General features: G+C 47.8%; 4 protein-coding genes across 6 annotated transcripts; 2 read left to right on the forward strand and 2 right to left on the reverse strand.

Moving 5' to 3' along the window:
- Nucleotides 1-25,381: 25,381 nt before the first annotated feature.
- On the reverse strand, nt 25,382-62,100 carry LOC144166394 (mRNA cap guanine-N(7) methyltransferase-like). Its single transcript, XM_077695914.1, has 10 exons — nt 61,955-62,100; nt 58,100-58,226; nt 53,626-53,757; nt 51,695-51,819; nt 49,303-49,484; nt 45,998-46,165; nt 36,546-36,663; nt 33,985-34,101; nt 30,576-30,609; nt 25,382-26,167 (listed from the first exon to the last, which is right to left on the reverse strand). Exons 1-10 carry the CDS (start codon nt 61,991-61,993, stop codon nt 26,115-26,117), a joined length of 1,095 nt encoding a protein of 364 aa, XP_077552040.1. The 5' UTR covers nt 61,994-62,100; the 3' UTR covers nt 25,382-26,114.
- Nucleotides 62,101-63,535: 1,435 nt separating this feature from the next.
- On the forward strand, nt 63,536-64,311 carry LOC144166395 (mitochondrial import inner membrane translocase subunit TIM14). Its single transcript, XM_077695915.1, has one exon. It carries the CDS (start codon nt 63,655-63,657, stop codon nt 64,015-64,017), a length of 363 nt encoding a protein of 120 aa, XP_077552041.1. The 5' UTR covers nt 63,536-63,654; the 3' UTR covers nt 64,018-64,311.
- A 3,889-nt stretch (nt 64,312-68,200) lies between these two features.
- Mrps10 (mitochondrial ribosomal protein S10) lies at nt 68,201-77,982 on the reverse strand. The gene is made up of 6 exons (XM_077695919.1): nt 77,799-77,982; nt 77,379-77,534; nt 76,301-76,482; nt 73,984-74,092; nt 71,328-71,417; nt 68,201-68,659 (listed from the first exon to the last, which is right to left on the reverse strand). The coding sequence occupies exons 1-6, from the start codon at nt 77,826-77,828 to the stop codon at nt 68,573-68,575; spliced, it is 654 nt and encodes a 217-aa protein (XP_077552045.1). The 5' UTR covers nt 77,829-77,982; the 3' UTR covers nt 68,201-68,572.
- A 97-nt stretch (nt 77,983-78,079) lies between these two features.
- LOC144166396 (tubulin-specific chaperone E-like) lies at nt 78,080-121,652 on the forward strand. 3 transcript variants are annotated; one of them, XM_077695916.1, is made up of 14 exons: nt 78,080-78,243; nt 79,404-79,523; nt 82,174-82,258; nt 85,773-85,982; nt 87,292-87,477; nt 93,309-93,411; nt 97,965-98,140; nt 99,789-99,918; nt 100,005-100,154; nt 103,915-104,062; nt 107,664-107,726; nt 109,013-109,072; nt 112,685-112,776; nt 116,695-121,652. In XM_077695916.1, exons 2-14 carry the CDS (start codon nt 79,424-79,426, stop codon nt 116,782-116,784), a joined length of 1,593 nt encoding a protein of 530 aa, XP_077552042.1. In that variant the 5' UTR covers nt 78,080-78,243; nt 79,404-79,423; the 3' UTR covers nt 116,785-121,652. The 3 variants fall into 3 exon arrangements, with proteins under 3 accessions (XP_077552042.1, XP_077552043.1, XP_077552044.1); XM_077695917.1 differs by lacking the exon at nt 78,080-78,243 and adding an exon at nt 78,453-78,597; XM_077695918.1 differs by lacking the exon at nt 78,080-78,243 and adding an exon at nt 78,841-78,862.
- Nucleotides 121,653-121,896: the final 244 nt, after the last annotated feature.

The raw sequence follows: 121,896 nt of genomic DNA on the forward strand, positions 1-121,896 counted from the left end.
AGGTTCAGGCATAGAAGAGGTTCGTACACAGCGATGACGACGACGGAAATGAGAGAATCTACCCGCGAAGTTGACCAGTGACAGCCGATCGGGCAGCCATGGCCTATGTGACGTCCCTCAGGCCATGCATAATGAGGACAACTGAAGAGAGAGCGGTTTGTTTTTCCGCGTCTTTCACATCGATTTGCGCGCTCACCGCTTCACGTGCACGTGTAATATTTGGCTCAGGTATTCCTGGCAGTGTAATCTAAACGTTCCGCAGGTTTACTTGCACTGCTCTAAGAGTGTTGCAGGGTCCCTTTAAGGTTTTAGCAGTTTTTTTTCTTCTTTTTTTTTTGCTAAATCCTATGTGTGTGCTGGGGACGCTCGGCGGTCTCTGCGAGGCACGCGCTCACCGGCACTCGGCAATTTATTGGTAATTTATTGGCAATGTTTAACGCGTTACACGCCACACACGTTACGCGCTACACATTACGGCCCGCTACAGCAGCTCCGCTGTTAAGAAATGTCAGGTGTGCAATTTATTTTTTAAGTGTTTTTTTTTTTTGCAGGTCTCCTCTGCGTCCCAGAGGATCCTTAGCGTATAGCTATATCGCGAGTGCCCCCCCCCCCTTCCCCCCCCCCTTCCATTTCAACACCTCAGGACAGCCCGCAAGTTTCGAAGCGTTTCAGGAATGACCTCCTGAGAAACCCGCAAGATGCGAACCAACACGGATGTACTTTCAATGTTTGCGTTCTCAAAGCAAAAAAAAAAAGGAGAAGGAACGCGACGGCCCCCAACAATTTCCCTGCCGGTGCCTCCCTGACTGCTTTTTCGATGCATAATGCGTATTTACGAAGTCGCCCGCAAATGTGGGCAACAAAGATAGGTCCACAGATCACTCGTCGCTCGTTTTGCTGCGCTTAACTCTGAATATAAAAGGATCACCAAGCCGAGAAAGCCCCTCACACGCTCCGTACTAAGCAATCCCGCGACCGCCATCCCCCAACATGGCGTCGCGTGCTCGTTTTGTTTTTCATCCTGTAGATGGCGGCACTTTTGTATAAGGTCTATAGTGGCGCGGGCGACAGCAGGCGACAGAGTTAATTGTTTTTGTTTTTTTTTTTTTGTAGTGGAGTAGTATTTAATTTCGCAAAAACCAAGCACCTATGAATTTTTTTTATAAAGGAACACTGTAAATATCCCTTGTGTAATAATTTTCTGTCTTATATTTGCCTGATGTCTTGTTCTTGTTCAACAATGTTGACAAGTATGAGCATGTAAACCGGACATTGACGTTTAGTTTTGGCTGTGAGTATATAAGACTATTGCACAGACTTCGTTGCACTTTGGCCGGGTGGCTGAATCGAGTAACAGACACACAGAGACAGACATGCAGACATACAGACGACCAAAATCATCTATAAAAAACAACGCCCAAAGCAGTGGCAAAATAAGCTCATTTATACGTTCTAAACAACCTTCTTATATGTTCATTTAGGCGTATACGTTTAAATGGTAATACATGTCGTGAAAAGCCAGGTTCAGGCTCGGCTGCACTATCTCGTCCATAGATATTTGTTCTATAAATACGACGCGTCCGCTTCTGATTGAGCTGACTTCTCTTGGCAGCTCGTGAACATTGAAATCATTCTCGGTCATCAACGCTCTGAAGAACCTGCGTGGTGTGATGGCTGTTATCGTCCAGGAGTCCTTCCGTATTGAGCTCCACATCGGCTTCCTTCGCCAAAAAATCACCCTTATTGTTGGCCTGGCTGGCATTTCCAGTGGTGTTGAAGGGGTATACACTCGTCGTGTGATAACCGTGGATCCTGTCGAGAAGCAAGATGACGACAACGACGAAAGCTACCGCGATGAGCAGCCGAAGAGCGAACCGCATGCACAGCGCGCACTTTTCCTCCCTGGCCTCGTCAATGGAAGCCTGCTCGCACTCGCGGACCAGCTCGTCGTACCGCCGCTGTAGTCTCATCCTGGAGTCGCTCCTTGCCAGTCGCTGCTCATTGTTGAGGGCCATCGCCGTGGGGAGGGTGGGAAGAGCAGCGCTGATTTGGAACCACGCCGATCGAGAGATTGCTCGCTCTCGGCACGAGCGCTGGCGTTGGCGATGGCGATTGAATAGTCTGGCCACGGATAACACACGGCGAGAAAGAAAGAATTCGCACTTGAACACATGATATTTATAGGGTGTATTCACAGAGCCTTGGTCCGCGCGGCGGCGCTACCTGCACGGCGGCGGCGACGCCATATTTGAGGTTGCACTCCGCCGCGCGGGCAGCGCGTTTCCCGACGCGAAACGTTGTTTGCGGCGTGGTGCTGGCAAGAACGTTCGTGTGGACGGTGTTTTTCTCTGCGTGATTCGTGTGTTTGAGAATGCCTGGTCTTAACAAGTAGCCAGCATTGTTTTCGCTGCAAAATTCCGGATGCGCTGTTCACGTCTACAACCGCAGATCCGAAGCAGGCCGAACGACGAAAGCAAGCGCGCCGTTTTTTTTGTTGTTGTTTCGAAGCGAAGGCCAGGGCAGTGCTTGAAGACGGTATGATTTCGCGCGACGAATGCAACTTTCTGATGGTTTGACAGGCGCGGCCAGCCGCATGCATAACCCCGTCCGTTTTGGCGATATCGCGCTATCTCGGTGCCATCCCCCTGCGCCGATTTCATTGTATCCCACGTTGCTTGAAGCAACCGTGGCGCGAGTTGTGAAGGCTGCGAGGATATTTGATGTGGTGGTGGCGTGTGAGAGCTGAGCTGGTTTTACCGTGCCACCCAGGCATGCTGCGCACTTCTTGAGGAGTATGAGAGACGGTGAGGTGCTCTGGCGATAGTGTTCTGTGCGTTGAACACACGAAGGTCGTCCATTTGAGCTCCTAATGAAGCGGAACAATTACGCACAGGGTCTGGGGGGAAACCATCGCGAGGTAAGTACGTGATAAAATTAGGTATGATGGCGACGACAAAGATCCCACCGATGATTTTGAAGTCTTTTCCTTTCGGTAAGGACGAAGCGGAAATTATAAGCAGAACAAGATTATGGAACCCGTACGTTTTGGCTACTTCGAAAGCAGTGCAGAGACAAGTGACAAATGCTGCTCTAGTTTGTCCCTGCATACGTTAATGTTTTAGTCTCTGCGCTTTTTTTGAAGTAGTCAGACTGTGTACCCAGCGTCAAGCTTTAGTGTCTGATCACGTAACACGCTTGGTCATTAGAGAACAGTCGAAGGTGACGAAGAATTGGATCAATTTGGATGCCCGCAATTACCTGAGAAGCGATATTGCATGTACGCGTGCGTTCACCTCAACACTCGAAGTATAGCCCATGTTGAGGCTGGGAGGCCAGTATGGTTCGTCTCATCCATAAAGTACGCCGGCTACCTTAATTTGTGAACATTTTAAGCATGCGAATGTTTCGAACATGTGACGAGGTGCGAGGTGAAAGCTCCGGCGCCTATCGTCCCGGGGCCCACCTGGATGAAACTGGTTCCAGTAGATTCGATACTGATTAGCCGTATTATCGATAACTTCTTTGCGAATTCGTCGAATGAAGACCGACAGCCTTCAAGCACTGCCCTAGCCATTGCTTCGAAACAGCGAAAGGAAAAAAAAAAATACACGGCGCACTTTTTTATTTTGTCGTGTGGCCTGCTTCGGGTCTGCGGTTGTAGGAGACCAGCGCAGTCCGGATTTTCGAAGCGAGAACAATGCTAGCTACTCGGTAGGACGAGGCATTCGCAAACCCACGAATCACGCAGAAAAAACGTCGTCCACACGAACGTTTTTGCCAGCAGCACGCTGCAAACCACGTTTCGCGTCGGGAAACGCGCTGCCCGCGCGGCGTAGTGCAACCTCAAATATGGCGTCGTCGCCGCCGCGCAGGTAGCGCCGCCGCGCGGCCCAAAGCCCTGTGAATACACCCTATATCTTGTAAAAGAAATGTTATCCCATGCCATCTGTGAACTATAAAGAGCACAGGAAATTATTTTGCCTCTTGTAAATATATTGTCCATGGGCATGGCGCTATGCGACAGTAGCCAGAACATAAACGTCAATCCTTACTAAACATAAGGTGACAATGGTATGAGCGCGGGCTAGAACAAGCCTGAAACATAGAGAAGTACCATGTTGAAGCCATAGCAGATACCCAGTCCCCGGAGTGTGCCCACTTCGCCAAACACGTGGCGCCATCCGCATCATAAAAACATAAGATGATCCGCGTCGGTGTAGTTCTTGACTCATAATGCAGTGCCTTCTCGGGCAGAGTGATTCCGTTTCCCACGCAATGCACAAGAGAAAGCACCTAGCCCAATCTACTCCTCCGCTTTATATACAAGCCACGTCCTTCTGACCAACTACTAAAAAAGACCCGCCCTTCGAGCTTTGTAGCTTTGTGGTGTACATAGCTTGCACGTGCATCACCATGGCCCTTGTGCACTGCTCGCAGCTTCACTGTTCGAGAAAACAGCACCAGATAAGTTCACAGCCTTTCGCCGTTTACGCGGTTCACCAACATGGCAGCTATCGTGAGGTCAGTGCACGCTATGTATACTCGGGTACATCTTAAGGGGCACTGACACAAAATTTTGAAGGCGAGATAACTTCGCAGATATATTGGTGGGAACACATATACATCATCTGCAAAATATCAGCGGCGAATACAGCCTAGAACATATTTCAAATATTTTAAAGTGTGCGAAACGCAACCGAGCAGCCAGCAGAGGACCACGCGCAATCGACATCCCGAGAATATTGTGTAAATAAACAACATCCAAACACGTCACGAGTTTGTGTTTGCCGCTTCCGCAATGCCGGCGTTTTTCGCCGGCTCGCCCGGCTCGCAGCTCCAATCGGAGGGCCGGAGGGCGGAGCTTCTGCTCTCGAGAACGAACGACCCGATCGTTGGCGGCGGAGGCGCCGTGATTTCGTCAGCTAATCGGGCAGCTGGCCGCGACCAAAGTTCTACAGCGATTTCAGGCACTCTGTTTCTATTACTGTTTATTACCATTGGATGCGAAAACGCGCCGGAGGCACGAAAAATTCACCCGCATTTCCCCGAAGGGGAGCATGGGGAAGTGCGAATGCACGGGTGATGCGAAGGAACTCTTCTTGGCCAATCGCCCTAAGTGGGTATGTGGTGGGGTCGCTTTCGCACTTAAAAACTCTTCTTGGCCAATCGCCCTAAGTGGGTATGTGGTGCGGACGGACGGACGGCGCTGGACGCGTGATTCAGGGTCGCTTAAGATAATACTGATTGTGGAATTAAAAGCTATTTAATTCCACACTAGCCTGGTCAAAGTTTCAATGACTTGTGGGCTTGGCGCCTCGTGATCCCGATGTATGCTATAGGATTCAACCAGGGCTTCAATCCCATCTCGGTGAGGTATATTTGTGTACAGAGAAGTTACATCTTACAAGGAAGGCGCCAGCAGGGATTTTTATGTTGTTAATTTCCCGTAGGAAGTGGTTAGTATCACGAAGATATGCCGAATGGGTAGCGAAGGAACTCTTCTTGGCCAATCGCCCTAAGTGGGTATGTGGTGGGGTCGCTTTCGCACTTAAAAACTCTTCTTGGCCAATCGCCCTAAGTGGGTATGTGGTGCGGATGGACGGACGGCGGTGGACGCGTGATTCAGGGTCGCTTAAGAAGTGCATTCGCACTTAAAAGCCCACTGAGCTAGCCGCACGGTCGCTGTGCAGGCGGCGGCCACGGCCGCGAAGTAGCCCAGGCCGACGCAGGTAGCTCGAGTGATAGCTTGTTACCGCTGCACGAAATTGTCCCCAAGTCCCGACCATGGTGGCTTACATGAGAAAGGAGTTAATGATGCGATGGCGGGTTGCATTAAAAATTGTCATCTGCACCGCTTACGAGAGCGGCACTCGAATATCCGCCGCAGTGCTAAGCCGAACACGTCTGTAGGCGGACCTGTAGGCAGACCGGCCGGCTGCTTCCAGCGCGCGTCTTGCCACCCACCGTCTCGAGCGTCGCGCGTCGTTCTTCAGCCCCGGTAGCATTTCCACTCGCAGCGCCTGCGTCACATCCACGGTCGCTTTTTAATTAAGCGCCTCACGAGATCAGTACGTGGGGGCATTCGCAGAAACTGCCGTCGATGCGGATTCGACAGTGCTACGGCGGCTGTGCTCTGTGATATCCCTCCGACAGTCACGTGGTCAGCTTTGTTCACACAAAATCCACAAAATCCATCGTTTCGCGGCACTCGCTGAAACCGAAACTGCGACTGGCCGCATTGAAAATGCCTCTAATTAAATAACCGTCGCACGCTGAAGCAAATGAGGTTTCTACAGGTTATAAGTAGGTCACTAGGTACTTATCGCAACAAAAAAAAAACAAGATGCAAAATTTTTGTGTCAGTGCCCCTTTAAAGAAATGGATGTGGACAGGGCATGTGATGCGAAGGCAAGATAACCGTTGGTCATTAAGGGTAACATAGTGGATCCCTAGAGAACGCAAGCGTGGCAGGGGGCGGAAGAAAGTTGGATGGGCAGAGGAGATCAAGAGGTTTGCGGGGATCAATTGGTCAGAGTTAGCGCAGGACCGGGGTAAATGGAGATTAATGGGAGAGGCCTTTGCCCTGCAGTGGGCGTAGATAGGCTGGTTATGATGATGATGATGAAAGGCCCAAGACAGCACTTTCTGTTTTAACAAATGAATGTTGAGGGAATCCTCTTCGCCTTCTTCACAACTGAAGAAGGCGGCTTTTCATCCGACCATGACTTGTGAGCGCACGGCCACACTATGCTTCATCGCCACCCTCCCTCCATCATTAGCAGCGTCATGTTCTGCGCTTCTGACCTGTGATGCTGCCCTCATCTATCCACGCACCACACACACCACTGTATTCGCGTCCTCATTGGCCGAGTTTACAAAGAATGAGTCTTCCATGACGCCCGCCATGTGGGATTTAGATTGGTTTTACTCTATTTTGTCTTCTCTGTTTTATACAACGTCGTGTGCAGGCACAGAATTGGTTTATATCACCGTTTATCAGGCGCCAACGCGCCGCCGCGAAGACGCCTAGTTCGAGTTACCTACATATACCTCAATGAAGAATTAACCGTACCTACTCGTATAGTTCGAATTATCCAGAAATTAGAATTGTTGAAGTTTGTTGACTAGAATAAACTGCATATTGCGGTGTACTAAGGGCGAATAAAGACATTAAAATGCGCAGCTGCTCTATCTATCGGTTGCCCTGTATATAAAAAGTAACCGCCACAATAGCAAGCCCTCCATTCGCGTTCATAACACCTAGCAGGCTAAAATGTGCTGAACATTTTTTCCCAAATCAGCTTTAACAGGCGAGTCGCAGAGACTCCAGCAACAGCTTCCTTACTAGCATATTTTGGGAGAAACTCCATCGCTGCAAGCAAATACGTATGATGGACGTAGTCCGCATGACAGACGCCAACGGCGTAATTTTTCTCCAATAAATACATGGTCGTCACGGACAAATTCGGGTACATCAGGGTTGGACTTCAACAGGCGCTGCATCAAAAAAGGAAAACACCAGCTTCTATAAAAGCGTACTAGTCGGTGTGAAGATAAGTTCCAAAGGCACTTTTTAAATATTCTGTTCCTCACGCGTAAGAGCGACGCTATTAGGTCTCTTTAAGAGTTTTGTTCATGATGGGCTTTGGAGATGCGCTCATATATGATACCTTGTCCGCCAAAGGCCGACCGCGGACTTCAAGCTGATCGGGCTTTCCTTCCTGGCTCCGGTATGTTGGAACCTCCAGCTCATGTTCAGTAATCTCCGGCGTGGGCGTCGGTTGATCGGTGCCGTCCTCTGCATACTCTCCTGTATAGGGATCGACTCCGTCCGCGGCATCGGTCGACGCGCCCTCCACTGGGGTGGTTGCGTTGCCCGTGGCGATACGTGCGCTCGGTAGGGTATGATCAATGCTCCTCATCAAGACCAGCCCGCCGATGACAATGAGCAAGGCTGTCGCGAAGACTGTAGCGGAGCCGCGCACCATCCAGGACTTGCGCTTTTCGGCTCTGGCCCTGGCTATGGAACGCTCGTCGCACTCGCGAACCAGTTCGTCGTACAGTCGCCGCAGGCTTGTCAAAGAGTCATGTCCCAGTCGTTGTGGGTATTCGTTTTCAACCATCGTTGTTGGGCGTGTGCGTAGAAGACGTTCGTTCAGGACCACGGCGATTCCGATATCACCCGCCCTCTGAGCGCCAAAGCGCTGGCGATAGGGATTTACATTGTCTTCCGCGAATGAAGTACGATGAAAGAAGGAAGAAAATATCTATCGAAGTTGGACACGTAGTGTTCAAAAGCATTGAATCACACCTCATGCATTGCCATCGGTAGTTCAAAATCGCCGTTTTGTCTTCGGCCTCTCAAAATATTATTTTGGCGGGGAACCATTTCGCAGCATCTTAACGGAATATGTGTTTGATGCGACTGAAACCCTCAACATTACAAGCACCCGGAAGGTACATGGAAGATAAATAGCTGAGGCAAACGCTAAAAAATTCCCCGCATTTCCCCGAGGGGAAGAATGTGAAAGTGCGAATGCACGAGTTGAATTTGCGCGGTTCGGTAATGTTCGCGAAAGAGAGATCACACACACACACACACAACTACAAAGAAAGAAAGATGCATTTATTCACAGACACCTATTTGTGTTGTCGTTGTACTTGATTGCTAGAGCGGATCTCAGCTTTGAAATTTCGTATCAGTACTCCTTTAAGCGGGTGCATTAGCCCTTCTCACGCCCGATTCCTGGCCAATCCCCCACGTGGGTATGTGCCATGCACAGACACCTATTTGTGTTGTCGTTGTACCTGATTGCTAGAGCGGATCTCAGCTTTGAAATTTCGTGTCAGTACTCCTTTAAGCGGGTGCATTAGCCCTTCTCACGCCCGATTCCTGGCCAATCCCCCACGTGGGTATGTGCCATGTCAGCGGCCAGGCAGCGCGCGCCCATCTCCCCCCGTTGCCAAGGAAGACGAGGAGCGCGCGCACCCGCAGCTGTTGCAATGTGGACGGACGGCGGTCGCCGGAATTCAGGGTCGCTTATAAAGTGCATTCGCACTTAAAAAGAATAGCCAACCCAAGGTAACATTCGTTCCCCGTCATGACGTAGGTATGTGACCTCTGAACGGAACACGTCACAGCCGTCATCATCATGAACCCTTTAGCTGTTGCGGGTATACGCTCGCCTGACGTATGCAGATGAGCTCCCTGCCGAGCTCAAAAATATTCCCAGTGCCCTTCCATTTCTGTTCCCTTTCCCGCAAACCACAACCACCATTGCCACCACCATGTTCCTTTTGGCTGCGACGAACATGTAACAAAAAGAAAAGGAGGGCTATTGACCCTAAGCGGAGAGACTACGCGTCGGCCTTACGTTTAACTTTACGGTTTGATGTACGATATCGTAAACTGATCCAAAACTTGACGTGCAAATAGGTTGACGTTCCATGCCATAGCGTAGGATTAACATACGGCTGTCGAAGGTCGAAGGCAACGCGTAAATGTAGGCGTCATGAGGACATTTGCCCTAGCTTTGTAAACAATGTAAAGAAGATAATTAAAGTACTAAAGGAAAATAAGTATGGGCATCAAGAAACCTTTTTCTCTCGAAATCGGCGAGGATGAAGTACGCGGAATGGCCAGCGTCGCAGTCCCAGACATTCAGAGGCCTTCACAGGCCATCAGAGCGTCGCTGAGAGGGCAGCGTCGCAGCAGGTACTGAGGCTTCCACGTTCACAGCATCTTCAGATCTAACATGGACATACTAGAAACGCGTCCTTGACTTTCGGCCTGCGGGCATGATTTAGGGCAATATTCAATCGCTCCGAAGAAACCGGGAGTACACATTTACGCAATGATGATCTCCCCTTCACCCATAAAGTTCTTCAATGTCGTTATTTTTTCCAGTGCCTTTCCCATAGCGTCCGCTAATATCTTGGTTGCCTATATTGGGTACAGTGCTTGCGCGATCCCGCGATATGCTGTACACGATTCCAGCATGGGTTCCAAATTTTTCCCAGTGCCATCTGAAAGCGCCTGTGTTCTCACTGATGTTGTGGGCGATGCGGGCATGTGGCGAATCACATATAAAATATAAACACCGCTTTCGCAACCCCTTCATCGGTTTGGCCTTAACGCAAACGGAAATGAAATAATCCCTCACCCCTGAAAAAATTGGCTCCAATCCACGCTGTGAAGCTGGTTGGAAAGCAAAGCTTTAAACGACACCCACAACAATTGCTCATGCGACGTCACTTGAATTCACAAACGTGGCTCTACAAAGAGTGAAACCATAGATTCTGTCAGCCGTTACCTGGAATTCGCGGGGTCAGCATCCCGAACAAAGCACTTGCGTCGTTCGCGGCCGGGCTAGAGCGGCGTACGACCCCGACGCTCTAGCCCGGCCGTGAGTCGGATATGAGAGAAAACGGAGAGGAGCGTCTTTATTAGGGTGAGATAGCGTAACATAGCCATCCTGATATGTGAGCTTGAGGCTACACCACCGCCCGACACAAGCGCAGATACTGAAACAATTCAGCATCTTAGCTTAGTGCTTCCCATTTATACCGATTTAAACTAGTTAGTTTAGTAAGTTTGGCAGTTGCGAGAAAGCTGAGGGAACTGTTATAATCGCTATTTATGAGAACCAGTTGCAACTTTCGCCTCTTGTAATACCTCTTAAAACACAGCGGAATTGGTATTCACCAATTTAGAAAACGGATGGCAAGCAGCACGAAAAAGGTAGCGTTTCTCTGGCGGCCAGATGTCTGTATGTGGTTTGTACATTTTGTTTTCGCGCCCTGTATGTTGCCGTCCGACCACTTAATTCCCTCGGGTTGTGGGTTACCCTGGAGGTTCTGTCGAACAAGTTAATCAAGCCGTGCGAAGGCAGCGCGCAATGGACGTGGAGCTGCGCCAAAACAGGCCTAAACAACCGTCGGTAAAGCAGACAACAAAGCCGTACTGCTGACGCCGCCGCCGGTGAGCAGGCACTTCCGCGGGGGGAACCCTGGGTAAACTCGCCGCGCCATCTACAGTGTGCTCCATGAGTGAAACCCTCCGGCCCCCTCACCCCGCCACCGCCTCCGTCGCGTTGGGAGTTTGTTGTCCCGCACGCCACGAAAGAACCGGTGGTTGGTACAGCTAGAAACCTTTGATTTAAAAGGCCACCAGGGGGCTGCGCAGCGCAGTCACCTCGCATGTGCTCCTGCTTTACGACTCCCTGGCTCCGAAACAACAATCACCACTGCAGTAAATTTACTACGAAGGTATTTGTAGCGTCACCAGCTATTCGCCGATACCACCCATGACCCTGCCTCAGCATTTGGTGGATCACAACCAGCGCTTCAAGATTTCAGGTGGGAGAGCGCTGTTAACCGTAACCTGTTGTGTAACGTCGAGATGCATATCTGCAGTGTTCTACTCCCCGTTCACGCCTCAACTTGCCATAGATGAATCGAACCGAACGTCACCTACGCATGATCCCGCTGTGGACGCACTCTCCCGCGCTATGACCCGTGGGCAGTGCCAACAAGTGCTCCACGCCCGCAATAAGCGCAAGAGACTCCCGCAAACCGATCAACCACTTCCAGCTACTCCCACCCCAGGCATGCCCACACTCCCAGAACTGCCTGAAAACGACTACAAGATCGTCATTCGACCTAGAGCCGGCCTGCGAGTCGACGCCTGTACAGCCCGACAGTTGGCCACCAGTATTCAGCAGGCAAGCCAAAATCCTATACAGGTCTTCTGCTCAGAAATCATCACGTTTCCACAACCCGCTCAGAGCATCATGCCGCTCAGCGCATCCAACGAATTCCTCCAAGACGCACTACGCAAACTTACCAATATTCACTTGGGTGCCACCGACTACGAAATCACGACGTATTTTAAGCACCCTCAGGGCACTTGTCGTGGCGTCATGTAATGCATCCCGGCACCTCTTCCGAGCAGCTCCTCACACTCGTCACAACAACAGGACCTCGGATACTGGAAGTTCGTATGCTCGATATGTCCGACACCTCGACCAACACCTTCGACGGCCCCCACGTGCCTTTAAACAAGGTGTATACGCCTCGAGATTCGCGATCGCTGCGCCGCCTGACGCCGCTTCTCCGCGGCGTTTGCGGGATTAGCTCTGCGTGGCTGATAGGTGGTCATGCAGTGTTTTGGTTCTCTTTCGCTTCTCTTTGCCTTTCCGCACACTAAACAACTTGTTATAGTAACGTCTGTAAGCTAACTGCACGTTTAGGGCACTTAAAAAAAAACAGCTGCGTCTTGGTAGAGCGCTCTAACGCTAACAAGAGCTACCCGGGGAGGCGGTTCTGCGCGCTTCTTGGCCGCTCTTGCGGGCGTCGGCGACGGCAACAGTCACCGCTGTCACCTTCGAACACGCCAGCACAAGTGAATTCTATTTATTGTCGCCTCGTTTAGACCTGATATTGGCACTGTAAGAGGTTGGTTCGTTTCGCGGCGCAGATGCGGCTTTGCGGCTTTGCTTCGAATATCTACGTCGTAGAAAAATATGTTTCGGGGATGCCCCGGATTCCACATCAGTAATTCCGAGCAGTGGGAGGCCGCGCTGCTCAGCTGCATTCCCGAAGTACAAGCTGCGGTCATCCAGCTGGCGGAAGACGCCGCCAGGGTCCATGGGCTCCTGGCCGCCGTCTGACGAAGCGCCCACCCGGAACCTCCCTCTCGGGTGGTTACGCTCAGCAAAGATGACAAATAAAGTTTTATCTCTCTCTCTCTCGGGGATGTGATAACCCAATAGCTGACAAAAACTTGTGCCTTTTATGGGAACATAAGCCACGTGAAAATTTTAAGTACACTCAAAGGCTGTGCATTGTCAGATATCTGCCCACTCATGCCTTATAGTAAGAACCAAGGTATATGTTAACGAAACCACGGGAAAATGAATGGTCTGCAAGTCAGGAATAAATAGAATAGTCGTACGGGAATGAAAAAAACAAAAAAAAAACAGAGTGCAGCTTCTGAAATGCTAAAAACGTTTGCTTGAGCAAGGTACTATTCACCAGACCAACTAGATGCGAAATGCACTGATATTTCGCTAGACAGGAGGGGGGGGGGATGAGGAGGAGGACGCTCAACTATCGTTGTTTACAAATGCGGAGCGAAATCAACGAATGAACGTCTTAGTAATCACACACACAAGCTGCGTGTTCACTTTTTGTTTGTTTTTCGCCTTCAACGTACGGCTGATCACTCGGCGGACACATTTTTTGATGAATACATGGTAGGCAGTTCACAAGCGATATGAGGCGTCGTTGGAAGAGTTGATTGATTGATTGATTGAAGGGTTTAACGCACCGATGCAACGGAGACGATGAGGCACGCCGTAGTGGAGGGCTCCGGATTAATTTTGACCACCTGGAGATCCTTAACGTGCGCCGAAATCTCGTACACACGGGCTCGTTGGAAGAGTGTAGTATCTGATAAGGGTCTCTGATTTCGGTTTATGCTAGATTCTGCAGTCTCCCTGTGTCATATGACGATGTTTCGAAGAAGAGTTTGGTCACGGACGCGGATTACTCTATAAGCCCATCTTCGCCATCTTCGCGTTTCTCGTGGAGGATAAATGTAACAGATGAATCTTTGCGAGCGCTCACCTCGGGGCAAGACGCCAGCATGAAATTTGTCGTCGTGTACTGATTCCCGAGTATAATTTTGGATTATCCATCGTACTTCTTTGGTACAATGTTTGTGAAATTTATGCCGCATTGGCTTGTTCATGGTACTGATCAATATCTGATATGTGATATTGGCAGGCGTAACTGCAGATATGAGTGCTCTGCTGGATTTTGTAAGTGCACAAGTCGATTTACATCATAGTGTGTATGGCCGCAACATGGCCATCAGAGGAAACACTGCTTACGGAGACACAGTCACTAAATTTCAGGGCAGCGGAACTGCAATCAGCTGATGCAAATGCTGGCTTCGGGACGCCGGCCTGTGACACACGCCCGGCGCTCATATACGCCTCGAGCTTCGCGATCGCTGCGCCGCCTGCCGCCGCTTCTCTGCGGCGTTGACGGGATGTGCGCTGCGTGGCTGATAGGGGCTCGTGCAGCGTTTTGGTTGTGTTTCGCTTCTTTTCGCTTTTGCGCGCCCTAAAAAAACTTGTTATGGTGACGTCTATAAGCAAAGGGTACGTTTAGGTCACTTAAAATGCAGCTGCGTCTTCGTAGAGAACGCGATCGCCTGCAAGAGCTACCCGGGTACGCGGTTCTGCGCGCATCGTCGCCGCTCTTCCGGCGTCGGCGACGGTAGCAGCATATCACCCCTGTCACCTCCAAATACGTCAGGCACAAATGAATTATACTGCCGCCTCGTTTAGACCTGATATTGGCGCAGTGAGGGGTTGGCTTCATTTTGCAGCGTGAACAACGAATGCGGCTTCGTTTCAAATATATACGTCGCAGAAAAATATGTTTCGGGGATGTGATTAGCCAATCCCGGACAATAACTTATGCCTTTTATAAGAATATAAAGAATATATGTTAAGTATATTCCAAGCCTGTACGTCGTTAAATATGTGCCCGCACACGCCTTATAGCAAGAACCAAGGCAATCTAATATGAAACCACGGAAAAATACATGCTGTGCAAGTGCGGAGAACTCTATCGGAGATAAAAAAAATACAGTGCAGCTTATGACATGTTAAAGACGTTCGTCGAAACTTAAGCCAGGTAGGGCTCACCAGACCAACTATACCTCCCTCTATCACCCCTTTTCTCCTCTCTAATCTTTATACACCCCTCCTCCCTCTCCCCCCCCCCCCCCCCCCCCCCCCGCACTGGGTTGTATGCAGGTGAGCCCCCAGCTCTGCTCAATAATATCCCCAGTGCATCTCCTTTCCTTTTCTCTTGAACCACTTAGTAGTAGTAGTAGACCAACTATACCCGTAATGCACTGCTATTTCGCGAGACATAGGTGGGGGGTAGGGGAGGGGGACGCTGTGTACAAATGCGGAGCGGAATCAAGCAATGAACGTTTTAGTAATTACACACACAAATCTAGCGTCCACTGTCGGTTTGTCTTTAGACTTCAAGGAATAGCTGATCGTTCGGCGGATGCATTTTTGGAAGTATACACGGTAAGAAGTTCACAAGCGATGAAAGGTGTCGTTGGAAGAGTGTGGTATATGTGATAAGGCCCTCTGATTCCAGTTTCTCCTTTTTTCTGCAGGCTCCCTGTGCCATGTGACGATATTTCGAAGAAGCGTTTAGATGCGGACGCCGATTATATTCTAAGCCCACCTGCGCGCTGCTCGCAGAGGATATATGTAGCAGATGAATGCTTGCGGGCGCTCACCTTACGACAAGGCGACTCTTTGTCGTGTGCTGATCCCCGAGTATAATTCTGCATTATCCGTCGTACTTACGCTGACTATTCCCGAAATTAACACACACTGGCTTGTAAATGGTGGTGATCAATATCTGAGGCATATGATTGGTAAAAGTAACTGGCGTGCTGTCAGGTATGAGTGTCCCGCTGAATGTGTAAGCTCACAAAACTGATTTACATCGTAGTGTATAGGGACCGGGCAGCTGGACGGGTGGCGCCACCACTCGGCGCTCCGCTCGTCAGTGGAATGAGCCGGTGCATTGGACTACACAGCCTCCCGTTGTTTTTGTCGTGTTTGCTTCGGTGATTTGTATGTTTTGGTGGCGTTGTGAGCAGACATGTGAGATGAAACGAAATCTAGACAGGTGTGTTGGGTTCTTAGATGCAGTAATGACTACGTACACTTGTCGGACGCGTCTAAATTTGGGTATCGGCTGCAATGGCATGAGCGCTTTTTGCAGCGATCTGCGCTTGGCTCCACCCGTTCTGAGCACGAATAAAACTACTATTATTAGTATTATTTTCTTCTTAAATGCACTAACGGCTACGCAAACTTATTGGGAGCTTTTAAAGTTGGGGAAGGGCTACATTGACACGAGCGCTTTTTGCAGCGCTCTGCGCCTGGCTTCGCGCGATCTGAGTTGGAATAAAACTATTAGCAATATTAGAATTCATTTCTACCACTTTAAATTATCTTCGCTGGTTTCAATGACTACGGTTTCCACGCCAGTCTTAGCGCTGGGATACCTCGATACGTGTGCTTTAAATAGAAAGGCACCTGCACACGAGATGGATTACCGTGTACGTAGAAATGTTGCGGTAGTTTACACTTTCTGTAACCGTAAGCTTTGTGCCTTCGGTTTTGGTGAGCGACACTGTGACAGCATGGGAGCCTGAAAGCCGAAGTGGAAATCCCACGTTTGTGCTGGTCATTTCATCAAGAGCCAAAGTTATTCACCAACTCAAAAGCCCGAGCTACAAACCATCCCTCCTCCCCTTCCCGTTTTACAACCTGCGTAGAATAAAGGCTGGCACCGATAGTTAAAAAATGTGGCAGTGTTAACGTCAGCCGGTGTTTTTTAATGCTAAAGTGTTCTTTACAGAGTACCTAAAAAAATCGTGTAATGCCTGGCGAAGACACCAAAAACGCGCGATTAGTTGCCTCAAATATGGGTGCATGAGCCCGAGTCCTCCACCACAGACACATTTCCGACACGCTGGAAAAAGTTTATATTTGGAGAGGGGGCATGGAAGTTCAAAATTAAACAGAAAAATCATCTAGCCCTCCGTCTAATGATTATGATGGTTGAACACAAAGCTTTCTTCGTGCGAAATCGAATGGGAAATAGTCAAAGTCAAAGACGTACGCTGCGATCAAAAGACCAAACTGCGTGCTGGTCAAATTCGACGCTTAACTAGTCAAAGTTTAAATCCAGAAGGCAACCAGGAAACCCATATGATAGAGCTTTGCGATAAACCATCATCGTCGTTAGACGGGGGTGTGCATGATTTTTGAATCGTAGGTGGCAACTTGTAAACGTACCGCAGCATTCAGTTGTGAAGCTGAGTACAGGTTTCGGGCACCCTCCTGTCTTGTGTCCTTCAGCCACGCAGGAATTGGTTTTTGAAAAACCATTTACCAACTAGCCAGCAACCATTGCAATTCTTGTAAAGCAATGCTTCTCCACGACAAGCAATAACGTTCTACTATCATGCGGTATTTATTCTATCAACGATTCCCGATTACTGTAGTAAGAGCATTTCTGTGAAATTAAACACGTTTCAGCCGTAGGTGATGAGGTTACGGAAGCGTCGTCCGTCAGAATTTCTGTTTTGAGGTAAATCTTCGAAGACACCCCCCAACTTTGTCTTTCGCTTGTGCACGACGTCGACGCCGTTTCGTCATCAACTGCCAAAAACCAGCGCCGCAGCATTCCTGGATCGGTTGCACACACCGGCTTTGTGGGAGCATTTAGCGGCAATATACTCCTCGATTCGCGAAACTGCATGCAGGCATGAAAAAATTGCATGAAGCAACAAACTTTCACTTCCAGCTTGACTTCCAGCTTGGCGCATTGAGCGTCGTCTGCTATTTGTAAATACTGAGTATGGGCGTAAATAACACACATGGCATGCCTCGTAAACGTCACATCCACGTTCAAGATTTACCGATCTGAAAAATTCCCGTGGGGTTGCGTACGCTTTGCAAGCCGCACCGCAGAAAAACGACAGAAAGCCATGCACAACTACGCTGCGCTGACCGCCGCCACCGGCATTCCACTGACGAGCGCTTCGCCACGGGCGGCGCTGTTCGCTGAAACGACGGTGGTGCCATACAACGGCCGCCCGGTCCCTATACCCGTAGCATGAACATCTGAGGAACCGGTGGTTACGGAGACACTGCTACTAAATTCAGGGCAGTGTAACTACAATCAGGTCTATGTATACGCCGGTTCCGCGACGCTGGCCTATGACACACACCTGGCGCTTATACAGACCGAATATACCACATTAAGATCGCGTGAGAAACATTTTAACTCTCGTAAACACACCCCATTTGCGAACAGGGTGACTGCTCCACATAAACATGGATTTCCAACGCCCGAAAACGCTAAATCTCAGTCGTGAACATGCGCAAAAGCAGCGGCGACAGTGGGGAACGGGACGGAGACTCCCGCGCCTGCTTTCGAAACGGGCCGCTAGGGGGATTTCAGTGGCGCCCCTACAGGCTGCGCTCAAGGCGTATACGCCTCGAGATTCGCGATCGCTGCGCCGCCTGCCGCCGCTTCTCCGCGGCGTTGGCGGGATTAGCGCTGCGTGGCTGATATCTGGTCATGCAGTGTTTTGGTTTTCTTTCGCTTCTCTTTGCCTTTCCGCGCTCTAAACAACTTGTTATGGTGACGTCTGTAAGCTAACTGCACGTTTAGGGCACTTAAAAAAACAGCTGCGTCTTGGTAGAGCGCTCTAACGCCAACAAGAGCTACCCGGTGAGGCGGTTCTGCGCGCTTCTTGTCCGCTCTTGCGGGCGTCGGCGGTGGCAGCAGCATATCACCGCTGCCACCTTCGAACACGTCAGCACAAGTGAATTCTATTTATTGTCGCCTCGTTTAGACCTGATATTGGCACTGTAAGAGGTTGGTTCGTGTTGCAGCGCAGACAACAAATGCGGCTTTGCTTCGAATATGTACGTCGTAGAAAAATATGTTTCGGGGACGTGATAACCCAATAGCTGACAAAAACTTGTGCCTTTTATGGGAATATAAGCCACGCGAAAATGTTAAGTACAGAAAAGAAAATCTTAAGTCAGATATGTTCCCACCCATGCCTTATAGTAAGAACCAAGGTATATGTTAATGAAACCACGGGAAAATGAATGGTCTGCAGAAAGGAATAAATAGAATAGTCGTACGGGGAAAAAAAAAAAAAAACGAGTGCAGCTTCTGAAATGCTAAAGACGTTTGTTTGAGCAAGGTAGTATTCACCAGACCAACTAGATGCGAAATGCACTGATATTTCGCTAGACATGGGGAAGGGGGGGGGGGGGGGGGTTAGAAGGAGGACGCTCAACTATCGTTGTTTACAAGTGCGGAGCGAAATCAACGAATGAACGTTTTAGCAATCACACACACAAGCTGCGAGTTCCCTTTTCGTTTGTTTTTCGCCTTGAAAAACGGCTGATCACTCGACGGACTCATTTTTTGAAGAATACAGGGTAGGCAGTTCACAAGCGATACGAGGTGTCGTTGGAAGAGTTGATTGATTGATTGCAGGGTTTAACGCGCCGACGCAACGGAGACGATAAGGCACGCCGTAGTGGAGGCTCCGGATTAATTTTGACCACCTAGAGCCTTAACGCGCGCCGAAATCTCGTACACACGGGCTCGTTGGAAGAGTGTCGTATCTGATAAGGGTCTCTGATTTCGGTTTATGCTAGATTCTGCAGTCTCCCTGTGTCATGACTCATATGACGGTGTTTCGAAGAAGAGTTTGGTCACGGACGCGGATTACTCTATAAGCCCATCTTCGCGCTTCTCGTGGAGGATAAATGTAACAGATGAATCTTTGCGAGCGCTCACCTCGGGACAAGACGACCCAGCATTAAATTTGTCGTCGTGTGCTGACTCCGGAGTGTAATTTTGCATTATCCATCGTACTTCTTTGGTGCAATGTTTGTGAAATTTATGCCGCATTGGCTTGTTCATGGTACTGATCAATATCTGATATGTGATATTGGCAGGCGTAACTTGCGTGCTGTCAGGTGTGAGTGCTCCGCTAGATTTTCTAAGTGCACAAAGTCGATTCACATCATAGTGTGTATGGCCGCTACATGACCATCGGAGGAAACACTGCTTACGAAGACACAGTCACGAAATTTCAAGGCAGCGGAATTGCAATCAGCTGCATGCAAATTCTGGCTTCGGGACGCCGGCCTGTGACACACGCCCGGCGCTCATATAGATCTCACTAAGATCGCCTCATAAACGTTTATACTCTCGTGAACATACCACGCTTCCAAACAGAGTGCCTGCTCCACGTTATTCAGTATTTCGAACGCGGACAAACGGTAAATCGCTGTCTTGAACGAGCTCCAAAAGCTACGGCGACAGTGAGGAGCGGGCCGGGGACTCCCGCGCCTGCTTTCGAAGCGGGCCGCTAGGGGGATTTCAGTGGCGCCCCTACAGGCCGCGCTCGAGGCGTATAGCGAAGCCTCCGCGAATGCGGCGCAAACTGCCTCTCGGGAAGTGCAACGCGTCGTTGTTCAGGCCGTTCGATGAACCGAGTCGGTACGCCGTCGCCATCGGAGGGAGAGGTACTCCGCCCGAGTCGTGTCGTAAGCACCACCACTTGCGTACGCTTGTTTTACGTTTACACAGCTTGCACATGACGTCAACATAACTGTCTCTGGTGCACTGCTTTTAGCTTTCCGGGCGCGTTTCCCGAGCACAGCGGAAAATAACGGCACAGCCTTCCTCACTATATGCGTGGTACACATAAGGCTGCTGTGGTTATGTCAGAGCAATTATCTAATTTTAGCTCTCGTGGAGAAACGTTACCATCCTTAAATACCATCTAGACATCGGAAGACGCCAATTCTGACGCCGTAATGCAAACAATATATTTCCGTGTCATGACTCTTGGACCTGCAGGCTGCTGCGCACACTCGTGTGCGAGTGGTGACGACGGGTGAGTGTGAGTCCCTAAGGGATGGCAAGGGGTGATCGTGAGTGCGAGTGAGTACAAGTGGTGAGTGCGAGAGGTGAGCGTTAGTTCGAGTGAGTGACAGTGGTGAGGGCGAATGGTGAGCGTGAGTGCGAGGAAAAGTATATTTTTGTGAGTAAGTGTGAGTGACTGGCGTCCAGCCGAGGTATGCTTTCCATTTATTCCTTCGAATTCTCACCATAGGAGGAAAAGGGCACCAAAAGCATGCATGCACCTTGGCATGCACGCATGTCTGTCTGTATGTATGCAGATGATGGGTACATATCATCATCATCATCATAGGCTCAGGGGTGAGACAGCTGCGCATATTGCGCCTTTCTGATACAATTCCATTTTCCTGCGCCAAGCTGCTCCAAAAGCACGAAAATGGCGAAAATTGCGCCAAACTGCTCCAGCAGAGCCTCAACGGCACGGATTTTGATGCTCATGTCAGTTTCGGCGGGGACGAAAGCCTCCCACATCCCGGTCACCGCTTTTATCGTCGGTCAATCGCAAACACAAATGGCACAAATAGAAAGACTGAAATGAAGCAAGCGATAGCTTCTAAAACTCGATTCGCTTTCCGTCCGGATTCGCTGAAACGGCCTTCTCGATTAGGCATCACTGTGGCAACAAGCATGGCCGCCGCCTGATCTGGCTGCTACCAACGCGCTCAGTGCGTATTGCCGATATTTTCCCTGGTTTATTTTACGCTATCAGCTGGGTTCCAGTCTATTCATTCTATCTGTTGTGGCTCTGAACAGTGACGTTAACGCGGGGATGTGGTTTGAGGTTGGTGCCAGATTACAGGAAGTTGGGCGGCTCGAAAAAAAGTTAATTGAAATGTACGACTTCGGCGTGGTTTGTCCTTGGGTGCGAAACGCGGTAAGTGAATTTTTTTGCTGGTTGTGCTGTTGTAAAATGCTGAGGTGTTGCTTTGCTTCGAAGTGCGATTGCGAGCCTCGGGGATAGAACGGTCGACACGAAAGTTGCGGGCTTTGCTGCGGCGCCGCGACCTGTTCAGGCAGCGCCCAATTGGATTGGATTGGATTGGATCTGTAGCTATACCCCTTTGAAACGAGTTGACACTCCCCGAGCACACCCGTGAGTGTCATAGCAGGTTGATTACACTTCTGCACCTGGCCCCCCACCCCTATTGTTTCCCACCCACGCCATTGTCCGGCTCCTCCACACCTCCAGTCTACGCTTAGTCCGGTCGATGATGGCCGTCACTGCTCCTCGGTCACGTCCATCACTAGTAGCCGCCGCGCCCCCTGACGGCCCAGTCTGTCCGAACCCCAATGCCTGCTCCAGCGACACCCCACTGGGCTGTTGGGGCTCCAGCCGCGGGCAGGACAGCACGACGTGTTCTATGGACTCCTCTTCTTCGCCACAGAGTTCACAGATGGCGCTCTCCGCCGTCCCACATGACACCTGCCACCGCCTTGTTCGCAGCGTCCCAGATCGCGCTTCGAACAGAAGGCCACTCCCGCTTGCGTTGTCATAGAAGCCTTCACAACGTATCTCTCTCTTGTGGGCGACGTAGAAATGTAGCGCTGGCTTGGCTGCGGCCCTGCCGGCCCACTGCTGGGTTTCCACCTGCGACACACGCTCACGCACCTTGGCCCTTGTCATGGTTGTGTCCTTTAGGTTACACAGGGCTGGTAGTGGCACTCCATACTTTTCCGACAACGCGCGCACTCGTTTCGTCCAGCGCGTGGACCGTGCCGTGAAAAGAAGGGACCGACGCACTCGGTAGACCCAGTTCGTCTCCCCCAAGGTCCAAGCTCGCATTTCAAATGAGAGCTTTGCTGTCGCCTCCCGGGCCGCAAAAGACGACCACCCCATGTCGCCCTGCACCGCTTCGTTCGGTGTGGTGCGGTGCGACCCCAGGGCCAGCCTTCCCACCTCCCTCTGGCGGCGTTCCAGGTACTCCTTTGTGGCAGCCGAGGGGCATAGAACCGCACCGGCGTATGTAAGGCCCGGAACCATTGCCGCCTTCCACAAACTCCGGATCACCTCCATACGGTTGAAAGACCACAGAATCCTGGCCTTCAACACATTCTGTCCTCTCCGCGCTTTCTCTCGTAGCAGTTGTTCGTACCTTGACAGATAGTCCGCCTCCGTCGAGAAAACAACTCCGAGGTACTTGTACGAGGATGCAAACGGTAGTGCCTTGTCCTGTAGCATCACCGGCTCCACATCACCCTCTCCTCCGGCCACCCCCCATCGGAGTACCGCTAGCTGCAGGACTACACGGTTGCCATAGCAAGCGACCATAACACTTAATGTATACAAAGTGAAATTTTATGCCAAAATCTAGGTGGCTAAACAATAACGCTACTCGAATGACCATAGGGTTAACCTGTGCCCCGGAGACTGAAACGGGTAGGCTGGTTTGGCTATATGCGACCGTTAGCTCGAAGCTGTTCAACTGTTGCCGTGACTACAGTCGTTTGTACAACGCAGCCTGGGATTACAAAAATAATAACTTTAGCATTAAAACAGCAAAAAAACGCCACAATTGCGGAGCCCTTAAATCTGATAAGAGTTTCAGCAGTCCGTCTGTTCCGTCGTGTACGTAGTTACCGTGCTCACCGGGACTCGTCTGGGCACTTATGCATTCGTAGTCGTAGGGGGATTAATTCCGCGGACCTGCCTTCGCCTTGTCCATGCCTCCTCGCCCTTCCGCGCGCGCAGGCGCATACCGGTCCGGTAAACCCGGTAACAAAGTAACCAACAGAACAGACGGACTGCTAAAACTCTCTAATGTGAACGGCAGTTTTGTCAGTGTTGCGTGCAGGCGCAACACAATATCACCAGTTAGGAAAAAGGTAGTGCAGTTAGTACTTTGTGATACTCTTAAAAACTCTTTCAGGTAAGGCTGCTTGAGTGTTCTGTGTATTCAAAACTGATTGAAATGTGCACTTGACCCTGCAAATTGCTGAAATAGTGATTTTTTAAGCTCACAAGACGATGTATTAAATGTCCCTAACTGCTCCAAATCAAGATTCTTCTGCTCCAAAATCGAAATTTTGCTGCTCCAAAAACTGCTCCCAAATCTGTTTGGGCTGTCTCACCCCTGTAGGCTGCAAGTCAAGGGGGAGCCGAGCCCCCCCCCCCCCCCCCCCCCCTTCCCCCCCCGGGGGAAAATGAAAACTCGACGCCTATGGCATGAACAATACCTCTAACACATGCAATTCAAGTCAAAGTGGATTTGAACGATATGTATATCAAAAAAAAAATGCCGCAGCTTGCTCTATTGGTGCGAGTCTGGAGAAACAGCAGAGCTGGCGGCGCCTCTCCCTTGGTCGGAGGCCCAGCTTTTGCACCTCACATGGATCTCCGAACTTGCTGTGGGAAGTTCTCCATGACTGGCAGGCCAGGATCGTTTTGTTGGCAGCCTATCAAATCTCTCTAGCACGTGCTAGAACTCGCGCTACGACAGAGTGGCGACTGTGACAGGAGACAAAGCATAGGGGATGGAGCAACGACAGGAGAAAATTTGGTGGCGAGGAATGGGCTTGGGCAGAACAGGACTGGAGTGGTTGGAGGTCATTGGGAGGAGGAGGAGCATAAACACGGTTATTAGGGGGGGAGTCTCTGGGTCCATTTGGAATCACAACTGTGAATTGAGGCGGATAGGTAACAAATTTGCATTTAATTTACCGGGCTAATTCTCTGCAATTGGAGCATTTCAGTGTCGCGGCAATGCTGACACAACAATGCCACTTGGCCGCACGCAAGGACACTCTTGAGTTACATGATCCGCGTTGCCTAGTACGAAAAAGGTAATGTATCTGCACGCAGTTTGGGTCCATGGCGCTTTTCGTTCTCTTCGTTGCTGCCTTGTGGTGGCTTGCTGGAAGGCACTCAAGCCTTACCAAATGAAGTGCAGTGAAGCGTGGCTCTACTGCTGAACAGTTGAAATGATCCACTGAAAATCACCCAGTAAATTTGACCGACGAAAGCATCTTGCGCAAGATGTTGCCGCTTGTAAAACACATTCAGCTTGTTAATAAACACAGGTAATAATAATAATAATAATAATAATAATAATAATAATCTTTATTGCACAGGAGATGGGTAGAGAGGGGTAAAGAAGTAAGAGAAAGAGGGACCATCCTGGTTGGCGTGCTAGGCGTGGCAGAAAGGTGAAAACCCGCACACAGAGCGCCTGCCAGCCATCCAACAAACAAACAAACAAAAAAAAAAAGGCGGTTAGCAATTTGCATCACAGACATCTTGCAAGGGCTCTGCATAGCGCCCTAGATGCCTCACGGACCGTGGGGAGGGGTGATCGAACACTTAGAGGAGCAGAGAGAAAGTCCCGCACTGCTGCTGGGATGAGAGAGTTCTGGTGGCGGGCAGTCTTCGCATGAATGGTTCGCCTGTTAACCCGAATGGCGGAGGAGGTGTAGGCGACTCCTAGGGAGCTGTCCAAGCAGCAGCAGAGAAAGCCCACACGCGCCACAGAATGCCGGTGCTGGAGCGTTTGCCATCCAAGGTGGTGCAGCCAAGCTTCATATCGCGTAAGGGTGTCATGGCTGTATTGCTCCCGTTCTTAGAAAGAAACAAGTAACACCAATTTAGTGACAGCATATCGTAATGCACACAAGTTAAGGGCAGCGGCTGCAAACTGCCTTCGCGCAGACCTTAGCGAGAGGCAAAGCAGTGTTCTTGAGCCTGATGTCATATAATAGTGTCCATTCCATTCAATGTAATCCATTCCATTCAATGTAATTCCATCATATAATAGTGTCCATTCCATTTCAAATGTGCCCATTCCATTCAATGTAGTGCAAGTAACAAATAAGCAGTTAAACCATTTATTAGGCATGTTCACGTTTTGACTCGAGACCAGATGTTTTCTAAGTTATGCACCGGGAATGATGACAAATGTGTAAGTATTTATGAATATATTTGGGCCGCATTTAAACACGCACTACAGAGAAATTAATCGCACGAATACGTCTAGAGAAACAGTCTATTCTTTCAGAGTGATCTAAGGAATTGATGTTTTTTTCTGGTAGACAGACAATCAAATACAGTGGAATCTTGTTAAACCGTACCCGCATAAGCCGTACTTCCATTTTATAATCAAAGCCGAATCCCCAACTTGGTTTTTCTTTAACCTAATGCATTTGGATAAACCATAGTGACGGTTAGTACGTACTTTCTTCACGTCCCCGCCAGATACGATTTAAAGAGGCTTCATTGTAAGTAGCTTTTATTGATTTCCCAACTTTTTTTGAAGTTATGCAGGTTTTTATGCCATTAGTATATTCGAACACAGGCTGGCACAGTAAGCATGCTTCAATATATAAAAAAATTACGGCAAAACAGCAAATTTTAACAAAGTACATCTGGGAAAGTCTTTATTACAAGAGCACATTGTTATTGTGGTAGGTAGAAAACACAGCAAACGATTCGATGCACCAACGCCGTTGAGTACCACAGCAACAACAGGCTCTCAAACATGAATGTCTTCTTGGTGGCGGGTTTCCCAGGTTGCAGGAAACTGAACAAGGCTGCCCGATGACCTCCGTCACTTGGAAGCTTGTGGCGACGTTTTTTGAAACGCAAACACGACGTAAATGCCTGTGAAGAAAGGTGGAAAAAAAGAAGCCGAAATTCCAGGGTCTTCCAGGCACCCTTGCTTTTTAGAGAATTAACACTGTAACGGTTCCCACACATCCCCCCATTGTAATGGGCAGGTAAGTTTGCTTTGAGAAATTCAAGAAAATGCTTTGACGCTGATTGTACCGTGCACTTGTAAATGGAATAACACTTTTTACCTGTCAGAAGACAATTTATTTGATGCACACAACTTTGGCACAAAATACCTGCTTTTTTGTGTTTTTTTCAACTTGCTTATCGAGCTTCTACGGGCATTAAAAACGGAGTTGGGGATCTTGGAAGTGTTAGTGAATCAGGGTGCCTTGAACTTCATAATTTCCGACGAGATTGACCACTGGTTCATTCGTTGCTCCTTCATGAATTCCGACAGATTCAGTTTCTCGAAAACGTCTGTACTCCGGGACAGTGAAGCCCTGCATTAAAATATGGCTCTGTGTTGTTCATGCGGATCTGACGTCTCTGGGATGCCAGTGTGCTTCATGCCACTTGGTTCCTCTTCCTGTTGGCAAGTAAAATTACCTTGCGTTTGATGGACGCTTCCATAGTGGCCTTTTTTGAAGGCATAACGACTGAAATAATGAGGTACAAATTGACCAGAAGCAATATGTGCAGCAGCTGGCTGAGGAACGCCCATTGAGGAATACAGCAGAATCCCGTCGATACGTTCTCGGTTCGTACGATTTACCAGTTACTACGCTCTCAATTGTGAACACTAACAATTCCCCGCAGTTTAGTTTCTCATTGGATAGTACGTGTTCCCGAATTGGACGTTTCTCCCTCGCGCTTTTTTTAACGAATAAACGAAGTTCCACTGTAGGTACGTCAAAATTTACTCATGTGCTGTTGATGTGGACTGTTTTGAGTTGGATTTTGAAGCAAGTCAGTGTCCAGTGGCCGCTTTGAAGCTGATTTCGGTTTCCAGTGCAAGTGCAATGCGCACACAAATTTGAAGGCTACTACGTAGTAGTGAAAAAAGGAGTGCAATAGAACTGTGCAAATACACTAATTTTGTGTCACACCAAACAGCAGTGCAGCGGTACTAGATCTAAGTGCTGTCCCCACGAGGTGACACTTCCCTGCAGAGTATCAAGAAGTACATTGAATGAACCAAATAATAAATATGTACAACACATGTGAAAGAAATCTGACCATTTTTGGCTGCGGTAGTACATGTTTCTTGCATTTTTGTTGCCGACCGCAAGTCATTTATCTCTGAACAAATAAGTGAAAGGAGCAGGCTTCCGTGATGGCCTTTCTAATACTAGCCCTACCTAGAGAACTCAGGGCATCGTGCAACGTACCGTATGTACTCGTGTAATGAACCCACGTTTTTTCCAGAAAATTCGGCATGAATTTGGGGGGAAGGTTCATTATGCGGGAAAAAAACGGCAACAGATTTTTTAAAAGTTGAAATTCCACACGATAAAGTTGCTAAGAGAAGCGCTGTCAGAGCCTTACCATTTCCGTAAAAACACGTAGGTAATTACGCAATCAAATTTATTTTTTATTCCCAACATGCTAGTGGCCCCCTACTCGCCATGGAGCTGTCCTCCTCACTGAAATCGCTTGCGGCTTCACATTCTTAGTCGGCCCACAGCGCACCGTCTTCCGTGCCGTCAAGGCACTCCAAAACTTCTTTTCTCAGACCCGAAACTTCCCTTTTTTGGGCCCACAGAACACATGACGATCCTTGTTCCCCGACCAAAAACCTTGTTTTCGCCCGTAGCGTACACGCAGTGGGTCAACACTGAAGTGCCGCCCAGCCGCGCGGTTTCCATGTGCATCAACGCATGCTCCCCCGCCTTCAGTTTAAAACCTTCTGTGCAGCTCATGTAGCGGCCCATCGTACGGTGCGCACCAGAAGCACAAAAAAAAGGTCGGAACCCAGCTGAACAACAACACCACGGATCGTCATGGCGAAGTTGCGGAACAGCAAGAGCAGGGGAGTGCGCAATACGTTTAGTGCTTTGTTCGCACGCCGCCAAAACCAGCCGGAACGTCAAAGAGCAGGGAAGGAGTGTGGAGTGCGTTTTGCGCTTTGTTCGCATGCCGCAACATTTTTATGGCAGAAGGTTTTTGTGTTCAGCAGGTGGCGCACCGCAAGCGCGCAATTTTTAAATTGTAAGCCACAGCATACCCGCTCACGTCTCCAGCTAGAGTTGAGATTTCTTTGTGTTGAAATGCGTTTTTAGCATTTCTGCGTGTACTGTGGCGTGATATCAAGCTACTGCGATCGTCTACAGCATCAGCAACCATGCTGAGATAAAAACATATCCCCGCTGCTGCATTTTTTATTCAGTGACAAAAAAAGTAAATTCTCAAGAAGAAAAGTGGGGGGAGGGTTCATTACGCGAGTAAATATGGTATGTAACTCATCGTGCATACTTCACCAGCACAAGTGTCACCCACAACTAAGGGCACGTTCTGATTTAATCAATGCCCACAAATATAGTGAACACGTTGATGGCCAATCAAGGGCGATTCCTCATCATAATCATCATCATTAGCCTGGTTGTGTCAAAGGCCTGCCAAGGGCGATTATAATCATGATTATCATCATGATTATCACCCTGTCAAAGGCGATTACCGTATTTATTCGAATCTAAGCCGATAGTTTTTTTGAAATACTGATATATCAAACTCCAGGGTCGGCTTGGATTCGAGGATTTTGAAACACGCGCCAATTTCCAAGTGAAATTGAGGGAAGTGGTGCGCAGCTAGCGCCACCCAGAAAAGAAAGTGTTGTAGCCATTACTAGACGAGCCAGTAGCCACTTAAAGGAGCCACGAAGAGAAAATGAAAATTGGTTTTATTCGAAAGATTTCGTGTTTTATAGTGCCCCCAGCGCTTGTCTGGATACAAACGGTGCTTTATTCACTGAGAAATCAAACAATTTAGGTTAAAATTTTGATTTTCCCGCTCAATCGTGCGTTTTCGTGTTCCCAAGTGACATCAGAGGAACCGACCGCTCTGCAGCCTAGAGTACCTCCATTCACGCATCCGCCGTACAGGGTAGAGACACGTATACGCTGGCGCCGCCATTTTCGGTTGCTCGCTCGCCGCCGAAGCAAGTCATTGTGTCAAAACCGCGCTAAAATTATCGCCGCAACGCGGTTTACTGAAGAAGTTTGAATCATATTGTCTGTTTCGCGTTGCTAGGTCTCGTGGGAAACGAAAAGAATAACGCGTTGAGCCCGTTGGCCCAATTGCGGCGGCACGGGACCGTTCAAAGGTTGTCTCCACCCTGTACAGCGGTGTTGGTTTGTTCCCGCGTTTCTTTACGTTCCGTAACCTAGATGGCACCACCATACCGTGGCAAGCGTTTGGTTTGTTTTTGCCCGCATTTAAACCTGGCTTGTTTTTGTTCCGGGAGAAAATGTTCGTTCCCTGAAACAGTGCTCGCTCGACAAATGGGGTCACGTAAGACCCCGTTGCTTGCGTCTATCGGCCAGTGTCGTCTGAGACAACCCCAAGCCCCGTAGTGCTGTGAAGCTAAATCAAGCATGCGGTGCGCAGTACGAACAGCAGAACGCATCAGTACTTCTATGTTTACATGTGCTTTCGTAACTTCCACTGTTTGTCCCATCATTCTTATTGCTTTGTAAAGAATGTGCCCTAAATTTAGGCGCAAATCGCTCGTTCGTCTAGTTTGTAAGCTCTACCTAATTTGCGTCTGCTTCTGCCAGCCTCCGCCAATCGCAGAGCTTGGCCCATGTGACATCACAGGTTCTGTTGCGGGAAATGACCTGGTGGGTCGCATGACCATTCCCGTTTTTCCTAATTATGTAGCTTATTTGAGCGAAGTTTACGTTAAAAGTGGTGTCAGTATGATTCTAACGAGACAATCTTTTGAATGAACCAAACTTGTGTTTTCTCTTCATGGCTCCTTTAAGAAGCCATAGCTGGGGGCGATGCCGCAATTTTGAACTGTGCGGATAGTGGCCTGCGTGCGGTGTGGCGTTTGGTTTTGACAAGCGGTGCCATTATAGTGCCGCTTTTACAAGAAAAGTTGTTTTAGTGGCGGAGTTGTCGTCGAACGTTCAAGCCGGGCGGGACTTCGGCGTGGATGAAAAAATGTCCGTCGTTGCAGGACGCAACGGGAGAGGATATTTGCGTGCGCTGCTACGAGGATGGCATTCAGAGACTAGCAGCGATGATGACTCAAAATGAGCACCGCATCTTCATGTTCAATAAACGTGTTTTCTTTTTGTGAACACTGACCTTGCTTTTTTGTTCGGCCTACATTCAAGGTAAGTTTTTTTTTTTTTTTTTTTTTTTCGTGGCTTCGGACTTTCGGGGCTCGGCTTAGAATCGGGGCCGGCCTAGATTCAAATAAATACGGTATGTAAAACAAAAGCATCCAACTTACTCAGTGCTTCCCATTCTGGTTGAGACAGTGTCCCCTAGGAAAAAAAAAACAAGAACAAAGAAGAAATGTTAGTTTGTCAACAGCTCGTAACCAATTTAATGCTCTGATGGAGCCACAAATGGGCTAGCAAACACCAAGAACTGCACAGTACATCTTCTCTTGAGATGTGCAATTTCTTTAGCGAAATTTTGCTTTGTGTAAATGTGTCATGAGCGATGCACTTGCCATCACGAATAACAACCAGATCACTGAAAACACCTGCCTGACTAGTAACTTGTTAATGTTGGCCAGCGCTGTTCCTGATAAGCCACACGCACTTATGGGAGTCTGGAAGAAGGTTAAAGGGAGCGACTTCTCTGCCGCTATGGGTTTAGAATAGCGAGCGCAAAAATTGTTTCAGTTACAATTTTAAGATTGCTGAGGGTGGTAACAGCAAGATCCTTTCATGCAAAAAAAGCCGCACCATTCCCCTACAAAAATGTCCTCTCCATCAGGCAGTTTAACTAAGGGTTGCCTTTTCCCTTTGATCAGAGGCACAGTCCTTGCCAAGCCTTTAAGGCTTTTTGCCTGCGTTTCCTTCGGTAACCTTTCATTGCAGTGAAAATAAATTATTTGATTTGATTTGAAGTTCACTGCAACATTTGCAGCACCAACCAGCCGAAATAAACGATAACTTTCTTGCTACACTGCCACGAAAATGTTGCTTCAATAATGGAGATAAATTTAAGTGATACACTCATTTTGTGGGTGCTAGAAGTGCCACAGCAGCAAACGATAGTGTAGCGACGCCTGAGACTAGCGAACGCACTTCATACAAAATTGGGGCAGAAATACCTTTTATTGATCACTCTAGCACAGTGCGAAGCAATCGTAAAGACATGCAAACTCAAATCATTGTTAAGTTTACTGACCAAACACAAATATTCGACTCACATCGGTGGATTAAGCAAGAGCAAACTCTACATGACCCCACAGAGCTGACCAAGCCAACCCCAGTCAGCCATGTTAAACGAAAGAGCCAGGAGAAAGAGCCAGGACGCAACTTTCCATTTCATCTACTGTACGGATGCGGCCGCTTGTGCACGGCACAAACCATCCATTGAACACGGCGATAGGCCACAAACTGTTTAATGCTATGTGAGACGTACCAAACCACTGTTATGTAGTTATGTACAGGCGTCCCAAAAAGTTAACAGAGCAGGGTCTTGAGATTTCGAGGGGATTTCTTCGCCACGTGCCCGTTTAGCAACCTCTAACTGACTTTTCAGGAAAGTCATTCTAAAATAAAATCGGGCCCCGCATATATTCTATTTATGCTGGCAGCCGCATAAAATAGAAATTATTCTAATTTCACGAAGCCGTACTCCATTTACTTTTGCAGCACCTGTACAGAAAAATGGGTAGAGATATTGATTTAGAACCTTTTTGCACAAAAATCACCGACTTGAAAAAGAAAAAATAATAATAATGATGGAAGACTGCGAAGGCTTGAACCCAGGCCGTCCGAATAAGAACCAAAGACTGTACCTCAAAGCCACGAAGATCAGATGATAAGCCCTCTTTCACAGTGTGTGAAAATTACGTCCCTAGTGTTGAAGGGGAACCACTAGATGGCACTAGGCGCTTTTACTCCTGGATCGTATACGATACGGAATGACGCTGTCACGACAGGGGTGGGTGAGCAATAAGCTGCGCATGTACTGTCCTACTTAGCCACTTCTAATTTTGTGCTGCTTCTACCATAACTTTTGTTATTACCCCCCCTTCTATCTCTGTTTCTCTTAACTCTTTCGTTACCACACCTATTCAAATCGATCACCAGTGATCAAGGATTTATATTGCCTATTTCGACACGTTGTAGTCGTTTCTCGTACACCTAATGCGGCCAGTGGTTAGTCTAGGCACTGCACCACTTTTAGAATCAGTTTAAGTTTTCCCGCTCTGGCAACACTGAGATTTCTGACGGCGTTTTTTGGGAGGTGAGGTGCATGTGTTTTTGAGGAAGGGGGCGTGGCTGCTGCACTTGACAAAAAAGGATGAAGATCGTGGTTAGGCTGCATTACCATAATATTTTTTTGTCAGAACACTCCCGGCAAGTCAAGTAGCAAATCACTCCAAGCGGATTTTTTTCGCATCGCTTGCTGGCCCTCACTATTGTGCTGGTTATAATCACTGACAAAGTGTTTTTGCATCACGTGGAGGCTAATTGGGGCCTTTAATAATGCCAAACCACCAGATTGCTTCTAGAGAATCATCCAAGATAGCAAATTTTGCAATAGTGGTTGGGCTTCACCACATGGCACGGGCTAACGTTTTCTTTATATCTGGCAAATCGTACCGCCCAACTCATTTTTTTTTCTAGAACAAGTTTTTAAAATGTTTACCTACAAAATGTACATTCTAAATTTTTCTACTAGTGGTAGTTTATTATACACAACTTCCTATTTTTTTATGTTCTTCAACGCCTGGAAAAAAATTTCCCATTGGATAATTTTTTTAATCATTATTTATGAGAACATTATTAAAACTGGTGTCGTTGAAAAGCGCGTGGAATCTTCTGCATTGTATGTCACTGCAATGTGCGCCTAACCAATATGTATAGCACAGAAAAAATGTTTTGTTAGACCCCTCAAAATTGGTCAATTTCTCGTGGCAACAAAAGCGTTAATCGGTGCACAGCCGCTTAGAGGGGATACACTACCACGTGCCTTCCTTCGGCCTCACTTGAGACACGCATGTGACTGCAGGCCACACAGTCCCACACGCTACGCTAATGTTTATTTTTAAGTGAAGAGCCCTTTAGGCGCTCACCTTGTCGTCGTAGTTCGCTCGCTGGAACAAGGTATGTCGCCACGGCGTTACGGTGTAGCCTGTCACAATACTTTCTCCACGGCGTAACCCAGAGGCTTCGAAAGCCAAGCGGCTATGCCAGGATGTATGTAGCGTGCGCTAAGGTTCAGCTGGTTATTCTTAGCTTTCCTGGTTGTCTAGGATTAGCTGATTATTATGCTTATTGCTGGTTATCATCCAATCCAAATCCAATCCAAAACCAATCCAATCCAAGCCAATCCAATCCCATCCAATCCTAGCGCTTGTGCAAAATGTGGCAGTGCAACGCCGGCATGCGCGGGGAGAAATGCACAAAGAGAACAGAACTCCCGCTGGCACAGTTTCAGGCAGGGGGCGCGCAAGCACTGCGAAGGCGGGAAGTTTGAATTGCATGGGGTGGTTGCAGTGAGCGGATAACGGCGCTACAGCCCATTATGGCGAGTCACTGCTCTGCACTTCCGACAGCTTCCACGATGAGTGGAACGGCCTTAATTTTTTCAAGTGTGCCTGTGGATACTGGAAGGATACTGGCCAGACTGACGGCAGGCAGGGAAGCAGGCAGTTCCGCCAGCGCACTCACCACTTGCGGCCTCCTCGACGAAGGCTGAGCCGTGACCTTCTTCAGCTCAGCCTCTGCATGCTCGTAGTCGTCGGGGTGTCGGCCCATCAGGCTCTGGTTGCCGTAGGCCGGATACGCCTGGGAGGAGGGGTCAGCCAGCACAACTGAATGTATATGTGCGTTTATGACACAAGGGCACCGAGGCCAAAGAGCACCGTGTCAGGGTGAGTGGTCTTTCATTTCAGTAAAATACAACTGCAAAGGATGTGAGGAGGCTAGAAAAATAAATCACAGGTATGGAGTGTAAAAAGGCCCTCAGTCTAAAAATTGTCAAAAAGTGCAAGGATCGTGGCGTGTACCATCTTGGAATTACGCGCGGTAGGTAACAAGTTTTAAAAATCCGATATCTTGAATGTGAGTTAGAAGGCGATTCGTGGGAGGCATAGATTCATGTGCTGAAAATAGCGATGGGCGTAGGGGTATGGCCTATCTATTAATCTCGGGAAAGTGATGGCGTCTAGCGTCTTCAAATGGAGAACCGAACGCCCAGGGAGCCCAGTTTGGAGAACGTTTCCCATGTTTACCTTTGGCTCTCCTCATTACTGTGCTTGCACCATTCTAACATGCACCCTTTTTTTGCTAAAAGAGTAGAGAATCAGGCTCGAGAACACGCACCCTTTTCTGTAAAAGTAGAGTTCAGATTCACCTGTTCAAGAGTGAACCCCACAGCAAGGGGGCTAGCAGCCCTGCCATAGTGGCACTGACTCTTCCCGAAATGTAACTGAATCCAATTCAGAACATTCTGTCAACATCACGCGAGGAAATGATGGTGCAGTTTGGTTTTAGCTGCGCATTGTACAGGTTCCTGCTACTGCTGCTGACAGCACCCCATTTCGGTTGTTGTTGTTATGGACTTTTGAAAAAGGTGCCACTCTGAAGCGCAATTCAAGCACACAATTATTTTATATTTACAAAGAGCGAAGGGAACAGAATGGCATCATGCACACTGGGCGTCGCTGAGAGGCACGTGTGATTGGTATAAACAAGGCACCACCGCGTTTTAAGGCAAGATTTTGAAGCAAGTATTTACCTGTACCAATCACGCACGTTTTCAGGAAATCAAAGACTCCTAGGTGGAATCTGTCAGGGAGGGACAATTGAACTAGCAACTCGCAATTTTCATATTAACGAAGGTCAGGTGCTTCAAATACCAGATGCTTTCAACGTTAATTGGATGTGTGAAAATTTCTTCTGCCAGGTACATGGTATCATGTCTTCTACATAGGTAGATTTAACGTCAAATTATTTTAAAAGCAGTGGTGCAAATTTTCACCTGGTTTTCTGACAAACCATGTGAAGAACGCTTAAAATAAGGGCACAACATCAGGTCGCTCGTGAAATAAATTTCTGTTCTGTAACAACAATAAAAAAAAAGACACCTGCAAGCGGGAAAGCTGACTTTAAACTCTCGTCATTATTCAGCAAATTTTTGTACTGTTCAACTGAAGAAGTCACTCTGAAAGTCTACCACTCAGGATATTTTCCAGTGCTTACAGTTTACGCTGAGGCCCAAAACCACTTTCCTGATCCCAGTGGCCTATCGCACAAAGCAAAGCTCGGATGCTAGACTTCTTTCTTAGGTACTTTGGTTGCTAGAGGTGGCTCACTCATAAAATGCTCGCAAGGCTCAACGAGCAGTAGACACCCATCAGTTTATACCACGATGGCGCCTTGGTGTATGGGGTGCCCTTTCTTGTAAATATCCAATTTTCCTGCCACGATTAGGTAATTGTAGCTGAATTTGTCTCACTAGTGGTGCTGTAAGAGCTGCCCTTTATAATACGAGTGGATGTGCAATTTCTGGGACATTGCGCTTTGTAACCGTATTTCCCAAGTTTTATTTCTGAGCTCTGCGTCCCTTGAAAGAAATGAGAAATTAACTTTTTTTTTTTGTTAGACTTTACAGGTGAGTTTTTTCATGCCCCCAGAAATGGGTGCTGTGAAGTTCAAGGCATTTTTCACAACAAACTGAGTAGGCATTCACCACAAAACAACAGAAAAACTGAGACGTGCGTTAAACTCTGCCATGAGCTCTGTTCGCTCTGGTTTAGTTCTGTTCATTTTGTAAGCCAGCAGAATACAGATGAGACGAAACATGTTATCGTATATGGTAACAATGTTAAAGATGCTAACACAACCTATACAGCTGCAGTTTTGGCGAGTGCACACAGTCCTGTTTGAGTTTTCCCAAGCATTGACCCTCAGCAAAGTAACTCGAAGACAAGCGAAAGCCACAAGTCAGTTTGCAGGTTAGGTGGCTTCAAACTTTTGAGCTTTTCTTTTTTTGTCGGGACATAACTTGGCCAGTTTTTTTTAAATCACGCGCAATTAGCTAGGCATTTTTTTGCGCTGGAATACAGACACAGTTCACCCTAGTTAGTGTCCGTAAACTTGCGCGAAAAGACATGCCCCCCAATGTGCCAGCCTTGTAAGTACAGGACTTAACTTCAGCAATGCTGAAAGTCCCTAATGACACGAGACGTGTGAGGAAACCACGAGTCACTTGAGAAGCCCTGGCTCACCTCCAAGGCCTGCATCTTGCGCAGGAGAACCCTGCCCTCGGGGTCGTCCTTAAAGCACTCGAAGAAGTCCTCAAAGCGCTTCTTGTACACCAGCTTCAGGTCAAACTCCTTGGCCAGCCTGGTGGGGGAAGAAAAAAAAAACAAAAAAAACACTAGGCTGCACTACACGCTACAGCTTACCGATGCCTTTACACGGCACACAAAGACAAAATACTACAACTTTGCTCAGTTTGGACAAACTTGCATGTTGTAGCTCACTCAGCTTCATTCCAGCTGCGAAAGGTGTTTTTTACGCGACAAAAATGCGAGAAACATTGAAAAACTTTCAAATTTTGCGCCACACTGATGCATTGTGGGCAGGAATGATGTAATATGGGCTCGCACTAAAGAAATTTTTTTCAGTGCACCAACTTTCAAGTGATTGGCTTTCAAGTGATGCTATCAAAGGCAACCAGAGGCCCAACTGCAATAGCCCCGTCATATTTTTTTTGGCAGTGGTGCAGGTTGATGGCCGCCGATCGCACGAGCGAGACTGTCACGTCATGCAGAATAATGCGGACTTCTGGGCGAGTTGGTATTGCATTGCTGACACGTAAAGCGCGAAAAATACACAAGAGACGAGGGAGGAATGACAACAGAGGCAAGCACTACTTCCAACTGACATTTATTCTTAAAAATGCTCATACCGTATTTTCGTGCATATAACCCGCACCAAAAATGCGAAAATTTCAGTGGCAAAGTCGGCGTTCGGATGATTCGCGGGGTTCGTTTAGTGTAGCTTCATTGCAATGCGCGTTGTGCCGTGAAGCTCCTATGCACTAACACTGACTAAGCCTTCCATGGCAGTGATTGTGCAAAACATACAAGATGACCCTGTGTACAACAGTGAGGAATGCAACTCAAGTGATAGCTCTAGCGAAAGCAATGACACTGAGTGAATTGTGACTTTCACCTTGCAGTGAATGCATTCTACTTGCTAAATATGCGCTTTTTCTGTCTACATTGTATGTGATGTGTGGCTTGAGCACTAGCTTTAGTGCAGCCTTTCCTGCATCAAATGTGTGGGCAATGCGCGAGGATTCTTTTTTCTTTTCCGGCGGGCTGAAACAAGGGGGGTGTGGATTATATGCAGGCGTGGGTTATACGCACGAAAATACGGCATATATACACAAGATGTGCGCACTTCAGCACAAAATTGTATTATATCAAATTGTATTATGTTAAAAAAAATCAAGACCCCCCCCCCCTTCCCCGAAAAAAACAACGATAACAACATAGAAAGCAGGCGGCAGCTGATTTGGCATTACTGAGAAGCAAGATACGCGATTTCCTTAGCCGACAAACGTACCAACAGCATGCTTATGCAAGCACCGCCCAGTTGCACCATTTCAGCCGCCTCAGCGATTTCTCTTGCGAGCTGGTTCTTGTGCTTTGCTATTATCATGGTCTCACTAAAGCCAGGCGTGCATTAGCATCTCCCGCAATGTTCACGGAGCTGCCCTATGTGCCCAATCTTCAAGTTTCGCAGATGCTCGCAATCGCTCGCTCAAACATCGTGATGTCTGGCCTACGTATTTGTGACTGCATGGAAGAGAGATGACTTACGCCACATTTTTGGCACACGCGACCAACTTGTTCTTGTGGTTAACTCTGCAGTCCTTTTTCCAGTTTTCCATGGGGCAAGTCGCTTCACAAAGCTTCAAAAGCTTTTTGGGAGCTGAAAAAACCACTTTGATATAGCTGTACGTACCAATCTGCTTAATTAAGGGGGGGACACTAGTCTTAAAGCAACAACTTTTAATTTTCAAGTAAACTTTGTGAAAATTGTCAGTCTAGCTGCTTTTTCCCACTGATTTCGAATATGCCATTATTATTATTTCAGTCGGTCAATTAGTTCCCAGGATAATTAGTGATAATTAGCCATTTTTGGTCAAACAATAGACAAAACAGTGTTGGCCATGAAACTGTGGTCTTTGTATTTCCCAATACTATGAACCCTGGTGAATGCAATAATCGAAGCAGTTTTTTTTCAAGTGCAAGACTTTCGTCTCAGAGGTGGCCACCGTGTTGATGCCATTTCAGGGTTCGTACAGGTTTCGAAGAGAAAAATTCAAGGGTTTTCAAGGACTTTCAAGCCCCTGTGGGAGGATTTTTCAAGGCCCTCTGCGCGAGGCTATTTTGATTTTTTTACATCAAAGATCTGCAGACAAGGCTTTCAAAAGGCCCGACATATTTATTGCACAAAGAAAAAAATCTCACAATGCAAATTTGCTTGCACTGAACAGAAAAAATAAGAATAGGTTTATCATATATCACAATGCAGATTTGTTCATGTCACACACAATAGAAAATTGTTCTATTGCCCCAAATAGCATTAACTGCACAAAGCAAAAAAAAATTAAGCAGCTCCTCCTAGCCACCCTCTTCAGGGGAGCTCCAGTCGCTTTTGCTGAATTTGGACCTTGATCGAGTGAAGCTCAGCTGTCTTGTCCTTTGCCGTCTTCCTGAGGCTATTTGACTTGACAATGTGTGTCACATCATTTTCTGCCTCTGCTTTTTCCACATAGGCATCTGCAGAAGCCACGAGGTCATCAATTGTGGCTTCCAGCTTTTGTTTCTTTCTTTTCATTGCGTCAAGCTCTTCCTCTATGCAGTGCTTTTTCCTCTGCTTTGAAGCATCAAGGTCCTGCTTTTTCTGGGCTTCCAGGTATGCTCCGTACCTCTGCCTAGCTGCCGACACAGCAATCCTCAGTTCCTTAGTGATTGGAATTTGTAGGACACCACCTGCCTTCTCAACCGCATCACACACAACCCGTTGCGACACGTATGAAAGCTCCTTCAAGTTCTCTACGCACACCTGCCGGTTCACACTGAATCCACGTTCAACTGTTGCTTGGCCGTGACTGAGGACAAGCAGAAGTTTCACAATGCTCCACAACTCCGAGTAGGTTGAATTGAACTTCAAGAGGTCAGGATAGAATTCATCCAGCCTATCAGTGCCCTTGTCAAATTGTCTTCACACTGTTCTATCTCTCGCTGCAAAGCTGAGAGAAAGAAAGGCCTCAGACCATGACATGTCACATAGGCGCATTTCTTTTCACCACACGAAAACGCCTTTGCCACTTCACTGTCCGGGAACATGCGCTGAAATAACTCCCCTGCTTGCGATGACATCCGGTACGACATGTGGGATGTGACGACTTTCAGAGTCCAAATAATTTCAGCGTCAGTAACAAGCTCGTGCGTTTTGCAAGCGTCGTTTAGGCTTGGTGACGGCAACGGAGCCGTGGTAGCGGACTGCCCTGTCTCTCTCGCGACAGCAGTGAGATGGCTGTCCAACACGCGACCTTGCGTTATATTCACTGCAGCAATATGCTTGGCACTTTTCATGTGGCTTTTCAAAGCCGATTCACCCATGGCAGTCACATCAAAGGTTTTGCAGCAAAGCTTGCACTTAGCCCGATGCGGACTTGTTGTGTCCGGTGCAATCCACTGCTTGTAGTCGTCATGGTGGAGCCACGTAGTCTGAAACTTGCTTTTCCCGGGCATTGTCTCACATATCAACACATCACTTTCACTGAACCGAAGAAGCCACGTTCAAAAAGCGCTGAAATCACGATTAGACGAATACTAGCGCACGGACGCGGCCGTATGACTCAGCGAGTGATGGCGAGGTAGCGATGCGATAGCGATGGGGATGGAAACGGCTCGTTGTCTTCAGTGTTGCCAGCTGCCTAACAGAATCGGCTACAGAGGTATAAAAACCGGTGTTTTCTTGACTGCGGTTCAGAATGATTAAACAAGAACAAAAGTTCAGCAACAAAGTCCGTTTTCTTGATGACAATTACTAAATTAAATCTAGAATTCAAGAAATTCAAGACTTTTCAAAGGACTTGTAAAAAATTCAAGGTTTTCAAGGGCCTTGAAAACAGACTTCTGGAATTCAAGGGTATTCAAGGTTTTCAAGGACCTGTGCGCACCCTGCATGATTTTCGCCGTCGCCACAGGCGTTGAAGAATCAACGTAGGCGGTCAACCGCATTGAGTGCCTGCGATGACTTTGGCACGTCTAACACACACGCATGGGAGACCACGGCATCTTCGTTGTTGCTTGCATCGGTTTCTCCGGTGACATCTGCGACAATCGGTTGGCTCCTTGCGCCGTTTCTCACTGCTGTCACGTGACCCGCTGGGTGAGCGAGGGGCATGGCTCGCTCAGCCGCACATGGCGTGGCTGTGCATGGCCGTGAGGTCGACACGGGGGCTTTAAAACGGCCGAGCCAAACAAGTGTCGAACCCCGCGGAATGCTTCCCGCATCGGTCGAGTTTTTTCCGGGAGGGGAGGGGCTAATGTAGTTCGCTATAACCACTGACAGCTCAATTTTACTTCGTTCCAATGAGGTTTAAAATGCATAGTTCTCTATAAAAATTTCAAGAGGAACTTCATTTACTTCGTTATATCCATTATTTTGTTATATCCCATTACATTGTAACGAGGTTTGAGAGTATGAGCATTTTTGAGAATAAATGTCAGTTGGAAATAGCGCTTGCCTCTTGTCTTTCCTCGTCTCTTGTGTATTTTTTGCACTTTACGTGTCAGCAATATCATGCAGAAATCGCCAGACAGTGTCTGGGGAGTCATGCTTGCTTCATCTGTTCTCCGTGACGTCTCGATTATTTGTTTGGTGTTTGGGATGCAGTTGGTGGTATGTAGTAGTAGTAGTAGCAGTAGTAGTAAAAAATGTTTTATTGAGCCAGTGAACTGCTAGCGGTTCCCTATTCCAGGAAGCCATGTGATGAGTGGGCAGCCTTCGCTCTGGAGGATAAAAGTATTGGGTCCAAAAGGGATCCTTGTTATCGGGACAAGGCAGTCACACATTGCGGTGAATGCCTTTTCTGTAAGTATTATAACCACTTCGGTGAACGTGTGTTTCCAGTATGCTAATGGCATGTTAAATGGACGCTACATCACTTCCAAGGAGGCACATCACTTCCAAGGTGGAAACTTCACAGTGCAGTTGAGCTAGACAATTTTCAGCGGTAGATACCTATGTGAGAACTGAGGCACTTGTTTCTATTCACCAGAATGCCTCTGCTTTTCTTGGTATCTTTAAACATCTCAAAATGCTAAGTCAGAACAAAAGCATGCCTTTACATGTCCTTCAAGTACCTTTGCATTTAATGCGTAATCTACACGTATCAGTTTGTGTTTTGTTTCCATGTTCAAGTTTTTATTGAACAAAAGTATTTTCGAAACTCGCAACTGCCGTCCCTAGTTCTGTAAGATAAAAAAATTAAAACATTATGTGCGCAATAGAAAAACTAAACAGAGGCACTGATGTGTAATGCTGCTTCTTTTGAAGAGATTTTCATCTAAACATTGACACTGCATTCCTTAATTGTGCACAATACCCTCACGCATTTGCTAAATTGAAATACACCTGCCTTCTAAGCCACCACGTCATTCCTTTCAGCCGATCAACCAAAGTCAAATCTTTAATGTCCATTTGTAATTTAATACAGGATGTATGTTGTTGATATCTTAAATTTATATTAAAGGAAAAAAAAGTTTTTTGTCAAAGCTGAATTGCTGTGGAACTTCTACTGGATGATTTCAGCCGCAATTATTTTTGAAGCGCTACATGCAGTAACTGGAAAAATATCATCCCCTCAGGTCAAGCAAAGATTTCGTTGAGGAAATAGTTTTTTGCAAGCGCTGAACTATTTTATCACCCACGGCATACATAGAATCAAGTTGTGAGGGAACTCATCGAGTACGCCCTGGCCAATATGAATGGCCAAAAAGCAAAAATAGTGCATGAAAGAAACAGATGTATCATGGTGTAGCCATTATCATGGCAATACGCACTGCCAAGCGCTGTTCTACAGCTTGGCCAAACATTGGCTTGGCACCTTTGCCAAGCTCCAGGCAATAATAGCGGTCGTGTTGCGAAACTCCACTTCAGAATCTGGGCCACGCAAGCACCCCTGCTTTGTTAAGCTTAAGGGAAAGGGGATTGGCATAGAAACTGGGACACAAAGGACTGAACTTCGGTCAACCTTTACTTGGTTGCACAGTTTGAGGTAAAATAAAGCTTGCCTTTTCATATCTGGGAATATTAAATTATGTACTGTTTACTTATGTTTCCACGATTTTTCTTTTATGACATACGGCAGCAGCCGCAAAAACCTGTGTACAACTTCAACTGTGCCAGATAATAAGGCAGTCAACTTGCGTTATATGCTTGCCTCTGTTTTGCCCTAAGGGCAGGGGGGTCAACCACGGACCAGTTTTTGATACATGGGGCCTATGGGGAGCTTTGCAACTGCTGTAGACTGAGTAAGTCTGGTTGCCGTGCTTAAAGGAGCCATGAAGACAAAGTACAAGTTTGTGTTATTCGAAAGTTTTCGTGTTTTATAGTGCCCCCAGCACTTGTACGAATGCAAACGATGCTTTATTCACTGAGAAATAAGTTAAAATTTTGATTTTCCCGCTAAATCGTGCGTTTTCGTGGTCTGCAATGACATCACAGGAACCGACCGCTCTGCAGCCGACTTGGAAGCCTTGTTTACCGTTAGTGAAGCTAGATGGCGCCCCCATACTGTGGCAAGCCGTTTTCTGCCTTTAGTCTGTTGGTGACTGTATTTGAACCTGGCTTGTTTTTGTTCAGGAAGAAAATAATCGTTTCGTGAAACATGGTGCTGGGTCGACAAATATGGTCACTTAAGACACCGTTGCTTGTGTCAGTCAGCCAGTGTAGTCTGAGACAAGCCCAAAGCCCCGCAGTCCTGTGCAGCTAAAACAAGCATAGTGCAGTACGCAGTACACATTTGTACTTCTATGTTTACGTGTGCTTTCGTAACTTCCACTGTTTGTCCCACCATTCTTACAGCTGTAAAAAGAATGTGCCCTGAATTTAACTCTTTCGGGACCGCCGCAAAAAGTGATGAAAAAGGGAGGTCTCGGTACAAATTTTTTATTACATAAAGCAAAGGCACCATCCTGCCTTAGCATACACTAAAATGCAGCTAATTATATGTTCTTTGACATAGAATACCAAGTTTTCCTTCAACACTGACGACAGAACCATGAAAAAATCTGAAAGTAAGAACTTCGTAAAAAAACTAAAGAAAAAGATAGAAAAAAGCGCAAATATAAAAACATTAATACAGAATAAAATTATTTCAGGATATACAAAATCCAACACAATGCTTTGTTTCTTTATCGCGAAAGTTTGATGCGGCTAGGTGTAACTCGTTTTTTGTTTTGTGTGTGATCTCTTTGGCACTAAGGCCTTGGCTACGTCGTCGCCCCGGTACACACCTGGCTCTCGTCTCGGCGAAAACTTGACCTGTTTCTGCGCTGGTGGCAGGAGATCACTACCATAGGTAGTTAACACCCTAGCGAACAAATATAAACCAGCCAGAATATATTTCGAGCGCACAAACCTACTCTAGAGCCAATTGAAACTAAAACGAACACCCACCTTTGAGCGCGATTTGATGTTCCAGGCTGATCGACACCCGAAACCTCACTCGAGCTGAAATCCGATCTCTAAAGCCGCATTCCGACTCTTCACTGCCACTCTCATCGTTAAAATCAACAGTAGAAGGCAGAGATATGCGAGACGAGACGAGGCGGATTTCTTATCGCGCTTGCGCGAGTATGACGCCATGTTTGTTTACATTCGAAACCACTGCCCGTCAGAATAAAATATCTGATGCGATGCCACCTGGCGATAAAAAAAGGAACTTCACAGAACAGAAAACTCCAGGTTTCAAACTATCTCCTAGATGTCGCTAGGTGTTCCATCGAGCGAAAATTTGTGATCTGCAGGCTCGCGAAACCATCGATCATATGTGATCGATCGCCTATGGAGCGATCCCGAAAGAGTTAAGTTCAAATAGCTCGTTCGGCAAGCTTATAATAAGCTCTGCCTAATTTGCGTTTGCTTTTGCCGGCCTCCGCAAATCGCAGAGCTGGCGCGTATGACATCATAGGTTCTGCTGCGGGAAATGAGCTAGTGGGTCGCATAGCCATTCTCTTTTTTCCTAATTATGTAGCTTATTTGAGCGAACTTTACGTTAAAAGTGGTTTCAGTATGATTCTAGCGAAGCAATCTTTTGAATGAACCAAACTTGCGTTTTGTCTTCATGGCTCCTTTAAGCTTCGCACTTTCTGCTGCTTGGGATATCCCAGTCACCCAGATTAAAGGGGTACTGACACAAAATTTTGAAGGCGAGATAACTTCGGAGATAGATTGGTGGGAACACATATACATCATCTGCAAAATATCAGCGGCGAATACAGCCTAGAACATATTTCAAATCAATTTTAAAGTGTAGGAAACGCAACCGAGCAGCCAGCAGAGGACCACGCGCAATTGTAAATAAACAACATCCACACACGTCACGAGTTTGTGTTTGCCGCTTCCGCACAGCTGGCGTTTTTTGCCGGCTCGCCCGGCTCGCCGCTACAATCGCAGGGCCGGAGGGCGGAGCTTCTGCTCTCGAGAACGAACGACCCGATCGTTGGCGGCCGAGGCGCCGTGATTTCGTCAGCTCATCGGGCAGCTAGCCGCGACCAAAGTTCTACAGCGATTCCAGGAACTCTTTTTCTATTACTTTTTATTTACAGTGGACGCGAAAACGCGCCGGAGGCACGAAAAGCCCACTGAGCTAGCCGCACGGTCGCTGTGAAGGCGGCGGCCACAGCCGCGAAGTGGCCCAGGCCGGCGCAGGTAGCTCGAGTGATAGCTTGTTATCGCTGCACGAAACTGTACCCAAGTCATAACCATGGCAGCTTATATGAGAAAGTAGTTTATGATGTGATGTCGGGTTTCATTAAAAATTGTCATCTGCACCGCTTACGAGAGCGGCAATCGAATATCCGCCACAGTGCTAAGCTGAACACATCTGTAGGCGGACCTGTAGGCAGACCGGCCGGCTGCTCACAGCGCGCGTCTTGCCACCCACCGTCTCGAGCATCGCGCGTCGTTCTTTAGCCGCGGTAGCATTTGCACTCGCAGCGCCTGCGTCACGTCCACGGTCGCTTTTTAATTAAGCGGCTTACGAGATCAGTACGTGGGGGCATTCGCAGAAACTGCCGGCGATGCGGATTCGACAGTGCTACGGCAGCTCTGCTCTGTGATATCCCTCCAATGGTCACATGGTCAGCTTTGTTCACACAAAATCCGTCGGTTCGCGGCACCCGCTGAAACCGAAACTGCGACTGGCCGCATTGAAAATGCCTCTAATTAAACAACCGTCGCACGCTGAAGCAAATGAGGTTTCTGCAGGGCATAAGTAGGTCACTAGCTACCTATCGCAACAAAAAAAACAAGATGCAAAATTTTTGTGTCAGTGCCCCTTCAAGCTTCGCACTTTCTGCTGCTTGGAATATCCCAGTCACCCAGAGCAACAACACTGCCATTTGAAGGAGGACACACTCACTCTTCGAGGACATCGAAGTTGACGAGGAACTCGGGGCAGTCGACCACCCCCTCCAGGTGGAACTCGTAGCGCGCTCCAAACAGGGGGAACTTCTCCTTGGAACCGCTGAACTCTATGTGGAACACATCGTTGCCAAACTTGAGTCCCGGGGCCTTGCGCACCCTTCGTCTGCAAATTGGACGCAGCGGGCAAGGACGTCAACAAAGCAGGAAATGGTACGGTCAAGCCCATTATAACGAGCTCGACCGTCACGCTAATTGGTTCGTTATATCCGAAGTTCTTTGGCCGAACTGGACAAGAAAGTGTGAGTGAGCATTAACGGGGAGTGCCGAAATTCACGCTTAGCTAATTTTGTGGCCCAAGAAAATCTGTTCCGCCAATTTGTTTGCCCGCAGGCAGGTTGGACAAGAGAAACGCATGTGCCTCACAGCTGTTGGCACAGTGATAACGCCAACCTTCTGCAAGTTCCCCGTCGTCTCCCCTATTTTGGCTCCTACCTGGCATCCCCCATCTTCCGTTATGCGCTCCCTCCATCCTCGAGCAGATGAGGTTGCGGGGGAAGGGGCCATAAAGATGACATGATGACGACGTCCTTTTTTGCTTACATCTTCCTTCCCTCTAAGTTTCCTTCACTTACTGCGATCACCTCTGTAGAAAAAAGGTGATCTCTATGCTGCTCATTTGATGCTTCAAATGAACTGAGCCAAAGCATTCTTCTGTTACCTGAAAGATCTAATTACTTGTGGCTAAGAATCATTCCTCTGGCGGGGCTTGCCAGGGCCAAAGCACGGCCTCGAGTGGACTTCGAATCAAGTGGTTGTCGGGCTACTTTTGCACTCTTTACAAACAGTCATACTGTGCTACAAATGCCCCACAGAATGTCGCTGCTGTCACCACGGCAATGCGGCTTCCTCTGCAAGGGAGAAAATGTCAACGTGCCCTGGGTTTACGGTGGCACCAAATGATGGAACGGCAGCGTTGCTTAGGTAACTCAATCTTATGTGCCCACAGTGAAAACAGTTGTTTAACTTCCTGTCCCCTGCATTAGCTCAAAACAGCTGCCCTCACTCAGAAACCCTCCTCATTTGCTCCGCTCCCTTTTAAAGAGGCCATGAGGAGAAAATACAAGTTTGTTTTATTCGAAAGATTTCGTGTCTTAGAGCGCCCCCAGCGCTTGTCCGGCAGCAAACGATGCCGTATTCACTGAGGAATTGGTCAATTTAGGTTAAAATCTTGATTCTCCCACGAAATCGCGCATTTTAGGGACGTCAGGAATAAAGTCATAAGCGCACGTGTACAAACGAACTTGCACTGCGTGATTCGGTTGCAGCGCTGCTCGCCGTCAGTCTTCCCAGATGGTGCTACCATACTTATGCACGAGTTTGTTGCTTTGTTGCTGCCGTTGCTTTGTTTTTTGATTGCATTTGCACAAGGCTTGTTTTTGTTGCTGTAGAAAATAATCGTTTCATGAAACATGGAATACCCTCAACAAACTGGGTCATGTAAGACAACGTCGCTTACGCCAATCGGCTAGTGCGTGTAACACAACTCGAAAGCGGTGGGCTGCTGTGCAGCTAAAACAAGCATAGTGCACGCAGTACCAACACCAGTACACATCGGTACTGCTATGTTTACGTGTGCTTTCGTAACTTCCACTGTTTATCCCCGCATTCTTACAGCTATAAAAAAATGTGGCCTAAATTTAAGCGCAAATAGCTGATTCGGCAAGCTTATAAGCCCTGCCTAATTTGCGCTTGCTTTCGCCGGCCTCTGCCAATCGCAGACCTAGCTGGTATGACACCATAGGTTGTGTTGCGGGAAATGAGCTAGTGGGTTGCATGGCCATTCCATTTCTTTCCCTATTATATAGTTTATTTGAGCAAGGTGTGCGCTAAAAATGGTGTCAGCATGAATCTCACGAGGCAATGTTTCAAATGAACCAAACTTGTGTTTTGTCTTCATGGTCCCTTTAAGGACAGCAGGCGTGCTTCGGATGGGGAGAGATGCTCCATGTTGCCCCCACCCCATTTGGGATCCACTGTTGAGGTTAGGCCCCGCTAGGCCTACCTTGCTCGTGGCGCACATGTTGTGTGGACCATTCCAAAGCTTCAGCAATGAGTTAGTATTTACTAACTTGTGCCTCAGTGTGTAGCAAGGCTGTTTCTTGCGAGGTGCAGGGGGGTGCTTCGCTGTCAGAACACCCCCTCACCGTAATTTTGTAAGTGGCATATCCCCCTTTCCATTCGGCCTTTTTTTTCTCCCATGCCTTTTACCCAATTCGTCTATAAATTTAAATGCAAAAACGAGAATAAGATGAGAAAATGAGAACAAGGTATTGTCAGGTGGAGACTGTCCTTAGTAAAAACTGTTACCAGCACGCTATAACACCCCTTAAAAAGATTTGTGGGTAAGCCAGCGTATATCATGATTCCCTGCCATGTTGATGCCGTGCACTGCTCAGTTAATAATAAAGCCCCTGGTTCGTCCCGGCCCTGTGGAGCCTGCCATCGCTTCGTCAGTGAGTTGAACCCTCTGTGGCTTCCCTACGAGACACTGCGAACTCTTCATGAATTTCAGGGAATGCTGTCGCCTACCATAGCTAGCTGGCTTGGGTTTCAGTGCTAAAGCCACACCCTATATGCCCACAACGGCATTTCACGTGCATAGCTCGTCCCCGCTAACAACCACGCAGCTTGCCTGCAATCATGCGGGGAGGGGCTGTGACGTTGTAGCCATTTGTCGGCCAAAACATAGGGGAAAACTGCCAGCACTATTTGAAAAGGACATTTAGGGGGGCATACGGAAATGTTGTAGAAACCACCTTTTAGAAAGCATTTTCTTGCCATTTGTGAACGAAGGCAACAACTTTGGTGGCTCATTGAGTTGTCTTTTTTTTTTTTTCAAAAGGTGCATGCCATATCTCGGACATAACGAGCTTCATTTCCATAAAGTTTGTGCAGATTGAAACAGCAGAGTACACCCAGAAATTCATGCAGACTAACCAAGCCCTTTGAATGAGCATTCTGTTGATTGATTGTAGGGTTTAACACACCGACGAGGCGATGAGGTGCACCGTAGTAGAGGGCTCCGGATTAATTTTGACCACCTGCAAGGGATCTCTAACGTGCGCCGAAATTTTGTACACACGGGCGTTTTTTGCTTTTCGCCTCCATCAAAAAACTGGCCGCCGCCGTCGCGAATCGAACTCGTGTCTTCATGCTCAGCTCTGCTCACCTACGGAGGCGAACTAGCAGGAGCTTGATAGATGAAGCACCAGCAAACAGGCAGTGTGGGGGCGGACTCACACCAGGTCATTGGCATCGGGGGTGGTGCCGATGAAGTAGCCGCCGGGGACGAGGCACTCGGCAGCGTTGCGCAGCATGCAGCGCGCCTGGGGCAGGCTCTCGAAGCAGTAGTGGAAGGCAAACTGGCAGCTCACCAGGTCCAGCTGCATGCTCGGGTGCTTGAGGAGCCCCTTCAGCTGCACCTGTCACAAACGAGGCAGTGCAGTAAAAGCTCGTTAATTCGGACTCGGTTAATTTGAACTTGCACTTAATTCGAACTGACGCTCCGGCCCCGGCACAGCCCTGTATATTTCAATGGTGAAAAACTCCTGATGATTCGAATGTGCCAGTATCCAAAATGGCACATTCGAACCAGGATTCTCTAATATCCATTGCTCCTCGCAGCAGAAGTTGGCCCAGAGCGATCACAATGTGCGTCAAATCCAAACCAAGCCAAACTTACTGGAGATGCAAAATGACGAAACTGGAAAACAGCTCGCTGATCAATTAATTTTGTTCGTTGTTCTATGAATATCATTTACAAAATCACCTGTCACAAACGTTTGGCAGTGCCTAATTTGCAATAACAAGTACAAAGGAGGCTTCTTTGTGTTCTGCCCGCACACTCTGGTGCCATGTCCATTCATTGTAGCGGCCGCCCCCTAATTCGAACAATTTCATGGCCCCCTTGAAGTTCAAATTAACAAGCTTTAACTGAAGTACGTAGGATCAGTGCGCAAGCATTTGCACTCCTTAAATGTAGTTCAAAATTGTTGTTGTTACACTGGACACGCAAAGGGTCACCGCAGAAACTTTCCAGGTACCAAACAGACAGGGACGCTCCAAGGACATTTGCAAAAAATTATAACACGGTAAACATTACACGCTTACAACTGCATTTTTGTTGGTGCGAGACATAATTCACGTATAGTATTTTTCTGCCACTGTAAGGTTTTTAGAAACGTTACAATAACAGCTCGAAAAGGGAATTCGTTTCACATCATAAAAGTGCCCCGTTTATTAACTAGGGGTGTTTGCAGTCATTCAAGAAGCAGATAACACAAAGCTCGAATCTGCTTCAAAATGAACTGTTAGATGTGTAGAAGTATGGATGGCCGAGCGGTAGGAGTGATTACCGCGAACAGTAGGCCATCAGGCCCGCGAAAGACATGAGAACATGCCGAGCCGTTTGCCCAGAACGAACTGTGTTTATTTTCCCAAAACAGCCACTCGCCGCTGTATCAGGCTTGCCTGGCTGAACATAAAACTATCAGCGCCGCGTGGGGGCGCTGCACTTGTGCTAACATTGTAACATGAACGGCACTATTTGAAAATTTCGAATAAATTTTCAGTGTATTTCAAAGTTCCTAAACATACACAATGATTCTCCAGTAGCAGCAGCAGGCTTTTCCGCACTGCTCCGGTGACGTGTGGCGAAACGACAAGGGGAAGGCGCTATCCGGGGATCGCCTCTCATCTCTTTAGCATTGGGTCAACTCTGGCCTCGTGCTTTTGTCATTGAGAAAAAAAATTTGTATGCCCTATAATAAAAATAAGAAACCTAACTGCTTAAAAAAAAAAAAAGATTAAGCTCAGCAAAACTGGGACTCAAAATGCGTTAATCTTGGCTTGACAGAATACATACCGTCTTTAAGAAATACTGAAACGCTTGTGACTGAACTACCCACATGAGATGAAAGTTGCCCCCCCCCCCCCCCCCCCCCACCTCCCCCTGAAATATAGTATACCATAAATAAAGCTAAAAACAGCAGCTTAGCCTTCGTATGTTTATTTTATGCCACAGAAAATTTTTTACAAACCCTCTTGCAAGCGCCTTTTATTTTCCCACAGGCTATGGCAACTGCAGCACGCTTAAGAAATTGTAAATTTCAGTTTTCTTATTTGAAATCCCTAAATACTCACTTCAATTCAAAAATACTTGCTCTGATTTGCAACTGTTCGAACAAAATCGTTATTCGTTTCGTGGTCGCTTCGAAACCAAAAACCACCATTCGCACACCCTTATTTTCAACCAATCTCGAAGGCTTACAATAGCCTGCACACTTTTCAAATTGAAGACTGTATACAATAACAGGGGCACTTATTCTACTCCTGTTTGTTGGCAACTCATCTTGTTCCTTGGGCCCTTAGAAAAATGGGTGATTTCAATGTTTGGAACGTGCCATACCTAGAGAGCGAAACAGGTCAGTACGAATTATTAAGCACGACACAGCTTCTTCACACCCAGGGCTGAGGGAGCAAGCAAGGACGACATATCCGTCACGCCAATAGGGAAGTACGGGAAATACGGCAGAACTGCGTCCCCGTTTCCTTTCTACCGTCCTTCGTTTCTCGCTCAAGCTGAAATTTGTAGCTCCCGTTACCCATATATATAGTAGGTCAGAACACGCACCCGTGTGCAGTCTGCTTCAATAAACTCTGCCTGGAAGATGTGCCCTGGTTCGCGCTGCCTCTGGTGCCGCTCCTTGAGCTCCCGGTACCGGTCCTCCGCGTGCTTCAGCGATGTCCCCGCAATGTCTGCAAGAACACCCGCACGCTAGCACTCTCGCAAGGGGCAAAAGGCATCCACCACTTCCTATGAGCAGTGCGTGCTTTTTTTCCCAACAGGCATCAAAAGGTTTAGTACAAGTTAAACAGCATCTAAGAAATGGGAGGAAGCAGTACAACACTGAGAATGTGACTCCTTAAACTTTGGTGTTTGAAATGGCCATTCGAAATGGTTCCTTGCCCCTGGTGCCGCCAAGGTTCAATGAGCTGGAAAACTAGTTCCAAGCGGTGCATTTAAAAAACCGATTCACTTACTGCACTCACCAGGCTATATAGTAGTACAGTCGAACACGGATATATCAAACGCGGGTATATCGAATTATTGTCTATATCGAACTCATGAATTATCCCCTTGAAAATTCTGCGTAAAAGTATAGGAATTCGTACGTTTATATCAAACGGTATTTTTCCTGACATTTGGTATATCGAATACCGCCCGAGCTGGAAAGGTGCTCTTCGGCGGTCGCTGCACCCCCGATTTCTGCGGTCGCTTAGTGCCTTCGCCGAAACCCAACAGGGACAGAAGCCGGGAAGTCGGAGCGTCACGCTTGCCTTCTCATGGATAACTGCTCGGCCAACCAAACCACCTGCGAGCTCGACAACATCGAGCTCAAGTTTCTGCCTCCGAACACAACAGCCAGGCGGCAGCCGCTCGACCGCTCGACTAAGTCGTTCAAGGTTGGGTTCAGGAGGCGACTCCTCGATAGGCTTTTCATGAACCTCCACGTGGGCACCGAGCTTAAAGTTGACCAGCTGGGGGCCATACACATTATGAGGGGTGCCTGGAACAGTGTAAAGCAGAGCGTGGCCAACTGCTTCCGGAAGGCAGGCTTCGTGACGGCCGAACATTCGGAAGCTTGGGAAGACGGCGACGACGACGAATAGGGCATGGACGACACGTTTCGCGAGCTGTCGTCCCTTTTCCCGGCTGCTGTTCCAGCCGGAGTGTCTGCCGGCGACTTCGTGAACGCTGAGAGCGATGTTTAGGCTGTTGCAAGCGTCGGTGACGAGGATATCGTAGCTGCGGTTGCAGGAACCCAGGCTGATAGCTCGAGTGGCGAAGATCGTCCGGACGAGGATGCGGCTACACGATCGTACTCCGCCGGTGAACTGGCGGCTGCGTTCAGCTTGATTATGCATAGTTGCGGCGACATGGGAGGAACTGGGCTGTCACACCTGGATAGCCTCGAGAATATCGAGACCAGCGTCTTTAATTCCATGTACAGGACGAAGAAGCAGGCCAAGTTCAGCGATTTCTTTTCACGCAAATAAAGCACCCTGTTGCGTCGTTAGTGCGGAATTAGTTGTAATTCTTGAATGCACCGATCGGTAAGTGGTCGTCTGCCACAGGTGAGGTCTCAGAGCCCATATTTTTTATATCGAATTTTTCATATATCGAACTATTTCGCAATCCCTTTGGAGTTCGATATATCCGTGTTCGACTGTATTGGGAAATATAAAGATTACAGTTTTATGACTAAACTGTTTGTTACTCTTTGTCCTCACTTAGTAGTGTTTGAGCACGTGGACCAATTAATTAGGTCTTCCTTAATGTGTTTCAACAAAACTCTGTAAAGCAATGCATGGCACAAATTCCAAAATTTTGCAGGGCCTCTTAACTAAACTGCGTTAGAACAGTGGTTTGGGCTAGTTGGTGCATACTAACCCAGTTAAAGAAGCTCCGACGATAAGGCCTCCTAGCAACTTGCCAGTGAGTGTTGCATGACCACTGTATCTAACAAGCCACGTGATAAAGGTACACAGCAATCCAGTTACCTGCGCAAATGAGGTACGAGATGCCCCCCTTCTTCCACTTGAGCAGGTCTCCCCCCTTGCCAGCGCCCAGGTCTAGCACGCGAAAGGGAGCGTCCTCCGGCTTGTCCTCTTTGCGCTTGGCAATGTACTCCCCTGCGATGAGACAGAGAGAACACGTGACCAACACTAAGTGAGACAGAGCAGCCCCACAACGGCCAAAAACTGCTCGTTACAACGAATACACATTAGTTAACAACTAGAACAACCGCTACAATATCCACAACAGGTTGGAACTCACCCAAAAGACACTGCATGCCACAAGTGGAATGCTGCACTTTAGTATGGGGAGGATTCTGTGGAAGAAGATGTCATGCGCCTCTTTTGTGTACAAATCATTGTCACGAGTCTTTTCCATTAAAACAATTACTGCAAGAGGTGGCCTGGGGACCTCATTCATATTGTCACGAGATGACAAATAAGTGTGGTCAGTCAAACATGAACATACCGCCATTTTTCTAACATTGAAGAAGAAGAAGAAGATAAGGGGTGCATAATCAGCATGCGTTCCATCATGGCCGACTTGTAAGTACATAGTGTGCAAATACATCGCTCCTCATCTACCATGGTTCCTGTCATTTCTGACCTGCAAAACAATATCTTTTAAAAAATTACATGCTGTAACGCCAGATTTCCCGTTTTGCACGCAACTTAGCCACAACAAATATTAATTAAATTGGAGATTTATAGATGTGCCCCCAAATTAACAGTGACTGTCCCCCTCCATTTCCCGAAATGCAGGATATCGAAGATTAAGTTTTGGAAGTAATTACTACCAGTCTCAGGGAAAAACAATGACGCCATCTCGGTGACAGCCGTCCGCGGTAAAATGCTACACGATGTGATCTTCTACTAACATCTCATTCCGTGCACTGGTGAGACCTCTTTACTTGCGTTCCATGTGGTTTTCTCCATGTGATTTCAAGGCACACAACACAAGAATGAAGCTTGGTGATGCTGATCTACGGGGCTAAGAAATAACGGCTCCGTGCTCTGACAATCCCACTTAACCATTTGCATAAAATACTTGAGTAAAATATGCTGTTCGGCTAGTTGGTTCCTTGCTTAAAGGGGCCCTGAAAGGCATTTTGAGCACACTAAATGAACTAGCGCAACCGTTAGATTGGGTTGTCAACGTCCTCTGTGCCAAGTATTACTCTTTTACGCGCAGCGGAAAGCTCACACTTTTGTTGCAAAGTTTGTCGTTTTTTTCTCACCCTTCCCTTCGTGTTTTTGGATGCCGCCATCTTCACATGTCTACATCATCGATTCCCAGATGTTTGTCATGAGCTAGACATCCTGCTATTGGGCGGCTTTTTCACGCACTTCCGGCAAAGAGATAAGTCGTCTGCTCAGCGTCGGCTCGCCGGCTGATCTGCCAGCGGAGTGCCGGAGTGCTTGGGCATTTTACGACAAATTAAACAAGTGTAAAACAAACGCTTAACCATTTGTATTGAATGCAACACGGCCATAACACGACATGGATATTCTGTTACCTGATCACGTTCCATAAAGAAAGCGTTGAAGCGCCGTGGCACTTCTTTCGTGCAATCGCAGAGAACGCCCTGAGCCGAATGCCCGGGTTTGACGCATACATTTTATTCAACTTCAAAACAATCCAGAGATGCGTTTCTAACGAGCACAACGTCACAACATGCGTTGAAAGTCTGAACCACGATTGACAGAGGATGGGTTGCCTCCTGCACGTCGTAAATTCGGTACTAACCTCGCGCGCGCTTTGCGCGGACGAACAGCAAGTCACTTAACTCTGGCGCACAAGCCGATGGCTTTTAGCCACGCACACTGCACATGCCCCATGCGAGGTTGAGTCGTACGTCGCTCGAGAAAGATAATCCAGACCACGGGAAGCACTATCCACCCACAGAAGCACAACGTCACATTTCATCGCGAAACAAAGGCGTCCACAACGCACACACCATCGCCTCCTGTAATGCCAAACGCATCTCGCACTTCCCAATGGGAGTGAGTAGTATGCCTGCAGTGCCCACATGTCGCGAAGTGGGGCCCCAAGCTGAACCGGGATCACGCAACCGTAACTGACTTCTAAAGCGGTTTGTGCCTTGTTACCAAGGCAACCGATGTTTGAGGTTGTCAAAGAAACGGCGCTCGCTCCAGCGCTAGAAAGCTCAGAGCCGCGGCGGAGAATGTTTTGCCAACGTTGCCGCTCTCCACCACGCGTCGCCCCAAGCTAAACTGGTCACATGATTGAAGCGTTTTGTGCACGGGTTCTGTATCGGTTTAATATGACTTTTTCACATGCCGCCGGCAGGAATTACCACCACCGCAAAATAAGACCCGGCACCAGCGGGGCCACATCTGATATGGCGCTTTTTGGATAAACAGTGCGCGGTGTATCAAGGGAATGAGCGCACGACCCTCCCCGTGCGGCTGCGAGTTCGCTGCCGATAAAAAGTCATGTGCCGCCAGCAACGTACACCACGAAAGGGCAAGGCCAGGCCGCCGCATACATGCGGCCAGATTTTTCGTTCGCTTTTCCAGCCTTGAGCGGAGTGCGGGATTCATGGTATCAACAAAGCTTGCCCGTAGCAGACGACAGTCTGAGCAGCGCAATAGCGGAAGTACGTCACCGCTGTGGAGCGCAGCATCATGGGAGGCAAGGCTTGCGCGCCGTCAACAGCGGAGAGTAAGTCGAAAGGAGGAGGAAACGCGGAGCGACGATAATGCGCGGTTTTTGGTTTTTGATTTACGATTTCTCAGCTAATACTCATCGCTTTAACAAAATTCTTGCGGGAGGAGATTGCAAATACATTGCTTTATTTGGGTACATGTACATCCATGCATCGGCGGAAGGTATTTCAGGACCCCTTTAAGGAAAAATGAGCACTAAAAACGAAGACAGAAAAAACGAAGATCGACAAGACACAAGCACTTCTGTCTTGTTGTTCTTCGTTTTTCCTTAACCATTTGCAATTTGTGACGTCACAAATTGTAGTGCGGCATAGTGTGTGAAGCAGCAAAAGCTGCTCTGACGCTTTTGGCATTTTGTGTGTTAATAAGCAAATGCTGCTGCTGCTGCTATGAATGGTGTACTCTATTCCTAGCACTCTGATCTACCAATATAGACAAACTGGTTTTCACACTTGAGTGTCCCTTTAAGGGGTTGCTGACAGTGACACTTTCTTTGACGTTCAGCATTGGTAAGTACTGGCAGACCTGGGCGATTGGCATAAGCGACGGATGTCTTATGTGACCATATTTGTCCAGCGAACGCCAAGTTTCACGAAAGGATTATTTTCTACCTCAACCAAAACAAGCCACGTACGTTCAAATACGGTCAAAAACAAAGCAAAGGCAGAAAACGGGCGTTTGCAGTATGGTGGCGCCATCTGGGTTGACTAATGGTAAATGAGGCTCTGCAACCGTCTGCGGAGTGGTTCTTATGATGTCATTGCAGTCGTCACCAAAACACATGATTTGGTGGGAGCATCAAAATTTTAATCTGAATTTATTAATTTCTCAGTGAATAAAGCATCGTTTGCTTCCAGACAAGCATTGGGGGCACTATAAAACACAAAATATTTCGAATAAAACCAACTTGTATTTCGTCTGCATGTCCCCTTTAATTAAGTAGTGGCATGTGTTGTATGTTTGGGAAGTGTGTATTCCTGATGTCAGTGAATAAAAAACAGTCAACTGAGAATTATACACGGGGCAGACAAATTAGGCGTCTGGCCCGCAAGTCCTCAACCGTTTTGTCCTTTAATGCTCATGCTAAGTACTTGGTGTGTCATCTGAGACAACGCCAAAGCGCCGCAGTGGTGTGCAGCTAAAACAAGCATAGTGCGCGCAGTACCAACAGCAGTATGCATGTTTACATGTATTTTCGTAACTTCTACTGTTTACCCCGCCATTCTTACCGCTATAAATAGAATGTGCCCTTAATTTAAGCGCACATACCTCGTTCGGCAAGCTTGTAAGCCCTGCCTAATTTGCATTTGCTTTTGGTGGCCTCAGCTAATCGCACGGCTGGGCATATGACATCATAGGTCTTGTTTCAAGGCATGAGCTAGTGGGTCGCATGGCCATTCCCTTTTTTCCTAATTATACAGCTTCTTTGAGCAGAGTTTGCGTTAGAAGTGGTGTCAATATGATTTCAACGAGGCAATCTTTCAAATGAACCAAACTTGTGTTTTGTCTGCATGGCCCCTTTAATCAAAAGCAGCAAAAAAAAAACTCCATGCAATGAGCAGTGCTAACAAAAGACATTTTGTTCAATTATGCAGCTAAATTAGTTAGCTATAAAAAATTAAAGCAGTAGCAGCCTTTAAAGTTATCGAAAAGCTGTTTGACATTTAAAAAAAAAGTGCCACAAAAATAAATAACAAAAAGTGTCCACACTGAATTGACAGCGGAGCCCAAAGGGAGCATGTTTCAATTCAGATTAAAGAATGCGTACGTATTAGCATGCTCTTGATCCAGTTGTTGAAGTTCCTCATGTAGAGTATGCGGCTGCGATCCCTCTCCTGCAGACCCCCATTGCCGAGGTTGTTGTAGTGGCTCTGCACGACCGGTGCCAGTCCAACCTGCAGTGGAGGCAATGGTGGCAACCATGTCAGAACAACACAAGTAGAAGGCCCCCTGCATGCAGCCACAGGGAAACATTCCCAGACAATGAAGCCAAAGGGATTTGACTTATAATGACAACTGTGGAAGTCGCATGTGAATACTGTCCTCGGAGAATTCGAAACTAATTGTACGCTGGTAACGCATGACAGGATCATTGCCAGATCCAGAGGGCGGGTTCCGCATGTCCTCACCCTTTTCTTAATTTTTGAATTTATACCCCAAGATGACCCCTCAGGTCGTGGAAAAAGTGCAGTTGATGATTTCTTTCTATTTTTTGTATTTCTGGTTTTTCGAAATTTCCATGAATGAAAAAGGGTACTATCATCCTCCTATCACCATCGTCACCATCACTGATAGAAGCTGGCCCCCCCATCAGAAAAAAACCTGGAAACACCCCTGGACAGGACACAATTACTGTTAGCCGAAATAAATGTATTCCCGTTGGAACAAACTAGCCTTCATCTTCATTTTAAGTTTTCAGTATGACACTTTGAATAATCCTTCAAAGGCGACATTCTTTTTGCGTGTGAAATTAGGAACCAATTTATGGGATGTGTTTGCTACCTTAGTTGGCACTTTAACGCAAGTATCTACAGGATCTATGGAAATTACACACTTTGCACTACTTGGCATGCCTTCATGAATTACCCTTTTTGGCTTTTTACTTCAAGAACCTGGTGCACCAGCAGGCAACGGGGACATGAGTGGCTTAACACCAATTTTTCGTAACGAAGGCCATGCAGATACAGTGACTGGGTGTACGTCACTCTTAAGAGAGCAGTTCAGTGAATGCCACTCGCAGTGGAGAGGACTTCTTGTGGTCGTACACCTAGCCTCACCAGTTTAGTTTCGTCGCTTGCTAGAATGACAAAACCCTGAAATATGGATCGGCCGAAGCTACAGGGACCGGGCAGCTGGACGGGTGGCGCCACCACTCGGCGCTCCCCTCGTCAGTGGAATGAGCCGGTGCATTGGACTACACAGCCTCCCGTTGTTTTTGTCGTGTTTGCTTCGGTGCTTTGTATGTTTTGGTGGCGTTGTGGGCAGACATGTGAGATGAAACGAAGTCTAGACAGATCTATTGGGTTCTTAGATGCGGTAATGACTACGTAAACTTGTCGGAGGCGTCTAAAGTTGGGTATCGGCTGCAATGGCATGAGCGCTTTTTGCAGCGATCTGCGCTTGGCTCCACCCGTTCTGAGTACGAATAAAACTACTGTTATTAGTATTGTTTTCTTCTTAAATGCGTTAACGGCTACGAAAACTTATTGGATGCTTGTAAGGTTGGGGAGGGGCTACATTGACACGAGCGCTTTTTGCAGCGCTCTGCGCCTGGCTCCGCGCGATCTGAGTAGGAATAAAACTATTAGCAATATTAGAATTCATTTCTACCACTTTAAATTATCTCCACTGGTTTCAATGACTACGGTTTCCACGCCAGCCTTAGCGCTGGGATACCTCGATACGTGTGCTTTAAATAGAAAGGCACCTGCATACGAGATGGATTACCGTGTAGCCGTAGAAATGTTGCGGTAGTTTACACTTTCTGTAACCGTGAGCTTTGTACCTTCGGTTTTGGTGAGCGACACTGTGACAGCATGGGAGCCTGAAAGCCGAAGTGGAAATCCCACGTTTGTGGTGGTCATTTTATCAAGAGCCAAAGTTATTCCCCAACTCAACAGCCCAAGCTACAAACCATCCCCCCTCCCCTTCCCGTTTTACCACCTGCGTAGAATAAAGGCTGGCACCGATAGTTAAAAAATGTGGCAGTGTTAACGTCAGCCGGTGTTTTTTAATGCTTAAGTATTCTTTACAGAGTACCTAAAAATCGTGCAATGTCTGGTTAAGACACCAAAAACGCGCGATTAGTTGCCTCAGATAGTCCTCCACCACAGACACATTTCCGACACGCTGGAGAAAGTTTAGATTTGGAGAGGGGGCATGGAAGTTCAAAATTAAACAGCAAAATCATCTAGCCCTCCGTCTAATGATTATGATGGTTGAACACAAAGCTTTCTTCATGCGAAATCGGATGGGAAATGGTCAAAGTCAAAACACTGTGATCAAAAGACGAAAAAGCGTGCTGGTCAAATTCGACGCTTAGCTAGTCGAAGTTTAAATCCAGAAGGCAACCAAGGAAATCCATACGATAGAGCTTTGCGATAAACCATCATCGTCGTTAGACGGAGGAGTGCATGATTTTTCAAGCGTAGGGGACAGCTTGTAAACCGACCGCAGCATTCAGTTGTGAAGCTGAGTACAGGTTTCGGGCACCCTCCTGTCTTGTGTCCTTCAGCCACGCAGGAAGTGGTTTTTGAAAAACCATTTACCAACTAGCCAGCTACCATTGCAATTCTTGTAAAGCAATGCTTCTCCACGACAAGCAATAACGTTCTACTATCATGCGGTATTTATTCTATCAACGATTCCCGATTACTGTAGTAAGAGCATTTCTGTGAAATTAAACACGTTTCAGCCGTAGGTAATGAAGTTACGGAAGCGTCGTCCGTCACAATTTCTGTTTTGAGGTAAATCTTCGAAGACACCCCCCAACTTTGTCTTTCGCTTGTGCACGACGTCGACGCCGTTTCGTCATCAACTGCCAAAGGCCAGCGCCGCAGCATTCCTAGATCGGTTGCACACACCGGCTTTGTGGGAGCATTTAGCAGCAATATACCCCTCGATTCGCGAAACTGCGTGCAGGCATGAAAAAATTGCATGAAGCAACGACTTTCACTTCCAGCTTGACTTCCAGCTTGGCGCATTGAGCGTCATCTGCTATTTGTAAATACTGAGTATGGGCGTAAATAACACACATGGCATGCCTCGTAAACGTCACATCCACGCTCAAGATTTACCGATCTGAAGAATGCACGTGGGGTTCCATACGCTTTGCAAGCCGCACCGCAGAAAAACGACGGAAAACCATGCAAAACTACGCTGCGCTGACCGCCACCGGCATTCCACTGACGAGCGGTTCGCCACGGGCGGCGCTGTTCGCTGAAACGACGGTGGTGCCATACAACGGCCGCCCGGTCCCTATTGTCATATCAAATCCTTAGGAGGCTTTACATTGGCAAAACACTGCACACAGCAGTTCAGATACCCATCTACTCCGCATTAAATACAAGGCAGTAGCTGGCATTGCAAGTACAAAAAAGATATTCCCATGGTGGCAGAACCGTTATTGACTACACATGGTACGTATACCACAATGGGAGCTAAACATGTAAAATGAGACAAAACAACTATGCAACATTGCAGGCATACAAAGACACGTTTCAAATACAATAACACAACTGATGCCACTGTTTTTACTAAAGTAGAAGCTGGATATACAAAATTTACCAGAGACGAGATGAATTCCTCAAATTTTTGAAAAGTAGCCCAGTAACAGAGAGTTCTAAAATAACGGTAAACCGGTTTACGTTTCGCGCATGCGCAGCGGCGGCGAGACCACTTTCACGCATGCGCAGGTGCACCGACCATGCACCAGTCGTCGTACCGGTTGTGATTCTCCGCTTTGCTCTTTACTGATTCCAGGAGTAAACGGATGGATGACTGCTTTGCTTTTTGCAGTCCTCCGGTTGCACTGAGCATGATGCATTTACAGTGCGAATGGTAACTAAACAACAAACTTAGTTCTCGTGCCCAGCAACATCAGGGACAACGGTCTGTTTTTTACCTCTGATGTCTCGCTGTTTGTCGTTGGGACCCCGGACATGACAGCCAGGCAACGAACGTTGTGGTTGGCACAACGATTGGGCACGGCAGTGCAAAACAGGAATGATTTTGACTGCAAATCGTGGTACCCGGTAGAACAGAACCAGCAGAACCACAGAACAGGGAGGATTTTAGAGAAGCAAAGGTCTAGCTTTGCCTGTAGTGCCAGAAAAAGCGTAGTGGCGGCGTCGTGAACTACCCAGTACGCCCGCTTGATGGCGCTGTAAACACGGCTTTGTAAACATGGCGGATGCTTTTTGCACAGGCCGCTTGAGCTCCTTAATAACATGGCTGCCCTCGCACGGCGGCCGCCGGCTCGCTGCTCCACGGCCGGACTCGACTCTCCTCCTCCCGCGCGCGAAAGGGGCGTCGAGTCCGGCCGTGGCTGCTCCTGCTGGCTCCTGGCTGGCACGCTGGTCGCGTGTTTACTTGCGCCGCGCTAGTGAAGTGATGTTACGCCAGGTGACCAGATGGCCTCGACTGGCACAGACCACAGTGAGCAGCAAGTGAGAACAAATCGTTTATTGACATCCGCAAGTTTACAGAGGCCAGGACATCATTTCATTTCGCTCGCTGTAATTGTACGTCGCTTTCGTGACAACATTTTTTTTTTGCCATAACAACTCGTTCACTTGCGCTAAGATTTCGAACGAAGGGCACAAATGAAGTATTGACGGCGACAACGGTTTCCTTTGCACCGTCTTTCTAGCGGAGTGCATAACACTCACCTTCTGTTGGAAGAATCGAATATTCTGGCCTCGACAGCTGCCTTCCGATGCGGAATTTCCCACATTTGTCATTCCACAAGCACTCAATTCCCGTGTTTTGCCAGTCCTCTCAACAACTGATGGACGCAAAAGCACATAACAGCAATAACAGTCACGAAACCGGTGCTCCGCGCACATTGAAACGGTCGGCCGTTGCAGCGGTTTCAATTTGAATTGGCGGCTTTGTGGTTGCGAATTCAGAAACGAGGTGGTGCACCAGTCGGCTGTTCGTAAAAAGTTGCGTACATTTTTGCTCAACGGATGTTTGATGCGGAACTTGTTAATAGTATTTTTAAATAACACATTGTAAGCGAACTGTGTGGGCTCTTTGAGTCACGGAATGAATGTTTTGTATTCTATACCAAAAGTAACATTTTGCCTGCGCCGTCTGGTGGGCTTGATGGTCGAAAACAGCGCTTTAGGTTGGTCATGTGGGGCGTCGATTTTTACGCCGCCTATAGGGAAGACAGGGAACGTCCAAGCTTGAGAGGCCTGGCAGAACCTACAAATTGACAGAGAGCAACCGGAGCAACAGCGACCGCAGCAACCGCAGCGCCAATGTCCTCTCGGCCTGCCCAAACTTTTCAGTTCTTTAATAAATTGAATAACTCTATTAAATAGGTTGTGCAGTGTATCTGTTTGAGTTTGTAGTCTGCGACGGCGCCACATTTTCATTTACTCTTCTTTGAACCTGATTATGGACCTGATATTTTTTTTTTTTTTACTGACTTCGGGTTTGCATTGTAGCCATCCACGACCGAAGCCGAAGCTCGTAATCGCGTGCATTTCATCATGTCATCAAGCATGTGCCGGTGTTCTTCACGATGTTCTGAGGTTTGAAGATTGTGTTATTGTTGTCATAAGAGTAGCTAAACAAAAGGAGCATAACTCCGAAATGTCTTCGAGTGTAATCGCCGCTGGACTAGCCCTAGCCGCCGTGGGATTCACGGGCCGCGCTCTACTGCGCTCTTCGAAGGGTTGGTCCAAGACGTTGCAGGAGAGCCTGAAGAATCTGCCCAGCGCCGAGTCGTTCGCCGGTTCCAAGTACTACAAGGGCGGGTTCGAGATGAAGATGAGCAAGCGGGAAGCCGGCCTCATCCTCGGCGTCAGCCCCTCCGCCAGCAAGTCCAAACTAAAAGACGCCCACAAGAGGATCATGCTTCTCAACCACCCGGACCGCGGAGGGTCGCCCTACCTGGCCGCCAAGATCAACGAAGCCAAGGACTTGCTGGAGAGCGGAAAGCCTCAGTCCAATTGAAAGCGAAAAAGGGACTGTTTTGTAGTTGTTAGTGCGCGTGTGCTGTGTTCTGCACCGTTGGCCGGTAGTTTGCTGCGGTGAGGCCAGACTGGCGGAACAACGGAAACCCAGTTGAGGATACGCTCAAGAGTTCGTGTGATCGTAGTTAGCCGGTGCGGAAATGCGCTCGAAGTGTTGCATCATTGCTGTGTCATCAAAGGCAGCAGCTTAAACCGCGAGCGGGCTTGTGCCGCGCTGCTCACTCGCATTGCGCAATGCACGCATTAAAGAGCGCGTTCTGATGCAACCCGTCGACACGTGCTTTTTCGTTCACGTTCGGTAGAGGTAATAGTATTCTCGGTGGATTTACTAGGTCGCCAACGCCGAGTGGTGTGGTGGTGGGGGTTTCTAGTCGTGTTTTGGGGCGACTGCTGCCCTTCGGATGAAGTGCACTGGCAAGTCGTTCAAGCTGCATGCACTGAAATGTGTAGGATTCCGTACTACTTGCAGGTAGACAGCTGCACTTTTAGCTTTCAAATTTTGGAAGCAGTTGAAGTGTAGCATGGAGACACTCACTGTTATGTCACCATTGTGGTATGGGTCAGTTCACTTACAGCACCCAGGGTCTTAGTTCCTGTGCAAAAATGAGTGACATTTGCGGGGATAAATGTTGCTGGCGTCGAGTTGCTGCTCCTCTTGCTTTGTGAAGCAGAGTGGTTCATCATGAGGTGGGGGTAGAGGATAACATGGGCCTTCTGACGGTACACACACATCTTGGTGTGAGAGGGGGCACCATCTCTGCTGCTGCTTGAATGATCAGCAAACATAGGTCATTGGCATAGTAAGCAGTGTTGAGATCACCTGGTTTTCTGCAAGCAATGTATCTGTTGTTGCAGGGCTGCATTGTTGCCAGCAAGGACCAGGCCTCTTGCTGTTGCTGGCATTCTGTGGAGTAATGCAATTGTATCCATAGAACGTTAATGAAGGGCTAAGTACAGCTTTTTTGATGCTCACCTAATCTCCAGGCTTGAGTGTCGTCGGGGAAATGTGGGTGCTGGCATGCCGAACACAAAAGAAAATACGGAATGGAAGGGGGAGGAAATGTGTTTTGCAGCTATGGTTGGTGTTTCGCGCATGCGGGCTTGCCAAGGTGACCATGTGAGGTCGAGCAGAGTTGGCATTGCGTACTGATGCCATCTTGATTGGGTGGCTGAAAGCAAGAGACCTGGACAACTGTCTTTTTCATTTTGATCGACAGTATTGCAGCAAGAATGATGGCATTCCTTTCACTGAGGCCCAAATTTTGATTCAGCAAAGGTGCACCAATTCCTGGCTGGAAGTTTTTCTAGGGCCTTTAAGTTCAACGAAAACTTGTCCAGGCGATTTGCAGCTCTCATTTCCCTAGAGTGCATTTCAAGTGCATGAAAATTTTTGTGAACAGTAAATAGGTTTACCCTCAATCTTTTTCTCGAGAGTAGCACACAAGCAGCAGCTCTCGTATTGCAGTGAATGGAAATGCCGCAATCAGTTTGGAATGCCTGTATTGAATTGCATAGCTCTAGCTTCTGTACATCGCATGAGCAGTGGATCGCAGAGTCGTCCACAAACCATACAGCAACATCAGGTGGAGTTGCTTTGACCTAACACTTTCGCACAGCCTGTACTGTTTCACCACAACTTTCCAGATGTACTCTGGAGCATGTTAATGGTGCAGAATTTCCTTCTCTTTCCTAATGCACATGGTGTGGGCTTTCCCTCAAAAGATCCTCCACGTTAAGCACGCACATAGCCATCACTAGCAGTAAGCAATGGGAGGCCGTTTTGCTCAGCGACCAAGGACCACCCCTACAAGAACAAGCCGTAAAGTTGGCAGAAAATGCTGCCAGGGTGCAAGGACTCCTTGCCAGTGTTTGATGGGAGGGGTTTGCAACTACTCTTCCAGGAATCGACCCTTTTGAGTCAGCAACTGGCAGTGAAGTTTACCTGGCGTGACCTGGCTAGTGGCATCTCACAGCTTCGCTGGTGCCCTTCTTTGTCGGCGGATTGGCAGACAGCTAGCTGCAGGAGATGACACAAGTGGTGAGACTTTTAGTGGCAGGTGAATTGGGCTGGTGCCAAGAAATTGGCCCGAAGATGTTGCCAAATGTGGTAACACACCTTCTGCAATGGCCTGAAATTTTTTTGTTCCTGCTGGGATTCTTACAAGGTTATTGAAGTCTCCTATTAAGAACTCTACACAGCAGTACATTTATGCAACATAGGCTGTAAAATTGGCTGTGCTGTAAAGCACACTGCAAAGGTTTTTGTCAGTGAGGAGAGCATTTAGCATCTTAGTCAACATTACGCCGACATTTTGTTCTCAGATGGGTACAAAACCTGCACTTTCTGTAAACACCTATTGCCATCCATTGGTTATCTTTAAACACTCCTGATAGTTTCTTGAACGGCTCAAAGCAGCCTCTTGTTCGGCCTCCCTGGTTAATTAAGAGGCCATCTTTGGTTCTGACGCTGAAAGCTTGGGCTCAAGCCCCACCAAATGTAATTTCTCCTTATTAACGGGACACATTTACTCGCTAGTTTCACCCGCCTATGTTTTTAGAGGAAATTGCGCTTGAGAGCTGGTTGCCAGTTGCAAGCTTCTTGTGTGTGGCTTTACAGGCACCCTCAAATTTTGTGGATCACGAGTTTGACAGACCTGGCAAATTTTTTTGCCATTTGGTGCATACCATGCCTGCAAATTGCTGCACAGAGCTCCTGCTGTCTTAAGCTGGTCCTGCAAGACAGGTTTGCAGCATATTGCCTTGGAACATCAAGACGCGACATCTGAGGTGGAGACGGCCTGTCCGAACCAAAGCAACAGCGCTGAGATGTGGTAAGGTCACCTGCAAGTTCTGCAGAGGGCAGATCCTGCCAGTAGCTGCCACCGAAACCAGGGCAAGGGTGGCTTCGTCAACAAGTTCTCAGACACCCTACAATCTCAACTTGTCCATTTTTTATTGTTTTTTGAGGGGAAAGGGTAGCAACCGACATCTGACAATTTTGACGATGACTACTGCACATGGAGAGCCAATAGTTGGGCTTGGCAAGTTTGCTACTCATGGCGCACCATAGATACAACAAAATGCCTTCGGCGAAAATCCAAGGGATACGGAGGGCAAAATGACGCAGCCCTCCGACTAGCCATGTTGATGGTTTAACGTGAAGCTTTCTTGTGAGGGATTCATCTATTGATACGAAAACCTAAAGCAGGCTTCACCTGTGAAAGAGTGTATTTGAGGCAGAGTACACTTTACAGGTGGACACCGGCTTTCCTGCAGTGGGTTTTGAGGCGGACTACAGACGCCATCAGTGACACGTAGAAAGCTTTGCTTTAAACTTCGACTGTGCTGGAATGGTGAATTGGATAATCATCGGCTCCATGAAGTGGGGGACCCACGTTCGACTCCGACCACAGGAATCATTTTTCCCCCCTTTCACTTCACCCACGATCATCATTTGTAGTCCGAGAAAGCTGGCTTTCCTGCAGTGCGTTTTGAGATGGACTGCAGACACCGTCAGTGAGATGTAGAAAGCTCTGCTTTAATTAAAAGAAACAACACACTAAACTGCACCAGCAAAACAATGCAAAGTCTTTGTCAAAATTTCTAGGCCAAACCTAAGCCTACTGGACCACAAAGAGACACTGTGAGTGAGATGTAGAAAACTCTGTAAAAGAAACGACACACTAAACTGAACCAGCAAAAGAATGCAAAGCCTTTGTCAAAATTTCTAGACCAAACCTAAGCCTTCCGGACCACAAAGAATTCAAAGCATAAGCTTAACTTTCACCTTCAACAAAATGGTTTTATGACAGCAAGAAAGGTGTTTTCTTTTAGGTTTCCGCCATAAGACGTTTTAGCCTCGCTCAAGACGTCAGCTTGTACGTTGAATTTTTTGTGGCATGTGGGCCTGTGCACTTTAGCCGTGGCCTAGAAAATTTTGACAAAGACTGTACCTGCTTTACACGTGCTCCGCACTAGGTGTGACAATTTGCAGCCCGTCTCATTGGTCGGAGTGATGAATATGCAAGGATATGTGCGAGTCACAACTGCCACATTTTCTGCTCGATGACATAAGCAGTCGAGGCACTTTAAAGGTTTCCGGAAAAGAAAACTGATTTACAGGACTGCGAAAGCACCAAATATCTGCATCTTGAAACCTTCGCTAGGTTGGCTCCAGGTTTATTTCACGGTTCGACAACAGCACTGCCATAGTCAGGATCTATGACACCATTACACCACAAAACACAAGCGATATGAGAGAGAGAACTTCTAATTTGTGAATTTCTAGGCATAGGCAGCAGCTTCAGGGCCCTTTTAACACTCCCCATGAGGGGAAGAGGAAGAGAGAGAGAGAGGTGTAATGAAGTGCTGAGGTGCCAAGCAACCCTCAGTACAGCATCTTGTCGTACGACTGAGTTTTAGAGATAAGATGGGACTGCATTTGCTAAGTCTGCGAAACAAGTTGAACAGACGCAGACTCAACCCACTTTCACTACCAGCATGATGCAACAACTACATAACTTCTCGAAAGCCCTCTACGCTGCATCTTGGGTCGCAGCCTTTGTGCCTTCTTTGCTGCCCGCTGGAGGCTTGATGTAGCTTGGAAGCCTTTCGAGGGTCGTCTGCAAAGAGAACAGTCAAAATGATCAACCAAAAAGCTTCACCTATTACCACATCACTCTAGCCAAGAAAAAAAAAAGCAAAAACCAAGCAGCATTGGCTGATTTCTTGAAGGGACACTCATAGGAAAACTGATAGTTCACGCATCAACGTCTGAAGACATATTGTTCTAGATAGGTAAGAAACCAATTATATGATAGCTTCTATACCTCTAGCTAGATGGTGTCGGTACACGGCTCTGCCACTTGTGACATGCGATTCTTTGTGACATTTCTTTTCACATCACCCACACATGCACATACACAAATTGTAGGAAATGGAAGTGAAAAAACACAACCTTTAATAGCTCGCTCCAACATCTTTTAACACCAAATAAAAGCTGTGGGAGCTGCAAAATGTCTGATAATCTTGTTTATCCTTTGAGGGTTACTGAAGTGGGAATTTGTGTCTTCTTTCTTTTATTTAAAAAGAAATGCACTCTTTGTAAGTAGTGCGACTCATATCGGGCAGCAAAGCACGTTGTTTCATGCCAGAAAAAAAAAATTAGAAATACAGTAAAAACTTGTTACAAGAGACATTCAAGGGACCCAAGAAACGTGTCTCTTGTAACCAAGGCCTCTTGTAAGCAATGTTGCTAACACAGGAAACACAGGAAACTCTTACAACCAAGTGTCCCTTGTAACAGTGTCTCTTGTAACGGGATTTTACTGTAACAACAAATATTTGAATTTACCGCCATTCAGCAGAAATGACACAACATACTTAACTTTCCAAATATGGCAAAGCATTAATTTTATGCGAAGCGCATTCCAGCATCCAAGTGATGCAATCCAACAGAGACTAGAGGACGTGCTATCCGATTTTGCAGACTCGCAATTCTGTTTTTCTCTGCAAAAAGGTGCCAACTGCATAAACTAGCACTGGTGACATCAAAGGTGCTTGGCTTGGAAGCTGATGGATCATTTGACTTGCTTGTTACCTCGCCTAATTATCAGAATTTTGGAATAAAATCGGTGACACTGGAATCAGTGTGCAAAGTACAGTGTTAAACAACAGAAAAAGTGTCCTTCTACACCCCTTTTCGTAGGCATGTTTTTTAATAAGTTGTCCCACTGTCAGAAAGTGAACTGTGGACAGCCCCACATGCAGCTGCTTGGAGCAGCATGCCAGGTGTGTTGAATCTTCATGTTATAAGCTACAGTAGACTCTCGATAAACGGAACTTCAAGGGACCGACAAAATTAGTTCCGTTTCACAGGACTTCCGTTTACTGAGAAAGAAGTGTGAAAGTGCAAATTTATGTGCGTACACACTCTTAATACCATTTCATGGAACTCTGAGCACTAGAAGGTGCACGTAGCTGATACTTTTTCAGAAACCAAGAAAACTGCCAGAGATTTAGGCACCGCATTCACAAAGTTGTGTGCACTACAAAATGCATCAATTATTTTTGTTTGAGTCCTTGCAACTGCATCTTCATGGAGGCTAGAGGCCTCAACTTCGCGAGTGCTCACAGGCCACTGAATTTAAAATACGGCAACGCGGTAACAAAGCGCGAATAGCACCACGATGGCACGAACGAGGCGGCAGGAGCTGAGCCCTGTAATCTCGGCGTCTCGAATGGAGACTGAACGAATGAAACAAGAACGGCGATTTTGAATTCGTTGCGCTAACAGGGCTGACCACTAACGAGACGAGGCTTAAGAGGCAAAAAAAAAAAAAAAAGGACGAAAAAACAAAAATAAAAACGAAACAGCCGGAACCGTAAAAAGCTGATTCTTATGACAATGGGTTTAACAAGAAGTTCCATTTCTGGTTCCGTTTACACGGTGACGCCGATATTTCAGTTCCGATTAACACAAGTTTTTTTACGTTATCTGAATACAAATCCAACCAACTTACAGGCTACAGTTCCGTTTAAGCGATTTCCGTTTATCGAGATTCTACTGTATTTAGTTACTTTGATCCATTCGCAAGTAGTAACTGGGGAACAGCCTCCCGGGAACGGGCGACACGGTTTGGTGGGAACTGATGTAATGGAACACAACGTCAAGTAGAGGGCATGTCATATTGCTTGCACGTCACTCGGTGCTTATGACACAAGCCAGTGTGCTTGTGTTACTAAAGGAAGCGTGAAGACAAAGTTCAAGCTTGTTCAGCTTGAGGGAACTAGCCTCTGGTGGCTCTCTCAGCTCCACACCAGCTACGGAAAACATTTCCTAACCGAAAAAAGCGCAAAAAATATAGAAAAACTTTTAGATTTCACATTACAGCGATGGCGTAATGTGGCCCAGCGCTAAGAACACGGTTATCACTGCGTTAACTGCGCGTTGGCGCTCAAGTGATACAATCAAACGGAACTGGAGGACCCACTACAGTGATGCTCCTTTGCAGCAGCACAAATGGAAGCAACCAATCGTACAAACAAGATTCCGCGCCGTCACAGAAATGCTTCCCAAAAGTAGGTGGGCCTCATTTCTTTCCTTCAATATCTGGATTATTTGTGCGAAGTTTGGGATAAAACTTGTAGTATCGTTGTTACTGGCACAAACGAGTCTTTCTGACGAAGCAAACTTCTGCTCTGTCTTCTCAGGCGCTTTGAGCACCCTGTGCTCTCGAGTGCCGGTAACACGGGGGGTCGCTTGTTCAGGGCCCATCTCCTCCCTCTCACCTTGGTGACCTTCATGGCCACTCCTTCGGGCAGGTTCCTCTGGATGTACTCCAGGTAGGTGTCCGCGGTGGAGCCCGTCAGCCTCTTGAGCTGCACGCACGGCAGACACGACACAAGTGAGGGAGCAAGAAACGGGAGAGGGTGGAGGCACAGGACGCTGTGCGAATGGGAGCCAAACCAATGCGACAACATTTGCAATGGGAGTGTACGACCTGTTTAATTTGTGGAAGAACGTCGAGGGGGCCATCGTCAAAGAAAAGCCAACATATTTACATTTTCTACAGAGAACCGTTCATATATTCAGCCATTTTGTTGCCTCTCCTAGTCATCGTCTCCTTCCGGAGTACCCGTCTGTTGAGCTCGATGCCTGCGTCGTCTTCTTCGCCATCAAAAGTCTCAACCAATGTTATTGCATGACCTTTTTAATGCTATTGCGGGAGTGCCAACTGGTGGGTGGGCCAGAGCCTCATCGTGGTGCAAGATTTGGGCGAGGGCAGTTGCGTGTGCAAAATGAGGACGCCGTGTGAGCACCGTCTGCTATGCAGTCCCTCCACGTTAATCAGCCAGCTTAGTTCAGTGCCAGACAGTGACAGCAACAGGGTTCGCACAGGCTTCAAAAGCAAAAATTCAAGGGTTTTCAAGGACTTTCAAGGACCAGAAAACACATTTTCAAGGTCCCCATCTAATGTTTCATCTGGGATTATTTATAACTTTTCCAACACAATGCAAAAGTTTTTTATTGCACAATACCTAAGCACACTAGTGAACATTTAGATAGGCGCTAACGGGTTCGTGAAAGCCCCCCAGCTTTATTTTTTATTTCATGGTTGGTATTTAGAGCTTTTTCATTTTTCTTGGTGCTTTGCTCAGGCTGTTTGATTTTAAGATCATTAATGTTGCCTGCATCGCCTGCTTTGTCAGCAAGAGTATCAGCTAAAATTAAATCAGAAATTGTTGCTGCAAGGCAGGACGAACTATGTACACGTCCACCATTTGCAAGTAAGAGCAAACGCAGATGGAGCGTATGAGGCACAGCACACATGCAATGAGCGAGCGTCCACAGACTAGATGGAAAATGCAAGATAGAGAACAGAAGTCGGCTTTCACACCATTTGCAAGTAAGAGCAAACGCAGACGGAGCGTATGAGGCACAGCACACATGCAATGAGCGAGCGTCCACAGACTAGATGGAAAATGCAAGATAGAGAACAGAAGTCGGCTTTCACACCATTTGCAAGTAAGAGCAAACGCAGACGGAGCGTATGAGGCACAGCACACATGCAATGAGCGAGCGTCCACAGACTAGATGGAAAATGCAAGATAGAGAACAGAAGTCGGCTTTCACGGGATTGTATTGTGACATTGTTTGGATTGAGAAGTGTCTGTGCCCAATGTGGTTTCGTAATATGAAAATTCTCCAAACTTGTAATTTCACGTAATACACTAAAACCTGATTGTTAGAATGTTTCTTTACATTTGTTAACAACTAAAATCCACGACAAACACTTTAAATTCTTGTAAAAAAACAGGGCCATTGGTTCTCTCCAGAAAAATCAAGGGTTTTCAAGGACCGTTTAAAAATTCCAGGACTTTCCAGGCCTTAAAATTGACACTTCTAAATTTAAGGGTTTTCCAGGTTTTCAAGGACCTGTGCGAACCCTGAGCAATAACATGCACAAAAGTGCACACATGGAACTGGTCATTCTTACGCAGTGCCCTTTCTTTTGTCTTAGCCATCTGCTGTCACACAGACACACAACAAACACACACATGCGCACGCGAACAAATTAGTTTTCTATTTTATCATGCACATCTGCGTTACAGCTGTAAATAAAGAAAACGCTGAAGGTGACGCACACGAAATTTCTGTCACCACCTGGCGCTCTGGTGCGGACTTGTTTCTCACGCTTCGAGCCATTAAACAGGAGATTATTCAAGTGCACCCCACTATCCTGCACTTTTGTATAACTCCATCAGCCTTTTCCACTGTGCTTGTTCAAGTACTGAATGTCAACATACACCTACCCTGCAGTGGTGCATACAGGGTTTAATTCTAGGCAAAGCCGAACGCACACAAAAAATAAAAGCACTGAGAACCATAAGGATAGAAAATAAAATTACACCCTCCTCTACCCCCCCCTCCCCAAGAAAAAACAAACAAACAAGCGAAATACATTTAAAATTACGAATAAAAAAACTCTGGGATTCAGTGAACATATCCTACATAACCCTCTGGTTCGTTTATTCAGTTCCATCACGGGCATTACAAAGTGCATGGCTGAATGTAGTGCGATGAGAGTAGACGTTGAAGCTGCAGAAGCTTGGTGCATCGCTTGGAACCGAGCAGTGAACTGCCAGGGGCCACCAACTCATTGCAGGCACAGTCAGTGGCTCTGTTCGCTCCCCCGAATGCAAAAAAGTTTTCAGAGCTGCCTGAAGCTTTCTTGTTCCTCATCTAACCAACTACCTCTTTAATTAAGCAAAGAAGACTTGATGGAGAGGCTAAACCAGAAAATTCCGAGGCAATGAATACAAAAGTAAAGCATCGCAAAACCAGATCGGCTGGAAGGACAGAGGCAAGGCCTTTTGTGCTGCAGTGGACAGATGAGGCCGCAAAAAGAAGAAGAAGAAGAAAAAAAAGAACTGAGGTGCGCACCTCGATGACGTGGAAGTGCGTCCTCATCTCGTACTGGACCATGTGCTTCTTCTTGCCAAACGGGGCCTTGAGCAGAGTCCACCGCTCGTGCGCTCGCTCGGGCTCCCACCTGTTTAAAAAGGGACAAGGAAGGAGGTTGCCGCAACACTCTTCTTCCACAGCGCGTGTGTGCCACTTTTTTAGAACAGATTGATTGATTGATTGTGGGGTTTAACACGCCGACGCAGCGCAGACGATGAGGCGCGCCGTAGTGGAGGGCTCCGGATTAATTCTGACCACCTGGGGATCTTTATCGTGCGCCGAAATCTCGTACACACGGGCGTTTTTGCTTTTCGCCTCCATCAAAAAAGCGGCCGCCGCGGCCGGGAATCGAACCCGCGACCTCGTGCTCAGCAGCGCAACGCCTTAGCCACTGAGCCACCGCGGCGGGTACTTTTTTAGAAGATCCAACACAGACCAGGAAGGCTGCTTCTGTGACAAACAGTCCGAGAAACAAGGCTGTACAAGGGTAGGTATACGGACCCTTGACCAGATTCAAATACCCTGTTGCTGGGACAAACAAGTAATCCATGTGCTGCGCATGCCCCCAAGCTTTGCTACCCTTACCTGGGGTGGCAGATGTACTCACTATCCACGAGATTACTACCTCTCCAGCTGGTATTCACGCATCACGCTGCTTCGCCGATACGTGTGGCGCAATAAAATGAGGGTGAAAGACATCACTGCAGACGTGGAGGAAGGTGTGTCGACGCACTTTTTTTTATGTCCCGCTCTTCTGCCTGTTGTTGCGGCGAACCTACCCCACTTTTTTTTGTCCAAGAGCAGTAGATGCCCTATTCTCAAAAAAAAAAAAAATCACTCTGAGGCCTCCTGAGCAACAGAAATGCTTGCAGAGACAATGCTGAAGCCGGGAGTCGTTACTCAACCGTTCTCACTGCCTAATCAAACCCTTGAAGAAATGCCACCCAGCTTCACCGGCCATACACTGCCACCCATTTTTCAGAATCGCTCAAACTGCTTGCAGCGAATGCTTTCACTAGTTTCATTTCAAAGCTGAAAGCAAACAGGTGTGCACCAATCTCTCGCTGCAACTCATTAAAAAAGTGCTGAACTGGACTATACCCGCGTTCACATGAATGCGACAGTAGCACGTCACATTTCCTAACGCATCATGAGCAATGCAATGCGCTAGTGTTTACATGTAACGCATTACCCTTGGTACGATGCTGGCACCATACGGTGTCACACATAAAAGGCAAACCGGCGTTTCTCTCGCCTCCGGCACGCCTAGCTGACTTTTTTTTTTTCAGCTCGCATGGTTTGGCATTTCACACCCAATTAAGATGTTTTTAAATGCAAAGCTGCGTTTGCATGCCTTACTGTTATTGTTGACATAATTCCTAATGTGATGCACTCGTGTTTACATGCACTACAAAAGTCGACTTACCCGTCTAACTCCACCCCTGTCTGGCGCATTAATGTGACGCGCTCTCTGAGCGCATTAGCGCCGTTTACATGGATGTGGTGCACTAGAAAGTTGATGTGATGCGATGCGCCACTTGTCGCATTCCTGCAATTGCAGCTTATTTTATGGGACAGCTACCGTCAGACTGCTGCGTGCTATAAATAGCATGTACTTCCAGTTTGAGCCGGAAAACTATGAGAAAAATTTTGCAGTAATGAAACAACACGTGAAACCAGTCATATGGTATAGCTTTCAGACACTTCTCATGTTTAAGTACTTAAATTAGGCACATCACTGACTGCTTGCGGTCCCCCGTTGGCACGTTTTCATCCCAAGTTCCCATCCACAAATCTGCATGCAAGGACTGAACTGCTACTCTGGTTTATGCATTACGAAGCCATCTTATGCGCTGTAGTCCGTGATGAACAAGAGTACCACGTTTCTCAGCCCAAGTTTTTGCTGCAGTGTCTATACTAGGTCCACAAGCCGTACTGCTATCAGTACTCTATCTGACAGCTTCACCACTTTTCTGCGCGAAAATCAGTCCTAACAGTTTGTTTGTGCTTAGCACCACCATACACTACGCATACATACAACATCCTCAGTTGGTGCAGTAAGCGCAAAATTACAACCAATCTACCTTTAAACCTACCCTAATTCGGACGTTCCGTCCTTACAAAATGATTAGCAAGGTTCTTGTGATGCCCTCAACCTAAAAAAATCCCTCGGGTGCCTACGGAAGTAAGCCCTCTTAGTAATTAGGTAATGGATCAACAATTAAATAGATTTGTGCAAGACTCAAGACAGAAGACTCTCGCAACCTGACTGGCCCAGTTTTCCCCAAAGACTCACGTCCTTGAGACGGTGATGTCCAGAAGCCTTGCGGCCTCCATGGCGTACCACTTGTAGCTACGAAGAACCGCAGGGTCGTGGCCTTTGACCTCAAGCTCGATCGTCTTGTACAGCTTGTCTGGCTCGCCACTGTCCTCTGCCTTGACCTCTGTCTCGGGCCCCACTGCTGATAACGTCGCACCCTAAGGTCAAGAATTGCAGATGGAGTGGAGAAATTTCTGTGTAAGTTTCATTGCCAACTCCGCTATCCCCTAAAATTTGTGCAATTCTACGTCGTGGATTAACCCTATCAATTGCGCAGTATTGAAACTTACCAAGATGTTCTTTAACATGCATTAGCATCTTTTCTTGGGATGTCTATGGGATGAACAAGGTTCATTTGTGGTGAGTTTTGACAAAAACAGCCCCATCCATCGACGTTGAATGTTGCGATGGGGAAATGGGTTAATACCAGCTTAGTGCCATAAAACAAGTTTAAATTAGCAATACTTTCTGCAGTGTAGAGTGGCAGTGTTTGGAATCACCTAGCTGCTATAACACATATTTGTTATTTTGAGAGAACTTAACAAAATGAGGCAAAACTTAAAACATTTCCATTTACGTGTGCCGCCCTTTTCACTCACTTATTTGCATCTGTGATTTTTTTTTTTTAGGCTGTGTAAGGGGAACAACATGCTGTGGCTCATAAAATATGTGCGGGTCCAGATAATTTTTTTTACTTGCACAACCCAGGTGCGCAGCTTTGTTTGTTAAGCACGAAACTTGTTGCTTGTTTAAATAACGTTTGCAACCAACCATACGTGGTGTGTGAAATTTGGATGCTGTCATAATGGCTAGCAACTCTAGTTGCAGCTTTTTACGCAACGATTCCACTCACTCGCATAAAAGCCCGAAAACTGGGCCAAGGGGAGCCCTAAACAAGCACTGTTTTCATTTTTCCATCATCGTTTGTGCCCGCTCTTTTTTGTGAACTTCATTTAATTTATTTAAACGCCTAGAATAAACCCTGCAACTCGATCCTTTCTATATGCTTTTTGTCTGTACGACAGGCCAGTCGGTTGCTGGAACTGCAGCTTACCGTTTCTGCAGCGTGGCTCGCCGCGACCTGCGAGCACGGTCGAATTTGGCGACGTCCGTAGGCGCGGTTCCAGTGAGGCTGGTACGCCGGTATGATGCTGGCAGCCCGGGCTTCGGGCGTCGCAAGTGCACTGCGGAAACCGCCCGCGGCGAGGACCTGCGAATAACGGAGGTTGTCTGCATGATATATGCCCCGTCTGCACTACGCTCATGACCCATGCTGAGCCTTCGAGTCAGATCAGTTGAGTTTAAATATTTTTGCACTAATTCACTGGGATTTGTTTATCACTGTTCTCATTAGTTTCGCTTGAGGAGCATCGGATCATCCCGCGGTTTTCCCGCACACAGTGCAGTAGAGTCGTCACTTCTTGCTGCTTGATATCAACGTTCGTAACAAGAAAGCAAGCACGTAAACACGTACCCGGCCTACTGCGAAAGCTTTGGTACACATTCCGCGAGTTAACTGTTAGCTAGCAGGTTCACAACGCACATTACAGCGGCGAATTCAGCGTTCCAAACACGTGCTTGTTCCCACACGAGCAGACGCCATTTGAAAACTAAACTAATATCTGGATTTACGAGTGCAAAGGGCGTCTAGAACTTTGTGAAGTGGGTGTAACCGCTAGCGCCCCCAAAGCAACGCTGTTTATCTACCACTAATAAAAACCTTCTTAACTGCCAGAGGTCGCGACAAGCGCAAGCAAAGACGACTTCCTCTTCCGGCGAAATTTTGGCTCAGCTGTTTGAGTATTTTCTTCGCTGCACTTGTCGTGTGTAACGTTCTTTGTTCTTCCCAGCACGTCCTTCCTTGCCCGTACTACAGCAACCGTCAAAGATGCACTGTTGCGCACTACGACGTCGGCCAGGTAGGCTGTTCCGCGCCGTGACAGACGCGACCCTGATTGAATCGGGGCAAGAAAGATCGGAAGACACTCAAAGGCGAGCCCCCACCGCGACAGCGAGCGACCTTCACCTAGGCGATTATAACGCGAGTCCTTCAGTATTGTGCGCAGCGCGATGCGCCTTTCATTGTTGCCGCTTGCGCAACAGTGTGTTCTCCCCGCGCCGTGTCGTGTTTACAAGCGTGATCGGCCTTTTGATTACGCGTTTTGTGTCGTCTCCGCGCTGTTTCCCGGGTGACTGCCTGACACCGCGCTCCGCTAACCCAGGCCGCAATATTTGGACGCTTTCCACGGGAGAAGTGAATAAAAAAAGAAAATGTAGGTTGCCCCCCCTCTGCGCTTCGCGTCTTTACCGTGGTTCACTCGTCGTCGTCGTCTCTGGTGAGGTGCTCAAGTCATGTGCGCGTTGTGTGGGAGGCCCGTCTCGTCGTCGCGCGAACGAGTTGTCATTGAACCACTCTCGCCGATCGTGTCGATGCGGCGCGCAAAACCCACGCAGTCTGGGTGATTGATCTAAAACCGGACGGAGAACAGTCCGCGCCATGAGCTTCAAAAGGCGTCGATGAGCTCATTGTTTAAGCGGGTAATTATTTGGCGCGTTTGGCCCGTATCGCACGTGCTCTATTTCTGGCTGATTTTATCTGAACACTGTCAAACGTGGTTTCGTACGTGGGTGTGACTAATAATGCCTCCCGTTTTGTCGGCATTGTTCAGTCAACACGTCTTGCCGCGAAATAAGACATAGGTCGTGCGAGTTTTTCTGCTGATGTCAGAGTCACCATTTGGGAAAGTCCGCAAATTTAGCTTTTCTGTCTGTCGCCCGATTCGTATGATCCGCCGATTGCCAGATGCTTGCGAGTGATTTCACACATTTAAGCGGGCGCGGCTACTTCCAGCAGCAGGCGCGCACATTTCCCTATCGTGACATCACCCGCGCGCTGTTAAAAGCGACGAACCGAAACAAAAACCTCTTTCTCCTGGTGGGAACTTGTCTTTCGTTTCCGTGTTTTTACTGCTCGGCGGCGCCGGTGGAAAGTTTTTCCCGGGTGGTGGGGCAAAAACAAAGCCCGTGGGTGTACGGGTCGTGACCCATTTCACGGAGGGTGCTGCCGCGTTTATTTCAGATGCGCTCTAAAGGCGGATCATGGGCGAGAACTCTGAGGAAGTGGCCGTGGGCACGCGGGTCTCGTGCGACGGACACCACGGCGTGGTGCGCTACCGCGGACCCGTAGTGGACACCAAAGGTGAGGGGAGGAGAGCGATCGGTCGCTGCTTCGGCTCTGTGAATCTACTTTGTGCTGCTCTGAAAGGAAGGTTACGAAAAGTAGTTCTGGCGTTGTTAGATTATGCAATGTTACCGTCATAATAACAGTTCCTGCCTGTTGTTCTGTTATTGAAAATGTTTGCTACGTACAGGAAGTTGAAGTCCTGAATGTCCAAAGCTATTCAGAAATAATATGGATAAAAGTGTTGCGGAAAAAAGTTTAACGGTTAAAACCTTCGCTCAGGTCACTGTTCAAACTAGCATGGGAAGATGCGTGCCATCCATGGTAGAAAACAGTGCAAGAGACGAGATGAAATCAAACAAACCAGGATGGGCGTTACGCTGTTTCGCACTGCTCAGCGCAGCTTTTTCAGTTGTGTAGAAACTACATTGTAAATGCAAAAAAATTAATCCAAATTATGTTGGCGATTGTGGTTAGTTTCGTGAAACTGTTGTGGTGAATTGTGGCTGTACTTTGTGCGGGGGGGGCTCAGGTTTGTGTGGAGTTTTTTGCTGTATTGAGCAGTTTGGCTGGGCGTTGACATCACCTGTTTTTCCTTTCCGCCTCGTCATGTGTGTAATTTCAGAACAATTCTTTTCGCCCCTTTAGCTGCGGTGCACTGTACAGTTGTATGAGTAATGTGCGATGGATTCAGTCTGAGAACGCGAAGAAGAAAAAAACCCCGCAGAAACGGGAGAATGGACGAAGCAAAGCGGGTGCTGCCGCAGGGCTGTCAACTGGGACCGTCGGCGGGGTCCGCGTGCGCTACATATAATAATAATAATAATAATGAGAAAGGCATTTGACACAATTAACCACCAGTCATTGCTAAGGAAATTAGATACCTTTGGTTTCAGAGGACCGTATAAGCAGTTTTTTAATAATTACTTTTCCGATCGTGCTCAATGCGTCGGTATTGCAAATTGCAGTAGTAATACGCTTCCCATAGACCATGGAGTACCACAGGGGTCTGTGCTGGGGCCTTTATTATTTAATATATATGTTAACCAACTGGGCGATCTTCCTTTGAAATAAAAAATTTTTCTTTACGCGGATGATACAGTTCTTGCATTGGCCTGCGACACATACGATGATGGAGCTCGAATTATTCAAGAGGACATTTGTGTTTTGGTCGTCTGGTTCAACATAAACAGTATTATTGTTAACACATCAAAAACAAAGTTATTATGTTTTCATAGTCTGCATAAAGCCACAGCGCTGACTTACTCTGTTTTTCTCCATGGTACTCAATGTTTCGGTTGTTCGTGCTCTGAACTTGATCTTGTACACAACGGTTAATACCTTGGTTTGATCTTTGACGACACATTAACACATTTGACGACACATATGGTTCTTGTTTCACCGAGGAACGTAGCCCCCTCTTCCTCGAAAGAAGGGACCGCGGCGGCAGGGAGCGGGGGGCAGTTGGTTCGTTGAAAGCATGTAAGACGGAACGCTGTAACCTTCTGTAGTTCTACATAAAGAAATCCTGTTGTTTTCCTTTGCACTCGAACGAGTAGTGGTGTTTCTTGAACGATGACAGCGACTGAAAGGATCGACACATCTTCGCTACTACAAGTAACATTTACAGTTAAACCTGGATGTAACGAACCTCTATATAACAAATTCCTGAATTTTACAAAGTAGTTCAATTCTCCATTGCCACTCCTACGGTCAGTAGATTAGCCACCCCCATTGAAGCCAATGTGTTTGTGACCTGTATGTAACGAAGGCGTTGCGACGGCTAACCTGGACGTATGAAAGTCAGTAATTGTGCAGCTGAGCCCAGTGATGCAGGTTCGATTCCCGACTGCGGCGATTGCTTTTCTAATGGGGGCGGAAAGCGAAAATGCCCGTGTGTTCGAGATTTCGGCGCACGTTAAAGATCCCCAGGTGGTCAAAATTAATCCGGAGCCCTCCACTACTATGGCACACCTCGTCACCTGCGTAGCATTGGTGTGTTAAACCTCATAGAGAAAAATCCATGAAAGTTAATAAAATTCGTGCATATAGGAGAAAACCATCATAGCATGATTAACCACAGCTAACTGATGCGCAGTTTCTTAAGCCGCATCGGCTGTATTGGTAGGGCCTGTTAGATTTCGTTCATCGGATGAACAGACATTGTCCAGAGGGAGAGAACGGGCCGAGGTGGCTGACAGACAAGAGAAGGAAGACGATGACCGCTTGGGTACCATGGTTGTTGTTAAACAGGAATTCAGTGTGATGTAAATATACATTTTCTTTCTTAATAGTGGCTTCAGCGACTTTTCTTATTAAACAGGGCCTTTCTCAAATTCTACCTAATCATTTCGTTTCTGGACACTGTCCCTCCTCGTCACTGTACATATATTTGTTAGTGGCGAATTTCCGGGGTAGAGATTGCCTTTAAGTGGATTCTTATGAACTCTGTTTGTGGGGATGCAATGGGCAATGTCGGATTTAACCATACGTGGGGGGGGCCCTGCTCACTAACTGCGTATGGCTTGATGGCTGTGCCTGTGAGGGTTCCCTGACCAGTGCCTTGGCTCGTATCTGAGAGCGTTCACTGATGTTTGCTGCCTTGGGAGAGGCTTTTGTCCTGCAGTGGACACAAATATGATGATGATGATGATGATGCCTGTTGCAGGAACGTGGCTGGGCATCGAGTGGGATGACCAGCACCGAGGCAAGCACAATGGGTGCCACAACGGGGTGCAGTACTTCAACACCAGGTGAGGGGGAGATGGGAGGGCGAGAGAGAGAGAGAGAGAGAGAGAGAGAGAGAGAGAGAGAGAGAGAGAGAGAGAGAGAGAGAGAGAGAGAGAGAGAGAGAGAGAGAGAGAGAGAGAGAGAGAGAGAGAGAGAGAGAGAGAGAGACGCTCTGGCTGGGAATCATTGCCAGTCAGGGGGGAGGACATGTTAATATAAACCAGATTTCAGGCACTGCGTTCTAGTCCACCACATGCGAGTGCATGATGGTCCTCGGCGCTTGTTTGTCCTGAGTGTAGATGGGCTAGGGGAACGGCAGTCCTGTACGTTTACCTGCCGACCGCAGTTCGGAAATAGCAAGTGATCCTCGCGCGTGTTCCTAGACAGCAGCAATGGCGCTTTGGAGGAGGAAGGATAAAAAGTCTGTAGGCTCTCGGGATTGGCTTCTTATGCAGTCCTCAAGGAACTCCTGTGTCCTCTTCCTGTTTCAGTATTCTTCAGAGATTAGCAGAGAGAGAGGGGGGGGGACTTTTATTCAGCAAAAATGAATTACAGCAGAGGCTCTGTCCGCGAGTGAGGATTGGATTCCCAGACCAGAGCTACCCACTGCTCGTCAGAGGGGATTGAAGGGCAGGGGTCAAGAGGGCAGCCCCATATGCAGTGGGGGACTGTGGCACGGATACCACTCATGGGGCAGTTAGGTGATGGGCATACATGGATGGGATAAACTACCACCCTAAAAGGGTGAGGAGGGTTTGTGGAATTCGCTAGATTCGTTCTTGTGCACGGGTTAGCTGAAGATGGGCAGGAGGATATTTACGACGGGCGAGGCGGTAATAAGTGGCGACATCGTGGAACGTTGTCACTCTATCCCTGGTGGATCTGGCCGAGATTAGTAGGGGATGTGCAATTTTCGTGACGGTAACCGCGGAAATCACGACAATGATTACCGTCATTTCCAGGCAGGTTTTTGTGGGTTGCCGGCAAAGTAAAAAAGAAATATCTTGGTCTGGCTCAATAATTCACCACAGCGACATATTTGCTGCTGGTTAAAAGAATTATTGTAAACTTTTGTCATGAAAACACTTCCCCTTGCCAGGGCATTAAAATGTCAGAGGCAGCCTATTTTGTGAGCAGAAATGACTGTTTAGTAGCAAATTTTCAAAGGGAAAGTGGATGTAACACGATGTAGTTAAACACTGTTTAAGGTTTGGGAAGTACAAATCAAGTGCCGGGTATTGTCTTAAAACAAAAAACCATGTGTCGATGTGCATGCGTCTTTCATGTAACTTGGACAAAGAACTAAAGTTCAACTGGATTTTTCACGGGGTGACTGCATAACTCTGTTTCTGCATTTTTATAACTTTAGATACTGTCTAAGGTAAAATATCTTCTGGTAAACTGTATCCAAACAAGATTTCTCATGACAAATGTCTAGAGTGTCAAAATAGACGCAGTGGGTTTCATAAAAAATTTTGTATTCCGTTATGTTTTCCCGTGTAGAAATAGCAGTCAATTCAAATGATTGACAGGACGAATGCTCCATTAAAATACAGCATGCCCCACTCTGTTCTACCTCTGTATACAAAACCATTGCATGGTGAAGTGGAAGAGCAAAAATACTCTGACAAGGATCACATGCACTGGAAGTACTAGTTATTAACGGCATTCTTCCTGGAAAATGCATTGTTCCTCTTTTGAAGGCTTCGTCAAAATATTCACCGGAATGCATTGCTGCACAGTTAGTGACTAATGTTGGGCTGTTCGTGGAATAAATTGTCGATGAGACAAACAATAAATCCTCAGAAGCTTTCATAATTGATGGTATCGCTCGTACAAACTCCTGCCTGGAAGTCTCCCTCCCAAAGCACCAACTCAACATTGCACTTCACTTCCGTCGCAATGTTGGTGAGCGTCAGAGAGTATTTGTTACATATTGGTGCAGTTTGGAGGGAGCCGCTTTTTCCTATCTATACCCTGGTTCATAAACGTACTTTCAGAGCTCGGTGCAAAATTTCCTAATGAGTGGCCTAAATTTGTGGCGTAAAAGAGAAAGTTCGCATGTGTACGAGATATTAGTGCACATTTTCCGACATGGTTTTAGCGCTACAAATGGGCGAACACAAGAACAAGGACGTGACAGGTGCTCCTCTTTCTTGTGTTCGTCCATTTGTAGCGCTAAAACCATGTCGCAAAGTTCGCGCCAACTCGCCCAGCAGCAAGTCCTTCTTAAAGGGGCACTGACACAAAATTTTGAAGGCGAGATAACTTCGGAGATAGATTGGTGGGAACACATATACATCATCTGCAAAATATCAGCGGTGAATACAGCCTAGAACATATTTAAAATCAATTTTGAAGTGTGCGAAACGCAACCGAGCGGCCAGCAGAGGACCACGTGCAAGTGTAAATAAACAACATCCAAACACGTCACGAGTTTGTGTTTGCCGCTTCCGCACTGCCGGCTCGCCGCTCCAATCGGAGGGCCGGAGGGCGGAGCTTCTGCTCTCGAGAACGAACGACCCGATCGTTGGCGGCGGAGGCGCCGTGATTTTGTCAGCTCATCGGGCAGCTGGCCACGACCAAAGTTCTACAGCGATTCCAGGCACTCTGTTTCTATTACTGTTTATTACCATTGGATGAGGAAACGCGCCGGAGGCACGAAAAGCCCACTGAGCAAGCCGCACGGTCGCTGTGCAGGCGGCGGCCACGGCCGCGAAGTGGCCCACGCCGGCGCAGGTAGCTCGAGTGATAGCTTGTTACCGCTGCACGAAATTGTCCCCAAGTCCCGACCATGGTGGCTTTCATGAGAAAGGAGTTAATGATGCCATGGCGGGTTGCATTAAAAATTGTCATCTGCACCGCTTACGAGAGCGGCACTCGAATATCCGCCGCAGTGCTAAGCCGAACACATCTGTAGGCGGACCTGTAGGCAGACCGGCCGGCTGCTCCCAGCGCGCGTCTTGCCACCCACCGTCTCGAGCGGCGCGCGTCGTTCGTTAGCCGCGGTAGCATTTGCACTCGCAGCGCCTGCGTCACATCCACGGTCACTTTTTAATTAGGCGCCTCACGAGATCAGTACGGGGGGGCATTCGCAGAAACTGCCGTCGATGCGGATTCAACAGTGCTACGGCGGCTCTGCTCTGTGATATCCCTCCGACGGTCACGTGGTCAGCTTTGTTCACACAAAATCCACAAAATCCATCGTTTCTCGGCACTCGCTGAAACCGAAACTGCGACTGGCCGCATTGAAAATGCCTCTAATTAAACAACCGTCGCACGCCGAAGCAAATGAGGTTTCTACAGGTTATAAGTAGGTCACTAGCTACTTATCGCAACAAAAAAAACAAGATGCAAAATTTTTGTGTCAGTGCCCCTTTAATGCACATGTCTGGGCCCCGAGGTGATCTAATCTGGTCTCCAAACCCTGTTCTACACTGCCCCTCCTGCCTGGCTATCCCAGGTGTATAATATGTAGCTCCAGTGTGCTCGGCCACCCGTCTTTGGCTGAGAGGTGTGAATGGCCGTGGCGTGCAGCTGGGAGACGGGCGGCTCGTTCATCCGGCCGCAGAAGGTGGACCGGACGCTGAGCGTGGTGGAGGCGGTGCGGCAGAAGTACTTCTCCACCCTGTCCGCACTGGAGGGCCCCAGCGCCAGCGAGGACGACAAGGACGTCCTGCTCTACCCCTTCGTGCAGAACCGCGTGGTCGAGTTCGTCGGGCCCGAGAAGATCACCGCCCGGCTCACGTGAGCGAGAGAGAGGGGGGAAGTGGTCGTCTGGCAGAAGAAGCAGGGGTCGTGACTGTAGCTTCTGTCGTGTTCAGTCCCTTCTTCTTCACCCGTCGAAAAGTCTTCTTTCCCTGACCCAAGGAATGGGTACATGCGAGGACTGCACAGCTGTTGCCAGGCAGGCCTTGTGGCTGCCTTCATCTGTAGCACTTGCGCCTCTACTTCTCCGCCGTATATGTGAGAACAGAGCCGCTGCTTACGTGGTGGCAATCGACTCTTCGAGGAACAGTACTGGATGGACTGGTGTCTTCAGAGTAGAAATGGGAGAGGATGCAGTGTAGTCCGAAACAAAAAACCCAGGATAGATGTGCTGGCTCCTCGGATTAACTTACTGCTGCAGTGCATGTGGGAACACTGGGAAGGCAGATCCAGTTACATGGGCAGCACTGCAAGTGGAGCTCTCGAATGACGAAGATGGTGTTAGTTTGGGTTTCCTGGAAACCGGCGATATTTGGAGGCAAACAAATGGTGACTTGAACAGGATAAAGCAAAGCACTCTTTGTGGACTTCAGCAGTGCAGGGTTGGTTGATTGGGGGAGCTGAACATGCTGAAGCTACCCTTGGGCTGTTTGGCACGCTGTAGTGAAGGGCTCCAGATTAATTTTGACCACCTTTGACCTCCAAATTAATGCTGACCAACATGCAACCAAATCTTGATATGTGGGCATTTTCACTTTTCACCTCTGTCGGGTAAACTTCTGCCTCGACCGACATTGAATGCACGTCCTTCGATTCAGCAGCACAGCATCTTAACCGCTGAGCCGCTGCAGCGGGTTGCAGTGCAGGGTTGTATTTGAACTCCAGGGAGCAATGAAGTATGTGGCCAGAAAGCGGGGCGAAATCAACCAGGTTGTGTGTATAGCCACATGAGCCCCTGGCAGTAAACATATGGGAAAGTGAATTCCTGTAAACCCCGCAGAATTAAAACGCCGTACTCACACCACCACATCACACCGCCACATGTTAGTGGCGGCAATCCTTCAAGGGTTAATAAAACAAGTGCCCCCTTCGCTGTTGGCCAGTTTTCAGGACCACACAGGCCATTGAGAGTGGCACCAATCCATGCTAGTCTACAAGCGAGTGGCAGGAGCTAAATTTTCACAATTTGAATAAAATTTTCGCACCTTCCTGTTTGCGACAATGGGATTGTGGAAGCTCGTGAATTTTTCCAGTTGAGAGAGGCGCAGAGAAGGACTGCCGCTGTGTATCGTTTCTTTGGTCGTCGAGACACAGAATAGTAAGTGGGTGTGGGGTGTGGATGCTGCAGGCGTGGGGAGATCCAGGAGGCCTCGCTGGAGCACATGCCCGTGGACTGCCCGGGGGCGGAGGGCGAGCTGGGGGCCCTGGTGCCCAAGCTGCGCACCCTGGTGCTCAGCCACACCCTGCTCACCTCCTGGCACCAGGTGGCGCTGGTGGCCCGACAGCTGCCCCACCTGGCCTCGCTGCACCTCAGGTACCACCCACCTGCCGCCCTTGCCGCTGCCGCCACCACGGTCCTTGACGCTGGCATGTGGTTAAAGGGGCCTTGAAGACATTACTTTTACTTTTGCTTGCGTAATGAACCCACCTTTTTTCATGATTGGAAAATAGAGCGCGACTTAGACAACGACACTAAAGAAGAACGACAGGACAAGCGCTCAAAGCACTTATCCCGTCGTTCATCTTTAGTGTCGTTGTCCAAGTCTCGCTCTATTTTCCAATCATAATGCACCAACTTGCCCAACAGATGTGTTTAATGAACCACCTTTTTTCTTTTTTTAGAAAATTCGGCATGAATTTGGGGGAGGTTTTGTTGCACGGAAAAAAGTTGCAAGACAGGCCTTTCCAGTAAAAGCATGCAGGTGATTATGTAATGAGATTTCTTTTTTATTCATGACATGCTAGTGGTTCTACTCACCATGGAGCTAGTCCTCCTCACTGAAGTCACTTGCGGCTTCACATTTGTCGTCTGCCCAGAGCCCATCATTTTCCGTGGTGTCAGGGCTCTCCCAAACTTCTTTTCCCACACCAGGAAACTTTCCTTCTTTGGGTTCACAAAACACTGCGGTCCCTGTTTATCGCCCAAACTTCTTGTTTTCGCCAGTAGCATGCATGCACTGGGTCAACACTGAAGTGCCGCCAAGCGGTGCGCTTACCATGTGCTTCAACGCATGTTCCACTACCTTCAGTCCAGGGTTCGTACAGGCCCTTGAAAACCTTAAAAACCCTTGAGATTGGAAGTTGAGTTTTCAAGGGCCTTGAAAGCCTGGAATTTTTTCCTTCTCCTCGAAAACCCTTGATTTATTTGGCCAACAAGGAGGAGACCCAATTACGTGACTGGGTTTTCGTGGCTTATATCAGCATGGCCCTGCACACTCCCCATCCAAAACATGCTTTTTGCAATTTAGAGCCAGCTTAAGGGGGGCAGTGGTACTGCTTCATACAGCTTTTCTCATTTAAAGTGAGCCTGGGAGCACAGGCATACTGCCTTGCACATTGGCTCGTACGGAGCAGAACGAAATCACTGCATTGGACGAGGCAGAAATTAGCATAGGTCCCCTTCCAATCTTCCATACTGCTTTCTGAATTGCCTCAATCCTGTTATTAATTTTGCATATCTTCCCGTTGCTCTGCCCCACCGTAGCTATGCCACACTACATCCCGAAAACTAATGGTGCTGGCACTCCAGGGTGAAATAAAAATGAGCACAGATAAGCAAACACAGTGTATCTAGCTTCTAAGTTTTACTGGAATACAGTGGAATCTAAGTGGAATCTCGATGATACGATTCTGGGTGATACGAATTTCAGGATGATACGAATTTCTGAAAAGTCCCGGCGAAATTGCATTGTTTGCAATGGGAAAAATTTCGGCTGTTACGAACGGACCTGCGTGGCCCGGCGGATGATACGAACGAGCCGGCGAGGCGCCCAACTGCCGAACAAGCAAGTGACGGCTCTCCATCCCCATTTGTCACTCTTCTTTCTCCAGAAACGTCCGAGCTGTTGTTTCTGCTCGCGAAAACGCGTCCCAAACGCCCCATGCGCGCCGCGAAACCTCGCACGCTGCGCGGGCCGCGGCCGGCAGCGGCAACATGGCGGCGGCTTCGGCCGCGAATTGGCACGGCCGCTCGAGCGACCGCTTCTAGCCGCTCTTTAAAGTGCCGCTCAAGGTGCACACGAAGTTGTTTGTGCAGTAAAGGAGCTGATAACGTTGGCGAAAACGGTACTACAAACATCATCCGCGCCGCTAGTGAAAGCGCCCATAAAATATCTGCCGGAGTGCTAAGCCTAAACATCTCGGGCGGAGCCAGCCAGCTGTCTCGATCGTTTCTCAAGTCGTCAGCGTCATTTTCTGAATGAGGTAGGAGATACTGCGGGCGCGAAATCATCAATGCGGGGGTGAAAATACAGCGCGCGCAAAGCCGAGGCGTGCGAATCGCGTGCAAAAACGCACCATGCGGTTCACGCTTGACTGTTGCGGCGTGTAGCGAGCTTGAGCACCGAGAGTGAGACAAGCGCGAAGCTAGGCTGGCTAGGCGAAGCGTTACGCGCTCCAGAAAAGACTGCTTTGTGACATGGGGGTTAAAAAAAAGCAGAAAAAATCACGGATTTCCCCACGCGAAAGTAAGAAAAGAAATAAACGAAAACTTTTTTCAGCGCTCAATTTTTTGGTCTATGTTGGGTGATACGAATTTCGGATGATACGAATATTTTTCGCGGTCCCGCGAGATTCGTATCATCGAGATTCTACTGTATTTTATTTTGATGGGTGTGATGATGGGCAGAGCCAGTAGAATGCCAGTGCCACAAATATTTGGGGGATGAATATGGCAGGAGGTATTAAGTTATGGTCCTAGCTATCCAAGACTATGTATTGAGATTAATTGCAGAGCTCGAAAAATTTCAAGATGGCATGGCTTTTGTAAAGCTCCCTCAGTATTACTGGGTGGGGGGGGGGGGTAAACTTTCCCACTTCCAAAGGGTGGAGCTGTTCCAAAGAGATTTTTCTTGAGGTGTTTTTTTGAGATGTATAGAAGCAGACATTTAGCGTGCGAAAACAGCGGTGAAACGTTAGTACACGTGTTCCCCGCACCCTTGAAAACGCCTTGGCAGGGCCTTGAAAGTCCTTGAATATCCTTGAATTCTTGTCCCTGAATCTCGTACGAACCCTGTGAATCAGTTCAAAACCGACTGTGTAGCTCGTGTAAGGGCCCTTTGTACGCCACGGACCAGGAGCACAAATAATGCGCGGAACACAGCTGAGCAACAAAACCGTGGAGCGTACCGTATTTTCACGCGTATAACTTGCCCCTGCATATAATCCGCACCCCCACTCTCAGCCCGCTGGAAAATAAAAAAGAATGCTCGCGTATTGCCTGCTCGTTAGATACAGGAAAGGCTGCAGCAAAACTACTGCTGCAGCAGCACATCACATACTCTGTAGACAGAAAAGGCATATATTTAGCAAGTAGAATACACTGACTGCAAGGCGAATGTCACAATTCACTAATAAAAGTCAGTTGTTAGAGTGCGTCCGTCCTTGTTTTTTGTTCCTTGTTCACGTATGTTTTGCGCAATTGCTGCCATGGAAGGCTTAGTTAGTGTTACTGCGTAGGAGCTTCACGAAACAACTCGCATTGCCGTGAAGCTGCACTAAAGGAAAAAAACCCGCGTATTATCCGCACCCCTACTTTGCCACTGAAATTTCGGCATTTTTGGTGCGGGTTATACGCACGAAAATACGGTAATGGCCAAGCTGGGGAACACCACAGAGCTGGAAAGAAGTGCGCAGTACGTTTGCTGCTTTGTTTGCACGTTGCAGTGCTTTCATGGCGCTATACGCAGCAGTGTTTGTTTTGTGTTCGGCAGGAGGAGCTCTCCAAGTGCGTAATTTTTTAATTGTGAGCCACGGTATTCGCGCTCACGTCTCCAGCTACTTTTCTGATTCCTCTTTGTTACAATGTGTTTGTAGCGTTTGTATGCATAGTGTGGTGTGATGTGGAGTTGCTCCTATTTTCTACGGCATCTGCAACCACGCTGAGATGAAAATGTATTCCCGCCGCATTTTTTATGCAAGGTGATAAGAAAGTAAATTCTCACGAAGAAAGTGTGTGTGTGGTGGGGGGGGGGGGGGGTCATTACGTGAGTGTGTTCATTATGCGGGTAAATACGGTATCACTTGTATGCGAGAGTACTGCAAGCTTAGCACTGCAGCTGTTGTGAATTTTAAGAGAACCTAGCTGAGTGACAGGCCATAAAAAGTGTTTAATTGTACATTTCATCATTTGCTTAAAAAATCTGACGTGCTAATTTCACAGCCGCCGTTCTTTACAATTTCTGAACTGGGCTTGTGTGCCTAGCAAGAATGTCTGTGTATTGATTTCACTCTATTTTCTGTTGGGCAGAGACACGCCCTTCTACCACACAGCAACATGTACATTCTGGGTACACTAGCAGGGCGCATACATTACAATGCTGTGTTTGTGATGTAGGCATAATCTAGTGGCGCAGAAATATATTGTGCCACCTGAGTGCATGCACTAGCGTACGACTCAGCAGTGGCGTTTTATTTATACGGTATAAGGCAGAATATAGGTTAAGATTTTTTACCAAAAAAATCACTGAAAGGTCTCCCCTCTCCCTCAACTTATGTACTATTGGCTTAATATTAGTTGTCATCTGACAACCGGCAGCCCATTGCGCCCATCCAAACCGCAAAGGCACCATTGCCACTGACATCCAAATTAGACACGCCGCTATGTTTTTTGTTGTTGTTGCTACTCTCGCTGTCAGTGAGCATGTGCGTGCTATTTTCTTCTTGCTTAAAAGTTAAGTTCAGGCACTTAACGCCAGTTTCCCACAGCAGTTAAAAAAACACGCTAAGTGTGCCCAAGACATGGCCAACTAGCGCGACTTAAGAGTGCACACTCCTGGTGTAAGCTGAAGGGGCAGCTCATCGTATGCGACGCTCAGAAGACCTCGTTTCGTGGCTGCTGTGTGACTTTTGTCCTCGAGCATTGTGCAGTGTCGGCGGGCAACATATCACGCCTGCTGGTCGCCTGTGAGACCGTCTCTTGTGACGGTCTGCGTGTGGGTGTCCCATGCATGGCGCTTGCTTTCTAATGACATGGCTGTGCGAGTGTTTAAGTGCTCCATAAGCAATTCCCCAGAGTGGACTGGGGATGACTTGCCATTTGCAAGGCAACCAGAAAGAAGCATTTGTCCGACAAGATTTCAGACAGCTGTAATGAGTAACTTTAGACAAAACAAGTGCTTATAGCCTGAATAAAACAATGCTGTGCACCAAAATTCCTTTTTTCTATTTCGCAGCTGCAAGGTAAGGGGGTCGGCCCATATTCCGGCTCGACTTATATTTCCGACTTATAAGGTACTAACATATACTGTATTTACTCGCGTAATGATCGCACTTCCCACAAATATGATGCAAATTTAGGGGTGCGTTCATTGCGCGAGGTGAATTTTTCGCGAGAAAAGTTTCAGCGCAGAAAATTCAGGCTCAGAATTTTTACAATAACTCTTATGAACATAATAAACGTAATAAATAAGAACATAATAAAATCTCCACAGACCACCACCAGCCGCGTTGCAAAGTGATGTAAAATGCGGTGTTTTTATGAATTACGGAACGTGCCGGAACAGGTTTGCTGCAAGGTGAGAAAAGGTCAACCAATAGGGGCTGCTGCTGTAACAGTGTGGGACAACAAAACAAGACACGGCTGCTGATGCAGCAAGCTGAGTGCGTTTTTTTCTGTGTCTTGCAAGTACATTATATGCATTTACTGAGAGTTCCTTCTGCACCAAGGGTGAAGTCATGCTTGTCAATATCGCTAATATCGGCAAGTCTGCGGCAATAACGTAGCCATGTCCGCGTTGAATGAGGAGGAAAGTAATGTAAGCATGACCATCGTTGTCTAGACTTGGCACACATACGGCATATGGCCGCGGCAAGTTCAAGGTGCAGTCATTGCGCGAGGAATAAAAAAAGTCGTATTTTGACGACGAACTTCAGGGGTGCGATATTACGCGAGTGCGATCATTATGTGAGTAAATACGGTATTTCACACTGTAACGTTTGAAAAACCACAAAAGTTGGGTGCACCTGATGCATCCTGTAAAGATGTGGAAGGGGGGCAGGAAAATAAGGATGGCCATTGTGGTTGCCGTGGGCAGTTATGTCTGCACGAGTGTTGTAAGCTGGCTATGCCAGTGTGGGGAGGGACGTTCCCTGCCCCAGTGCCGGGGATGTCCTCACCAGGGACTGTTTTCTTGTCCCTCTGTGCAGCAAGAACGTCCTCGAGCTACCCGAGCACCCCGCAGAGCTGCGGGATAGCTTCAAGGCCCTCCGGCACATGGTCCTTCGAGACGTGGGCTACAGCTGGGACGAGGTGAGATTGGGGGGCAGTCCTTGCCATGTGCCGAAACTACGGTGGTCCCCAATATCGGGAACCAAGTGGAAGAAAACTAACCGATTGCACCTAGAGCTGTTGCGTTTGAGGGTTTACAACTTGCTACAGCTTTTGCTGGTGCGCAAGTTTTGGTGGAATGAGCTTAGAGTACAACAAGGTAAAACCAATTCCATTGTTTTTGTCGAGTTTTAAGTGCACAGTATTTCTGCAGTCTTGTGGGAACCGTGCAAAGTGAATTTTATTGTGCACGTTCATGGGTGTACTGCGTGATGTTTTTGGTGTGCTTATAGTTGAGCCAAAGGCCTCAAAGATGAGAAATTAAGCACTTGTGCCTATAAATTTGGAGACAATCAGCCACAATGGTTTTCGGGTGCTTTGTGTCGCACTCACTGCGTTGTGGTTCCCCACCCTGGGTTACAGGACATTCTCAGCCCATCTGCAAAATACTTGTAAAACACAAGGTCCGTGTAAGCATGGCTGACACCAGGCAATCGTGAGGGGGAATGTCAGGTCCTTTAGAATCGGACGCACACACTGGAATCGGGGCATCGCAGAGAACTTGTGCAGTGACCATATTCATTGAAGTAACAGCAAAAAAAACATGAATGAACGAATGACTGAATGAAAGGTCTTTTTATTTCAAGTAGGATGGCTGCCTGGCCTGATAAGGGAAAGGGGTTCCGGAGCAAAGAGAAAATGTCTATACTCACATACGCACATGCTTATGTTTGTGTAGCCGGTAAAAGGCTTGTCTATAACACAGCGTTCGTACTCTCAGCCCTGTCCTGCCCCGCCGGAGCGGGATTTCAATAAAACTACTGCGGAATTCTGAAGTCTTAGACCTTCGCTTTTGTCTCCGACATGTTTGGAACGAGTATGTTTCGGCAGTTTTCGGATGTAGCTGGTTGAAGTTGAAATCGCTGTTATAGACAAGCGTTTTACCGGCTGTACATGCACACACGTGTACACCAGCACATCCAGCGAACAAGGATCGCCTCGTTTGCGAACACCCAAAGGGAGGGCAGTGTGTCCTAGGAGCGGGTGATGCTGAACTGGCAAAGTTCTTCTTTACTTCATCCAGTGCTAAATATCTTGTAGCTCCGTTAAAGGAAGCTGTGACAAAAGAACAGAGCATAGCAGCAAAACTGCTTTCTGCCTGCTTCTAATTTTTTCCTAACCAACAGTTGTTCCTCAAGTAGTCCGCCTTCACATAAAAAACTGCACGGCCGGGCTGCAACATCCGTGCCTTTTACTCATTTATTTTTCGTCCGGTGATTCGACTGATTGATTGACTGTAGGGTTTAACGCGCCGACGCAACGCAGGCGATGAGGCGCACCGTAGTGGAGGGCTCCAGATTAATTTTGACCACCTGGGGATCTTTAACGTGTGCCAAAATCTCGTACACACGGGCGTTTTTGATTGATTGATTGTGGGGTTTAACGCGCCGACGCAACGCAGGCGATGAGGCGCGCCGTAGTGGAGGGCTCCGGATTAATTTTGACCACCTGGGGATCTTTATCGTGCGCCGAAATCTCGTACACACGGGCGTTTTTGCTTTTCGCCTCCATCAGAAAAGCGGCCGCCGCGGCCGGGAATCGAACCCGCGACCTCGTGCTCAGCAGCGCAACGCCTTAGCCACTGAGCCACCGCGGCGGGTACGGGCGTTTTTGCTTTTCGCCTCCATCAGAAAAGTGGCCGCCGCGGCCGGGAATCGAACCCGCGACCTCGTCCGGTGATTCCCATGCTAAGGTGAACACATGACACGCATTCCTCAGCGTGTGTTTCCTGAGCCACGAGGGAAATGCGCTCTGACGGCACAGAAATCGCTCGCGCTACACTTGTGGATTTTTTGAAGCGTAGCTTTAGTGTCTTCGCTCATGCCACTGTATGCTGAAATACACTCTGCCGGAAAGCCAACTATTTCCGACAGTGGTGATGAGTGATCGTGGGTGAAGTGAAAGAACAAAGCGCTTCCCGGGGCTGGAATCGAACCCGAGCCCCTCGTTCTATCCAATTGCTCACTTTCGGCATGGGCCAAGCGAACGCCAAGCAACAGGTACCGATTTGCGCCGGGCACCCCAAACCGAAACGTTAGGCCTACGGAGTGCACACCTGGGCGTCGCTGTGGGTAATCTAGAAAAGGGGTGCATACCTCTTGAGTTGCACATACTCACAGTGGGGGATTGGCCAACCAAAGAATCTGTGACAAGATAGCTTCGCGTTCAACCATCGTCGTCGCAGAGGGGGGCATGATTTTTTTTGCTCTGTTCAGGTTTTAGCTGTAATCTTTCGGAAGAGCATGAGAAAACGCTTTTTTTTACCGCTTTTTGGCTCCAAAGACCCAAGTGCCCCCTTAAGGGGGGACACTGGTCTTGAAGACATTTTTGTTATTTTTGAACCAATCTCCTTGAAATTTGCACATTAAGTGTGTTTTAACATCCTGAGCACAAATATGCAATCAGTTTTTGTCTATATAGTCTAAGTTCAGAGTTGTGCAACATGTTATGTCATTCCATTTCGGGCAATTTTTAATTATCTGCTTATCATATACTTAAATACTTTTTGTTCCTTTGTGCTCTAGAAGGACCAGGGAGTGCAACTATACCACAGCACTAATTTTATCACTGTTTCTGCAATTGCTGTACACTTCATAAATGTCAGGTCATCAATTATCAATAATTTCGTAAAACAAAATGCATAAAAAAATTTACTAGTATAAAGAAATTCTATATTTTAGTGGTTTTATTGCACTGTTCAGTTCTTAAGCTTTCGAATTCAGCAAGAATGACACAAATCTGACCAGTACACCCCAGATTTTGTACCCGACAGTTGACCTCGTGGGGAAAAAACTGATTTTGAGAAAACAAGGCACGAAGTTCGGAAATGCAGGGGAAAATGGCCATTTAGCCAACTTCAAATGGCGACAGCTTTGTAAATACTGATGGTACAGCTATAATATTTTGCAGGTACATTCTTTGGGACCTGTTGACTGCAAATAAAATTAATACAGAAAATTGATTTTTTGGCAAATTTTTGGCCCTCAAGACCAGTGTCCCCCCTTAACTGTAATCTTTCAGAAGAGCAGGAACAGAGCATATGTTATCGCATGGTGAATTTGCTGTGTAAAAGAGTTTGGTATATCTCTCGTGAAGTTGTGATGTCAGTTGTATTTTGCAGTTGTTTTGTAGTTGTTTTGCAGCGAAACTCCGCAATGGACAACCGAGTTCTTTATGATGTTGTTTCCTGGTGCTAAAAAGTACTATTTTTGCGTGAGAGAAACCGGCATAAAAACAAACACAGTCGTGTAATTTAGCGGAAATAACATAATAATATGGAACACTGACAATATTCCGTAATAAAACGTGTCACTACTGTACTACTGTGCATATTTGAAGGGCTGTTGTAGTGGAAAGATGTATCCTTTTTGTATTGTATTTTTAAATAACCAACCTTTGGTAACTCATTCGACTCCTATCCAGCGACAAAGCGTGTTGTACTCGACCAAATGAACATGTAACACTAATGAAGAACATCCAGATTTCCAATTAGTAATTGAGCAAATATGATGTCATTTTTGGAATGTTTCAAAGCAGCAGTTTCTGCACCAAGCACATTCCAGCATCCAAGTGATCCAATATGACCGAGACTCGAGGACCTGCTGTGCAATTTCGCAAACTCACAATTCTCTTTTTCTTGGGAGGAACTGGCCAGCTGCATCAGCTAGTGCTGGTGACGTCGCGGGTGTTTTGCCTGGAAGTTGATGGGCAGTACTGCCAGTCATTTGATTTGCCTGTTACCTTGCCTTAATTATTGGAATTATTGGAATTGCAATAAAAAGTGGTGGCACTGGAATCGACGTGTGAAATACGGTGAAACGTTGCCTCTGCTCATGAATTTTTAGAAAGTGGCCTTTTGAGAACTGTGGGCCCCTTCCCCTTGCCCAGCCATTGCAGTTACCGTATTTTCCGCTGTATAAGTCGCGGCTTTTTTCTGAAATTTTCGTTGGTGCGTCTTATCCACCGGTGTGACTTATGTATGGAATAAATCCGGTACGTGGCGGCCGCACTTGGTTTGCGCTCAAAAAGGTGCGGTGTGCTCTGTGATGTCAGCGCTCATTAAGAAACACAACTCTACGTTCTGAATGAATGAATTATTTGTTAGCGAGTCGGAGGAAAAAGGCCTCGATGGTTTCGCCTAAATGCCATCTGTGTGTATCAATAAACCAGCTTTGAGAAGTTAGTTCTGTCTAGACTTTGGACGGTAGACGCGCGTGTGTAGCACTGCTTACGGGGGCATGCGTGCAGTGCCAGCGGCCGCCGCAACCATTTCCTTTCGCTGGAATTTCTATCGAGCTGAGCATCAATGAGTTTACCTGTTTAACAAGTGCGTTTTGTACACCGGTGCGTCTTTTAAACCGGCGCGACTTATGTACGTTTCTCTTCGGAAAAACTGTCGTTTTAATGGGGTGCGAGTTAAACAAAAGTGGGACTTATAGACTGGAAAATACGGTAATCAATCGATGCCCACCCAGGCGGTGCACTGTGCGGACATGTGGCCCTGGGTGGAGGACCTGGTGCTGTCGTGCAACGGCATCAGCACCCTGCGGCCACCCCCCGAGTGCCTGTTCCAGCAGCTGGAGCACCTGTCCCTGCAGGAGAACCCCATCGCCTCGTGGGAGACCGTCTGCCACCTGGGACACCTGCCACGGTCGGTGGTGCACGCGCACATGCGGTCGTTGTGCAGTTGTACCAGGCTGCTGTTTGAAAACCAATCCAGCAGCTGTATTACAGTGGGAATTGGGCAGCCTTGTGTAGTGTCCAGGTAGTTGCTGAAGAGTTATTGAATGAGAGCAGGCTGGCAATGTTGGTATTTACAGGCGTTAGAAATGAGCAGAAGTGCATGCACAAAGGGTGTTTGGAGTTGCGCTTTTTGTTTTTAAAACCCAGTGCGTGGTGTGCGGAAAGCGTTGTGGAGCTTTACGCAGTGCATGTGTGTCTGCGTGTGGAGAGGCGAAACAGGAAGTCGGGCTATTTCAGGCTTGAGTGGCATTCGAGCTGTCTTGCAGGCCAGATCTAATGCGTGGATGGCTCTCCTTTGAGATGAACTGTTGATTGACCAGTTTGCATTGTGACCCCATCTTTATGGATAACAGTCATGGCTGGTTGGTTTGTTGCTTGCCCAAGCGCTGTGTTTCTTGGTCAAGCTAAGTTTGATCAACATTCTCGGCCTGGTTCGGAACTCTCGAAACGTTTTTTTTTTAATCTCTTTTTTTGTGTGTGTTTGTGTTCAAGGTACAAAGTTGAGATATCTGTCTGCATGTGACATTTCTAGATGTGCCAGAAAAACTTGCCTCATCTTATTAATTGATAGCACACTGCATCACAGCACACCTCTCTGGCCAAATGGTACATTGAACGTCAAAATGGAGCTTCTGAGCAGCAGTGACGAAGGGGGGGGGGGGGGGGGGGGGGGAAGAAAATCCGGTGTGCTTGACACCTTACAGGCAAGCGCAACGTGACACACATCTCCGCAGCTCTATCAGTTTGTGGGACTGCTGCAGCCATGTGGCAGAGGTAGAGAAGATGTGTGATGGCATTTGTGCTGGCAGAGCACTGTGGAACATTCGTGGAACGATTGGAGGAATAAGACAGCTGCGGCCCGTGCAATGCTACTCTGCCACTCCTTGCAGTGACAGATCCAGATCGTATGGACTCCAGCCCATTTCGGAGTGAGAGTGAACCAGACGGCCCGCGACCTTGCGCGAGAAATGACACGTGGCACGAGGACTGAAGACGCCGCCTCAGAGAGATTCACTCCCCTGCTGGCATACAGAGAAATGACCCAACATCTACGCCTGGCCCGACGCACCCTTCCCCCACCCCACCGACACCTATCTATCGAGCGGGCACACCACTACCGTGCCTTGCAAACAAACACCTTTCCCCACCCAAAAAGAGTCTGCCACTACTCCGAGCAAATTACATCCCCTACCTGCTCCTTCTGTAGAGGAGACTGCACTCTTTTCCACATGGTTGGTGGATGCCCCAAGCCAAATCCGTGCAACTCTCCCGAGCTCTGGAGGTGCGCCCTGTCCACCTCATGCCTGTCGGACCCAGCTTCAGCTGGTGGAGCGGGCTGTAGCGGCTGGCAAGGCATATGGGGTCCTCGACTGAGGACCCCACCTCCCGAAGACGCCATGCAAATTTGCTACACAATGAATATGTTTATCCTCCTCTTGCCGTGAATGCCTGGCGAGGTAGTGCAGCAGTGCTCTTCTAATTAGCGCTCGAGATCAGCAGCCATCCGAAGAGCGGGTCGTGCGTTCTCAATCTCCCCTTCTTCTCCCCTCGACCAGGTTAAAAAGCCTGATGCTGGCCGACTGCGACCTGACGAGCGTCTCCTTCCCCGAGACGCCCCCGGGCCAGAAGACGCCGCTGTTTGCCAGCCTGGTCTGCCTCAACCTGCACAACAACCGGCTCGAAGAGGTGGGTGCTGCTTCGAGGTGGTAGTAGTTGTGGTCTGTGGTGCCACCAACCAGGGGTGCCGTCTTCCTCTCTCTGCCCCTGCCCAGTGGGTGAGCGTGGCCGAGCTGTACAAGCTGCCCCAGCTGGAGGACCTGATCGTCAAGGGCAACCCCGTGATGGTCCGCGAGCGGCGCTACGTCACCCGCTGCCTCCTCCTCGCGCACCTGGCGGGCCTCAAGGTGCTCGACCGCATGGCCGTGAGTACGCCCTCTCTGTCCCCCTCCTCTCTGCGCAGGGGGAGGGCTTTTGTGTTCTATACTTCTATATAGAACACAGTTCTATACTTCTGGGCATTAAAAAGATGCTTTGCCGGGCTGGCCATAACGCGGAAGTGCGCAGAAAGATACAAAAATTATCGATCAGTAGTAGTTGTGGACACATGTGGCCATCGGATCGGACCGCCATCAGGTGCCGTCCAGTAGCGGCCGTGTGCTTCGTGTGACGCGATTCAAAACGCTCGACCGTCTCCTCCTGTATTTTTTCAATGCCAAACGCATCAGCCCCGAGTGGCCAACCAAGCCCTTTCCTTCTACTCTGGCCACTCTCCCCCAATTGGTAGCTTTCCCAGCGATTTAGTCACGTGACCGGTTAACCTTGGGGCGACGCATGGTGGAAAGCAGCAACGTTGGCAAAACGGGCTCCACTGCAGCGCTGTTTTCTATCGCCTGCCAGAGCGCCGTTACTTTGGCAATCTTGAGCGTCGGTTGCCTTGGCAACCAGGTTCAGTAGCGGTCTCGAGTTCAGTAACGGTCTTTTGATCCCGATTAAGCTCGGAGCCCCGCCTTATGACATCTGGGCTCTGCAGGCATACCACTCGCTCCCATTGGGAACCGGGCGATGCGTTATGTATTGAAAAAATACAGGAGGCGATGGCTCAACATGAGCGTTCTTTAACTTGGTTTTCTATTATAGTTTCTATGGAGGAGATACGAGGCTCTGGCGGTGGTAAATGGTTAACATGGCTGTCACCACAAGCGTGGCTGATCGCATATGGCAGGCGGTGGCGTGCTCGCGTGTAGGACGGACGCAAACAGAGTGGACTTTTCGCGACTTTTGGGGATTGTTTGCTCCACCGCTATCCACTTACAGACATTTTTAACTAATTTGTTGCGCAAATTCTGACCTAATCTTTTCAGAAATAAACGTTTGTAGTCCAAGAATGTAAATGCAACATAAGATGACAGTTCTTTTTTTTTTTTTTCCAGAAAGTCTTGACTTTTTGACCTGCATTTCTTCTTAGGGGCACGAAGACAAAGTACAATTTTGTTGTATTTTAAATAACTTAATTAGTGTTAAAGAACGAGCCTTTAGCATTGCACTCACTTCGGGCACCAAAGGATGTTGCTTTCGCGAAAAAACGATAAGAAATGTTGAAAAACCTTCGAGTTTTACGCTACATGACGTCTGCAGTGACGTAACGGGGAAATAGTGCTGCTGCAAGCAGAATTGCCAGGGTTTTAAATCACGTTACCATTCAAGTGGTGCTATGAAGTGGAACCAGGGGAACCTCTCTGATTACACAGTCATGTTTCTTGGCAGAGTCTGCGGTTGGTGGCTGCCAGTACTAGCATAAACGAGACTGTGATGTCATATGCTGCTGCTGTATGAGTTTTCCTATATTATCTAAGTTGATTGCTGAAAGGTTGCACTAAAAGTGGCATCATTGTTATCGAGGCAAAGCAGTCTTATGAATGGAGCTAAGTTCTGTGGTCCCTCCAAGCGTATGCCTATTGCGCCAACGTTCTGCCTCACGTGTGCCCAAAGTCTCCGTTAAAGTGAAAAGTGTTGCCATGTGTGAGCGTGTTTTGCGACACTAGCAGTGGTACCAGTGGCAGTGTGACATAGGACCATGTGCGTGTGCCACTTGTTTGTCGACACTGGTGGTGTGTTCTTCATCACAACTGTATGGTCGTGAGGGTTTAAACTCGCAACTCAAAAAAGCGACACCGAAACAACCATGCCTGAAATTGTACTGGGGGCACACCAAGACTTGCTTCACAGATATCGTTTCCATCTGCTATTTCATGAGCTGTAACTGCACGTAGCTGACCCTTGTTTTCATTTGATTAGTTTGCTAATCGAGCATGTACAGTACAGTCCACTTATAACAATATCCAAATGCCAAGGAGATGCCATCGTTATAACTGATAATTGTTATAAGCGAGTTGTGAAATAAAAAGACGAAACAGGGCTCAAGACATCTTATTTGCAGAAAAGAAGCCATAGTTGATGAGCTTTGCTTGCTGCACGTGAAGCTGGCACACTTAAAGGGACCCTGCAACACTCTGAGCAGTGCACAGAAATACCTGAGTCAAATATTACACGTGCACGTGAAGTGTTGTCTGCGGTTGACTTGAGACTGAACGGTTATGCGCAATTTCTCATCGCGTGTAGTTTCGATGATAGTGGACGGATTTTCACAATTCTTGCGGGAGGAGATTGCTAGGACAATAGACCTTACCTCAAAGCACATTCCTAGTAGTCGATGGTAAGTGCTGCAGGGACGCTTTAAAAAAGAGTGTCTATATAAGTGCTTTACCTAGCTGAGTGAAGGGTCCTTGGCGGAAACGGAGTCCCTGAGGGACTGTACCATGCACTGGGCCTCCTGCGAAGACCCTACTCGTGTAGGCTGTGCAACCGCGTTGTCCGAGTATCACTGTAACCACTGTCCACAGCACGTATCCGCACAACAATCGCCTCTTCAGTGATGCGCTCGGATGTTTCCAAAACATCAGCCCTGACGTCCCTTTTTTCATGAAAAATGGGGGCAGTTGAAGAGGCACCCAGTCAAATTCAAAACTGTGTGCACGTGACACAAGCGATTGCACGAGCAAGTGGCAGTGCTGGGAGGGTGGTTTGGAAGGAAAACTTCTCTCCTCTTCCCTTGCTTCCTCGTAAGCGGTGATCGTTTTCTGAGGGGTGGAAGGGATGCAAGGTGCATGCCGCTGGTGCGGTCAGCGCAGAGAGTCGGCGGCAGTTCGCATTTTCGGTGCATGCTGTAACCGGATTCAATCGTTACATCCGATATCGCGGCACTGGAGCATTGTCATAAGCGGATTATTTTACCATAGAGTGCATACAAAAGTGGACGCTGCCAAAGTTGTTCATCGTTATATCCAACATATTGTCACAAACAGTATTGTTATAAGTGGACTCGACTGTGCTCGTTGGGAGGCAGTGAGAAGATTCCCCATTGAACTCTGTCAGGTTCGGGACAGTAATTATAAGAGAACGAAAAACCTTCGGCGAGACTAAGTTCTATTGCTCCAAACCGCTTCAAATACACACAACAGAAATGAATGCAGAGATGAAAGGATAACAAAAGGTGAGCATGGCTAACGCAGTTCAAACAAAAGTAGAGAAGGTACGTGTTTGTCAGCGTAAATGGTCTGCCGCACCTAACTTCCCGGTAGCACAGGGCGTGACATCTCATGGCTGAAGGTAGGGCAACGCGCTCCGAGCTCCCATCGCTGAAGAGCCGACGCAGCTCTCTTGGAATGTCACTGCCGATGTCCGACGAGACAACTTGCTTGCGGGAGAGGGCGTCAGGTGCTTCATTGTGAAGGACCTCTTGGATGTGGCCCGGGTCGGGGCACCCAGCCGCCAGTGTTCCGGTCTCTCTTCACCATGTTCTCGATGTTCTCCCCCACGAGATCGCCTCTTCTGTCAGCCGCTGTCGCTGGCCGCTTCTGATTGGCTGGCTTGTGACTGGGGGGTGACTGACCCCTCAAGACGCTGATGATGATGGTGGTCTCGGGTTTAGAAACATGCTTGCAGAGTGTGTCGGGTCTGTCGTCGTCGTCGTCTTTGTTTCCATTTCATGACAAACTCCCCTCCCACAGTAAGGGGCGCTCTTTAGAGAGCATCTCTGCGGGCGCTCCTCATGTTCAAAGTGGAATTTCACGTGAGGCGGCCTTGCTAGAGCATTACGTACACCTCTCGATGTTCCTTGCCCAGGTGTCGAGGGACGAGCGACGGGAGGCCGCCATCTACTACGTGAACCGTTTCTTCCCGCTGTACCTTCAGTGCGGGGGCTCTGCGGACGGCGCAACGCCCTCGATGGAGTTTCTACGCGAGCACCCCAGGTTCCTGGCGCTTCTCAAAAGTGAGCCCCTGGCCCCCTGCATTCCTAGCTCTGTTGGGGGGGAAGGGGGATATTTGAGGTTTCAGATTCTCACTACAGTGTAGACCATTTATAACATAAGAGGGCATAGTGCAGGACCGGATATAACATGGGTTTTTGTGACTACTCTTAGACCACAACACATAAGCATACCACTGAAAACGTGGTGGACAGAAGTGCAATACCATTTATAGCTTTTTGTTTATAGTTACTACATTCTATTGGTGTGTCCACTGGTTGAGTGGTGCAGCCGAGGCTTCATTTTAGTGTCGCAAAAAAAGAAAGCTAAATTCGGCCATTGGACGGACTTGGTCCACTTACTTGTCTGTCTCCTCTAACATAAACGCAGAAAATAAAAGAAAATAGGCACCCTTAAGTTCATGATCCATTTGCACTTTCGTGATAACCACAACTGCCTTGGCCTTGGGCACACCTCTGAAGAGAGCGAGAGACCCCCAACCCCCCCCACAGAGTAATTTGTTGTGAATAGAACCTTGTGAAGATACCAACCACCCTTTTCCTTTTGGAAGATCTGGAGGTAGCGAGCCAAGCCACGACGCCAGACGTTTCATCTACCTGTATCGTGTGCTGTTAATCAACTGCCTTCTAAATCACAAACACAAGGCAGGATGCTAACAAGCATACATCCCTCAACACACAAACACAGAGGGCAAGTTAAAGCCACGCTTGCAGGTAAGACTGCACACAGCAGCATGTGATGTCGAAGGAAAAAAAAATGATGGACAAAATAAAGAGCTTACCTCTGTTTTTAAAGGGGGTTGGGTTGGATGATGTTAAACGAAGAATGATTGACAGGTTGGTTGTGATATGCTTGGATTTGCGCACGTTTTGTTTATAGTGCGGATTTCCGTGGCTCCAGAAACATACATTATCAGCAATCTTAAAGGAGCCATGAAGAGAAAACACAAGTTTGGTTCATTCAAAAGATTGTGTCGTTAGAATCATACTGACACCACTTTTAACGTATGCGGAATATAGGTCGAGATTTTTTACAGAAAAATTTGCCGAAAAGTCACCCCTCGACCTATATTGCAGTCACTGGCAGTTGTCATCTGGCGACCGGGCAGCCCATCGAGCCCATCCAAACCCCAAAGGCACCATCGCCACCACCATCAATCCGACGCGACGCCATCTTTGTTTTGTTGCTTCTCTCGCTGTCGGCGAATGTGTGCGTGCTATTTTCTTCTTGCTCAAAATGAGTTTAGGCACTTGGTGCCAGTTTACAGCAGCATTTAAAAGAAAAGTTGGGGGTTTTCCAAGGCCAATGACGTGTCCGCCTTGCGCCAGTTCGGTATCACCGAAAGAAGTGTTGCTAGCGGCGTTAGCCGAAGGGACAGCTCTCGGTATGCAACGCTCGGAAGGCCTCGTTTCATTGACGCTGCTCTGTGCACCTGTGCTGCTGTACAAAGGTGCAAATTTTGTCCGCTAGCGTGGTGCGATGTCTCTACGAATGGACACCCCAAGATGTTTGGTGACCGCCTGCACAGACTGGGTGTCGCTCCGGTCTGCACACGAGTGTCCCATGCTTTGCGCTCGCTTCACGATGACATGGTCTTGCGAGTGTTTAAGAAGTGCTGCATAAGCAATTCCCTGGACTGCGCCGAGGACGACCTGCTGTGTGGGCGACAGCGAGCCAGAAGCAGTCGTCCGACGATACTTCAGACAGTCTTAAATGAGTAATCGAGACGAAACAAGTTATAGTTTCAATAAAACAATGGTTGGTACCTAATTATTTTTTTTTGCATTTTTCGGCTACAAGGTAAGGGGGTCGACCTATATTCCGCCTCGACCTATATTCCGCATTATACGGTAAACTTCGCTCAAATAAGCTACATAATTAGGAAAAACGGGAATGGTCATGCGACCCACCAGCTCATTTCCCGCAACAGAACCTGTGATGTCACATGGGCTAAGCTCTGCGATTGGCGGAGGCTGGCAGAAGCAGACGCAAATTAGGTAGAGCTTACAAACTAGACGAATGAGCGATTTGCGCTTAAATTTAGGGCACATTCTTTACAAAGCAATAAGAATGATGGGACAAACAGTGGAAGTTACGAAAGCACATGTAAACATAGAAGTACTGATGCGTTCTGCTGTTCGTACTGCGCACTGCATGCACAGCATACGGGGATTGGGGTTGTCTCAGACGACACTGGCCGATTGACGCCAGCAACGGTGTCTTACGTGACCCCATTTGTCGAGCGAGCACTGTTTCAGGGAACGAATATTTTCTCCCAGAACAAAAACAAGCCAGGTTTAAATGCGGGCAAAAACAAACCAAACGCTTGCCACGGTATGGTGGCGCCATCTAGGTTACAGAACGTAAAGAAACGCGGGAACAAACCAACACCGCCAACACCTCTGTACAGGGTGGAGACAACCTTTGAACGGTCCCGTGCCGCCGCAATTGGGCCAACGTGCTCGACGACGCGTTATTCTTTTTGTTTCCCACGAGACCTAGCAACGCGAAACAGACAATATGATTCAAACTTCTTCAGTAAACCGCGTTGCGGCGATAATTTTAGCGCGGTTTTGACACAATGACTTGCTTCGGCGGCGAGCGAGCAACCGAAAATGGCGGCGCCAGCGTATACGTGTCTCTACCCTGTACGACGGATGCGTGAATGAAGGTACTCTAGGCTGCAGAGCGGTCGGTTCCTGTGATGTCACTTGGGACCACGAAAACGCACGATTGAGCGGGAAAATCAAAATTTTAACCTAAATTGTTTAATTTCTCAGTGAATAAAGCACCGTTTGTATCCGGACAAGCGCTGGGGGCACTATAAAACACGAAATCTTTCGAATAAAACCAACTTGCATTTTCTCTTCATGGCTCCTTTAAGACTGCGCAGCAGCATGTGATGTCGAAGGGAAAAAAAAGACAAAATAAAGAGCTTACCTCTGTTTTTAAGTGAAGTTGGGTTGAGTGATGTTAAACGAAGAATGATTGACAGGTTGGTTGTGATATGCTTGGATTTGCGCACGTTTTGTTTATAGTGCAGATTTTCGTGGCTCCAGAGACATACATTATAAGCAGTCCTAATAACTAAAAGACTCAAAATGGGTATCAAAACAAAACACATTTCTTTATGCAAAAGAACTTACCTAGCTGACTACGTAACTAGATGGCTTGCTGCATACATTTTTTCAGGTTGGTATATTGTGAGCTGCGTGTGCAAAATAAGCGGTGTCAACGGGATAGCAGTGGCTTAGTCGCTATTGCTGCTGTGTAGGGGCATCACGGCTCAATGCGCATTGTGGTGAAGGTGTAACAAAGGAAATATTACCTCGCATATAATCTGCACCGCTATTTCATCCCTGAAATTTTTGCATTTTCGGTGCGGGTTATACGCCCGAAAATACGGTACTTTCATTGCACTATAACAGTCACTGTGGCAGTCGCTCCACTGCAGGTGGTAGCACACAACAGTCCTGTACGAGTGGGGGCTTTTCTGGGTGACATGCGGGACATATTTCCCCAACTTTCGCTTTCTTGCTTCATCGCGTGCGTGCCTCAGTTTGTGGGTTTGACGCCTGTGTTGCCCCTCTTCTGCCTTTGCAGTGTACGGTGCACCAGTGACCGTGCCGGACGGCAAGGTCTCCGTAACAATGATGAAGCTGATCAGTATCCTTTCTTTGCGTCTGTGGAGGTGTTTTGTTCGATTGCAGTGGCAGTCACTTGGGGTGGGCCACACGTTGGATTTTTGCCTCTGCCCTGTACCTCTCCACAGGTTGTACTATAAGCACCGTAAAAAACAAGGACTACGTGTAGACCTTAGTGCAGACTGACAGCTGCGTGTGTTTGAAACGAACAAGACCTCGTGTCCTTTTCTAGCTGGAATGGGTCGTTAGTATAGTTTGTGAGATCAGGTTGATTTGATTGTGGGGTTTAACGCGCCGACACAACGCAGGCGATGAGGCGCGCCGTAGTGGAGGGCTTCGGATTAATTTTGACCACCTGAGGATCTTTATCGTGCGCCGAAATCTCGTACACACGGGCGTTTTTACTTTTCGCCTCCATCAGAAAAGCGGCCGCCGCGGCCAGGAATCGAACCCGCGACCTCGTGCTCAGCAGCGCAACGCCTTAGCCACTGAGCCACCGCGGCGGGTGTGAGATCAGGTTCCCGCTATGCTAGGCCCAACCTTGCACTAAAGGGGAGCATTTCATCTGTACAAAAAAAATAATGTTTTGTGATTTCGAAGAGGACTTTCACAGGTGCAGTGACGCTCCGAAAACATTATAACCTTTCTGGCTGGTTTTTAAACATTATAAACCTTTGCCTCTAACGATGACTTTCAAATTGGTGTGTCTGCAGCCATTTATCATAGTCCTGTCTGCTGCTCTCACGCTCAGAGTGTATCCTGCATTTATGGTGCTTGTACGGTATCTCCTTTTTTTTTTACTCCCTAGTTTTTGCGCTTATTACCAAAGTTTTCCGTTGCCCTGCCTATGTGATGCCCCTGTTGCATTGTGGGTAGCTTGTACTCAGTCATCTTTGCTGACATGGGCACTATGGTAGGGGCAGTTGCAAAACCTCATTTCTGTTTGTTTTTGTTTGAGGGATTCGAGGTAGTGGATGGGCAGAGCAAAAAAAAAAGGTCGAGAACTGCGTGTTCCCAGGTTGTAAAAAAATTGAATCAATTGCTAGACCAAAGCAGGCTGCTTCAGTGTGCAATCTTCTGAGGAAAAATACTTTTTTGTCACTGACAAATTTTTTCTCATTTCATATCTGCCTGCAACAGGTGTGGCGGTGTTTCACATTTTTGATGCTTGTTTGTTTCTCGCCTCACCAAATGTAAAGTTGCTTTATAGCTAGCAACATGCAACTTGAAATGTTGCTGGCGTGTCGAAGCGCATCTTCGAATCGCCTCGCACTGTACTAGTGCCCTTGACAAAAACGTCTCCCCCAGCGGTGGAAATCCACGCGCCACAAGAGCCGGACCAGTACCCCATCAGGAAGCGCCTGCCATGTGTGTATTGCCCATCTGTGTTGTCTGCGATCGGTCGCTCTTGGTCACATCGCGTCAAACATGTTGGCCGAGTCTCCTTTTCGTATTGTCTTAGGCAATGGCCGACTGTTGTGGGCTTTGTGTACTGCATTTGTGTTAAACAGTCAGTGTGTGTGGAAAAGACCTTACCGCGGTGTAAGATAAACAGGAGCGTCGACTTCGCTCTCTCCGACGGGCCCTTAATGTCCGTCACTCGTGGAGCACAATGTAGATGGCGCTACGAATGGCGCAGCGATCCCCGTGCTCCGGAGCTGCTCGGTTCACGGGGTGTGACGGCGAGGCGCATTCTGGCTGAATTTGTCGTCTGCTTCAGAGGCGGTTCATTTGGCGAAGCTTCGCGTCTGTTGCGGGCCTGATTAACTGGTTCAACAGCAGCTCCTGGGTAACTGGTACCTGACGAAATTAAGCTGTCAGACGGCGAAGATACGTTAAGGATTTGTTTGCAGAACGAGAATACGTAATGTAGCGACCAAATTTAGAAAACAGGCCGCTAGAGAAACGCTTCCTTTTCCGCACTTCAGGCCACGAATGGCACTACGTTCTGTAAATTGGCGGATGGGAATTCTGTTGTGTGCTACATGTATTCAGAAGCCAACTAGTTCTAATAAATAGCGATTCTAAAAGTGCCCTCCACTAGCAACACAGCACGAAAAAAGACCAAGGACGAGACGAAGACGACAAACAAGTGCTGACTTCCAACTGAAATTTTAAGAAAAGAAACGCACACATAAATATACATTCTATCACAAAGGTATGGCAGATACCGCAGCTGCAACACAGCCACGTGCACAAAACAGATCAAAACCCGCTGACCCATACATCGAAACAAGTGACAAGGAAAATAAGACATTCTCCACATCCTTGCCACTTTTAAACTAAACTTGCTGGCTCAAAATTGGAATGAATGCTAAACAGTGAGCTCACATGCCGAATTGTTTCAGTATCTCTGCTCATGTCACGCGGGGGTGTAGCCCCGAGCCTTTTTTCTTCTCTTTTTGGAATTGCATACGACAGCACGCATTGCATTATGCGTACTGCTAGTACTGCACACCACGCTACTGTATTGCGCACGGCACTCCAGAGAACTACATCTACACAGTCGAAACTAGCTTGCTCCTTCGTGCAGAGCGCACGTAAAACGCAGAATGTTGCTTGAAAAATGATCATTGGGGCTGGGTGCTTTTGAAGGCAACGCTGAGTTTGAAATCAGCTTAACGATTTGAATTGCATGAACAGTTGCTTTTTTCATTAATTCAGGTTAGTTGTGAGTAATGCCAAAACAACCACGCTAGGGGCACGCGGGGGACGCTCCGAGAAATGTTTCCGTATCACAACTCTACTTAGTACCAATATGTTCCACGCTTTTTCGACACATCACTTGCCTTCTTCCCCTCCCTCTTTAATTTCTGACTACTTGCGACCCCTCAACTGGTTGTGCAGCTGTTAATTAGGACACGTAGATACGACATGAAGAGGGTGGACTTCCGTCGATGCCGCCATTACAAAATTAGATAATTAGACAGTTGTAATTTATCACATGTTGCAAATTTAATTTAATTTATTTTATTTTAGATTAAATGTAATTTTGGAAAACACGCAGGCACTTCTTATGACGCAATATAAATCATTATCCAGATCAGCTATGCATCTGGCGGTATGCGCTGGTGGCATCGATAAGATTACACGACTGCACAGTGACAGTGAACATCGGGCCGTAAGTTACGACGCAAGTTGAAGCAAAGATTACGTTGGAAATTCTTTGCTCGTGTAATGACGCTGACAGCGCCTGTCCATACTCATGGCAAGGCGGCAGCCGTAAATTTCTTGTGTGGAACTGTACGCATCATTGCCGCACGCCTATGTCGACTGCGGACTTAAGCGTTGCGTGTCTGCTGAAGAAGCATAAATCGTTAAGTGCGCGGCAGGGTAGCGGGCGACCAAGAAAGAGCGATTTTTGTGCGCTGTGCCGCTTTGCCGTAAGCCGAATCAGGCTTGAGTGCATGCTGCTGGGTGCGATATTACTCTGGCTCATTTCTTGTGTGGTTCTTCTGAAATCGTCGTCGTGCGATTTCATCTTAGATCTCCTGGGTTATATCGATATTCTTCAGCCGGCCTTGATTATTCCAGACTAAACGTTCACTGTTAGAGAATAAGCAGTCGTCGCATATGTGGCGGTGTGCGATTACCCCGCTGAACATTGCGGCCGCGCACCGTGATTTAGATTCCGCGCGCGCCTCGTGATTGCGCTCATAGTTTGATGTGTTAGAAGACAGACGTCGCGGCGAAGGGAAACAAGCTGCTGCGGAGAGCGAGCAAGGGGAGAGCAACACACAAAGGCACAACGACGAGAGGGGCGCGAAAGTGGGAGAGAGCAATGTGAAAGCTGGGCGCCCGGTGGCGCGTTGACATTATCATCTCTTGCAAATGATTCTTTCTGGGCCACAGTCGGCACTCCTCTTTTTATCTTACTCCGTGGACCTCACCAACTTTTGCATTGTGGACGGGCATTTTAAACGGCATGAAGCTTGTTCTGCGCTGTCTGTAGTTTCCAGTAGGAAATGCACCCTTGCCTTGTTTCTGCACCTGCGATGCAGTTTGTTGGGTCTGCTGGCAGTTGTGCCGTGTTATCACGTTTATACGTCCTTAGATTTCTTATTATTGTGCAAAAACACTTTTCTATTTTTTAGTATTACCGTTACCACTTTCCCACATAAAAAAGAAAGAGGAGTTGCTTGAGCTACAACAGAGCAACTTTGAGGCATTGATTTCTTTTGCAAAAGGTATATAAGCCCGGAAAATGATTGGCTCTGTGAATACCCACCTTTTTAAAATTATTTATGGATACTGTAACCCCTCACGTGAGGGTCATTACAGGAAGGAGTATGAAACAAGAAAACAATATACGATAACAAGAAAAACTTCAGGTTTTGTGCTGCTGTGTTGCCACTTAACACCAAAGCCTCGGTCCAAGGGGTTTACACTTGGGGGGCCTCTTGTATTGTTTTTAACACCACCAAGAAGTGAATCCACTGAACGGGGAAATTCTTCTTCATTTTCATGCTGTTGTGTTAAAGATCAAACACCCTCCGGCAGCCTGAGTACCCTTCTTTGTATCTTTTTGCATTGTTGCTGACTGTACAGCCTTGGGAAGTAGAGGATTTGGAATGCTATTCACGAGACACTCATTTTGGGCTCAGTTTTGAACTTGCAGCGGCATGTATTGCTTTGGAATGCGAGCAACGCAAATTAGGGTGCGCAGGTTTTTCTTCAGTGGGTGGGGCAGTGTGAATCTTATGGGCTGGTTTCTCTTTCTCAAGTGAGCTCAGGTGCTCACTAGGAAGCGCGTATAGGTGTCCTGGCAACGTGAACGTTTGAAGCGTCGGCAGGATGTTGTGGTCTTTAGCGGATCAGTGGTCCTTGTGAACAGTCAAGGCTTTCTTTCTTTCTTGTCAAGTGGACTGTGGGTGCCCCGACATGCAGAGTGTGCCGTCTATGTGGAAGCTGTGCTCGCTAATCCGATAGCTGCGTCGTTTAATTAAGCCTAACGCTCCTGCCCTTGTGTCCCCCTTGCAGCGACCATGTCTGTGGAGAAGCTGCGGGCCCTGGTGATGCAGCTGTTTCCACGGAAGGGCAGCCGCTTCCAGCTCTCCCTCGCCAGCACTGAGGTGGGCAGGGGCTGCTCCAAAGGCTGTTCCAACAGGCTCCGTGTTTGTCTGTGCACTTAGGCCGGTTGTGCGGAGCATGAAATGTGGTGCAGGGGTGCAACAGCTGCTCCAAAACTATGAGATTCATTCAAATTGTGCCAGTCTGCGGCAAAAGGCTCAGCTAGCACAAAATTTCTGTTTCATGAACTTCGGCAGAAAATAATGGACGTGTTGGCAACCTGATGTTTGTTTGTCAGACAATCTAATCCAGTTGCGCAGACAGCCCTTTATAAGCAGTCACGGAGAAAAGAAAAAGGTTTCTTTCCTGCAGGTCTGCAGTCAGGTCTGCAGTCAATGGCCTATGCCGCCTATTCCTCTTCTAGCTATGCTGAAACTCGTTGCTCCAAAACATATGAAGGGGCGTCATTGCAGACAAGTGCTTGGCGGGCCACCGATGTATTTGATGAAAACATCCTCCATTTGGACGTCGCTGCTCTGTGGGGTGGAGGGTTGTTCATCAAACTGCATTTTTAGTAGCAGCAGAGCTCACGTGCATGCAGTGTGGTTTATATCTAGCTTTTTTGCGCACTGTTGGCTGAAATGGAAAGGTTGGTCGACTAATGATTTTGACTTCAGCGTCAGAGCAGTGACGTGGGAAAATGGCAAAGCCATGTTAGTAGGAACCAACGAGCGAGCGCACCAATAAGCCATATCTCTAACAACCCAATCTCGATGAGCATCTTCAGCTATCTGCTCAAAAGTGCGCGTGATATTGCGCTGTTGGCGTCGCTGTTAACATGCGTTTATTAGGCGACGACCGAAAATGTACCGTTTGCTGCTGCCTCCTTGTGCAAGACTGCTGAGTTCACCGTGGAGCCTTGCAGTTCCTGTCGCTTGCAGTACGAAAGCTGCCTGCCACATACGTTCACGCGGTCATGAGCGTAGCGGGTGCGAGTAATTTTCCCACGCAAACGCGCTGGTATGGTACGAAGAGCAAGCACCCTTGCTGTGACGGCTTGAGCTTAGTTGGCCACGCACTGCACAAAACTAGCAGGCGGTTGGAAACCGTGAGTTGACGCTCTCATATCATGGCGAACTCGAAAATGTAGAAGGCAAGCATTTATGTCATGCCAGTGATGTCTGCACTAGTTGTATCTGCTGCTAATTAGCTTTCAGTGGTATTGAAGGACAGTTTCGTCTTATTTGTATCTAGTGTAGCCAGATGCTGCTCAGGTCGGAGAGCTATTTATTATGTAATTAGGTTATAACTGGCCATTTATAAGGGCACTTTAGGGTGGAGATAAAAATATAGTTTGCAGTTTTTACGTCACTTTCTTTTGTTTTTGTTTTTTTCTTGATAGTGTAAATACTTCAACCACTTAGATGAACTTGCTTTGCAGGTTGGCAGGCACACCGCACCTTGCTGCTTTCTGCAGAATTCATTGGTCACTTTTGGAAGACATTGTTCACTGAAGCCAAAACATATCTGCCCTGAGTTTAGATTTTTGTGTATCTTTTGGGTTAAACTGCTCCCAATTTGGGATTTGGTGCTCCAAAATGAAGCTATATCCTCGTAACATGCTCCAGATTTTGATTTTTCTGCTCCGAAACAAAGATTTTCTTGCTCCAAAAATTGCTCCAAATCCTATTCTTCGGGCTGTTGCACCCCTGCTGGTGGCAGTTGTGCCACATCATCCCTCACCTGTGTCGCACGTGTGGTTTAGATTTTTTTAGCGTCCTCTTTCCTGTCTCTTTCTTTCTCTGCAATGCACTCCGTGTGTGTCACCCACTGGACGAGTGCACCTCAGTGAAATGTGTTTGCCCACGACTGTAAATAACGATGAAGAAGAAAACATTTTTGAGCGTCAGGTGACGAGGCTTCGAGCCACAGGATTTTCGCGCTTGATCCTGGCTACCGTGGCCAAGACTCTGCAAAGAAACCAAACACGCGCAAAAGCCGTTTCACAAATGCCTACAGCAGAGTGCTTGCAAAACCAAATGCAACCCAAGGTCACATCCTATCTGCGCCGAGTTGGGGTTGCCACTATAGATGCAGTGTGCTGGTTGTATTTTCAGTGTCTTGAAAGCATGCTTTGCTCACAAATACCGCCTGAAGCGACAGACAAGAAGAGCGTCAAGCCCTTTGTTAGGTGCGCAATGAAGTTTACGTGTCAGCGACCGCTTAAAAGAGAATATATTCTTCCAACTAAGAACAAAACAGGGTCACGTTTACTGTTTCACTGGGGAGGTTGTAATTGGTCATCCTAGTTGGAAAAAACAGGAATGGAAAGAAAGAGGGAATGTGAGGTCACATGAAACTACTGAAGTGCCTCGTATGAGACGAAAGGGAACAGTGTGTGGGAGCGAACCCTCGTGTCAGTCTCTGCAAAAGAATGTGCCTTGTTCGATAATTTTTTCTATTGTGTTCCCTTGCCAGATGCCCGTAATGTCTTGTGCTTATGCTTCTGGTGTACGTATTTTCGAAATTAATCTATTGCAAGTAGTGCCTCTCCCATCTGATTACCGTCTGTCTCACTACTGCGCAAAACCTTAATTTAAGAGTGAACTTACGTAACGCTACTGGGTTGTGCGGCGACATCATTAGTGCGTGGATGAATGCTGCGAGAGTAAGTGCAGAGTAGTGGTGTTGGAGGGAAGGGTCGAGAGTGGGCCGTACAGGTGCTTGCAAGTATTAAAACTATGCTTCTTTAGGCATGAGTGAGATTGCTTTCATGCCATTCTCACCAGTGCTGAAAGAATGAAATCTTGTCAGAGCATCCGTGCTGCCTGTTTCTCGGATTCGCATTTAAAAAAATAATGAAGGCAGGGGGATGAGGAGCATTGGACTGCATTAATGTTATGTGACTCGGCGTTGGTTTTTGTTGCAGATTCCGTCTTCTCAGGCAAAATGTATTTGTATTGTTGAGTGTACTCTGTGATGGTTTGCCTACCTTTGCCCTCAGCACAACTGCAATTGCTATGGGGCACCTTTGAAAGGCAAAGCTTAAACGGGCCATGCAGACAATATAAAAGTTTGTTTTATTCGAAAGATCTGGTGTTCTGTAGTGCTTCCAGCGCTTGTCCGGCAGCAAATGATGCTGCATTCACTGAGGAATTTGTCAGTTCAGGGTAGCAGTTGAAAATTTTGATTCTTCCACCAAATCGTGTTTTCGTGACGTCTGCCATGAAGTCACAAGGGCCGGTATTCAAACGAACTTCTAGGCCGTCATTAGACTCTGCAACCTTGCTTACCGACACTCCTCCCAGATGGTGCTACCATACTGAACCGCGCACCGTTGTCCACCGTTGCATTGTTTCCGACTGTATTTGCACCTGGCTTGCATTTGTTAGAGTAGAAAGTAATCTTTTCATGAAACACGGGGTATGCTTGAGAAACAGGGTCATGAAACAGGGTAGCTGAAACAAGCATAGTGCACCCAGTACCAACAGCAGGGCACATCGGTACTTGTATGTTTGCACATATTTTCGTAACTTTCATCATTTATTCCACCATTCTTACTGCTACAAAATGAAATACATTACACTTAAGCGGAAATGGTTCGTTCAGCAAGCTTATAAGCCCTGCCTAACTTGTGTTTGCTTTTGCCGGCTTCAGCCAATCGCACCACTCTGCACATGATGTCGTATGTTCTAGTGCAGCAATTGAGCTAGTGAGTCGCATGGCCATTCCCCTTTTTTCCCAAGTATATAGCTTATTTGAGCGAAGTGTGCGTTAAAAGTGGTGTCGGCATGACTCTAACGGGGCAATCTTTCGAATGAGCCAAACTTGTGTTTTGTCTTCATGGCTCCGTTAGGCAATTTTGATCTGGTCATCTACAACCAACAGTGTAGAGAAGAGATGTGCATTGCAAATGACTTTGCCACTCCACGGTTTTAAATTTCCGTATTTTTGTGTTTCCCTCCCCCTTCTGTCCATAGGAAGGGAAGGAGTCTGTGCTGAACAGCGACTTCAAACCCCTCAACTTCTACGACATCGTCGAGGGCAGTCGCATTTACGTTCGCTGGTAGGAAATAGCGAACAGGCTGGAAATCAAGCCGAAGCCCTGCGGAACGCCCCTGGAGCCGTCGCCGTGTCGTCGGCGCTGCCTCCAATGCCTTGACTCTTGGTGGCGTCCGGTGATGCACTGTTGGCGCCCTGTGCGGCAGAGTGGCCTCTGCTGCCTCTCATGTATCTGATCGGCCTAGATCCTCAGTACATTGCCAGCTGCGCTTAATGAAGCGCGGTTGGCAGCGCCGCCTGGCTGCGTTGTTGTAGCCGCTCAACCCCTGCGCAGGTTTACACGTGCTAGTGATTTTGGAATTGAAAACAAAACAATAGCGAGACCTGCATTGTACTTTTCCTTCCCCCTTTCCCACTCTCCCTCCCCGTCCTGTATTATGGGGGCTGCCAGCTGTGCTTGCGCAAATTGCGAGACGACCTTTTTTGAAAGGGTAACCAAACAGTGTAATCGCTAACATCGTCAGCTTGCTACTAACCAACCCTTGTCAAGCTAAGTTAAGGTTTACGCTGGTTTATGTTCAAAGACCGCAGTGTCTGTTATAAATCTGAAGAGAAATGTTCAGGGGCAGGTGGAGCCTTGCAGTGATGAGAAATCGTCAGTAAAACGTGAGCATTGGTGCGGCCAATGCTTTGTCTTTAGACAAGTCCCCTTGTTGAAACAACAGCTCCCGTGAGATTTCCTCTTTTGACAATTTCTGATAATTTTTCGTCAAAGTTACGTGGATAAGCACTTTTAGCGTGCTGCAAAATGCAGACTTTCATATGCTAAAGATGAGCCCAGCAACAAACAAACACTCACTCGGTACTTATGTACATTACAATCAGAGAAAGCTGAATGAGTTGAAACGGACTCATGGTTAAATTGTAACTGTCTTGTCCTTGTCTGATGCGCAGTTAGAATTAATCATGAGTCCTTATCTATCCTGATTCGCTGTTTTGCTTATTAAACCTCGAGAAAATCAAGCATTTTTTGAGTGTCTGTAAAGATTCCAGCACTCTTCAAGGCCTTGAAAACAAGCTTTTTAAACTCGAGGGCTTTCAAGGTTTTCAAGCATGAAACCTGTAAATTACTAATGTTGAATTCCAATGGCAGATCCGGAGCGGTCACCGTGCTCCACTGCAAAGCACGCCGACTCCGGGAAGAGCAGGTACTCTGAAGCTGCCTTTGGAGCGCAGCCGCTCGAGCTGGAGCAAAGTGCCGAACCGTGCTGGGAACAGGAAATCCCCAGCATGCTTCGTGTCGCGCCTTCCCGAAATTGTCTGGTTCCCACAGGCACATTCATCTCGCACTGCGCGGCTGGAGGATGTGGAGGAGGCGAGCACTGGCCGGAAATCGGCCGACTCCGCCGATTTTGGCGGAGCAACTTTTCTTGCTCCACGGAGCGATCTCGGCTGCGACGGCACTCCCGATCTGCCATTGGAATGCGTCTGCTCCAGACGGAGCAGAAAAGTTGCTCCGAAAGTGCTCCGGATGTGCCACTGGAATTCAGCATAATGTGATGTGTTACTATCGATTATGTAGTAAAGAGTGTCTCGTGCCACTGCCCCAAAGCAGGGGGTGTGCACACATTGACCAGCATTTGTGACGTCCGGCATGCAACCGCAAGCGCAAGCAAAATCAAAAATATTGTGTGGCGTGCTGCAAAAAAAAAAAAAAAAAAGATTTGCCGATGCACCAGGCACCATATGGTTGCCAAGCCATGTAGAATATCTCAACCATAAAAGCGCGCACACCCCGTGCAAGGCAGGTGACTGACTGGTTGTGCATTTTACGTGTGGCGACCATATTGGTTGCCTCTTATATTGTGGACTATGTTACTGTTGTCGGCATTCTACGGTCTCCATCCTGTATTTACCAACATTCAGCGTCTCATTTTGTGGCAGGCAGTTTACTTAGACGTCAAAGTTCACAGCGGCTATGCATTAAGTTGATAGTTGGGCGTCGGCACTTTTGAAAGTACACAGGGTGTGCCCGCTATGTGACGCAATCATCATTAACCACTGGTGATGATTGATTGATTGTATAGGGTTTGACGCGCCGACGCAACGCAGGCGATGAGGCGCGCCGTAGTGGAGGGCTCCGGGTTAATTTTGACCACCTGGTGTGCCGAAATCCCGCACACATGGGCGTTTTTGCTTTTCGCCTTTATCAGAAAAGCAGCCGCCGCGGCTGGGAAACAAACCCACGTCCTTGGGCTCAGCAGCTCAGAGCCTTAGCCACTGCAGCGGGTAACCAGTGGTGGTAATGGTGCCTGCTTGGTGCCTTGCTGCTTGCTAGCATTGCTGTGTTCGCTATCTCTCGTCATTGCTGAAATTGCGGTCCTTTGTGGCGTGGTGTAGTGTTTATTCTGGTAGTGTGTTTGTCACGATTGTTTGTCTTGCATCCCTGCAGAGACGTGGTTGTCTTGGGAGCATGTTTGAGTTTTGATTGACCCTGCATTGTTTAGTTGTTCCTTAATTGAAAAATGTTGCTTTCCGGGACCACGAAAACGGTTGCAGTTGAATTCAAGCTTGCGAATTATCGAGGGCTACATCACTATCTTATCGTGCTTCACTAATCTGCACTGCTTAATCTGCTATTCCGAAACATGGCAAAAAAATACCGATTTAGCCTCTGCTCATTAGATGCAAGCTCCCTCTGTGAGATATAGGTTTTAGCAGGGTTTTTACTAATTTCTCATGTTCCACTCACTTGTTAACAACTGATAAAGAACTGCTAGTGTCGTAATGCAGTTTTAAAAGCGAAAATGAACGGAAAACGGAAATGGGGAGCCCCGACAGATTCCTTTGCTGCCTTCTACCAGAGTCCTTCAATGCTTTTCTGGTCACGAAACTCCGGCCGAAGTTTCATTCAGGGACAAAAGCTGCCGCTAGGATCGCCCCTGTTAATGTGAAGGCTTCGCCAGCTGGCGACGACGCTTGCGGGCCGGCTGTTTCTCCGTCGGCAACGCGCCTACTTTCATCTGCTCTTCATTTCCACCCGTAGAAACGCGAGCGAAGTGTGCATGTTTTTGAGTCAGTTGTTGTCGCGTAGCTCAGCTGTGAAATTGAGGCAAGACCACGGGTGTTACTGAGGCGTATATGTTGCAGTGTTCGTTCGTTGCGGCAGGCACCGCTACGTTCTCGCTTTGAGAAAGCGGACATCTGACGTTTTCAAATTTTGACTAGCCTTTGCAGCCGCCTGCATGATTTGAGTTAACTAGCGCCAGAATTAAATTGTATTCAGCCCTGGGCGACATGCTGCGCTGAGGGAATAGGTGTGCAAACATACAAAACGTTGGGTTAGCGCTGTGTTTGCGCTATTTTATAGCGCGCTAATAATGTAAAAAAAATATTCGAGATTCGGAAAGTTAGCGTGGACAAGAGGAACAAAAAAACGCTCACAAAATGGAAGCAGCATAATGGGCGTGCGGAGGGGCCAGGGTAGGAGTAAATGCTACAGCCTTGAGCGACCGCGGCTGTCCTCATAGGCATAGGGTGTCGACAGATAAAAACTCGCCCGCTCAGTGCCTGTCACACCCCTCCCACCCAAACGGCAAGTTAAAAAACATTGAATGATTGATTAATTGATTGATTATGAGGTTTAACGTGCCGACGCTACACCGGCAATGGGGCACGCGCCGTACTGTAGCGCTCCGGATTAATTTTAACCACTCAGGTATCGTAGACTTGCGCCGAAATCTCGAACACACAAGCGTTTTCTCTTTTCGCCTCCATCAGAAAAGCGGCTGGGAACCCGCGTCCTTGGGCTTATCAATAAGCACAACGCCTTAGCCCCTGGGCAAGCACGGCGGTCAAGTTAAAAAAATATATACGCAGGCAAAGATAGCCATGCTTCGCTTTCCAAATTCAAAATGTCTGATTGGATAACCAAAATCACAGTAGCTGCAGTCCCATCGTTGTTCAGCGCCTAAACGCGACGACATTTTGCAGACGGATTTTCTCGTTGTGAGCGCGACCGTGGCTTGGGCTTCGTAAAATACGCCGGCAGGTTTTCAAATATCTGGGGCATGGTATCGACGCAGAGCTTGAGCTTCTCGCGCTGCAGAAGCACAGATTGCACACTTATTTTGAACTCATCGGCTCGAATAATGTCCGTAGGATCGAAATGTTTCTTGCGCACACGAACGGCCTTCGACTCGAAGCTGAAAGCGTCCGTCTCCTGACGTGGAATGGCTCGCTTCCACCTGTCACGTTGTTGGCGGTCACTTGGGAGGCAGAACAGCGAAGCCTTTTCCGTTGTACTCCGATAGCCAGAGCAGCAACCAGGTACACAGCACGTCAGAGGCATGGTAGTTCACATAGCTTGCCCTTCGTGATGAGTGTAGAAAGCTATATCACACAACAAACACCAGCAAGCTCGCGCTACAACGCACTGCAAATGCGGCCGCCGCCGTCCAAGCCGCCTTCACCGGACTCGTTGCGCCACCGCGCGGGAGCTTCGGTCCCCATATGAAGCTCTCCCATAGCATTACGGAGAAGTTTCGTGACCAGAAAAGCATTGAAGGACTCTGCTTCTACTAAACTCGGTGCCAAGTGGTTTTGTTGTGCTGTGTTTAGCCTAGACAGCGCAAGTAGAAATAGCCAAACTGAACACGCGACTTCCCGGGCCTTTGGTGTTCTTTGATTCTTTTTTATTATTATTTTTATTTTTTTTGGCAAATGTTGCTGCCAACTGTCCAAGAGCCCAAAACTGCCTGAAAAGCTTGTGTTTTGAGCGTGTGACGTTCGCATTAGACGAATGTGCACGCGCAGGTTGTGGCCTGTTCTCACTTTTACTCGGCTCTCGGGCATGTCAGCCGTGTAATGTGTCTCTTTGTGTGTGTATTTGTGCCGCTTGTGAAGCAGAGAACAAGGACTGCTTTGTGAAGTCTGCCGTGCTGCTGTTCATCTTTCTTCAGCGCAGTGAAGCATCATTGGTTTGTAGAAGCAACTCTAAGGCCATGAAGATCCTTTTTTTTTTTAAGCTCTAGTTCAGCCTATTAACGAAGACGCGCAAGCCATTGCGTCCCTGCCTGTCCATTCCAGACATCCCATTCACAAAAATAATCACTGTGTACCTCCTGGCTTGCAATATGCACCCGAAGCATGATTCATGTCACAGAAAGGCTCAAGCCTGC

Source organism: Haemaphysalis longicornis, unplaced genomic scaffold, assembly GCF_048455015.1.
Source record: "Haemaphysalis longicornis isolate Haplotype H1 unplaced genomic scaffold, Haemaphysalis longicornis Haplotype H1 scaffold_17, whole genome shotgun sequence".
Lineage (NCBI taxonomy): Eukaryota > Metazoa > Arthropoda > Arachnida > Ixodida > Ixodidae > Haemaphysalis > Haemaphysalis longicornis.

What these genes read in the sequence shown, in the direction of transcription:
- LOC144166394 (XM_077695914.1), bottom strand. Translation starts at nt 61,993, where the DNA reads ATGTCCGGGGTCCCAACGACAAACAGCGAGACATCAGAG. An exon ending in CAAACAGCGAGACATCAGAG is followed by an intron (nt 58,227 to 61,954) that starts GTAAAAAACAGA and finishes CCTCCACTGCAG; the next exon opens with GTTGGACTGGCACCGGTCGT. An exon ending in CTCGTACCTCATTTGCGCAG is followed by an intron (nt 51,820 to 53,625) that starts GTAACTGGATTG and finishes GTGTTCTTGCAG; the next exon opens with ACATTGCGGGGACATCGCTG.
- LOC144166395 (XM_077695915.1), top strand. Translation starts at nt 63,655, where the DNA reads ATGTCTTCGAGTGTAATCGCCGCTGGACTAGCCCTAGCCGCCGTGGGA.
- Mrps10 (XM_077695919.1), bottom strand. Translation starts at nt 77,828, where the DNA reads ATGTGTACCAAAGCTTTCGCAGTAGGCCGG. An exon ending in CGAGCCACGCTGCAGAAACG is followed by an intron (nt 76,483 to 77,378) that starts GTAAGCTGCAGT and finishes TCTTGACCTTAG; the next exon opens with GGTGCGACGTTATCAGCAGT. An exon ending in CGCACTTCCACGTCATCGAG is followed by an intron (nt 71,418 to 73,983) that starts GTGCGCACCTCA and finishes CCGTGCGTGCAG; the next exon opens with CTCAAGAGGCTGACGGGCTC.
- LOC144166396 (XM_077695916.1), top strand. Translation starts at nt 79,424, where the DNA reads ATGGGCGAGAACTCTGAGGAAGTGGCCGTGGGCACGCGGGTCTCGTGC. An exon ending in AAGATCACCGCCCGGCTCAC is followed by an intron (nt 85,983 to 87,291) that starts GTGAGCGAGAGA and finishes TGGATGCTGCAG; the next exon opens with GCGTGGGGAGATCCAGGAGG. An exon ending in TCTCCCTCGCCAGCACTGAG is followed by an intron (nt 112,777 to 116,694) that starts GTGGGCAGGGGC and finishes TTCTGTCCATAG; the next exon opens with GAAGGGAAGGAGTCTGTGCT.